The following is a 144179-nucleotide window of genomic DNA, read 5'->3' as shown; positions in this document are numbered from 1 at the left end:
TAAGTCAAATCTGATTGTCTTGGGGAAGAAAATCAAATTCTCTACTTGGTGAGGCAGACAGAGATTAGAAAAAGGAGGACCAGAAAAACAGAACACTCAGCATGGGATGGCCAGTGCCCTGAGGGGCAAAGGAAGGGGACCAGCATAGTAGAGAATATGCCAGTCAAATGGGATCCAGCACTCTGCAGAGAGCTGCGCACCATACAGGGCAGCCTCTCAGCCTGCAGACTTCCTGACCTACCATGGATGCCAATTCCTCCAAATTTAGACCCAAGCCCTGAGCCCAGGAACTAATGTACATTTACTTATTCATTTTAATTTTTAGGTCTGTAAGTTCTGTTGCCTTTCTTCTCAGATTAAGGGCACAAAAAAAAATCATTTCTGGTTAGGAACACTTTACCTGATAGGATGGAAGGGAGGTGGGGACAGGAGCCTGTGATGATGTAGAACAGGGAATGAGCGTCCACTCTGGCCTCCAGGAGGAGCTGCCCAGGCAGTCGCCTCTTCTAGAAAATACCCAAATGTACATGAGCCTTTGTTGTTTTGCTATTAATTTCACAATCATGTGTAGAGTTGTTTCTATGCATCAAGGTCTGTGCAAGGCCCTGGGAATTTAGAGCTAAGTCCTTGCTTCTAAGGAGCTCTTCATATAGAGGAGAAGATGGCATGTTCAAATCAGCCATGGTTGACTTTTCTGAGCTATGTGACAACTGTGTGTCCCAGAGGCCAAGGTCACGGGGACTGCCTATGTGAGTGAGAAGTGAAACCTTTCAAGAAACGGAGCATTTGAATCAGGTCTTGAAGGATGAGTAGGAGGTTTCCGGGAAGAAAGTAGACAGGGAATATCACAGGGAATAGCATAAGGAAAGGCACAGAGGCACAGGAATGCATAACATGTTCAGAAGTGGTGTGTGGCCCAAGACAGTTTGATTGGGAGACGGGAAATGATAGGAATAGAGGCGATAGGTAAGGTAGGTTGAAGTCGCTCACAAAGAAGTATCTTGAGAAATTTAGACTTTTTCCTAAAGCCAAAGGATAACCCCAGAGAAGTTCCAGGAGAAACTCAGAGAAATTTCCAAGAGAAAATTCTAGAACATATAACAGTGATCTTTCTTAAACTGATGAAGGATTGAAAACATAATGGTTCCCCTAAAGCACTGAATGTCAAAACTTTAAGAAACTCAGGCAAGTCTATAATGTAGTTGTCAAAGTGGGTGCAGTGGAGCCCAGGGGTTCCACAGAAGGGCCTTAGAAACCCACTCCAGGGCACTGGGGTTTAGAATGGGAGGGAAGGTGCTGGGGTGAGAGTGGTTCTCTGGGGTCCTGCCCACTGTAGTCAGAGCATTTCCATTCTTATGTTATAGATTTGCTTTGATCCATTCATCCAGTTGTTTACTGGATACATACTACCTGGATTTATGATTTGATTTGAAAACATTTTGCTGCCAGAGAAGGCAAGAGGGAAATTTTCTGTCATTAGACCTGTCTGGTTTTGCAGAACAGGACACTGAGACTCAGTGAGGTGAAGCAACTTGACCAAGGTTCTGCAGTGAGTTGGTGGCCAGCTCCTGCCTCCTCACCCTTAGCAGTCCCTGTCCCTGCCTTTGCACAGGCTGGACCAGGGCATTGAGAGCCTCCACCCTGTACTCCAGAAGCCCTTCAGCAAGGTCAGGGCATGAGTGCTGTGCACAGTGCAGCGGTGTGCTCTATTACACTCTCCCCTCCACATGAGGGTAGCCTCCCCAAGACAATAACCCAAGGCAGGCAGAAAAGTTACCGAGCACATGTCGGCATGCTCAGAAGAAAGTGGGAAGCCTAGCTTGTGGATGAGCAGGGACAAACTGACAGATGTGAAAGAATTCTTGCTTATGGACAGACAGCAATGAGATGTAAGGAAATGTCAAAAAAAAAAAAAAAAAAAGGTGCAGGTGGGTATTAGCCCAGTTTCCAAAATGTGACAGCTCCCTTTGTACCCAGCATCAGCCAGGCCACTAATGCACAGAGCACTGAAATGAACCCTTTTGTTTTGCTTTGATCCCTTCTGATAATGCACTCTGCCAGAGATATCATATCTTTGATCTCTCTGCACTGATGTTAAGTCTCTGGAGCTCAATAGCATCTCCTTGAGATTAATTCTTCCTGGCATACCCGGCACCATGCTGTCCTCTCCCATACATCACACTGAGTCACATGTCCTTCTGGCCTGCTGCCTCAGTGGTTACCCACGGGCTTAGGAAATAACCCCTGTGTCCTCCCCTCTTCTGGCCTCTTCCTCACCTGATACCCACATTGGCTAAAGTCTGGGTGATGCAGAAAGCCCATTAAACAGCACCAGAAGACAAGCCTTTGATTGCAGACCCAGCCACCTTCTAGAGCAAGTGACCTTAAGCCAATCCCTCTTCTCTCTGAACCTCCTTCTTTTCATCTGAAAAACAGAAATGAAAATGCCTCCTTTGGCATCAAGCACACTGCCTGACACAAAAGAAATGCACAAAACCTATCTCTTAAATGAGGATTAATTGACCCGTTGACATATGAGAAAGAGAAATGCCACAAAGTTGTTATGATGATTACTCGAAGTATAATAAGTATATTCCATCTTGGCACTTACACCATCTCTGTCTTGCTTCCCAATCTCAACATTCAAGTGATGTCTCACTAGAATTCGAAAGGGACAGGGAAGACTCAAGGCAGCTAAAATATACACCTGGATTCCATCTCAGCATGATGCATCTACAGAGCAGCTGAAGAGGCTTCTCCATGCCCCAGAGGGAGAAAGGTTTCACTCCAGCTGGAAATGCATAGAGCCCACCCATCTCATCAGCAGCCCCTCCCAGATCCTGCTGGGATCTTTGGAGAGGGCTGATAGGGAGTGACATGGCTCAGAACCTCCAGGGTGTCCATCTGCTAGCTCACTCACTCTGCATCTTGTCTGTAAGAGGAATGAGCTATGACAATAAGTCAGTTTGTGCATGTGCGTGGGTGTGCATGAGTTTGTATGTGTGCTGGACTAGAGCCCTGATTCTTGATTAGGATTTAGTGTATTACTGCACCAGTATTTAAAATATAGAGAAAATTAACCCACCTCAAGGAGACAGGAGGAATATTACATAGGAACCAGTCTTCCCCTTGTGGTGGCAGAAGCCAGAGGGCCGGTTGAGACAGGGTCTGGTCTCCATGTCTATCCCCAGAAGAAGACCTGGTGTTGATGAAGAGCCAGGCAAGACACAAAGGCTGAAAAGAGAAAGCCTCATCTATTCTCTTTCCATCATGTGTGGCTGCAGATCTGCCTACACCTCCCTTAATTATCATAGAGTTTCATGGAAGCAATCAGATCATCAGTCTAATTTTCTGTGATTGTGTTCTTGACTAGAAGAAAATTCCTAGGAGCCCTAGAGAGGAAGAAAACAACAATGATTTTTACCCTCTTGAAGTACTTTGAGTATTTTGTTGATTGTGGAGCTTGTTTCTCAAGTTTCAAGTCCCAACAAGCACTTGTACAATTCTTATTTTCTTCTTCTCTTCCTTCTTTCCCTCCTCCCTTCCTTTTTCAGATACTATCATTTATGAAACTCAAAAATTTAACTAAGCATCTATAATAAAATTATGGTCTAGATACTAAAAACATAAATGAGTGAGACATAGTCACTACTCTCAAAAAATTCACAACATAGAGGAGTAGAAAATGCTTGTTTTAGTTGAAATCCACCTGGACGTTTAATCTTAAAAGCAAGGTGGGGAAAGTCCAGGAAATGCTTTCTTCTTACTAAGGATGTATGAGGTAAATGTAGGCTTCAGCTGCTTAATGATGTCACAGGGCATGTGCATCAGAGGCCAAGGGGAGCCAGATTGGGGTGAAATAGAATATATCCTCTTCATCCTATGCTTATTTACTTCTGGATTCCTCTTCATAGCCTCCCCCAATGCAGTGTTCTCGGCATCAGCCCTTCCTCTTGCCTTCCATTCTATTCCACAAGCATAGCTTAGCCACAGCTCAATATGCACCTGCCTCTGCTGAGATTTCAATGGGGAGGCCTGGCTCTGTTCTCAGAGTACCTACTATGTGCCAGTGCTGCAGGCTTCTAGCTGGATTCCAGTGACAAGGATGACTGAGCAATAATCTGTATCCTACTACAATACCCTGTGCTATGTGCAGCCATAGGAGACCACAAAAGGAACAGATGGGATAGGCGCAGCTCTGCCTTGGGAGGCAAAGGATAATTTCATGATAGAGGTGACACCTGGAGCTTGCCATCTAGTGGGAGAAATCATATTTTGTGTAGAAAGCACTGTGTCACAAAGGAAATGAAAGCATTACAGGAGCAAACAGGAAGGAGGATACATCTAGCTAGAAGATCAAGGAGTGCTTCATTAAAAGGTGATATTTGACCTTGACCTTGACCTTGACAATGGGTAGAGTTTTCAACACTCATTTGTGCTGTAGGTATTTTCTGAGTCACTATTACATTATCCTGGGTAAGGAGCAATGCAATAATTTAGAAGATGGATTCAAGTCCTTGCCCTCAAAAAACCTATGTTCATTCTAGTGGGGATACAGAAAATTAACAATATAAATAAGCTAGAGCATGAGTCAGTAAACTTTTCCTGCAAAGGGCCAGTTAGTAAATACTCTAGTCTTTATGGGCCATATGGTCTCAGTGGCAACTACTTTGCCATTGCAGTACAATTACATAAGTGAATAGATATGTCTGCATGCCAGTAAAATCTTATTTACAAAAACAAGGGATGGGCTGGATTGGGCCCACAGGCCACAGTTAGACAGTAGTGTCAGTTAGGTAGTGAGAAGTCATCCCAATCTGGCACAAAAGGTAACCATTTTTTGAAATCTACTCCCCTTGGCCTCTGATGCACATGCCCTGTGGCATCATTAAACAGCCGAGGCTGACATTTACCTCATATATCCTTGGTAAGAGGAAAGCATTTCCCGGACCCTTCCCCACCTTGCTTTTTAGATTAAAGGTCCTGGTGGATTTCAATTAAAACAAATTTCTTTCTAAATCAGGAAAGGAAAGCTAAATGCAAAAAAAAAAAAAAAAGTTAAGAGAAAGAGCTTGAAATCTTAATAGGGAGAAGATATCTGCAAAGGTGACACTCCCACAGTCAGGTGAGTGAGTGCCAGGACTAAGTCAAATTTCCTTCAAATCACCTTCATAGTTTCATTCATTCTTTACCAGAAACACTTTGTCTCCCAACCAAAGTTGTTTCACGGTGCCCTCCCTCATCAGCTGGTGCCCAGACTAGATTTCCTGTAGGAAGTAAGGAAGTGAGCCATTCGGAGGCCCAGGAGAAGAGCCATCTGGACAGAGGGAAGAGCAAGTCCAAAGCCATAGAGGCTGGAATGAGTCTGCCATGTTCAAGAGCAAGCAAGGAGGTCACAACTGAGAAGATGTTTCCAGGCAGATTTGGCATGGCAGACAGAGTGACAGCAGATGACTCATTAGGAACAATAAAATCACCAATGGAGTGATATGACAGGAGCATGAGGTATATAACATAGCATTACACACAGAAGGTAAGTCTGGAAATGAAAACCACATCAGAAGCCTTGACCTTCATGTGAAGGAGTCTTGACTTTGCTCATAGGGGAAGACTTTCCTAGGAATCTTTCTCTTCTGACCAAAGCATGCATAAATGGTTCAGGACTGCAAACAATCCTTTTGACTCTGCGATGCCATCCTAGTTTCAACCATATGTAGCTGTCATAAGTCAGGGTCAGTGATGGTGACCCAGATGGCTTGTCACATGAACTGCAGGCATCCCTTCAAAGAACCCGGTTACCATCCCTGCTTTGATGTGCAGGGCTCCTTGCCTGAGGCTGATGGAAAGTGCAGTAACAGGGCCTGAGAATCCCCTAACTTCTCTCTGCAAGTCCAAAATAAAACCCCATTCTTCAATCCTATCTTTGTCCCCTTGAGAAGCAGTTGTCTTCTGTTGCCAGAAAAAAAGCACCTACTATGTAAAGTGTAGTGTTAGCTGTCTTACATGTGTCATTGTTTTTTAAGGAAGGTGGTATTACCCTCATTTTGTAGACATGGAAACTGAGGCTGAGCACCATCAGTGACATCCCCACAGTCAAGTTAATGAGTGCCAGGATTCAAGACGAAGTCAATCTGGACTCAAAGTTCCTTCCAAATCTCCATGATAGTCTCATTCAGTCAGTCCCAGAAAGCACTTTGGCCCCCAGCCAAAGCTGTGCTCATTTCATGGCCCCCCTCCCTCACCAGCTCAGCTGGTACCCAGTTAGCTTCTTCCTTGGAAATCCTAGTCTTTCTCGCTCTTCTCTCTCAGGCATGTGAAACACATCCTTCTCCCAGACTGCTCCCAGCCCCGTTTTCCTAACATGATACTGAATATCCCAGCACTTTTCTCCCTTTCCTGGTGGCCCCTCCTGATATCAGTAACAATTACTCTGAGCATTAAAGGTTCATTTTTGGACAAAAAAAAGATAAAATCCCTCCTCTCAAGAACTTATATTCAAGTGGGAGGAGACAGAAAATCCATAGGACCCAACTTCATTGTATTAGGAAGGCTCTGGCCACTGAGTTGAAAAGAGACTGTATGTAGGTGGATGACAAGAATACAAGAATATAAGCTGCATTTCCAGCCCACAGGGCACTTCTTAGGAGCAAATATTGTCATCCAGGTACATAAAGATTCTGTTTGGGACCAAGGTGGCAGCAACAGAAATGGTAAAAAGCAGGAATTTTTCTGAAAAAAATATCGAATGAGAATTGTTGGAGGAAGCAAGACATCAGGATGTCGTCTAAGGTTGTAGCCTGAGCAAAAGGAAGAACATGTTCCCATTGGCTGACGGGGATGATTTTGATAGGATCCAACAGGAGAGTTATGTGAAGTGGGAAGCCTGAGATTCGGAGCTGGTTTTGGATAAGTTACATGTCAGATGTCCACGACACATCCAAACAGAGATGTCAAGGAAGAGGGTAGATGGCACTGAAAGCCATGGGATTAAATAAGATAACCTAGAGAGTGAATGGAGACAGACCAGAGGATCCCTGAGGATCTTCAGCTTTTGAGAGTAATTGGAGGTGGAGAAGAATCACTAACAGAGTTGCAGAAGGAGCAGCCACTCCTTCTTGGTGGGACCAAGAGAGAGCTCTTCAAGGCTAAGAGAAGAATGCATTCAAATAAGCAGAGCGGGCGGTCATGTCAAGAAGTTGACCCCTGGATTTGTCCTCGTAGAGTCATTGGTTGGAAACCTGCATCCGTCAACCTTGGAAAAAATGACTTCAGTGGAAAGCTGAGACAAAACCTGAGCAAGGCGGTTCAAGAGAGAGCTGTGAAGGGGAATTCATCCTGCAGAGGGAGCAGCCAGGGATAGAGACAGCTCTTGTGAGTTCTGTGGAAGACAACACAGAAAAGGAGCTAGAGCAGGACGAAGATAAGGGTCAAGGGAAGTTCCTTCATTTTCTTTTAAAAATATATAGTTCAGAATACTTGTAAAGAAAATGATTAAATAAAGGGGGACAGTGATGGCACTGGAGAGAAAGGGGACAAATATTTGGATCAATGTCCTTGGGTGGGGACAGAGGGACTGGGACTGAGCCTCAAAGAGGAGAGCTTGGCCTCCTTGGGGTTAGAGGATTCAGGGATAGGGGTGCCTGTCCAGTGTGGTGCTACCCAGAGCCCAGGAAGATCAGTAAGATGCCCAGCAACTCAATATATGGCTTGCCTGCCCCTGGTGAACTTGGAAAATTACTTATTGTCTAATTCTCAGTTTCTTTGTCATAACTATCATCTTCCCACGCTCACCTCAAATAATCATGGTGAAGAGGAAATCAAATCCTGTGTACAAAGCCCAGTGCTTATCTCATAGAAGGGGTGAGCTGAACTGAAGGCTGGCTCCCTCCTACACTTCCTCCTCTTGCCCTGTAGTTTTTCTCTGGGGACCTCTGATTCCTTTTGAAACACTGGATAGACCTTCTGCTTCTAATGCTGCTCAAAAGCCAGCCGGGCTGAAAGCAGGGACAGTCATGTACTGCCAGTGTCCCTAAACACCCCCTTCCTCAATTTCCCTTTGTAGATTTTTGCCTGTGAGTTTGATGAGTCATCTTTCCATGACAATTTTTCATTTCTGTGCAGCCTCTTGGAGATGGATTCTATAACCTGCACCTATGTGCGGCTAAGATCTTCAAAGAGCTGCTTCCCACGGAGTGGAGTCCAGCCAGGGAGCCCGCCTTTCCCTCAGAGCCACTGAGCAGGAGGCAGAAAGGTAGAGATGGAAATCTCTCTCCTGACACAGCCTCAGGGCAGGCAGGGAGGGAGACAGTTCCTCCCCAGGATGCAATTCTTCCTTTTAGCCAAGCTGCTGTGATCCACCTTGCCCAGGTAGGAGATCACTGAATCCCTGACCCAGAAAGACAGGGCTCTTGTCATGAGGAAAGGGATGCTTTAACTTCCATCCACAAACCTCCAAGGAAAAAATTTAAAGTTCTGTCAAAACAGGTTAGCATATTAGCAATCACGGCTCACTACCATCTGTATTTGTTCCATTTGTGGCGTTTATGATGGTTATCCACATTAATTATTTCGCTGCTAAAGTCCCTTCTAATTTCTGAACACTGTTATTTCTAAGAAAGATGGATATTAGATATGCCACACACCAGCACAGGGTGGCATTACAGCGTGCTATTAAGTTCAGATGCTGAGGCTCAGCAGAAATAACTTTGCTGTTTGTAATCGCAATAAAGTGTTTTATGTTGTGACTCAAAATGAAGGATAGCATTGATGGAAACTGACTTTTTAGTTTGGCAATGACTCTGAATTCACCAAGAGAGACAGGAATCACTGGGCTGGGGTGGTGAGAAGCCCAAGGAAAGCCATGAATACAGAGGAGGAAATGTGTGACAGTAGTCAATCCTAGTCCAAGGAGACTTTACAAGAACCTGTTCCCAACAAGAACTTGCAGAAATTCAATAGGTCTAGGGTGAGGCACAGTCAACATTCTTTCATTGCTGGTTCACACAGTCACTAGAAGAACAGTGGCACATGGAGGATAGTGACTTACAACATGCATTAGCTTACAAAAGACAATCACATGTCCACTGTCTCACTAAATATTGTGACAGCCTCAGAAGTGAGGCTTTATTATTATCAGTCCCAGGACACAACAGGATAATAAATCTTCCTCCCAATGCCCTGCCTCAGCCCTAGCAAAGGACCGTAGTGGGTTAAAACAGCTAAAGACCAAGAAGGATGATCTCGAATGAGATGGCAGTCAATATGAAGGTCTAAGGAAAGCAATTCTTTGTGGAGTTCTTTTTAAAAAGATGACATTTGAGATTCTGATGTAAGCAAGGTTAGATTGGATCAAATGCTTCTCCGAGATCCCTTCCTGCTCAAGCATGTCTTCATCCTTTCCTTTGCTCATTCATTTGTCAAAAACACTCCGACCATCTGTGATATGCCCAGTACTATGATGGCCCAGGCCCACTGGTGTGAGTGAACGTTCCCTGCCTTTCAAGAAACAACAAATCAAAGCAAGCAAGTCTGTGGCCACAAGCTGGAAAAAGAAGCAGCAAAGATATCCCCTGCAAACAATGAGTGGATCCCATTTAGATGAAGTCCAGGACAAAATGAAAACCAGCTATTTTAGCCAGCTCTTTTGCCACTGTGACCAAAAGACCTGACAAGAACAATTAGAGAGGGAAAAGTTTATCTGGAGGCTTACAGTTTTAGAGGTCTCAGTCCATAGATTGCCAACTCCATTACTCAGGGGCTGAGGTGAGGCAGGACATCATGGTGGAAAAGAGTGGTAGAAGAAAGTGGCTCAGGACATGTCACCAGGAAGCAGAGAGAACTCCACTCAACAACAACAAAATATATACCCCAAAGTCACCCCCCACACACAGGGACCCACTCCTCCAGCTATACCCTACCTGCCTACAGCTACCACTCAGTTAATCCCTATCAGGGGATTAATTCACTGGCTCTCATAACCCAATCATTTCACTCTAAGCTTTCTTTCTTGCATACAATGTATCACACAAGCTTTTGTTGGACACCTAATATCTAAACCATAACACCAGTCAATAGGAATCTTTCTCTCTTGTTGCCCTCCACTGTTGATTACCAACCAATGTTCTTCAAGTTCAAGTTATTAAATAACTTCTTGTCTGATGTGGCTAGTTCTTAGATGAACTGGGTTTCTGTTTCTGCTGGGGAGATGGCTCCCCCTGGTGGCTGGAGGCCTAAGATTTTTTTTTTTTTTTTTTTTTTTTTTTTTTTTTTTTTACTGTTTACAGTATCCCAAGAATCCTGAAATTTTATAGGTATCACTTAAATAGGTATTACTTAAATGGGGTCCTGGAACCATGGAAGCAAATGCCTGCCTGTTTTCTTGGGAGGAGGGGGCAGATCTTGGCTCATCTGAAGCCCCCTGTATTCCTGCATCTGAATCCCTTCCCTACTTCCTCAATGTTGTGATTCAAAAGTTATTGAGATACACAGAATCCCATTTCAGGGCAATAGCATGAGGCACTGGTGTGAAGAGTGCAAAGCACCTACCAGGTCCTCCAAAAACCTTAGCTGATTTGCTCTTCTTAGCATTAGAGTTTCACAATCTTTCTTGCCCGTCTCACCCTCCCCACTGCCTGCTTCTCTATCCCAAATCCTCATCCCATTCTTTCTCATAACTCTGTCCCTCCTTCCCTCTCTCTTGTCCCCCTCCCCTGCTCCCCATATCCTTTCTTCTTTCCCCTTCTTTCTCACCTCCTCCCACATCCCTCTGCCCCTCCCCATCTACCTCTTTTCCCCACACCTCTTCCTCCATGTTTCTCACACCCACCTCTTGCCAGAGCATCTAAGCACTAGCATCGGGCATGTCAAGGGTACTCTGTGAAGATAAATTGCATCCCATGCTAAGTCAAAGAGAAGCCATTTTTCCATCAGTCAATAACATTGCAGCTTGCTCTTGTATTCTTCAGAGTGCACCAGGAGCTCATCTGCATACTTCACGTTAGAACGCTGGTCCCTCTGTCCCTGCCTTCATCTGTGGTGATGTTTGAACACATTCTGTCTTCCCTCTCCTCTTTTGAATTCTCTCTAATGTTTGCATCCCCTCACTTTCCCGTCCCTTGCTTTGCCTGCCTGCCCTCTCCCTCTTTCTTGTCTCATCTTGCTTTTTTCTTTTGTATCATTTCACGTGCTAGAATTCCTTCCCTCTTGTTTTTGATTTGCACAGTGGCCCATGTGCCCCTCTATTCCCAAACTACATTTTCTCAATCTGCCTGCAATATCTCTTCCCTGTCATTGTAAAAGCTTTTTCATCTCCATTTGGAGCCATTTGCCCTGATCATTTCTCTCTCTGAGATCACACTGATGAGCCCACGTGGTCCTGGGCTGCCAACAATCCCCAGGAAAGACAAGCATGTACTTAAAACTTGCATTTTAATTTGAAGACCCTTTAGGGGCTGGTGGGTATGGGCAGAAGCCCGCTGATGGCCCAGTCTGGCCCCAATAGTGTACCTGAGCTCTTTAGGAAGGAAACTCAGAAATACTAAATAGTGATGTTTTCTACCCTCACAAAACAGATGGAAATGGGGTAAGTAGGCCAAGGCTGTTTTTCTCAACTGATTTCTTTCTCTGCACAGTTCTCTGTACGGAGGAAAGAAACAGACAAAACAGAGACTACCTCCGTTGTCTGGGCATTGTTCCTGGAACTAAAGGGTAATAGGCTTGCACAGGACCCAATTGTTAGGAGTATACAGTCCCCAACCAAGCAGTCATATAGAAAGGCAGGTGTGAGTTTGGAATCTGAGAAAAGGATTAAGTCCCAGTCGTCACCCTGTGGCTTGAGACTGGGGACAGGTGGGAGAGTTCATACCAACCAAACTCTGCTAATCTAGAAAGGAACCTGCCTCGCTCTCAATAGTGGGAGCCCTCACCTTGCCCTGGGAAGCTTGTGGATATCCCACTGCCTTGTTTGAGCCCCTTAAAGCAGATTCTGAGACAAGGATTCAAATGCAAGTAGTTTATTTCAGGTTGTGATCAGGGAAATCCTCAGTAGGAGAATAAGGCAGTGAGCAGAAAAGGGAGGGAAGGGAGACAATAAAGAATCCATCATAGGGCCAGGTACCACTGCTTGCAACTGGTCCTTAGCCCTACTGGGGAATTTCAGATGTCACATCTTCCCTGAGAAGTGAGGAAATGGGGATCTTTGTCCCCCACTGCTTCCCTGGGTCAGTAACTCTCTATCACACTGGCACTGCCCTGTGTTCAGGTGGAGCACAGTCCTCTAGCTATAAATTGTCCCCTTCCAGCATGCCCCCCTTTACCCAGAGAATCACAGGTGGGACTGCAGGTGACTTCTGCCTGTCTGGTTGAATACTGAGAGATGTGGGCAGTGGTGCAAACATCTCTGGACTTGGCAAAGGGCCATGTGCCCTCCACTCATGCTGTTGTAGCCCAGGTGTCAGTTTTCTACAAAGAGCCAGAGAGTAAATATTGAAAGCTCTATGGCTGGAAGGTCTCTGCTGTGATTCCTCCATTCTGCTGTTACAGTATGGCCAGGGACCATAGAAGGCAAGTCAAGTGTCCAGTGTACAAAATTGAGGAAGGCACTGGCTATCAGGACTGTGGACTGTAAACCCTCTGTGGGTTGGGGCCCCCTTGAATGCCACACCTGGGTACATCTCTTCCCTCCCACTAGAACTCACCCTATACAGAAGTTGCCATTCCTAGTAAGTACACAAAAATGGGTGTGGCTATGTGCCAGTAAAACTCCATTTATTAAAAACCAACAGAAAACTTCATTTGACCCTAAGACCATAATTAGGCCACCCATGCTCCACCCAGACTGGTCTTTGGGGCCTTCAAAGCACCCTGATCTTCCTACACCCACCTTTGCAGGTGCTGTTGCCTGCTCCCCCGTCATCTCCTCACCTGGATATTCCCTACTCATCTGTCTTCTGGCCTTCAGTCAAAATCACCTCCTCAAGGAAGCCTCACCCACTCCCTAGCCAGGTCAGAGGCCCCTAACATGTCTTCACCTCTCCACTCTCCTTGATATCACGAATCACAGGGCAATTGCATAATTAATTGTGTAATTAGTGCTTTAATGTCTGTCTCCCTCTGCAGCAGGCCTACTCCCTTCAGTTACCAAGTCCCATTGAGTGCATTTGCTAATATCCCTCAAGTCTTTCCAATCCTCATCACCCCAACCAGTCCAGTCCTGGTCCAGACCCATCGGTTTCTTACCTGAGCCTCTACAGGGTTCCCAACTGATCTTCCTGGACACCTCACTCCTCAGCTTAAAAGCATCCAGTGGGTCTCCTTTGCCTTCAAGAGAACAGATGGACTTCCAAGAAATGCATAAAAGGCCCTTCACAGTTGGGACCCTGACCACCAACCCAGCAGTCATTCCTCTCCCACCTTAGCCAACTCCCTTCATTTCCATGACGTGGCCCAACTAGGTGTCCCTTACTTTCCAAATGCAGGATGCTCCCTTGGACCTCCAGGTCTTTACACACACCATATCTTCTGCCTACGATGCATTTCCTCCCTTTCTGCTCTTCTGGGAATCAGTCCAGGCTCTCGGCTTCCCTGAAAGCACTTCCCAGAACATTTGTTATCATGCTCCCAACTCCCCTAGTCTTGCTTAGAAATCAGCACTGTGGATATCCATGGCCTCCTGGGCTTACCAGATTTCATGTTTTTCACACTGCATTACAACTATTTACCTGTCTGTTGCTCCGCTCAGACTGTGAGCCCCTGAGACCAGGAGTGTAGCACCCAGCACCCAGCACCGAGCACACAGCCTGTAGAATCTAGATCTTAGCACCATGGCACAACATAGGAGGCAATCAGTAAACATCTAATGAATGAACAGAACTCCCCAGAACACCCAAAGTGTGATTTCTCTTTGACAACTGGCAGAGGAGTTTCAGAAGCCTCCAGACTATCTTTCATTTTGTGGGAGGATCAAGGATGGGAAAAGGAGGTCTTGATTGAAAAGCACTATCTCCAGCTGCACCTCTTCCATCCTCTCACCAATCTCAGAAAGCCATGGTCCTAAATTCAAAGTCCTCTTCTCCCTTCACTCCTTTCCACAAGCCTCACATAATGATGGACAGAAGGTCTGACTCTTGCTAACAGAAGTCCAGGGCATGATGCCGGGGTCCTTTCCTGCATCCTGCCTCCTCCTCCAGAGGCAGAGATACCAGCACCAGGAGAATAAGAGTAGTGGTCACAGGTCTCCATTTTTTTCCTCTCCTTCCACACCCCTAGCAAGCAGGGAATAAGATGAGATTAAACTTCAACCCAAGGGCTGGAGAGTTGGGGCAGGTTGCAGGAGGGGCTCTGGGGCCTGAAGATATGCTGGCCTTCTGGCATCAGAGAATCATCTGGTGGAGGGGGGTGAGGGACTGTTCCCTCCTAGCCTCAGCCTCATTCAGAAAAGCCCTCTTAGGGATTGCTTGGGTAAGTGAGGACAGCTTTGCCTCCACCCCATACACACAGGCATGCTCACAACACACACACACCTCCTTCCTTATCTGCAATACACATTTTCTCCAGGCTCCCAGCAGCCAGCTGTACTGTCACTTTTATGATTGCAGATAATTCACATTCAAACAAACTCTGACTCACCAGAGACACAGGAAGAAAAAGCTACCAGAGTGGGAAACGCTATAGCTTGCTGGTTTGCTCTTGCTTTTCCTGGCATCCTTCTGGTCCAAAGAGGACTGGTGGGAGAGGAGCTGATGGCAGAAGCCCAGGTTTCACTGCAACTAAGAAACCACAGGTCAGTGTCACTGCAAGTGGCCTTCCTGGACTCCAAAGAGGCATTTCCACTGGAGTGTTAGCTTATTCATGTCCCTGTAATGTCATCATGTTCTCAGAGAATGTATTGCTCTTCATAAGGAAGTGACTCCCATAGTTGATGGTGCATCAGCATCACCTGGAGAGGTGGCCGATGACTTGAAGAAGCCCTGTCCTTTGATTGGCACAGCATCATCACACAGGGAAACTGTATTGAAGATACAGGTTCCTGAACCTACTGAATTCCACCTTACTAAATCAGAACCCTAATCCCATACCTACTCAAGCAGAATTTCTAGATGACAGGACAGAATTTTATTTATTTGATTTTTTTCTACAGCTAACTTGATACTAGTTCTACTGCTTGGAAACCACTAATTTAGTGAATTGTATCAAGAATACTTCTTAAACTCATGTGGTTATTTGTTCACACATCAGACAGATTGAAGATCACTATTTTGTAGTAACTGTATCCCTTCTGCCAGCCACTTGATCCACAAAAAGAGAGGACAGAAACTTTAAGAATGCCAAAGCACTTTATAGTCTCTTGGGGTTGGTGTTGCCAACCTGAATGTTTGGAGTAATTGACAATTCAGTTGTTAATTTGATTAGCATATGCTATAGATTTTTCTTGGGGAAAGGTGAATTTGGCTGGCCCCTCCCTCACTGAGCTGAGACAACTGCATGTCTCCTTGCCCCAGGGACAGGGCACCTGGGACCTAGTACTTCCGTCCTCCATTCTCTAATATACACCTTCCTGGACATCTCCAGCCCCATCACAACTTATGCATTGTAAAGAGATCTATCAGGTTCAGACTGTTGCCATGCATCAATTGAAGTTTGATTAATCATTAAAATGGTATTTATTAAGGTTTAGCAACTCTGAAATAAGATTCGTGTTTCTGCCTGTTGTTGAACTTTAGTAATTCTATTCTTAATAATCAATTGTGATCTGTTTGACTTGGAATCATTTTTTTCTTATTAAATCTAAACCAAATCTTTATTTGAGACACATAATTATAAATGAGACTAATTTGCTTCCCCTCAGGGCACCAAGGGACTCTCAGTCCAAATGGGATGAGGAAATCCCACATCTGAGGACAGAGAAGGGGCGCCCTCCCTAGTAGATAGGAAGGGTGATGGTTATTCATGTTCAGCACCGTTTAGAGGAACAGTCCCCCAAGCTCCCATCTGCACACACATTAACAGGAGCTTTAAAACCTGCGTTTTCATCTATTAGGAATATCAGCACGCCATGAAGCGTTCCTCGAATGATACTGAATTGTCTCAGGAAACTAAAACTGGCTCCCCATTCAGGAACTTCTGGGACCATGCTGAACAGGAATAGGAAGGGGACGTGGTTCCATGGAAAGAATGGGAAGCCACACAGCTGGTCCTTTTCCTGTTTCCTAAAGTCCTGTGTTTCTGACCACAGGCATCCAGTGACCATGTCCTCCCAGGCACTGCTCTTAGATCCCACCTGGTATTTAGGGCTCTGCTGCTAGGGACAGGCCTGGGGTCAATTGGCCCCAGGCTGATGGGCACAGCATAACATAGTAGAATGAGCACAAGCTTAGCAAAGAGGACGCTGGACTTCAAATCCCAGACCTGAGGCTCATTATCAGTAACTCTTGGGGAAATGTACTGCTGCTCTGAGCTTTAGGTCCTAAAATGGTATCTCTAAAATGGTTGTGACAATAACTACTTATAAAAATCCTGCAGGGTTTTTAAAAATCAGAGATAACAAATGTGAAGTGCATACATAGGAGCATGGTGCTTAATGTACAGAAGATGCTCAGTAAAGGTGGTAATTATCATTACCCACCCTGGTGACCCAATGCCCAGCTTCCCGACTTCTTCAGACAAAACCTGTTTGGCCTCTATAATGGTCTGCTAGGCCTGGCATAGACGAGCACCATGGACTGGTAGCCTAAACAACAGCAATTCATTTTCTCACAATTCTGGAAGCTAGAAATCCAATATCATGATGTCCACAGGGCTATCTCCTGAGGCCTCTCTCCTTGGTTTATAGATGGTTGTCTTCCCCGGTTCTTCCTTGAATACCTCTTTCTGTCCTAATTTTCTACTTGTACAAGGACACTAGTCATGTAGAGCCCATCCTAATGATCTCATTTGAAGTTAGTACCTCTTTGAAGACACTGTCTCTAAATTCAGTCACATTCTAGGATACTGGGGTTAGGACTCTAGCGTCTGCACTTGGGGGGACACAAGTCAATCACTTACAGCCCCCTATCACCACCACCACCATCACTGTTTGTCTGGGTGTTAGCCAGTTAGGTGTGAACTCCCCGTGTTTCCTGTTTGACTGCACCTCCTGCCCAGAGTGTCTTCCCTTCCAGCCCCACCCTCAGGAAAGAGTCCTAAACAGATTCAGCAGTTCAACTTGGGATGGAGTGTGTGATAAGGCCAAGTAATCACATCAGAGTCACAATTTGAGGAAAGTTTTGATTGCCAGGAAGAGGACTTGGAATTGATGTGATAATTTCTTTGTCCTTTTGCTAGGGGATCATCAAACCCACCTCCTATGGTTGTTGCAAGTATTAAATAAAATAGCACAGAGCACAACACAGTGGCCCAGGGCAAAGTGAGCCTTGCTTGCCTTTTGTCTTGTTCAGAAGGGATGAGCTGAGCACATGTTGTAGAAAGAACCATCTGGTCATGATAACATAGGTCATCCTGCGGAAGGGGCAGAAACTGCTGGATTAACACAGATCAGGACGGCAACAGTGGGATAGAGTAGAAACAGATTGAAGAAACACCCTGAAGAAAGGTGCACTGAATTTAGTGGTAGTTTGGTTATGAGGAGGGAATAGTGTAAATGAAAGTCAGAGATCATAGATCAGGGTCTTAGACCCAGCTTAGTGGAGAAAGGTGCATTTGGCAGTAATGGGAGCTAGAGAATGGATGGAGGGAGGCAGTTGGATCTTATACATGGAGGTCATGTTGAAAGAAAGGTGAGGCCCCTGCAGGCAATGGAGAAATGGCAGAGGAGGTCTAGCACCAGCAGCCCACTGCAAGATCACTGCTCTTGGCTCTCTATTTACCTAATGCCTCTCCTGGATGTTGGACCTCCCTTCCCACCAATAGAAACCCAGTGGGAACAGCAGCTTGTTAATTATGCTGTTGTTACCGATAGTGGTGACTCCTAGTTCTTGTGTGCCTTGGGCCAGGGTTTGAGGTCTGAGATAAAGGACTCTATTTCCTGTCTTTCCCTGCAGCGATTTTCTTTAAAACAAAAATAGGGTATCACAGCTAAATTTCTGAACTGCTTTCCCATTTTCCAAGAGAAAAACATTTTCCTAAGAAGGAGCACTTTTCTGGCTAAAGGCCCTTGTTGAGTAGGACATTGTTATTCTGATATTGTTTATTTCAGACATTCTGGGCCTTCTCTGATGGTTGGCTTCACATACTCACTTGGCTACTTTAGTCGCAGAATAACATTATAAACCGCAGGGAGGAAAGGGCAGCATCTCAGCCAGATGAATGTTTTCTGACTCTCTGATCAGGTCTTCTTTTCACATGTGGAAAAAAAGTGAAAGAGGGAGACTCATCTTGTTACTTGGTGATCAGATAGCACATGGGGGTCTGAACATCCAGAGAGGTCCCTCTATCTTCACTTCCTCGACCAAACTACTCCGTGTAGTATTGCAGATGAGGGAACAGACAAGAGAATGAGTAAACACAGTGGTCCACAAATACAGAACTCCATCCCAGAGCAGTCAAGAGGAGCGAAGCTTTGGCCCACAATAGAAGGGTTCCTGGAAAAGAAAATCACAAGGACTAAGAGAAAAAGCTTAGGAGCTATGATTGGAAATATTTTTTTCTACTCAAGGAGAAATGACCCAGAGAATGGAAAATTTCTATGAAAGAGTTAAGAGAAAGGGGAAACTATTGGGAAAGAATGGGTTAGATTAGAATTGGAATGGAGCCATTGTATTAGGATTGGAAACAAGGGCTGAGTAACTTGGTCCCTGACTCACAGAAGAAATGTAGATTGGAAGAAGCATACTTTAGGTATTGTTATATGAATAGAGAGAGCAATGGAACAAAATAGAGTACAGAAATAGACCCAAACACATATATGGGGAAATAGTATATGATAGTATTTCTAAACAGTAGTCTATAGACCAATAAATGCTGTTAAGTAACTCATTAGAACATTTGGAGAGAAAAATTAAACAGATCCCATCCTCAGTCCTTGTAGCAAAACAAGTTTTACCTGAATAAAAGATACACAAAATGAGGGGAAAAAAAGATAAAAATGTGTCATGACTATGTGCCTGTGTGTGAGAATATATGCACAAAGTCAAAAGCCAAAAATTAATCTACGAAAAAATATTTACAATACAAATGACAGATAACAAGCTAATCTGTATCATTTGACATCTGAGGGTTTTTATAATTCAAAAGAGAAAAATAATTTTTAAAATTCAATAAATAAAAACGTTTTTATGTACCAGTAGAAAAGCAGGCAGAGGATATTCACAGAAAAAGAAAAAAGAATGCTTATAAAACACATCAAAAGATGAACCGCTACTTCAATCATCATTAGAAAAAAGCAAAGTAAATGATAGATTGTAATCTATTAGACCCCCTGCACTCCCCCCAAAAAGATGAAAAGTTTGTTAGATCCTCATGCTGCATAAGCAAGGGCATAATAAGCTGGGCACATTCATTTACTTTCGGTGGACAGGCAAAATGTGGTACAGTGCAGTGGGGGGGGGTAATTTGGCAATATCTATCAAGTACTTAAATTTGCATATCACTTATTTCTAGGAATGTAACCTAGAAATATATATTTACACATGAGAACAGTTACACAGAGTGTCTGTCCATTCCTTTATCCTCACAAAGAACTAGATAGAACAAAAATGTTCTTTAACATAGTATTAGTTTTAAAAAGACATTATGAGACAGCCAGTCAACGAATTACTAAATTGAATAAGGCAAATAGACAAGTTTCAGTTCTCTATTTCAATATAATAAACCACCCCCAAAATGTAGTAGTTTAAAGCAGAAACCAGCATTCACCATCTTTCTCAGGGCTGCGCTTGGATAGGTTCAGCTGAATGGCTCCTCTGTTCTACACTGTGCCCTGGTGCTGCCGCCATCCTGACACTAGAGGGCGCTAAACAGTTCCCTCCGAAGGTGTCATCCGGGCTGGCTGACTGCTAACAATTTGTGCTGTTGGCCAGTGCCTTTTCAATTCCTGTGTTTCTCTCCATGTGGTGTAGGCTTCTTACAGCATAGCTACCGGATTTAAAAAGAAGCATTCCAAGTGCCTGAAAGCAAAAACTGCAAATCTCTTAAGGGTTGTTTTTTTTTTTTTTTCATTCTCACAAGTTACTCAGCATCACTTCCTCCCTGTTCTAATAGGCAAAGCAGGTGTCAAAGCCATCCGGGGTCTAAAAGAGGAGGAAAATGAGAGAAGTGGCAAAGATTTTGTGGCCATCTGCAATCCACCAGCATGTACTTTCCACTGATACTCGTACATATAGATGCATATATACATGCATATCTATTGTACATGCATAGACATATGCAAAAATAATAATCCTTGGGAAACTGTTCATAATTTTGGCACCAATAGAAAAGGACTAACATCTTTGTACTTTTTATATTCTTACTATGAATATGTACTTTTAAATTAAATAACACTTTTTAAAAAGAAAACCAAGCCCATTTATTGAACTATAGTGAGCTGTATTCAGTGGATAAAGTATAAATTTACCACCCACACACAGAATGAGTTACAATGGTTCAACTTAGAATGGTTTGACTTTACAATGTTGCCAAATCAATAGGCATCCAATAGAAATTGTACTTCAAAATTTGAATCTTGATTGTTTGCCATGGTGGCCACACACAATGTGATCCTCTCTCTTCAATGCTGGGCAATGGCAGCCAGCTTCAGGTTCTGTCACAAAGGTTAATGACCCATGACATGCAGTGCACTTTGTTGCTAAGCCATGGTGTTCTGTAGGTTAAGTGGATTCAATGCATTTACAGCTTTTTTATTTTTTTTTCTGTACTGGGGGTGGAACCCACAGCAGCTCTACCACAAGGTTGCATCTCCACTCCTTTTTATTTTACATTTTGAGACAGGTTCTCACTAAGTAGCTTAGGACCTTACTAAGTCCTAAGGGCACATGGCATGGATGAGATGATCTCCCAATGGAAAACTGCAGAATTGTGCCCCTGAAGTTGCCCTCTGCCAAGATCTCTCAGCCAGACCTTCAAACTGAGAAGAGAGTCAGTGGATGCTAGTTGCTGCAATCTTTTGAAAGCCTTCTTTCTGAAGGTATTTACTTCTTCCTGATCCACTTCCTCTACCCTCCACCCCATGCACATGCGCGCGCACACACACACACACACACACACACACACACACATCCACAGGGTCTCTTACATCACAGAGCTATTGCTCTGTGATGCTGTGCTCATTTGGTTCTGCAATCAAATAGGACCATTGTACCCATGCATGCATGTGACCATATGTGTGCAATATGTGAACGGATATGGTGAACACTTTTTGCTCAGATATATGGGTATGTGAGGATATGCAAGCATGAGTTATGTGATAGCTTTCCAAGCCTGCCGATCAAAAGCAGGTGCTAAGATCAATTGGTGAAGTGTGTAAATGTCTAAATGTAGAAGTACATCTAATTGTGTTTCTGTCTATGTGTATGAGTAAGAGAGAGAAAAGGAGTGAGAGGGAGTGAAAGCAAGCAAGTAAGAAATGGGAGGGAGGGAGGGAGGGAGAGAGAGAGAAAAAGGGAGGGAAAGTGAGAAAAAGGAATAATTCCAATAGCAATATCTCTGGAAAGATTGGCATGACAATTCTGGAAAGTTGGTCCAGACAATCTGACAGCACTATTTCTTCTTCCTATTTGAGGAAATGAAGCAAGGAACATACATGTCTCCATCATAGCTGCTGTGACACTGCCCCCTGAATGAGAGTCATAGTCTTCATTATGGGAGAAACCCCAAGACAAGGGTGTCAGAGCACAATGAGAAGAATCCTGCCCTCTTAGAGACAGGACTTCTAGCACAGAAGCTTTGGCCCTGTCAATCAAAGGGCCAGAGGGTCTGCCTCTGCTGCCCATTGATCTCAGGGAAATCAACATCTCTTGTGCATAGTGAATGAAGATTTAGAGCTTGAATTTTTGTGTCAGCCAGACTTGCATTCAGATTACAGCCCCATCACTCCCTATTTGATTGACATTTGAAAAATTAATTGATGGCCTCAGTTTTCTCATCTGTAAAATAGAGTAAGATAATAATAGTACCTATCTTTTAGGATGTAGGAGAGGATAAAATTTGAAGTGCTTAGCACAGAACCTGACCCATATCAGGCAATCCATAATTGGAAAAATGCCACTTCTGCTACTGCTTCTGCTACTAATAATGATGACAGTGATTCTATTTGCTTATCACAAGATCCACATGAACAAAACTGCTGCATAGTGTAGCTCCAAGGAGCACTACTCATTCACAGTCTATGCAAATGGAATTTGTGCCCTGTACAACCTCCTGTGAAGGAGGCCAAACAGAATAGACAGGATGAAAGTGGCACAGCTGCTATGAATCCAGGTCCCCCAGCATACTACAGTGTCTCTGGCCCCAGCCCAGCCATCACTGATCTGACTAGTTTTCACGATTTGGAGAATATCCCATCCACTCACCCTCTCCTCATTTTGGTCCACACTCACCATAAACTGTCCTCCCTGACACCCTGAAAATAATTGCAACCGGCATGACCCTTTAGTGAATGAGACAGAACTGGGGCTTGTCCCCTGGTGCAGGCTTGTCCATCCTGGGACAACTTAGACAGAGGATGTCAGGGTCCTGCCTGGCCTTCCTCAGGGGACAACATGATCCCTTGTCAGATTGGACACATACACACTCTGCCGAGTGCCCACCTCCTAAGGCACATGCAGGCAGCATGATCAGAGTGGCGGATGCTGGGCAGTGAGGGCCAGAGTAGGTAGCAGGGCAGGGCAAAGCAGGGAGTCTGCCAGCCTTTGGAGAGTACAAGTGCTTTGTATCTGGCAGCTGAGGTGCTATTTGTTCTGCTGTGCATTGTTCTGAAAGGGTCAGTGTAACTAGAGGAGACCCTGGGGCTCTGCTGGAAGAGGAAGCTGATGGTAGGAAAGAACTGAGCTCTGCCTCCCTTTAGCATTCCTGATGTCAGCCTCACAGAGGAGGCCCCTGTCCGCAGTGCCTCTGGCTGGGCCTGAGCAATACGGCTAACGCCCACAGCACTCAGCTTTGTGTGAAGATGTAACATTTGCAATGATGATCATAATAATCATGATGTTATAGATTTGTGAATTCTTGTGCTGTTTTCTAGGAGATTTTGCTCTCTTTAATTTGTTTTTCAATACAACTTTGTGCTTCACATCAACAGGGTATGTTGTATGTGACAGGCCCATGCTGAGCATTTTACATGCATTATCATTTAAATCTCAAAACAAACCTAAGGCAGGTATTATTCATCCACATGTAGAGGTGGGGGTTGGAAGGGGAAGCAGTAAACTTAGGAGATTTCCAAGATGACATATCAATGACCCAGAATCCAAGTTTGGTGTGTTTGGCTATAAGCCTACACTCTTAACTTTACTTATAACTTACATGGGGTAACTTTCCTTATGAAGAAAGAATGGAGCTCTAACAAATGTCAAATAACCTGCCAGAGGCTAGATAACATCTTAGTGGTAAGCCTAGAGCCTAGGGTCTGACTGCACTGACTGGTCTAAGGGTCTTAATATGAGAAATTTTTAGGACCCTCCCTACGAAGCCTTTTATAGCAACTTTATAAGATGTTTGTCTTCCATCTATAAAGTGGGAAGACATCCCTGCCTGCTGCTCCTCTTAGATGTCCATTTGCATCAGCATGAACACAGTCCTCACTCCCAGGACTGAGAGAATCCAGGGGGCCCAGTGTTACTCAGCATGTCCTATGGCTGCCTGGGACTTAGGTTGAGAGATGGACACATAGACCAATCACCTGTGACATTGATACATCTAAAAATTCACCATGAAGGAGGATGGCACACAGATGCACATGCGCACATGCACACCTATCGTGTAATTCATTTATTATCAAAGGGCTTGTGTTACTGAGAAATAAGCCTTGATGTTTCCAGGTGATTGAAATGCATTGAGATAATTTCACTTGGAGACCGTGTTCAAATGGTCCTTTCATGACAATGCAGTGTGGTTTCTGCAAAGGGACACTGACGTATACCCAGGCTTTCAGAGGCTATTTTGGGATGAATGGGCTGCTGAGATGGCTTTGTGGGTTCTCCTGAAATGAAATGAAGCTGGGGGACTTAATTTGGGGCTTTGTCTTCATGGCTGGACACAAAGCCTGGAGGTGCTGGATGGGCAGAGACAGGAGCTGAGTTTGAAAGGACTGAGCTCATTAGCCTAGCACTGCTGAGGTCTGAGGATGCAGGGAACAAATGCCATGCCTGAAAAGAAGCTCCCAGAGAGAGATTCGCCCGCCACACATTCAGGCCTGTTGGATGCTGTGGGGGAGGGAGGGCATTGCAGGAGAGATTTGCTGAACTGAATAATGGGATGAATCTTGCAGAAGAGACAATGCCTGGGCACCAGAGCTCCTGGCTGCTTCCTGAGGGACTCCCCACGCCTCTGAGAATGGTGTCCACCAGGTCATCTTGGAAACAGAAGACCAGCCAGGGAAGGAAACTCAGCAGATCTGGAGATAGCTACAGAAGTTAATAAAGGGAGCTGAGGGTATGTGTAGGACAACCTCCAACAGTTTCCTGCCCTGCTGCTTAAAGGTCCTTAAGAAGAAAGAGGCTGTAATGAAGGTTAAAATGAGCCAAATGGAAAACTTCCAGGAGCTTAGGATGCAAGGCCACTTGTTAGATGACATCACACAGCCCAACATGAATAGTAGGAAGGTGTTTGCCTCCTCCCACCTGACTCTTTCAAGGACATAGGATTTTCAAGCTCATGTGACAGGCTCCACTGATCTCCTGAGCTGGATGAGGAGGCTAGACAGGATCATGGCTAGAGTCCATGTTCCTTAGTTATAACCACAGAATGGTTGCCAGTGGGAGTTTGGGTGGGAAAACAATAGGACACTGATTCAAGACATCAAGTTTGGACTCTGTCCCCAAGGAACTTTGCTTTGGGATATGGTTCCTTGTTCCTCTCTTTCATTTATTCTGGAAACATTTCCTGTGTATGACCATGTGCTGGGCACATTGTTAGGAGCTGGATGCAAAAATAAATAAGACATTTCCCTTAAAGAGCTCATAGACTAGGGACAGATAAGGATTTAAGATACCATCAAGCATTATAATAATTATAATAAAAGAAAGAAAGTGCTGTGAGAGTGACTAACTTTTGGGTGGTGGAGGATCCAAAAAGTCTGCAAAGAATTGACTTTGGAGGAAGAGGGGAAGGGAAGGGAAGAGATTCCTGAAGAAGGACAGCACATACCAAATCTCTGGAAGCATGAAAGAGCAATGCCCTAGTAAGAAGTTGGGAGCAACAGTAACAGCAGCATTCTTTTCTAGCACAGATCATCTACTGGGAAGGAAATGCAGCAGGCAACAAGCCACAAGCCACTTTAGATAACGTTCTTGAGTTTGCAAAGGCTCTCACATACAGGATTTCATTTGATTCTTAAAATAGCCCTGTGGGCATTAGACCCATTCTACAGATGAGTCATGAGCTTGGGTTAGACCCAACTCATGGTTGCAGTACTAATGAGGCAGACAGAGGGAAGGGAGGGAGATGCCAAGAATCCATAGTCCTTACTCCAGCCAAGGTTGGCCTGCAGAGTAAGGAAGGGTAGGGAGAAGAGGGGAAGGGAGTTAACTAAGACATCCTTTTCATTATCCTAAAAGGAATAAACTCCACCTCATCAAGATAGATGGCTTCCAATTATCATCAAGTAAAATGGTATGAATTATTTTCTCTTAGACCCTAGAAACTATAGGCTGGAAAGGGAATACTAAGACATCACTGTACCCATCCTGCACCCTCTTCCTCTCCTGGAGAACCCTCGAGGGAGGTTTGTTAACAGCTCAGCAATCACCCCTGCTGGGACTACCCCAATTCTGTACATGGAAGCCCTGTCCTTCCTGTCTTCCTAGCTCAAAATCATGGAAGTCATATCTGGCCTCTCCTTTCTTCCTGCATCCTATAGTTACAATGACTATACATACCTCTTCCATCCACCCATTCCTTCCCAGGTTCACCCTACCGTGCTGCCCTAAGCCTACTTCATGAAGGGGCTTCTCTGCTTCCCCCCTCACCCTAGTCTCCCATCACAATCCACTCAGTCCACTCCAGGTGTCACCATGAGACACTTTGTCTAAGACAAAGCTCTGGCCACTCCACTCCCCCATACAAAATCATTGTTGCCCATCATAAGTGCTCAATAAGTGTTTGATGCATGGAGTAGTCATCAATAAGTCTACATCACCTGCTCAATGAGGTCAAAATCCCTCCATCTGCATTCAGAGCTTTCCATAACCAGGTCCCGAGTTCCCTTTTCAGCCTCATCTTCAACTCCCCCTCACTCTTGGCCAGCTCTGCAGATAATTGGCCTAATGCTCTTCTCCATTTGGAGTGATGCTCTTCTCCACAAGGATCTTTGGTCATAGAAGTTCTTCGAAGGATAAATCTCCTCCCACCCTCTCCCATCTCTATGTGACAAATGGAATTTGTTTTGGAATGCCACATCCTCCAATGAGCTATCCTGGGCCATTTCAAAAAGATGTGTGTCCATGTGTTTAACAAAGATAGAAAAAGGATGTTACGTTGCTTCTATGAGGTCCCAAATCACTTCAGTGCTCTGAATCTCATTTTTATTTAATCTCATAAATATTTTACATTGTTTTTGCAGTACTGGGGATTGAATCCAGGGTCTTGTACATACTAGGCAAACACTCTACCACTGAACTACATCCCCAGCCCTTTGTTTTATTTATAATAAAAAAATAGCAATAACTGTCATTTCACAAAATACTGAGATTCAATAAAATACTGTATGTGAACATTATCTGGAGTTTAACTACAATAACTAGTATATGCACATATGAACATTGCACACATACACACTTTTTTTTCTCCTTAATTAATTCTTGATCTAAACTTTCTAATAGAGTAACCACTGGTCACATGTGGCCAGTAAGCACTAGAAATGTGGCTAGTCTAAACTGAGGTGTGCTGTAAATGTAAATATACACCAGCTTTTGAAGACTTGCTACCTAGGAAAAAGGAAAGTAGCTAATAAATAATTTTATAGAGATTATATGTTGACTTAATAATATTTTAGATATATTAAGTAGAAATTATTAGTAAAGAAAATTGCTTTTTACTCACTGAATACTACCATAAAATTTAAAATTGCAGATGGGGTTTGCATTACATTTATATTGGGCAGCACTACCCTAGAGAATTGAAAACAGGCTGTCTTCATCTTTCACAGCACCTTGTGGGAACGCTATCAATATTTGTGGAATGAACTGTGACATGAGTCCACGCTTCTCCACCCACTGGGTAGTTGTGGGGGAAGTTTGATTCTGCTTTTAGACTATGAGAACAGGAGCAGGGTGGAGGGGCTCGGGCTCAGGCCCAGTCCACATCTGGAAATAAGTCACATCCCACGGTGCCACCACTTCGGTACCTCTCAGCCTTCAGTTCCCACTTGGGGGACTGCTTCCATGCCCCCTTTCACATGCCCCACCCCCCTTCCAGCATTCCCCTCCCCAGTAACTAGTTAGAAACTGTTTACTGGGAGAGGAGAGATGAATGAGGACGTGAATTTTCCACATGAAAACAAAGTTTGAGGATGAATAACCGGCAGGCAGTTCCAAGCACCCCAAGATCACATCCTCAGCAGCATCCTAAGAGTGCAGCTTCTCCCCCCATGGGGCAAGGAAATGGAACACACCGTGCCACTTGCACAGGGTGGGCAGTGATGTGGGTCGGACACATGGAGCCTTTCCTACTGGGCTATGTGCACGAGGTCACCTGTCTTCTCTGGGATTCACTGCTAGAGCAGGGAGATGAGCTGAAAGCAGTTAGGACCATGCAAAGCACTGGACGGAACACTGGGTAGCCCTCCCAGGCCAGCCGAGCTGAGCTTACACTCGGGCCACGGACACTCCCTCACCCCTGCCACTCAGCTTCTCTTCCATTAGGCTTCCTCTTCCTCCTCCCATAGCAGAACCCTGCCTTCCACACCTGAGAAACACTCAAGGGACAGCTGTTCTCAGAGCCTGCCACCTGGGAACACACAGGCCAGTGTCCACCAGCCTCCTCCTAGCTGCAGCCAGCGACCAGTCATCTTTCCAGGGAGGGTCCACCATGGTTGACTGATGAGCACCCCCAAACTGGGGGACTGTGTGGCCCTGCCACCATTTGACTCCATAATAGTGTTTGAAGAGATTATATGACTTTTAAAACAGAGTCTTAGCAGGCCTCGGAGAGGGATTTGTCTCTCCTGAGTGTCTTTTCTTCAGGATGTGTGTCAGAAGGATTCTTAAGTCTTCAGAAACCCCTCATCTCTCCACAAGCATGAGAAGGCGGTAGCAGTAAGGCACAGTAAAAAACCTGCTGATAGACAGATGGAATGGTGTAATTATACGCAGGAGGGAGAGAGGGAGCGTTTGCTGAAATTATTAGTGTGGGCAGACAATTAGAGGCTTTTCCAGAAGATTACACTTTTCCCTCCCATCTGCGCTCCATTTAGGAGTTTTTACATTCACAATGCTATTTCCTCCTCAGCTGTGCCATTTGCCATTTTGCCCAAATTATTATTGTGCTTGACTTTGCGTTTGTTCAGATTTCACCAGCATTGCCATCTTCTCTTCTTGGCAGTTGTATTCTCTCTCTCTCTCTCTCTCTCTCTCTCTCTCTCTCTCTCTCTCTCTCCCCTCCCCTCCCTGAGTCTCTCCCTTATTGCCACTTTTCATCCCTTCAGACTCCCTTTCTCCCACTTTCCTGATCCCCAGCAAAGATGCTCAGATGCCAGTCAGGAGCAGGGCTGCTTATCTGCAGCCTGAGTGGGACATGATCTATTGTGGGAAAAAGAGAAGGGACCAGACAATCCAGAAGCCCTGACTTCTGACCCAGTCCTCTCAGAAGTTATGGGAGAAGTTGAAGAAAAGTTTGTTGTTTTTTTTAACTATGTCACAATTTTTGTAACTTTTGATTTGGGGGTTAGCATGTACATATTGGTGGGGGACAGTGAGACATTCCAACACATGACTAAAGTGTGTACCGATTAAAACAGAGTAACTTGCATTACCATCTCCTTATCTTTGCTTTATATTGGGGAGCATTCAAGCTCCTCTAAAGCATTTAGTAGGTTATTGTAAGCTATAGTCACCCCACTATGCAGTGGAATACTAGAACTGATTTCTTTTACCTACCTGTATTTGGACATCCACTTGGAATCCTTGGTTTGGAGTGGGAGGAGAGAGCCAATATTCTGTTTTCATCCAGTTTTACCTGGATTCAGGTTAGCAGGGGTTTTCCAAATCTTGTGACTTATGTGGGTCTAAAGCTCTATACTCATTCCTAAGCACTATTCACATATTCATTCAGTAAAGAGTCACTGAGCATCTCCTATGTCCCAGTCATAGTACTTAACACTGGAAAGGTACAGGGAACCAGAAGTCATTGAATATCTGCCTGAATTAGGGTCTCAGATGGTGCTTTGGCAAGTAGGAATTAGTGTCTTCATGTTTTAAATAAAAGGGGGAAAATACCAAAATTAGGTGTGGAGGTTCACTCCTGTAATCTCAGCTACTCAGGAGGCTAAGGTTCAACCATCACAAATTAGAGGCATGATAGCAACTTAGCTAGACCCTGTCTCAAAATAAATATATAAAAAGAGCTGGGTATGTAGCTCAAGTGTAGAAAGCCTCTGGGTTCAATCCCTAGTACTGGAAAAAAGAATTCTGAGAGGTTGAGTTGCTTCCCCAGATCAGAGACATAATGGAGTGCTTGATTGGCCTGTGAAGCTGGTGCTGTTTGCAGTACTCCCTAGGGCCTAAGAAGAACCGTAAGCCAGGTGAAGTCAGAAGGAGCCAGAGCAGGAAATGACTGTTTAGTCCATTTTCTTTTGCTATAACAAAATACTTGAGATTGGGTAGTTTATAAAGAGTAAAGTTTTGTTTGGCTTATGATTTTAGCGGCTGGAAAGTCTAAGAGCACAGCACCACAATCAACTTAGCTTCTGGTGAGGGCCTTTTCACCACATCATAACATGGTGGTGGAGGACATCGCGTGGTGAGATAGAGCAAGGTGCTAGCTTGGGTCTCTCTTCCTCTTCTTATAAAGCCACTGATGCCATCCTGCAGGCCCCACCCTCATGACCTCATCTAATTCTAGTTACCTCCCAAAGCCCTCACCTCCAAATACCACTCATAAATGACGTTAGAGATTAAGTTTCCAATACAGAAACTTTGTGAAAAGCATATTCAAAGCACAGTAGTTCTATGCACACATTCTCAAGTCATCTGCAGAGGACATCCTTCAACAGCAGCCTAAAGAAGAAATAGGAGTATACCCAGGAGAGAGAGCAGGGAAGGACATCTGATAAAAGGGAACAGCAGGTGTGTAAAAGCAGGAGTTTGAAGAAGGAGCTGGCACTTATTGAACACAATTTCTTTTTGTCCAGTCCTCTACATACACCAGAACATTTAATCCTCGGGGTGGCCCTTAGGTAGTCTCCTTCAATGCAGATGAAGAAACTTGAGGCTCAGAAGGTTAAGTAATTTGCCTGGAGAGCAGGTGATATAGTAGAGCCAGCATCTGAACCCTGGTCAGCCTCATCCTCATTCCATAGTCTATCCTGTGTCCTTGATCTGGAGAGAGCCACAGTATATCTGGACTCTGAGGGACATTTGGTGTGACCAGCATGTGGTGTGTGCAAGTGTTTGGTGTGAGACAGAGCCTAATGTCACCTTCCAAGGCCTTAGGACCATGCAAGGTAGTGTGGCATCACTGCAGATTTTAGGTTGTGGAGTGATGACGGATGTTTGGCAATGTTTTGCACTCATGAGGAAGATGGTAGGAGGAGAACTAGCTTGGAGGCTGGTTGGAAGGCAAAGGTGAGGTGCCTCATCTAAAGCCAGGGAAGTTTATCAGCAAATTTGATACCTGATTGGAGGTTGCAGATGAGGGAATAGCAGGAACTAAGGATGACTCAGAAGTTGTAGCCTAAAAATTGGATGGTGTTGCCTTTAGCCACACTAGAGATTCAAGGGGGAGGAGACAATGCAGAAGGAGAGGGAGGAGGACAAATTAATCAAGAAGAAAGCTTCACCAGGGCTTCTTGAACAAAGGGATCTTGGGAAACAATAGTGCCAGGGCATTGGGGATGCTGCCATGAATTAGAGGTTACCTCATTCCTTCCCCCACCAAAACTAAATTATAAAATAAAGTCTTCCAGAAATGTGACTCCATACCTGTTACCTGCTGGCATGTCTCCAAGGGGGAAAGATCCTCCAGGAATTGAAGCTCTCTCTCCATGTCTTTCCCCACCCACTCTTGGATCCCTGTCCAGCACCCCTTTACAAAGTAGCAGAGCCCCAGAGACACAAGAGCCCAAAGACTGGCAGACACACAGAGAGTCAGGCCCTGTGCTGAAGAGCTGGCTTGACCCTTGTCAACCTGGAACAGTGGCCAACACAGCTGGCTCGTAAAGGACTCATGGCAAGGAGATGCTGGCCTCCAAACATGTTTGCTGAGCCTGTAGACATAGGGGTGTAATGGAGGAGAGCCTTGGAAAAAGCAAGAGGGACCAATGCCAACTTCACCAGCTAAGTGGAAATCAGGTGCCACGTGACTTACTGACTTTTTTTTTTTCTTTTGAAACCTAATCCCAATGGCTTTGGAATCTCTGTGAAATGGTGCATTTAAATAATGGGGAAACACGGGGCCAGAAATCAGGAAATCTAATCGCCATTCTAACTCAGACACTAACTTTGCAATCTTTTTCACTGAGGCTTAGATCACTTCCTGCCCTACCGTCATACAGACAGCGATTCCTGTGACCACAGAGATCCCTAGAAATACCAATGAGTTAGAACAGGGTTGGCAAAGTTTTTTGGGAAAGGGCCAGATGGTAAATATTTTGGGCTTTGTGGCCCCAAGATCTCTTTCACCATGGCTCAGCTCTCACTCTTGCACAAAGGCAGCCACAGATGGTGTACAAACAAGTGGACATGGCTGTGTTCCAGGAAAGCTTTACTTTCAGGAATGGAGGCCAGATCTGGACATTGTTTGCTAAGCCCTAATGACGTGAGCATTCTGCACAGTGAACCTTGTGTCTGATCTTCCAGTCAAGGCAAAGAATGTAATGGACTTTCATCCTTTCAAGAGTCAATGGGCTTGGATTAAGAAAATGAGGATGGGGTATGTGTCAGCTTTTGTTCCTTTGACCAACTTGGAGGAGGAAAGATCTGTTTGGGCTCATGGTTTCAGAGGTCTCAGTCCACGGTCAGCCAGCTCCGCTGCTCTGGGCCTGAAGTGAAGCAGAACTTCATGGTGGAAGGGTGTGGCAAAGGAAGGCTGCTCAGCTCATGGCATCTGGAAAGCAGAAAGAAACAGAGAGAGGAGGGGACCAGGGACAAGATACAATCCCCAAAAGCACGCCTCCATGACCCACTTTCTCCAACCATGCCCCACCTGCCTACGTGCCTACAGTCACCACCCAGTAGTCCATTCAAATTATTAATCCACCCATCGGATTTGTCCATTGCTAAGGTTACATCGCTCTTGATCCAATTATTTCCTAAAAGCTCCACCTCTGGACTTTGCAGGATTGCCTTCAACACATGTGCTTTTGGGGGGACATTCCAGACTCAAATTATCACAGAGTATTTCCCTACTTCTTCCAACCCCTATTCCAGCTGCCCTTGGAAGGATATTTTGTATTTAGTCAGTACATTTCCTGAACTAAGTAAGTACTTTCACATATATAATAAATCTCCACAATCATAAACATCATCATTATTATTAACAATAGCCCTGTATTAATAACCTCTTTTATAGATTTTTTTTTAATGTGGCTCATGGAGTTTAGATAACTGCCATAAGATCCCATTGCTTAGAGTAGAACCAGATTAAAACTTCAAAGACTTCAAAAGGTACACGGTCCTCCATTAATCCCAAAACGCAGATTCCTCTTTGTGTGAAGGCATGGTCAGCACCCCCAAATCCACACTCTCCCTGCACCCACCCAGAGCTGACGGAGGCCTGAGCAATCACTCTGCACACTTTCCTTGCTTCCTCTGCAGTATTTTTCCTTCCCCACTTTTAAATGTCATGGAGCGTGATGCTGACACAATCAGACAGAATCCCCAGTCCAGACAGCCCCCCAGCCAGGGGAGACACAACTCCGGCACATGCTCGCTAGGATACAATGGAAAAGTGCAATTCACTTTAAATAGATTCCCATAAATAAGCAATAAAACAGGAGCAGCCATTGCAGTGAGCATTTCCAAGGTTTGATGAGCTAGGAGTTCGGACTGGGGGGAAAACAAAGAGCCTTTTTCATTATTTCCCCATCCCTGCAATTTTCTTTTACTGCCTGACGACTTTGAAAGGGAAAAAAGCGAATGTGGCTCCTTAGGGATGGAGCCTGTGTTCCCAGCGCCTGCTGCAACTTGCCAAATGCAACTCTCAAATTGTCCAAGTGTTACTTTGTGAGCTGAGCATCTTTCCTCTACCTTTGAACTGCGGCTGCCTCGGCCCTGCCCTCTCCCCCGACAGACCCGCCCAGGATTCTGTCCTAAGTTTTGAGCATCCAGGGAGATAAGGTGGGCAGACAGGGGCAGCCTTTAGGGAAGGGCCAAGGATGAGGAAATTGAACCCAAAACATCCTGAGTTTCATAAAGGTGTGTCTAGATGTTGAGTGGAATGGGCTGCAACCCAGTCCAGAGCATGGTTGGAAGTGTCTCCCTTTCTTCTCGATTTTTCTCTGAAGTCAGATGTGACTTGATCACTAAAAGGTAGCCTATTTCAAATTTACATTAACATGGAAAGCTGCAGAGGCTGTCCTTGGGGACTAATGAAATTTCCACTTTGGAAACTTGACCTGATTTGAGGCTCCCTCTGACTGTGTGTGTGTGTGTGTGTGTGTGTGTGTGTGAGAGAGAGAGAGAGAGAGAGAGAGAGAGAGAGAGAGAGAGCACGTGTGCGCATGAACACGCACTCACAGCATTTGCACATGTGCACATATGGATGCAAGTGTGTGACACAGCACAGACTTCCATGTTCCTCTGCCATAACTTACATGCTTCTATGGCATGCCAGCACAGTCTCGGTTTTTCCTTAATTTTTAAATGCATCTTTCACCTCCCAATGGGACATTTTCCACATTAGGACTAAAACCCAACAAAATCACCTGTCTTCTGGTCTTAGCCTACAGACACCCTCCTCCTCTGGTCCTCTGGCCTGGTTTCATTAAGTCCTCACCATGCTTGCAACCAAAACAAGTTGCCTGCAACCAAGATCTGCCTTTTCTAATAATATTAAACCATTTTTTCCCTGACCCTAAACTTGCTGCCTTCCTTAGGACTATGTTGTGAGGCTCAGTCCCAGCAAAGCTGCCACACAAGGTCATGTTGCAGGCCCAGGTTACAGGGTCACACAATTTAACATTTGATTTTACAATCTCATTTACTATTCTCAAAGTATTTCTTGTATGTTAGTTTAGTACATTCTCTGAAGACAAAAAAACTAACTCCTATACACAGACTTTTCTCAATCTTACAGGAGCAGTTAGCTATTGCTGTGTAAGAAGTAGTACCACACTCAGTGATTTAACAACAATAAGCATTCCTATTGCTTATCTCTCCAGGTGTCAGCTGAGCAATTTTGCTAGTCTAGTCAAGCTCAGTGGAACTTAGCTGAACTCTCAACTGTCACTAGTCACCTGAGGGACAGCCAGGGGAAGGCTGATCTAGGTTCGCCTCATTTACACATTTGACAATTAGTAATGACAGAGATAGCTGGGCTACATGGCTGTCGTCAACCACATTAGCATAGTCTTGTTCACACAGAGGCGTGTTTCCCAGGGAGCAAGCAGAAGTACACAAATCTCTTGAGGCCCAGGCTCTGAGCTCGCACACCCTCACTTCCATCACATTCTATTGGCCAAAGCAGGTCTCCAAGCCAGCCTCTATCCAAGGGAAGGGCAAATGACTTCCACAACTTGATGGAGACAGCTGGACAGTCACATTGCATAGGGGTGGATCCCAGGAGAGGTGGAGAATTGGAGACATTTTTGCAGTCAATCTGCCATACCCATTAACGAATGGATATATAAACTAGAACAAAATGGAAAAACCAATTCTTTTGTAATTATGTTCATTTCTATATCCTCTTTGGTACTTAGCTTTGATCTCTTCCCAGTTTGGTCAGGGCATAGTCATCCCAGCTGCTGATGAGGGGAAGAAAGCCTTTGTCACAGTCAAATAAGTAATCTAATTAAATGGGATCAAGGGATCAATTCTATCTATCATTAGATGAGCCAACCTGTGAGTTCATAAGATGATAGTAAATCAAATGTGAATCCATTAGGTTTTATTACTTCCATTAATAAGCAATCAAGGCGCATTCAAATCTTTTTCAATCAAAAATGCTGGCCTGTCCATTGCCCAGAGAGCAGTCTTTGGGTAGTGGAGACTAAGAAGGATCTGTAGCTTTGGCCTTCTGGCCAGTCCCCCTCCTCCCTGGTAAGATTCAATGTTCATGCTACTTTGAGGCTTTTACTTCAGTCCTGATCAGAACCTTCAGGATGCTTCTATTTGTGGCCTTAACTTCATTTTACGAGTAACAACAATCCAGGGTGCAACACAACAGGATTAAATAGAACAAAACCACACACTCCTACTTTTAGTCCCTGAATGGCTCTCATTATTTATTTTTTAATTGATGCATTTGTTCATTTATGTTTCTTATTGTTATGTTGATCGTTATGTTGTGTTGGCTGTTATGTTGGAATTTGGGGAGTTGAGTGTGATTTTCTCCTTTAGTGCCTAACTTCACCCAAGATTCCTTTCAGCTGTGATAAAGTAAATGCCTACAGTATAGTTCCTACCTTTTTAAGTGTATTTTAAACTGTGATTTTAAAAAAATACATAACATAAAACTTACCATCTTAACTATTCTAAATGTAAATTCAGAAATATTAAGTATACTCACCTTTTGTGAAACAAATCTCCAGGCTTTTTTATCTTGTGTGTTAGTCAGCTTTTCATTATGTGACAAAATACCTGAGATAAACAATTTAAAAGAAAAAGGTTTATTTTGGCTCATGGTTTCAGAGGTTGAAGTCCAAGGTCAGCTGGCTCCATTGCTTTGAGCCTGAGGCAAAGTAGAATATCACGGCAGCAGGAGCATGTGGCAGAGGAAAGCTGCTGAGCTTCTGGCAGCTAGGAAACAGAGAGAGGAAGGGTACTGGGACAAAGTACACCCTTCAAAGTTACACCCCCAGGGACCTACTTCCTCCAACTAAGCCCTGTCACCACCTCCAATAGTGCCACCAGCTAGGGACCAAGTCTTCAACACACAAGGCTTAAAAACACGGGGAACACTCTAGATCCAAACTGTAACATCTTACAATCCTGAAACTCTACCCTTATGAAAAGACAAGTCTCCATCCCCTTGTCTCCCAGTCCCTACTTTTCATTTCTATTAATCTCACTACTCTAAATCCTTATCTAAGTGAAAAGGCTCATACAGTATTTTTCTATTTGTGACTTGTTTTACTTTGCATAATGTCCTCAAATTTTATCCATATTGTAATATGTGACAGGATTTCCTTTAAAAAAAACTGAGTAAAGTTCCATTGTGTGTATACACCACAATTTGTTTATCTAGTCATCCTTGAAGGCTATTTTTAATAATGTTGCAGAGAACATGGGCATACAAATATATCCTCAATACCTTGCTTTTGATTTTTTTGCATATATACCCAGAAGTAGAATTGCTATTATATGGTTATTCTATTTTTAATTTTGAGGAAACTCCATGTTGTTTTCCATAATGGTTGCATCATTTAATAACCTACTAACAGTGCACAAGTTTTCCAATTTCTCAACATTCTCAACAGCATTTATTATTTTCTGTTTTTTTTTTTTTTTTTGATAGTGGCTATCTTAATGGGTATGAGGCAATGTCTCATTCTGGTTTTGATTTACACTTCTGTGATGACTAGTGATGTTGAGCATCTTTTCATGTGCTTTTTGACCATTTGTATATCACCTTTGGAAAAATGTCTATTTGTGTTCTTGCCCACTTTTTGATCTAATTATTTTATTTTTATTGGCACATTTATGTATTCCTATTTATGCTGTAATAAATGTTTACTAAATCACCAAATAACAAGAAAACTAGAGCACCCATATCAATCTGTGTCATATCTCATCTTCCTCTGCCCAAAGTAACCAAGCACTATCTTGAAGCTTATGTCCATCAACTTGTTTTCCTTTTCTTTAGCTGCAGTCTTCAGCTTGCAGAGGTTTGTTTTTTTTCCCCCAGATATATATATATATATATATATATATATATATATATATATTCTTTTACCAAGGAATATTTTGGTTTGTATTGATTTTTAACTTTATACAAAGGATATCATGCAATATGCATTCTTCTTGGATTTGCTTTTTCACTCAAATTCTATTACTAAGAGTAATCCATATTGTTGCACGTGGGCTATTATTCATTCATTTTGGCTGAGGTTTGTTATTCCGTTATATACACACACCACAATATATTTATCCATTCTCCTGTCAGAGTACATTTGTTTTGTTTCTAGGTTTTGCTTTTTCTAGATAATGCCGATGTGAGCCTTCTCATACATGTCTGCCAGTGTGCATATGCAAGAGTTGCCCTTGCAGGCCATGTTAGTCAGGGTTTTGTCTCTGTGATGAAAATAAATGACAAGCACAGCTTGGAGGAGGAAAATTTATTCTGAGCTCACAGTTTCCGAGGGTCTGTCCATGGGGTAGACCGGCTCCAGAGCTCTGGGCCCAAGGTAAGGCAAAACATCATGGCAGAAGGGTGGGGTGAAGGAGCGCTGCTCCATGCACGGCAGCCAAGAAGCACAGAGAGAAAGGAGAATGTGTCTCATGAAAGATGAACCCTTCCAGAGCTCACCCTCTGTGACCAACCTCCTCCAGACATGACCCACCCGCCTCCAGTTACCACCCAGTTAGTCCATCCAAGCCAGGAGGAGCTGATTAGGTTACAGCTCTCGCAGTGGAAGCACTTCACCTCGAATATCCCAGCACTAACCCAGGAGCTTTTGAGGAATGCCTCATATCCCAACCCATAACATGTACGCAAGGGGTAGAATGGCTCCTCACTAGTGAAATGGCTGGCTTAGGAAGCATTCGAGTGTTCAATTTTACAAGAAAATACCAAAGTGGCTGCACAATTTCACACTCCCACCAGTAATATACAAAAGGTCTTAGAGATCCTCTTTCTCTCCGAGACTTGATATTGCCACACTTCTTCATTCAAATGAGTGAAGACAGTATCTCATTTGCCCTTGTTATGCGTTTCCCTAAATATTAACAAATTTCAACATCTTGTCACGTGTTTATTGACCATATGTGTTTCTTTAATCAAATTAAGAACTTCTGCTCATCAAGACACTGCAAAGAATGTGAAAAACAAGTTAGAGACCGAGACAAGTTTTTCTTTCTTTTTTTTTTTTTTAAACCACACACATAAGCTGACAAAGAATGAGTGTGAAGAATATATACAAGTACAGGGCAGCTCACTTAAAATGAAATGGGAAAAAGAAATAACAAACATTTCACAGAAAAATCCCCCAGTTATTACTGTCAGCCCTAAAGATGCATTTGTATTCGTGACAGCAGCTGGTCATGGAGTCACGTTTCCTCAACACTAAATGGAAAGCTTCTTTTATGGAGGCATAAGTATCTGAAGCCTTGTCCTTAGCTAGTTCAGAGATGAGTCAGAAGAGCCCGCTGCTCCTTTCTTTACCAATCGGAGAATTCGTATGAGTTCAGACAAGGTATTCGCAGGGACATGAAGACATGCTCCCAGATGGTAGACGAGGGGCTCTCACCCTTAGAAACCTCTAAAACTGAAGCAATTATTCTGACATGAAGCAATTCTTCTTCTCAAAGACAACCAGGTAATATTTTCCAAGCCAGAGCCCTTCCAGGTAATCCCAGAGGATGTGGGGACACCTTTCATCACTGGCCATCCACCAAGAAAAGAGCAACCATTTTTCTTGCCCAGAAAACTTCTCAGATGAATGAAAAGAAGAAAAAAAAACCTACTCAGAACTAATTTCTCTCAAACATTCCTTGGAGCCAAAGGCATGGTTAAGTATTTAGACTTCAAAGAATCCCCCCCCCCCCCGGGGTATGGTTTTTCTGGTGGTGAGTGAAGAAACAGGTGAAAGTTATCCCTGCAAATATGTGAATTAAGGAGTGTGGACATCAGCTCCAATGACTTTAAACATAGCCTGTGCTGCAGATAAAGCCAGCATAAGGTCCCTTCTGAAGTAGCACGACTAAAACAGGGAAAACATCTTAGTCACACAAAAGGATCAAGGCTCCTTTTTGGAACTTCTTCTAGTGGCTTGGGAAGACTACAAGAGAGGGTATTCAAGCTAGGGACAGACAGGCCGTGAGAGGCACAGGAATAAACTCAAACAAGTGTCCCCTGTCCCACTCCTGTCTCTGTGTCACTAATAGCTTTCTAAGGTGTTGCTTGCCATTTGCAGGTAATAGCAAGTGTCCAAGTGTCTTCCCGTATTTAGTCACTCCCCTGTCAAGGGTACTTGTTCCCTGTGCAGCAGTGTGAAATCTGACTAGCAGATTATGCCTTCACTGCTAACCTGTCAGTCCTGGGAGAGCTTCTGGTGACACCCAGGGGGCCATAGAGAAGTGACAGGCAGACAGGTTACTAGGTGCAATGACTTGAAGGGGGAAAAAGCAAAAGATGGACCCTTGCAATCGAAGCTACCCGAGCAACTGGCTAACAGGACATCTCTTCCAATCTCCCAGCTGGGTTTGTGTAGAATAATCAGATATGTCTCCCGGGGAAGTGTCAAGGTACAACAGAGCTGAGTGACAGAGGCAGCTGAAAGTATGAAGCCTCCCCTTCCTCCAGAGCAGAGGAAGCTCCTTTGGTGGCCCTGATATCTCCTGTGCACACATTGGACAAAGATGTTAAATGACAGGTCATGAGATACCTGAGTTCCTGGGGGAACATGTGACTCTGTGACCTGGTTCGGGCTCATCCTCAGGAGTGATTCAATCTCCCCCAAGGTTTAATGGATAAAATTCCTAAACCATGTCTTTTTTTTAAAGCTCTATTTAGTTTTGGTTCTTTTAAATATTTATTTATGTATGTATGTATTGTTAGGTGGTGCTGAGGATTGAACCCAGTGCCTCACACATGACAGGCGAGTACTCTACCACTGAGCCCCCGCCCCAGCCCTCCTATACCACATCTTAATCTCAGGGACCACTGGGAGAGCATTTTGGTTCACTGAAAAATCATCTTGACTATTTCCAAGATTCTTTCTAGTCGCTGAAACAGCACTCCTTAGGCAGTTGATGTTTCCTGTAAGATCATAGAGGCTCGGTTTATCACCTGGTGAAGACGAGACAGCTCATGGTCAATACATGATTTTCTCTCTCTCTCTCTCTCTCTCTCTCTCTCTCTCTCTCTCACACACACACACACACACACACACACACACACACACACATACTTCTACAGAAATCCTCCTGTCCAACCATTTTCTTGCTTTTATCTCCTCCCTCATCATCTTCCCACTCCTCTGGGGGACCTAGGGAACCTCCGGGTGGTTAGCATTCAATGTTATTGAGCAAAAACTCTTTGTGACAGCTATCATGTCACCTCTGAATCTTTCAGCATTGACAGAGACAAGAGCAGAGTTTATAAAATACACACATTTCCTTCCTTACAGAAAACTGGAGCAGCATCCGGGTTTATAAAATACGCTGTGCCCACTCCATACAGAAAACTCACACACACACACACACACACACACACACACACACACACGTGTATATATATATATATATATATATATATATATATATATATATATATATATTCAAAGCAAGTAGCAATCCCTTCCTTTATTGTTTAATTATGAGCTGATGCAGTCAAGATAAAGGCCCGACCAATCCAGGGCTCAAAAGTGCCAATCATTCTCTGCAGAGAGCCAAGGCTTACCTCTCTCCTTTTATTATATTTGCGATGATTTTAGTTTGTTCAGCAGTAAATGCAATATTGACATTTAGAACCTCAAGAAACAAAACAAAAAAAAAAAAAACGAAAGGAAGGAAGAAAAGAAATAGGCAACGAAAACATCATTAGCTTCAAATATGTGAGCAGTTTCTAACTGGGGGCTGTGGGTGTTTTTTCACTCTCTTTTTAATTTTATTTCCTCTCCTCCCCCCCTCCTAACATGTCCACAGAGGCATGTCTTCCAGTCAGCAACGTATTCACAATCAATATCTCTTATGTACAGCATGCATGCTATCATGTTCCAAACGGAAGCAATCATCTGACGGCAGCCAGAGCCAGGTGAGGAGGTAGCCAGGGAGCAGACGCAGGACAGGTGGGAGAAAGATGCTCGTGGCCCACTGATTTACAATGCTGGCAATAATGCCAAGCTCTCCAGCTCCATCCATCTTCAAGCCCAAATTATTTTAGGCTTCTTGTTATTGACATACGAGCAGAGGAAGGAGTTATTCTCGAAAAAGTTATGCATCTCCTTCCCCTTGACATTTTCATAAATAAAATTATTTATCTCTCGAATTTAACTAGTGCTCTGGATACCTTTTATGGGCATTAAACCTTCATTTTCTTTTGCTAGATGGTTCTTTTTTCCCCTTGGTGGGTGGGAGGGGTTTCTCCTTGGGAGCAGTGCAGCCTGTTCCTCACTCGTGTGCTTCTTTAAGACCTTGTCACATTGCCTCCCTCTGCCTGTCCTCAGCTATGGACTTGCCTAGCTTTCTCCCTAGATGGGGAGTGCTTTGGTCAAGGGGCCTTGTGGCATTCATCTTTGCATCCCAACATCCACAACAATGCTTAGCACAAGGAGGAGTGAGCACAATGTAGATTTATTAAGTGAAGAAAGGGGAAAATGCATTCATGAATGGATCAATATCAATTAACCAAGGATGTGAGAGGTGGTAGCAGGAGCATTTCTCAGGAAATAGTAACACCTCTTTGGAGCTAATAAAATACCCTGCAATTTCCCCCCATCATGGCTCCAGAACTAGCAGCTCCGAAGGGCCAGGGGAACTCCCAGTGGCTTTGGTGTATCTTTTTGTAGATTCTCTACAGGAGAGCTTCCAGCTGGGTGAGATTGCCTTGTTTCCAAGGCTTAATCGCTTAGAATGAAAATATTTTAAAATAACTCTGGGCTAGGTAAATTTGGGGATGTTATGTTAGGAGTGTGTGTGTGTGTGTGTGTGTGTGTGTGTGTGTGTGTTTGCATGCGCACATTTATTTTCCCTCTCTGTGCTAAACTAAAAGAGATTTTGTAATGCAAATGACTCAAATTAGGGCAACTTTGTTAATTAGCTTTGGCATGAAAGCTAGAAGGAAAAATAAGGACTAGTTCACTGCCTTGGTACCAAGCAGGACTCAGTACATTTGATGGTAGCTTCATATCAATTAATTTGCTCTTTGATGCACCTGCTCATGAACTTGAGCCTTCTTAGATGTGCCTTCAACATGCTTCATGGTCTTGGCTCTAACCAAATCTGCAGACTCCCCTTCGTCTTCTCCCCTGTTGAATGCCACCCAATAGCCATCCTCCCTACTTGTAGATCCTGAAATGCTGGGCTCCTTTGGGCATTCTTGCTTCTGATGCTGCTCAGTGTGAACTTCGCCCTGGAATCACCTGAATAATGCCTTCTTTTACTGTTCAGCACAGGGCCACGTGTTCAGGAAACTCCCTCTCCTGCCTTTCTCCAGTCTGGGGCAGCCCCACCCTCCTGTTCATACCAGCCAGCAAAGACTCCATCAGAACACTCACACCTGGAATCACTTTGTCGGTGTAGTTTCTGTTCTGTTTTATGGACCGATAAGGTTCACAAGAACAAGAGGGTATCTTATGCCTCTTTAGCCCAGCACCAAGCATAAATCGTCCTAAATGTTTACTAATAAGTGCAAATACATAGCTGAATCAGTGAGTGCTAAATACTATAAAAAGGCCATTGATCTGGAGATGGCTTTGGGAGAGCCATACATACTTGGAAACCTGTCTCTAGACAGGAGCCATGAGACAGTGTTGTGGTTTGGATGTGAGGTGTCCTCCAAAAGCTCAAGCAGGAGACAGTGCAAGAAGTTTTAGAGGAGAAATGACTGGGTTATGAGAGCCTCGACCCAATCAGTGAATTAATCACCTGGTGGGATGAATTGAGTGGTATTTGAAAGCAGGTAGGTGTGGCTTTGGGTATATATTTGTATCTGGAAAGTGGAGTCTCTCTGCTTCCTGATCATCACGAGAGTCACTTCCCTCTACACACTCGGAGGAATGGAGCCTGCAGTGGGTGGACTTAGACCTCTGAGACAGTGAGCCCCCACATAAAAGTTTCCTCCTCTACATGTGTTCTGGTCAGATCTTTTTGTCACAGCAGCAAAAAAGCTAAGACAGACAGTAAGTATCTGCAGATGAGTACACTGTGCAGGAAAAGCTCAAAGTGAGGGCAGAAAGCCGAGATTCCAGCCAGTAACTGAGACGGAAGGGAAGAGCCCCTGACCGAGTCAGGCCTTGCTTAAACCTTAGGAATGGTGCTCAGGGAGCCAGAACCCAGAATGCTTTCCTTGGATCCACAATGGCCTGAGAACAAGCACAGAGAAGGAAGATGGAGGCAGGCTGGGGCCAGGAAAAGGGTGGCTTCATGCGGGGAAAGTATGCTCAACATTTACCAGGCATGAGAAAGGGAGAGCCGGAGAGGTCCCTGGTCCAGGGGGTTTGCTAGCTGACCCCAAGGGGTGTGAGGGAGTCTCTGGCAGACACCACTGAGAGATGTGTGGGCAACTGCTCTGAACTGCCAAGATGCTGCCAGCAGTGGGGAGATATTCATCGTCATCAGCGAGAGCTCAAAATGAGACGAGAACGACATGTCACAGCATTTTAATTCAGCCATTGTATTTTGGAATGTTTTAATTAAGGTTTATCTGTTACCATTATGACTGTAATCCTGAGAAGCGCCAAGTCTGCCCTGGCAGGGGAAAGAGAGGAGGGAAACATGTCATAATTAAAATAATTATTAATTTAATCTCATTAAGTATAAATTATTAATTATCATTGCTATTCTTATGTGCAGGGGGCAGACCTCTTTCTCAAATGGGTCTCATCAGCCTGTGTGGGGATGGGAAGCATAACTCTGCCTGGGGAACCCCGTTCCCTCTCTCAAGGCAGCTATCTCTTGTCCTTCCCATAAACTTTCTGCCTCTCAGTCACTATCCAAAAATTCCCCTCCACAAAATATGCTTAGTGGAGCTGGGGAAGTAGCCCATAGCTCAGTGGTTCAGTGCTTGCCTAGCACACGCTTGCCTGGCGTGCACGAAGCCCTAGGTTCAATCCCCAGCACACTCCCCCCACCACCACCACCAAATCTGCCTACTTCCGGCGAGAGAGAAGCTTTGTGTGTTCACATAACTCCAAGCCCCACCAACTGGCCCTGTATTGCCCTGGTTGGAGTTAGTTCCCTCCTCTATTCTCAGGACCACCTCGCTTCCGCCTCCACCCACAAGCAACTTCTGCCTCTCTCCACTCTTTATATGTGTAAGATGACTAATGAACACCAAAGCAAAGTGATTAGGTGGCCTTTACAAGCTTCAGTGCCTACTAGGATAACTATAAGTCACATTGACATCATAAATGCCTTCTCAGAAAACACAAACAAAAGAAAAGACCTACCCAAAGAAATGAACTTGATTCTAAAAAGTGTTCCCTCCTATTTGGTCATCAGTGGGTCGAATCAGGCTTTCCTGGTAGGGGATATTCATCAGAACCATGCAGTGACACAATCAGTCAGATGAACTCAGAATGACCGACAGACACAGTGAATGCTGATGGTTTGCCCAACATCCCTCAGGGCTCTGGGGATCTGTGCAGGTGACTCAAGACCACTTTGGGGGTAAGGGAAAGCCAGTTTAACCAGAAAGTTCTACTTTGGTGTGTTTTTATCACTTCTTTGTTTAGATTCAATTTGTGAAAAGGTTTCTGCTGTTTGAAACAATAACAACTTCAGCAGCCCTTGATCTAATCCGACCCCCTCTGTTAGAGTGGAGGAAACAGGTCCAGTGAGGTTGGGACTTCCCACAGTCCCACAGCTGCCTGGTGGCAGGGCGGGGCATAGATGCTGTGTCTGCACACTCTGGCCTGGCTCTTTCCACATCACTTACTACCCCTTGGCCCTGCACAGGGAGCCTCCTGTTCCAGGGCTCTGAGCAGCTGTCCCAAGCTGGCATCTCTCGGACAAGGTGTCAGGCTCAGCTTGGACCACGGCTGTCAGCGAGTGAGGCCACACCACTGAGCCACCTTCAAAATGAAGCTGGAGAGGCCCAGAGGCCCAGAGCCAAATCCTGGGCTCCAGTTCCCACCCCCTGTGAAGGAGCACTGAGGCCACAGCCCAGGAAAGTCCCTGCAAGGGTCCAGGTGGGAATGGTACCCTGAGCAGACTCATGATAGGTGGACCCACACTTGTCTGGGGCCTGGCTGCATGTGTCCAGTCTGCGTCATGTTTGTACTCTAAGCGAGGTTGCCTCCTAAGAGAGGAGCCGGCCAGGCCTGCAGAAGCCGCCTAATTGGAGACTTTTGCTCCTTGTAGACAAAATGGAAAGGGTTTGAGATGAGCTCACTTATTTTCAGCTCCTGTACTTTAGGTCCCCGTCCCATTTGTCCCTAGGTCTTGAAACTATATTCTGGCTGTCACTAACATTGACTTCTGCTATGTGTCAGGCAGTGTACCAAGAGTGCTGCAAGCCAAATCTTGTTCCCCTCTATTATTCTCCTTAAAGAGATTGCCATCCCTCTTCCCATTTTACAGATAAGAAATAGAGGCTTGGGAGGTCTGGTCACTTGCTTAAAGCCATAGGAGACTCTAGGTAAGGACCAATGGATCCTCAGACCCACTACTGAGTTACATGGGGAAGCATTGTTCTCTGGAGGACTGTCTAAATGCCACACAGTCTATCCCTGGACTATCCAGACATTCCAATACCTCGGAATCCCCACCTCACCTCCCAGCTTCAGTTCATGCTTTTGGAAGTAGCTCCAGAGATTCCGGTGGTGCCAAACACCGTATGTCCCACTTTAGGAGCTAGAAAATATAGATCATGGTTACCCATACGATAAGGATCAAAGGGATCAACACTGAATCATATTTCTAAAAAACATATCATCTATGGAAAGAAGATACCTAAAATTCTATCATGAACTCCATTCCAGTTTCCTTTTTAAGACATAAACCTCTCCCTGTTGCATTTTCCTGAGATCCCAATATTCTTCAAGGGTAACTTCATAACATCTTAAGGTGTTTACCAAGTTTCCTGTCCTCTTAGGAGACTGAGGAAGGAACTCAGCCCTTAGATATCACTATTCATTTGTAGAAAATCAGCCTCTAAGGGAAAAAATGAGTATTGTCCAAATTTCTCTTCTATATCACCAGATGCTTTATACCCATTTCTCTGAATTCTGACTGCATCCCTGGAAGGAGATATCATTATCCTCATTTTACAGATGAAGAAACTGTGGTTCAGAGAGGACAGGTTGCTTACTCAAATCACCCAGTCCAAGCTAGAAGAAGAGTGTGTGGCTGTGGGGATGGAGAAGAGGGAGCACATTCAAGAGATGTTTCAGAAAGAGGAGCAAATGCTTTTGAGTCCTGGAGCCCCAGGGATCTGGTGCACAGGACTTGGGCAGGCACTGCCCAGCAGCTCTGACACCCTGTGCCTTTCCTCAAGTACTAGGTATGACCTCTCTTTTCCACAGCGAGGGGAAGGAGGAATATTTTATTGCTTCACATCAAATAATGGATAACATATAACTTTAAGTCAGGAAACAGCTGTAAGGATGTAGTCCGATCTTGACATCTGGTCTCTTGATTCCCAAACTAATATGTTCTTTCTTCCTCCTAGGATGTGTGACTTTTCAAAATTGAATGTATTTTTAAAAAATGGAAAACCTTTCTGTGGCATGATTTCATTTTTTTAAAAGTACATTTGATTTGCTTGCCAAATATTTCTTGTCTCTCAGGACCTGGGATTCTAAAAAGCAGATTCTGCAGGAATACTGATATAACATTATTATCCTAAAATTATACTGAAACAGAAGAGAATAGAAGTGGAACGAAGACTGTGGGAAATGCAGTCAAATTAGTACTGACTGAGCCCCTACTATGTGCAAGGCACACACCAAGTCCAATGACAATAGTTTGTAAATCTGAAGACTCAACTGTGAAATTATATCATTGATCCAATGTGTGTGTGGGAGGGGGTTGGGTGTGGGTGTGGGTGTGGGTATGCATATGCCAATGCTTACAGTCCCAAGAGCACACAAGCAGGCAAGTTATTGCCCCCTCAACCTTCCATGTTTCCCATAGTGAGCTGAAATGAATAAATCCCCCATAAACTGCCTTTCTCATGCACAACCTTGGGAATAAGTCCTATTTACAAATATTTTATCACCCCACCTACACTAAGCCCTGTGTTCCCTTGGTGACGGTAGGCAATAACATGAATAAAACTCAGAATGATTTCTTTCTATTGGGCATCAATCATCACTTTTCCTGGACAGATAGGCAAGTGGTCCAGTGAGAGGCCACGCTGGAGGAGTTAGGGAGATCTGCAAAATCTGGACATGAAAGCCTGTGACTCCTGATCTTGGACCCTAATCCAGTGAAAGGTGGGCTGTATTCAGGCAGGGGACAAGGGGTGTCTTCCGGAAGCTCCTGATATTATTTCTCTCATTTTGCCACTTGGGAGGGAGCTACAGGTCCCTTTAGTCATTGCTGTAGGAAAACGTTTTGACATAAACTCTCATACATAATGACGGAGGTTAGTTACCAAAATGCACACATTTGCCTTAGCCAGTTTCATTTACTACCCTTTAAATTATTTCTCAGCCTTGCAAATCTTGCAATGACAGACAGAGCAGGGGAGGGGGGAACCACTAAGTGTTCATTTTTCATATAATATATTCCAATCCTGTTAGGTCATGCTGCTGAAGGTAATATTTCTGGCATTCATTTAATGAAATTGACATTGATGAATGGTTAATTATACAAATTACATTCTTATTAAATCCCCTAGAATCAGTGCCTTAAAATTTCCTAGCTATGGGCTTCTTACAGTTGATACCTTTTTTTCCCCTCTAAGGATCTCCTCTGTTGGCTGCTATAGGACTCACTCTGCATAATTTTCCTCCTCTAAGAAACTTTGAAAAGCATTAAAAATCCCCTAGTTAAGGCAATTACTGAAGATAAGTTAATCTTCATGGGATGTTTAAGCCCCACTTCTTGCATATGTTTATTCTTATTTTTTCCCCCTCTCTAGATGGCTCCTGCCCTGGAGGGGAGGCCTGGAGGGGAAGACTCCCCTGCTGAATAATGGTCTGATGGGTTGTGGCCAAGTCCCTCGGTGGACGGCTGGAGAGTTGATGAGCCCTGGGCTGATGGGAAAGTATCAATAAGTGGCCCCTCGCATGCTAAGTATCATCAGCTGGCAGACCTCCAAGAGAGCATGTTTTTTTACCTTTCACTAGAGAATAGAAGGATGGATCATATTCATTTTTTTATTACCCTGGCTGGTCACAAAGGCAACAGATATTTACTGAACACCTATTATGTGATCAGCGCTCACTAAGTACCTCCAAGAATTGGAAACAGACTCAAGTAGTTAAGTTTGGGGGGTGGGGTTCAAGTAAAAGAACAATTGCATACTTGGACTATCTTCACCAACTAAGGAGAAGCAACCAAAGTGTTGCTGAGAGAACCAGACACAGTTTTCAAAACTCTCCTACTCTAATTTCTTAGAGTTTTTGAGTACCATGGGTGAGATGCCACCTTTTCTGTATTCAAAAGCTACACATTGGGCTCTGATGGGATCCACAGATTCTCAGGTCAGGGGTCTTTTAACTCGAATGCTCTCCCTGGGAACTTTTCTCCTCATAACCGGGTCACCCTTTGGCCATCTACTAGGCTGGGGTGGGTGAGATGAGCTTGACTCATTTTGACCTGTCAATGCCTGTGTCATATTCGGGCCATTTGTAGAGGGTTGAAGCGGGGAAGGAGCAGTCTATGCCCAATCACCAGTTAGACTGAATCATGTCTTTTCATCGGGTCCCTTGGATACACCTGATAGATGCTCAGTCCTCTGAAGTCAACTACACTCATTCACCCCAGGGTTCCATGCTGAAGGGTCCCATTGGTAAAGTCATAGACTATAATGATTCATTGTAATCACACTCTACAGTCAGAAAAATCCAGACTCAAATCTTAGCTCTGCTATTTCTTGATCATGACCTTATGTAGTTAAACCCATGGCCTCATTTACAAAATAGAGGTAGTAGTAGTACCTTCAAAAGGAGCATGCTGTGATGATTCAAAGTGAACACAAAGCACTTAACAAAAATGTTCATGAAGTTTAATAAAGGAGAGCTATTTATATTACCACAGTGCTCTTCTAACTGTGCTTAACCATAAAGCCATATATTTGCTTAACAAAATGTCCAGAGGAAGATGACATTGGAGTTAGTCTGCCAGCCAGGTAATGCAATCAACAATCCAGGCTTTTTCAGTTTTAATGTTCCTACCTATAGCATGTTACCTTTCCATTCTCAAACTCACAAAATGGCTGCCAAAGCTTCAGGCATTGTACCCACATTCAGGAAGAAGGAGCAAAAGGCAGCACCAGGCAGTCCTCCTAGTGTGCCTTGCCATTTTTGCAAAAAAAAAAAAAAAAAAATCTTTCCCAGAAACAACTTAGAAGTTTCCTCTTGACAACCATTCATTGATGAGAATGTGGCCGCATAACCAGCTCTCTGGTAACAGGCATGTGAGAGAGCAGGAAGTTGCCACTCGCCCTTCCGTGGCTACATCTTTATTTTCTAATTCAGCCTCATGCCTTCTTATTTTAGTGAGATTATGTCCAGCATCTTTCCTTTTTGCTAAAGGGTATGTACCCAACTGCTCTGCTACCTTTTCTGTATGTAGGCCTTGCTGTGCTCCTGCCTGAAGCTAGGGAATGGGTAAGGCCAGGCCATGGGCGGCAGAAGGGGCCTCTTCTCAAGTTTATTGAATTTTCCAAGGTCGCTCCATTAGAAGCAGTTCTTATTTAACCTGCCAGGGATCTGATTCCACCCTCATGACCAGGAAGAAAAGTCCTTCTCCACTCCTCATCTCGGGCTCCACTCCACACCCATCTGTGCTGTGGATGGCTTATCCAATCAGATATTTCTAGTTTTAATTGTCTGGCAAGGGGGGAGATGAGCAATATTAATCAGATGCCGTTAGCTCAGAGAGTGAATGTAATAAATAGACTATTAAGTCAACCAGGTTTTTGGCTCCACCAGTGAAAGCTGTCATCTATCTTGTGTGGTTTTCTGCATGCTTCATTGCTGCATCTAACCAGACTGAGAAAGCTCCTTCATAATGAGATGATAAGTTCCCTGTGGCGGATGTCCTGGAGCCCCTGTTCTGAAGCTCCACAAAGCTGGAGCCTAGAGAAGGGGCATCTCTCTGTGTCCCAGAGCCTAATGATATGGCAGGGCTTGATGGTGAGGACAGCCTTAATCATGTGGTCCCAGAACATTCCCAGAGCACCAAGTGCCTGGGGGCTCGGACTAATAGAGAAGCAGCAAAAGAGGGAAGTTCACCCCAACCACGGGGCAACGGTGTGGTTGTTCCTGAAATCGGCCCACACCATTGTGGGCCTGCAGGTTCCGTGGGACTCATTCTGGGAGGCTGGATATCTTGTCTTCCCTCGCCATCCCTCATTCAGCACTTAGCACAACAGCAACTCAGTGGGTTTGCAGTCAGCCAGAGCTAAACGCCCACCCCAGTGCCTTAGACAAGCTATTTAACTTCTCTGACCTTGGCTCTCTCATCTGTAGAATGGGATGAATGAGGCTGGCCTTCCAAGGAATTGGGGAGATTTATAAGAGATAAGAGGTAGAAAAACACCCAGCACTCTGCACACTGCCAACATCCTCGCCCCAGAGTTAAGATGAAATAATCAGGACAGTGAAAGTTTTAAAAGCTATAGCAAACCATTTGTGTTATAGGACTTCATTTAAATGAAATGTCCAGAATAGGAAAATGTATAGACAGAAAGTAGATTAGTGGTTTCCTAGGGCTAGGGAAGCTGAGTCCATTTTCTCCTGTCTCCTCTTACTTGAGATTGAGCAATTCATTTAAAAAAGATTTTTATTTGCCTTATGATTCTATAGGTTGAAAATCTAAGAGCATGCACCAGAGAGGGCCTCGAACTGCTTCAACTCATGGCAGAAAATGGGAAGACCATGTGCAAAATGGAAATCAAGAGTGGCTGGGCTCAGTATAATGACCCACTCTTGCAATAACTAATCCACTACTGCAAAGAAGGCTATTAGTCCCTTTTAATGATCTAATTACCACATAAAAGCCCCATCTGTCAATACTGCAAGAAAGGCAGCCAAATTTCAACATGAGTTTTCATGGGAACACACCATATTTGTACCACAGCAGAGGCTAAGGGTAGGGGGATAGCTAGAGGGTACAGGGCTTCTTTGACATGATGATGTTCTAAAATTGACTGTGGTCGTGGTTTCACATATCTGTGAATATACTGAAAATCATTGAATCGTACACTTTAAATGGATGTATTGAAATCCATTTATGAAAATCCTATCTCAAAGGCCATCAACTCTATCAGCTCTTCATAAAAATTAAAATGTACAGAGGAAAAAATGGAACCACTTGGTGGCAGGATGAGTTACGAATGACCTCACATATACCTCTGGTCTAGACAGGCCAAGGCAGTTCCCTCAAGTTCAGGTGAGCAGAATCAAATGCCACCTCAGAGTTTTTTGGACTTGAGAACCCAACACCATGTACTCCCACTCTGTGAAGGGAATTCTCAGCACCTCTCTCCCAAACGAAGCAATACATTTGCAGATATAAGTTTGAGAAACACTACAGCATTGGTGCAGCCATTCTCTAGAACCAGCCTTTGTGGCTCCAGAAGACTGAGAGGCCCCAGAATGGGAAAGAACTCTTCCCTTGAGTGAGACAGCCCGTGTGTGTCAGAGCTCACTCCAGGACACCAACCGCATCCTTCCCCTTCAGAAGTTCTCTGCCTCTGCCTGCCCCTTAATGGTACACTCCTGATGGTTCTGTGCTTTCTTTTGTGGAAGATCTCATCTCTATGCTGAACATAACCCCTATTTGTCATCTCTAGTAAGACCTCCCTCCAGAGCACTAGACCTACAGGAACAAACTATCTCCTGAACAACTCCACCTGAATGTCCCCAAACCATCTCAGGGCAGAAGGTCCTAAACCAAATCTGTCACCCTCTCTCTCCCTTTCTCAAACATCTTCCTCCTACTGGGTTTCTTACTCTGGCTGTTAACATTATCATTCATCCAGTTTCTCAAACCAAAAGCACGGCATCATCAACGTTCCTCCCTCCTTTTATCTCTCGGTCAACGAGTCCATTGGGTTCTGCCTACTAAATAACTTCCTCTTCTTTGCTTGGATTACCACTGTGGCCTCCTGAGTGGTCCCTAAGCTTCCAATCGCTCCTCATTAATCCATTACCCATACCACTTCGGAAGGGATCATTTCCCTGCTTCAAATGGCTTCCCATTGCTTACAGAATAAAGTTCAAACTCCTATGCTTGGCTTACAAAACCTTTCATGAGCTGACCCTGTTAGCTCATCTCTTTTTACTCCCCATCTCCACCATGGTCAGGCCCCAGTCATCCAGGAAGCAGGCTTTTGTTCTTGGGAGTGACAAAGACAGACAGTGACATTGGGAAGTCCCCACATTACTTGCTGATTGACCCTTTCATCCCTCAGCACTCCCAGGTCCCTTGCTGGAGAGAGAAATTGTCTAATCCTGATGCTGGCGGTCTTCAATCCTATCATGCCAACTTTGCTCCCTACTGTCCTACTCCCTCCCGCTTCCCATGTGAAGGCAGATGTGTGCTGATGCTAAATGTTTTTGTTGTAACCTCAGTCCAAAATCATGGGCTTTTAAAATATAAAGTAGAGCCATAATTAATAACATTCCCAATGCATAATCACAGAGCAGAGCAAGGAAGGTCCAGCCCATTAGATCAAACAAACTGAGTGCTCTGAACAGCAGAATCCATTTCTAAAGACATGAATACTAGCTCTAGGAAGCATAAAAGGTCAGATCATTGGCTCAGTTGGACTTGATTATATGAGACTAGCATGCAGATAAAGGCCCCCAGAGCTGGATGGTATGTTTAAGAGATAAATGAAACCAGCAGGGAGTTGGGGGCTGACGTCATCCCCTCTGAAGTTGTAAGAGGTCACAGAATGGGGCCAGCAGACAGCTACCCCAAGGTGAGGGTTTTCTTTGAATACTGAACTGGGATTTGACCCAGAAGAGCCAGGTACACCATCCTCCTCTTTACACAAGACACACCCCTTCTTGTGGTCACTGGTCAACATGAACTGCACCCCTGCAGTTTGTTCCCCACTTTTCAGTTTGAAATAGAACTCGCTGTGTCATCTCCTCTAGCCATCCAAATGATAGAGACAAGACTAACGTGTTTTCCTTCCTGGCCCAGCCTGCGAGACTGGACGTAGTGTACAGAGAAGACACATCAACTCTTGGAATCTACTGACTGTGGCCATCTCTTAAGAAGTTAAAATTCTTAGCCCCCAAGCAAAGGGGACACCTCAGAGAGCCTGCCATCATTCCTCACTAACTCCTTCAAATGCCCGTACTGTGAAATTCAGAAGAGAAAACAAGCAGGATATCCTTTTGCACGTCCCCAAGCAGTGACCATGGCAGGGTCATTATCAGTATTGGAGGATGATTTCTTGCTTGGGATTAGGAAAGAGGATGGTCCCGAGGCCACCGTATCAGGATTCTGAAAGTACCTGGACAGGTGTTGGAAGCTCTGTCTCAGGAAGTGGGCTCCTTATTTTACTGTTGACCTCTTGGGAAGGTTTAATCCCTTTCTTGTGCCACCTCTTAGAACTCTTATCTTAGCATGGAATTGGGACTTACTGGCACAAGTTTGGGCTTGTAGTAGGTGCTCAATAAATTCTTGTAAAGATTAGGAAAACCTACAGAGAGATTTCTTCTTATGTATTTGAAGTCTCATCCCCTTGAAGTGCACCTTGCGGATTGCTTTGGACTGAGTATTTGCACCCCCCAATTTATATGTTGAAACCTAATTCCCCAGCAATGTCACAGTATTAAGCATAGTCTTTGGGAAGTTTACAGGTCATGAGGACTCTGCTGTCATTAATGGAATTAGTGCCCTTATGAAAGAGGCCCGAGGGAGCTTATTTGTCCCTTCTGCCATTAGAGGATACATCAGAGGCAGCATCTATAAGACACTAAATCTGCTGGCACCTCGATCTTGGCCTTTCTAATCTTCAGAACTGTGAGCAATAAATTTCTATTGTTTATGAATTGCACAGTTTAAGGTATTCGTTATATCAGCCCAACAGACCAAGACAGGGATAAATCTGACCTTGACGTAGGAGATAGAGTTTTTGAAGTCTTTTTCAAGCTACAGAACTCCTAAACCATTCCTCAGAAAAGAGCTGCCCTTGCCCTCTTTCTGGAGCATTCGAGCAGAGCCAGGCGATTTCCAGGGCAGATCCTAGAAGAACTGAAGCTTGGAGCTGGAAGCTCTCCTGCCAACCTCTCGTGGATGGCTGAGGATGTGGTGGCCCTGGGAGGGTTAAGGGGTCCACCCAGCATCCCACAGGAGTTAGTGGCAGAGCTGTCATCAGAAGTAACTTCATTCTCAAGAAGCCTTCACATAGTCAGGCCGTCCTAGAGTCTGCTGAGGTCTGTTCTCTCTCTCCTCTCCCAGCAGTTAGTTAACTCACAGAGGAACCTGAACAGGGAGGGATGGAAATCTGTCTTGGCATTTAGTGTTTCTTTAAATGTTTCTGTGAGCAGAGAAAGAATTAATAAATTCCCCACTGGAGGAAGATCTTGCAAATCCAAACCAGAATTGCTCCTGGATTGGGGGATATTCCAAAACCCTCTTGCTGTTCTGCTGCAGGACATGTCACAGAAGGCATGTGTGTGATGAGTGGGGCCCTGGGCTCCCATTGATTTTCCCTTCCCCAGTCTCCGTGCCAGCCCCGACTGTGGTGATGAGTGAAAACACAGATGAATTTTGGAAACATATTAAGAAGCAATTATGGATTCCTTGCCTTTAGATGCTCCTCCTTCCCCTTGGGTCCCAAGAATTAGCATAAATTCCTTGGTCAGGAGAAGCTATCAAAATACTATCCATCTGGATCTAATTTCCAGAGCTGTTGGGCTCCAAAGTGACCAGAGTTAAAGGTCTATTCATAAATTTTCCTCTCGGTGCCGCCCGCTGGAGCCCAAACTCTGCCTGCAAGCCGCCTGTCCTGGACAGATAACAGATGGGACCAGCTCAGATTCTGCACACGCAGCACAGCTCTCTCGCTGACCAGTCGACCTCTCTGCCCTTCCCAGCCGACTGTGGACTTGTTTCCTTGAACTTCGTTTGTCTGGGTCATCTGCTTTTCCGCATCCTGGCAGGTGTGGCAGTCTGAGTTAGCAGAGTACAACCAACTGCCCTCCTCCAGATGGGCTTCTGGTTGAGTAACCCAAGTCCACAGCCGTAGTCCCCCTCCCTGGCCCCAATGGTACACAAGGGGCTGTTTCCATCTCTACTCCTTTCCCCAGTGAGAGCCAAGAGAGGGAAATGCAAGCTTGATTATTATGCTACTTTCTATAATTTGATGAAGGGAAGATTAATAAAAATCAACTTAAAGAACATGAGACTTAAAAAAAGGTTGATCCAAAGCAATTGAGACACTGATTCAAATTGGAATGAAAAAAATATTTAACAAGTTAGTTAGCTTAGATAAGTAACAAGAAACGAATATCACTATACATAGAAGAAAATAAATACTTTATCAGGTATCTGACTAGATAATAAATTCCCTAGGTATTCTTGGGCTGTTTTTCTTATTCTTTGTATTCTCTTACCTCTATGCCAGGAACTGAGGACAAATACCAAATACCTCTTTTTTTAATTATACACCACTGCCTCAAAAATTCCCCTGTGCTTCATCTATTCCACCCTCTCCCTAGCCCACACCCCTGGCAACTACTATTTACACATTTTTGCTTTTTCCTGTATCACATAAATGTAACCATACAGTATGTAGTTTCTTCCAGACTGGCTTCTTTATCTTAGCAAAGAATCTATCCATGTTGTAGCCTGATAGGTCATTCTTTCTTATGGCTGGATAGTATTTCATTGTATGTATTTACCCAAGTTTATTTATACATTGACCTATTGAAGGACCTCTTGATTGCTTTCAGATTTTGATTAATACAAATAAAGTTGCTATGAGCCTTCACATGCACATAAGTTTTCGAATCACTTGTGTATATATCTAGGAGGGTGATTATTTAATCACCTATGTTCAGCTTTGTAAGGAACTCCCAAACTCTCTTGTGAAGGGGCTGTCCCACTCTGTGTTCCCACCAGCAATGAATGAGAGTTCCTGTTGCTCGGTGGTCTTTCCAGTACTCAGCTCTTTGGATTATAACTATCCTAAAAGATTCATAGAGAAATCTCATTATGGTTTTAATTTGCATTTCCCTATGACAAATAATATTGAGCATCTTTTGATATGCTTATTTGCCATCTTTATATATTCTTTGATGAAAAATAAGTTCAGATCTTTCACTGTTTTTTTTTTTTAATTGGACTGTTTTCTTACTGTTGAGTCTTAAGTTTTCCTTTTATATTTTGGATGCAAGTTCTTTTTCTGATATGTGATTTGCAAATATTTTCTCTTACTAACTTGTTTTTTCAATCTCTCAAGAGAGTCTTTAGCAGAGCAGAGGTTTTTAAATTTAATAATGCCTAAATTATCAAATCTTAGTTTTATGGATTGTGGTTTTGATATTAAATTAAAAACTCACCACCAAACCCAAGGTCATACAGATTCTCTCCTACATTTTCTTCTGCAAATGTTATAATTTTCTATTTCACATTTCAGTCTGTAATTTATTTGGAGTTCAGTATTATGTAGGGTTCAAAATCTGCTTCATTTTGTTGCATATATGTGGCAATTGTTTTGTTGAAAACATTGTCATTTCTACATTGAACTGCTTTTATGTCTTTATAAAAAATTAGTTGGGCTGGGGATGTGGCTCAAGTGGTAGTGCGCTCACCTGGCATGCATACGGCCCGGGTTCGATCCTCAGCACCACATACAAACAAAGATGTTGTGTCCACCGAAAACTAAAAAATAAATATTAAAAATTCTCTCTCTCTCTCTAAAAAAAAAAAAAAAATTAGTTGACTTATTGCTGGGCACAGTGGCGCACACTTATATTCCTGCCAGTTTGGGAGACTGAGGCAGGAGGATTGTGAGTTCAAAGCCAGCCTCAGTAACTAAGGCCCTAAGCAACTTAGTGAGACCCTGTCTCAAGATAAAAAAAAAAAATTTAAAAAGTAAAAAATGGCCTGGGATATGACACAGTGGTTAAGCACCACTGGTTCATTCTCTGATACCAAAAAATTAGTTCACTTTACTTTTGTTGGTGTATTTCTGGGTTCTGCATTCTATTCCACACATCTATTTGACTATCATTACTCCAATACCATACTGTATTGATTACTATAGCTCTATATTAAGTCTTAAAATCAGGTAGTATGAGTTTTCTAATATGTGTGTGTGTGTGTGTGTGTGTGTGTGTGTGTGTGTGTGTGTGTTATGTCTGTGTGTTGTTCAGGGCTTTGCATATGCTAAGCAAATACTCTATCACTGAGCTACATCCCCAGTCTTTTTTATTTTATTTTGAGAATGGATCTCTCTAAGTTCCCCAGGCTGGACTCAAACTTATGATCCTCTTGCCTCAGCCTCCTGAGGTGCTGAGATTACAAGTGTGCACCGCCACACCCCAGCCTGACTTTGTTCTATTTTAGTATTGTGAACATTCTAGGTCCGTTGCCTTTTCATGTAAAATTTATATTCACTTCATTGATATCACAAAATAATTTTCTGAAATTTTGATTGAGATCACATTGGTTCTATCAACTGAAAAGAACTGACACCTTCATAATATTGAGTCTTCCTATTCATGAACATGAAATGTCTCTTTCATTTATTTAGATCTGTTTTGATTTCTTCCATCAGTGTTTTTAGTTTCTCACTTTAGTTGCTGTACATATTTTATTAGGTTTATACTTAAGTACTTAATTTGGGTTTTTTTGGTGGGAAGGGAGAGTACTCTTACAAATGGTACTGTTTTCTTAATTTTGAACTCCATGTGGTCACTGTTGGTACAAGTAAAATAGTTAACTTCTTTTTTCATTCAAGACACCAATTTTTATTTCTTTCCATTAAACCATTTATCCCTATTCATAAAAGCAAAATGTAGTCTGCAAAGATAGGACAAGGCAAACACCTTGCCATGACTCTTTCTATTAAAAATCGTTAACTTGTATATTCATCTTGTATCCTGAAACCTTGCTATACTGGTTTATTAGTTCTAGAAATTTTGTTTTGTTTTCTTTATAGATTCTTTGGAATATTCTACATGGGTAATCATATCATCTGTGAATAAAAACAGTTTATTTTCTTTCTTCTCAGTCCACATGGTTTTCATCTCTGTTACTTGTCTTATTCTACTTGCTAGGACTTTCAGGACAATGTTGAACATGAGCAGTGAGAACAGACATCCTTGACTCCCTCCAATTTTAGCACAAAACCATTCAGCCTTCTACCAATAAGTGCAATGTTATCTCTTGGTTTTTCTTATGCTCTTCCTATTGTTAATCATGTCCCCTATTCCTAATTATTTGATAGCTTTTATTATGAATGGATATTGAATTTTGTGGCAAATGTTGATTTTTTTTTACATGATCACACTGCCAGTTATGTGGAGCATGGACTTTTAGGGTGCAAGAAAAGTAACAAGAGACCCTACAAGGGGAGTCTAAAACTAAAGCCAAGACAAGGGTTGTGCTACAATGACTGCAGTGGAGAGGTATGAACAGATTCTGGATGTAGGTTGGAAAAAGAGTCAACAGGATTTTCTGGCATGTTGAATGTAGTGAGAGAAGGAAAGACAGAAATCAAGGAGAGTTTTTTCTATGGTGGGGTGGGGGTGGGTAAGCAGCTGGGTGGATGGCATTCAAATGTATTGGCATGTCGAAGACTGGGAGAGAAAGACTGGCAGGTCCAGGGCTGCACATCAATTTTGGACATATTATAGTCAATAGATACTAAACCTCCAAAATATATTAAGGAAAGCAGTTGAATCCACAAATCTGGAGCTCATGGGATAAGTCAGGGCTGAATTTATAATTTTAAAAATTGTCTGTATCTCAATGGTATTTAAAACCTTGGAATCTCATGCAATTATCTTGGGAGAAAAATGTAAATGGAGAAGAGAGGAAAGCCCACGACGAAGCCCAGGAGTCCTCCAACATTTGCTGGCTGACTGGGTAATCTGACTCCTGGGAGGGCTTGAATGAGTCAACCACAGAGTTAACAATTTTCAGTGTGTGCTGCTGAGATCCGTAACTGTGTGCTAGAAAAGATGTATTGGTTCCAAACCAGGAATTAAAATTCTAACTGCCCCACAATTAACAAAGAAACCTTTAGATACACAGATACTATAAGAATTAACTAAAGAGATGGGAAGATTGAGGACTATGAATCGGTTAAAAATTGACAGTTAAGAGGGGACTGTTTTCTGGAGGAGGACAAGAAGGTGTCCCAGGGAAGGAGAAAGACCAGGTAAGCATTTGAAATAATCTGGGCTCAAGACCAGGACCCTAGACCTCAAGGTCCCCTTATTGTCATCTCTACAATGGACCTAGCAATTCCATGCACTAGTCAAAAAAAAAAAAAAAAAGAGAGAGAGAGAGAGAGAGAATTCCTGCCAAAAGAAACAAGAGGTAGGTTCACATCCCAAAGAAGCAAGAAAACAAAAGGCCAACAAGTTGGGAAGTAGAAATTCCTTGATTGGCTTCATATGGGAACACTTCTTGACATTCGTTGGGCTGGGAAGTCCTGGACAGATGAGTGAGACTTGGGGATGTCACTCATCTCAGCACTACACATCACCTCAGCATGAACAGGAAAGGTGGGCTGAAATTTTCCTTAGATGTAGAATAACCAAAAAACTCAGAAATAGATTCTTAGCTGCACACTTAGGGCTAGGAGTTTAAAATGGAGCTGAAAGTTATTAAAAACCAAGGTGAGCCACCTAGGGGAATTACATTAAAAAAAAAAAAAAAAAAGAATGACCTGCCAACAGCTCTTTATAGATTTGAGGCAGAAAATGACACGTTATCTGCCAACTCCCAGCCATCATGAAAAGTGAGAGGAGGCCCTTTTTGTCATCCTGGGGAATTGGGAAGAAACTAATGAAAAAGAAGCAGGAAGAGAAGCCATCACATCTCCCTGGGTCCAGTTGACAGAGTCTTTCTACCACAGGGGACACGCCCCAAACTTAGACAGCAGTCAGACTGTGGAGGAAGGGAAACAGTCTGGGGAGATCAAGTACCGTGTCCCACTGAGGCCAGCAAGCGAAGATCTGAGTGGTATGAGGACATTGGCACTCAGGAGGTGATTGGTGCCTGTATTAGTTAACTTTTCAATATCTGCGATGAAATACCGGAGGCAAACTACTTCTAAAGACAAAAAAAAAGAGGCTGATTTAGCTCACAGTTTGGGAAGTTAAGGAAATGAACACTCAGCTCTTATGAGGCTTTTTTGGCTATGTCCCATAATGGTGGATGGCAGGGACAGAAGCACATGGGAACCAGCAATTGCATCTTGATACAAGGAGCCAGAGAAAGTTAGGTGGGACCTGGCTCTGGTCTTTATAACAGAGCTGTCTTGAGAACTACCAAGCAGTCACATGAGAACTTCCTTAATCTCTTCCATGGACAGGGTCCCAGTGACCCAAGGACCTCCCATGATGCTGCACCATCACTTCCCAGTACTACGTCCTTGAGCATGAAGCCTCCAACATGCAAACTCCTGAGGGAAAAACCAAATCCGAATCATGGCAATGCCCTGATAAAAGAGACCTAAGAGACACCCCTCCCACCTTCCATCTGGTAGTGACACAGCTAAAAGTCACCATCTGTAAAAACATGCCCCTTCCCAGTCCTTGAACCCCTTGGCTCCTTGATGTTGCACTTCCCAGCATCCAAAATTGTGAAAAATAAATTTCAGTTCTTTATAAGCCACCCAGCCTTATGGCACTTTGTCATAGCAAGCTCAAATGGAATAAGTCACAGGGATTCAACTATCAATCGCCCAGGAAATACTGAAGTGGCTCAGAGACATAAGATTCTTTATAACCACAAATCACCAACCAGTGAGAATAACCAGCCCCAACCCAGGAGTTAGCTGTAGGATTTCTCTCAGAGGTCCCAGGATTTAAATTGCTTTGTCTCAAAATGAGGGAACAAACCTCCCCACACCAGCCAAATCCAGGATCTTCACTCTTTTGTGCATTACTCAAAGGGTCTCCCCACTCCTGCCCAAAGTAAGGTTTCCCCAAACATCACTATCCTTGTTATTTCTCTAAAATTGTACCTGCCACAGACACACATCGACACACTTACACACTTCTCAGTAATGGAAGTTGTAAATATCTCAGATGAGGTCCCGAGATGGGCCTTAGAATCCAGGTGGATGACCATTCAGCTGCGCCAAGGAGTTGAGATTGTGTCTGGAAGAGAAGTCTGGGCTAAATTGTTCGTTGAGTCCATCACAGCAAAGTAGAAGTCATTACAGGCATGGCTCTCCAGAGAAAACAGCTCTGCAGAGGCTGTCTCTCTGTAGTCTCCCCCAAACTCCCTATCACCCATATTGGGGGTCAAAAGTGCATCCTTCTTTTTATTGGATGTTCACAATATTACAAAGCTCATGACAAATCATATTTCATAGATTAGAATCAATTGGGTTATGAACTCCCATTTTTACCCAAAATACAGATTGCAGAATCACATCGGTTACACATCACATTTTTACATACTGCCATATTAGTGACTGTTGTATTCTGCTACCTTTTCTATCCTCTACTATCCCCCCTCCCCTCCCCTCCCATCTTCTCTCTCTACCCCATCTACTGTAATTCATTTCCCTCCATGTTTGTTATCCCATTCCCCTCGTAAACTCTTATATGTAATTTTGTATAACAATGAGGGTCTCCCTCCATTTCCATGTGATTTCCCTTTTTTCTCCCTTTCCCTCCCGCCTCATGTCTCTGTTTAATGTTGATCTTTTCTTCCTGCTCATCCTCCCTGTTCTGTTCTTAGTTGCTCTCATTATATCAAAGAAGACATTTGGTATTTGTTTTTTAGGGATTGGCTAGCTTCACTAAGCATAATCTGCTCTAGTGCCATCCATTTCCCTGCAAATTCCATGATTTTGTCATTTTTTAGTGCTGTGTAATACTCCATGGTGTATAAATGCCACATTTTTTTTATCCATTCATCTATTGAAGGGCATCTGGGTTGATTCCACAGTCTAGCAATTGTGAATTGTGCTGCTATGAACATCGATGTGGCAGTATCCCTGTAGTGTGCTCTTTTAAGGTCTTCAGGAAATAGTCCGAGTAGGGCAATAGCTGGGTCAAATGGTGGTTCCATTCCCAGCTTTCCCAGGAATCTCCATACTGCTTTCCAAATTGGCCGCACCCGTTTGCAGTCCCACCAGCAGTGTACAAGAGTAACCTTTTCCCCACATCCTCGCCAGCACTTGTTTTTGTTTGACTTCATCATGGCTGCCAATCTTACTGGGGTGAGGTGGTATCTTAATAGTAATAAAAACAGCATGGTACTGGTACCAGAACAGGCGGGTGGACCAATGGTACAGAATAGAGGACACAGAGACTAAACCACAAAGCTACAACTATCTTATATTTGATAAAGGAGCTAAAAACATGCAATGGAGAAAGGATAGCATCTTCAACAAATGGTGTTGGGAAAACTGGAAATCCATATGCAACAAAATGAAACTGAATCCCCTCCTCTCGCCATGCACAAAAGTCAACTCAAAGTGGATAAAGGAGCTAGATATCAAATCAGAGACTCTCCGTCTGATAGAAGAAAAAGTTGGCTCCGATCTACAGATTGTGGGGACGGGCTCAAAATTCCTTAATAGGACACCCATAGCACAAGAGTTAATAACAAGAATCAACAAATGGGACTTTCTTAAACTGAAAAGTTTTTTCTCAGCAAGAGAAACAATAAGAGAGGTAAATAGGGAGCCTACATCCTGGGAACAAATTTTTACTCCTCACACTTCAGATAGAGCCCTAATATCCAGAGTATACAAAGAACTCAAAAAATTAGACAATAAGAAAACAAACAACCCAATCAACAAATGGGCCAAGGACATGAACAAACACTTCACAGAGGAGGACATACAATCAATCAACAAGTACATGAAAAAATGCTCACCATCTCTAGCAGTCAAGGAAATGCAAATCAAAAGTGCATCCTTAAAAACCCACTGTTTTCCAGGCAATTCCCTTCTGCAAAATTCCATTAAACTCAGAGGCTACACCTATGTGCAAACAGCCAGTTCTTTCTAAAGCCACATTATTGTTGCTCCAGCAGCCATTTCTAGGCAGGCAGTTTTGATCCGAAATGTTTGCCAAGCAACTTAATATCCAACCGTGTGTGTACAGTGCTTCTGAAAGATATTTGCAACTGGAAATTGTTTGTGTAGAATTCAAGGGAATAGAAATGGACTTTTGTTATGATTGAATTCATTAGCCTCTTATTTTATTTTTCCCCTCTAGCTTCCCCACTTTCAAAGTTACTTTCTTGAGATGCTTTGTCCTCCATCATGAATAAGCCCAGAGCTTCCCCCACCTTTTTTTTAACCCAAAGTGGTATCTATCCCTTAGAGAACTTGGATGAAATGATCCAGAACTATTGGCAAATGAAAGCACCTTGTTCAAAAAGTTTCCAGATCACCCCAGAATTTCCTGAGACAGATATCAGGGATCTGAATTTTGTAGGACTGGGAATGTTGACCCTCATCCAAGCCCTCTTCCTCCCCAGGAGTCTTTCAACAGGTGTTAACCCATTCCAGACCCAAAGTCAGCAACCCACACCAGCAGGGTGGATTGATCTAGAATAATGGTCTCTTATCCTTCTGATGAAAGACCTCATCATCAATATAAATAAAAAACCATAAAAGCAGAACCTTCACCAGAGGAAAAACAAGGTTGTTCTCACCCCTCAGTGTTAATATTGTGCAGCAAGAAAATGAGCCAAGTTGGTAAAGAAGCCCAAAAACTGGGCAGCACAAATCACTGATATTGTTTTCCCCATGCCATGGAAGTGAGAAAAATGTCTCTTCATTGTTTCTAAGTGAAGGAAATGGGTTATTGTTCAATAAACTTTGCAGTAACTTTCTTATCATTAGATTTGTCCCATCTTGGTTAGAAACCCTCAGGCAGCTCAGAGCCCCTGGAGAGCTCTGACCGTGGACAGCCATCCATCATCCAGGGGCTGGCGCCCGTTGGTGCACCACCCCCACTCTTGAATTCTTCCCTTTCCTGGCTCTCAGGCACTCCCTCGCCCACATGCATGCAGGCAGGAAGAAGAGCTGGTACCTCGGCAGGAAGTGAAACCCAAGGCTGTCTGTTTCAGATTCAGCGAGGAGGAGGATGGCATGATCCCTTGAAATCATTTGCCAAATGAGAATTGGATGCTAGGATTCCAAGAGCTTTCTACTTAACCAACATCCCACTGCACTTATTTATTATTAATTAATGTTTCCTCAACTTCTGTCATGTAAACAATCCAATGAGTGAGTGGTTGTGAAGCAAGGGCACAACTCAGAATTTCCTAAACTGTACTTTCCACATAAAGATACCCAACTCAGACCTCCATGGTTTCTGATTTGGTAATAACAGCAACAACTTAGACTTACACTGTATAAGTGTCAACTATGCTAAACTCTCTGTATAAATTCCCTCCTGAAGCAGCAGTTGTATACAAGAGATTCTATTATGATTGCCAATTTACAGATGGAGAATTGGACACACACAGAGGTCAATAAACCTTCCAAGGTCACGCAGCTAAGTTAGAGGCAGGTGGCAAACCCAGATTGCATTTTCCAAGTCCATTCCCTTAGCCACAGGACTCAAGTATATGCCTTAAACCATTTGGGCTGCCATCACAAAATCCCTTAGATTGGTGGATCTGTTGATCAGCTTGATTTAATCACTCCACATTGCACCCCATAAATGTATGCAAGTATGATTTGTGGATCAAAAATAATATTAATAATAAAGAGTAATAATATTAATAATAAAGAGTAATAAAGATTTCTCAAGACTTGGGGAGATAATTAACTTGCCAAAAATCAAATAGCTAATAAGTAAGAAAAAGTGAATTTTAACAAAGAAGGGAGATTGGAGATTCAAGGTGACTACAAATCTTTCACACTCAAAAAATCATGTCTTAACTGGGTGTGGTACACATGTCTGTAATTCCAGCAGCTCTGGAGACTGAGGAAGGAGAATTGCAAGTTCAAAGCCTGCCTCAGCAACATAGCCAGGCCCTAAGCAACTTAGCAACACCCTGTCTCAAAGTAAAAATAAAAAGGGCTGGGGATGGGGCTCAGTGGTTAATTGCTCCTGTGTCCAATCCCCAGTACCAAAAAAAAAGAAAAAAGAAATCATATCTTTTCCACCAGGTTACCTTTCCTGTCTGCCAAATAAGTAACACCCAGTCTTACAAAAAAGCACCTGAAATTGGGTAATTTTGTAAACAATAGAAATTTATTTCTCATAGTTCTGGAGGTTGGCAAGTTCAAGATCAAAGCACCAGCAGATTGGTGTCTGGTGAGGACCCACTTTCTAGTTCAGGGATAGCAACTTCTAGCTGGGTCCTCACATGGTGAAAGGGGCACGGCGGCTCTCTGTGGTCTCTTTTATAAGGGCACTTCTCCTGCTCGTGATGGATTCACCCTCATGACCTAATCACCACCCAGAGGCCCCACCTCTTAATAGTATAGTGTTAGGGGTTAGGATTTCCACCTATAAATTGAGGGGGGAGATTGTTCAGACCATAACAGCCAGTTTCTATTGAAATATATCCTGAAACACATATCTGGCGAAGAGCCACTGCACTAAATCTTACTCTAAATGTTCTCATAGTCGAGTTTTCTCCTCGGAGCTGGCAGTCTCATGTGGCCAACACAGGTGTAGCACAAACAGAATGTGTCATCTGCATCATCCCACAGACACCAGTTGCAGCGCGTATTGGCTGTGTTTGGATTTTCTTTTTAATGGGATCTGTTTTTCTGCATATGAATTGTTTTCTTGGTAACAGCAATGAGGCTCACTTCAAACAAGTGGAAGGAAGTTTATAATTTTAAAAAAATTTTACATGTGATTTGCCCTACTTCACATAGAGGGTACCAACTGAATAATTTAGGGTGTGTAGAGATAATATTGTAGTATGATGGGAAAAAGAGCCATGGTCCCAAGTAACACTAATATTATAAGTAGTATGTTGAAGGATGCAGAAGCTTAGAATAAGATCACTGTTAATTCTACCTGAAGGGAACAGGATAATGGCTTTCAAGCTGGTCATTGCAGGATGAGCACTGGTTACCCGTGGATAAACAAGACATTCCTATCTTAGTTGTTTTCTATTGCTATAACAAAATACCTGAAGTCAGGTAATTTATAAAGAATAGAAGCTTATTTGACTCACACTTCTGGGGATTAGAGGTCTAATATCAAGGTGCCAACATCTGGTGAGGTTATTCTTGCTGCTTCATTACATGGCAGAGGGCATCACATGGTGAGACAACAGGTGTGCTAGCTCAGGTCTCTCTTCCTCCTATAAAGCCGCTAATGCCATCATGGTGGGCCCCACTCTCATGGTCTCATCTGTTCCTAATTACCTCTCAAAAGCCCTGCCTCCAAGTAGCATCAATACATGACTTTGGGGATTAAGTCTCCAACACATGAAGTCTGGGGAGACACATGTCTAAGGGCTCAGGATGTCTATGGCCTAGGGAACAGTGTCATGTGGCTACACCTAATGATGGAAAGGGAAGGGGCTCAGTGAAGTGACATTAAGCCAGTCTCCAGGGTCTCTGAAACTAGCACACCAGTTCTGAGGCATTCCACACTCAGGGAACAGTAGTGGGCATCTCCAAATGGAATTGGCCTTGGCTGTGTATAAAGAGCATAACAGAGCTGGTAGGGACAGTGAACGCCCATCCAGGTGGCTCTGCTATGAAAATGTCCCCAAGGGGTGAGACCCAAATTCAAGATCCCCATCCCCAATAGAAGACCTGATGCCTAGCCTCACTGGGACTATTCCAGCCAGTGTTAGCAGAGCAGTCTCATTTCAAGGAAGTAGATGGTAAAAGGTAGATGCTCCTCCATGATGAAGAGGTAAAGTTCACACCCTGGAAGTCTCATTGTACTTCACTTCTACCTCCGCCTGCCTCCTCTTCCACTTTCGCCCTTCCTGCAACATAGGACAAGACAGGTACTGTGTGATCCTTTTTGGACTTTGCCTGCTCTGTATAATAGGTGCTGAGGATGAAGATAATCACTATGGGACAGATGCTAATGGCCCCAGCAAACGTGCATGACCTCTCTCTGATCTTCAGACTGGTAATGGAGGACGGAAGGTGCATTACAGATATTCCCACTCAACTTGATCTTAACAGCTTCAGTATTAATGGAAATTTTAATGAAAAACTAAGCCTTGATTAGGCTGCCATGCAGAATTCCCACAACATGCAGAGTCTGGTTAATTTCCCCTGTGCCGGGGGCATGGGCTCAAAATGACAGACACATATACTCTCAGGCAAATTCCCTCCGATCTCTAGATCTTGTGCTTTCCTCTGCCTGTCCAGCTCTTGAGGTCTACAGGATTAGGTGGCTCCCAGGCTCAGTGGCACTTTGGGAAAAGATGATTCTACCATTCCCCATTTCTTGCTCAGAGATCAGGAATTGCCAGGGAATTCTAGAAAGAGCATCCAAGTCTCTTGTCTCCCTCTTCTGCTCAGATGGAATCTGGAACTGACTCCGGGGAGCAATAGGCTCAGAGCTTAGAAATCCAAGGGCCTCGGTGCTGTGTCTCTTCCTTGCTGCCTAGCCCCAGAATGTCATGTGCTACTTCCCTGGGAAACTGCCATGCTTAGCTGCTTGTGCATCTTCCAGAGAAACACAGAAGTGTCCACTCCCATGAGGTGTTTTAATCATGACAGGCAGATCTATCTAACCCCGTGTAGTAGAACACAGCTCCACACTAGGGAATGCAGGGAGTGCAGGAGAGCCGCAGTCTATAGCTTTGTCTTGTTAAATCCCAACACAATATAGAGACTTCCTCCTGCCTGCACAGCTCTCTGCTCATACTCCTTGGTCCCCTCCTCATGAATCCTGTGGGTGACACTGTACTCTCTCTGCCTATAGTTCTTGCCCTGCCAGGGGCAGTCCCACGGATATCTGCTCTGCCACAGAATTTCTGTCAGAGAGGACGGTGAGTAGGGACTATGGATTCCTGGCTTCTATTCCAAGTAGAAATATGTAAGTAAGGAGAGGAGAGATGGAGCAAAGAAAGAGAAAAGAAATAACTTTGGAAGGAGTAAGATCCTATGTGCTACAAGGTGATGTTGAGACCCCATTTGAAGCTGAGGTGACTCACTGGGTCTCTTAGTTCTCTGTTCACAGGTCACTTCTGTATCAGGCCACACGCTGCTTTTCCTTCTCTCCTACTACCTGTGCCCAGATTTCAAATGCCTTGCCATGGTTCCAGTCAGTGTCCCCAAAGGCCCAGGGTTGAAGGCTTAGTGGCCAGTCTGTGATGCTGTTAAAAAATGGGGGAACCTTTAAAGCGGGTGCCCACTGGAAGGAAGTTGGGTCACTGGGGAGTGCTCCTGGGACCCTGGCCCCTTTCTCTCTTTCTCATTGCTTCCCAGCTACCAGGTTTCTCCTCCTCACGTGCCTGCCATGATGTACTATGACACCACAGGTCCAGAACAACAGGACCGAGTGACCATGGACCTAAGCCTCTGAAACTAAGAACCAAATTAACCTTTCCTCTTTATAAGTTGATTTATCTCAGGTACTTTGATACAAAATAGGAAGCCTTTAGTATTCTCCAAGGGGCCTCTACCCAAACTATTTTCTGGTTTCTTTCATAGTCAAGAGATAGATTCCCAAAGTCAATTACAGTTGTCATGGTAATGGTCAGAGTGATGTATTTTGCCTTCTTTGAGCCCCTAATATTGCTATCCACCAGTCGCCTGACTCCTCTGTGATCACAGATAGAAATACTGGATTTTCCCAGGTGACATAATTTTCACCTGGTAGAGTAAACACATCCTTCACATTTTAGACCCTGGCTGGAAAAAAAAAAAAAAACTATTTGGAGAAAACCCATATTATTTCTCCCCTCTCAATAAGCTATCTGGCTCTCTCCCTTTTTTTCTCCCCTCTCCTCCTCTTTTGCCTTCCTATTTGCACCCCATCCCCCATGGCCATTCAGTTCCAGGAATCTTTTAAAGATAAGGAATGCTGTTTCCAAAGCCAGGCTTGATCCTCAGTTCTGCGAGTTGAAGTAGAGCCTCCTGTTGTTCCTCCCACCACCAAGAAGGCTTTTGCTTGGACCTCCTCTGCTCTGCTTGCATGTAAAATCTCCTTGGTGCTTTTTAAATTTACCCATGGTGGGGCCCCACCCCAGACGAACTAAATCAGAATCTCTGGCAGAGGAGCTTGTTCTGTTTTGTGCTTTATTTCCCTAGGATATTCCAATGTGCAGCCAGTGATGAAAACTACCATGTCTAGCTCCTGTCCCAAACCATAGGCAGCTGCCCTCAGAACGCTATCATGTAATAATTGTATGTTCATGTCCTCCAGCTCCGATTAGGAGGTAAGGGACAGGGGTTGACCAGGCACAAGTGAAGTCAGCAGATCTTGTGCTTCATAGAGGACACATAAAAAAGACCCCCTGAGCACAGTGAAACCCTTGACAGAGGTTCTGTAATCCTCCTGAGTGATGTGCCTCTGCCTTCAATTACCCTTTAGCCCAGGTGATTCATGTCTCATTATTATTTGGGACAGAACACAGAATTGTAAAAGTTGTAGGGGACTTCTCTCATTCTTCTTGCAAAAGGCAGCTGCTCCTGAGCCTGTCTGACAATAGTATCTGTCCTCTTTGTGATAAACAGCATACAACCAAACAATACTTATCAGAAACCCACATGAGGCATGACCCTCTGCTAGTTGCTATTTATTCTAAGAGACAGCGTCCATGCCATCTGGGAGCTTATGTCATAAGAAAAATGACACCATCCAAAACATGGTTACCCAGAAGGCAGTTACAACTTTGTGCTTTTTTTTTTTTTTAAGTATGTTTTGGTTTTGAGATCTATTTGGGGTATTTTTCCATGATGTTATATGACAGAAGACTATGGCTGAGACACATAAACATCAGTGGTGTCTGTAAAGACTGGGTTGCTGTGGAGGCGTATTCCTCCCAAGTCTTTCATTCAGCCCCAGGTGATTTCCCCACTGGCCTGTATCTCATCCTCACTATGGAAAAGTCAAAGCAAATCACTTATTTGCCAAGCCTCTGTCTCCTATAGCCTCCAGGATGGTGTTAATCTACAGCCCAGGGAAAACCATATTGCATCTTTTATTGGTCCTGGGATGGCTTCATCCTTTACTAACCAAGCCTCATTTTTCTCAGAGTCAGTGCATGTTCTAGCTGGGGGACAGTTTTATGGTTTACTGACTTGGCAATCAATGTGACATTCTGAACAAGATTGCTTCTCCAGCCTGGGAATGGGCAGGTCATACTTAAAAAAGTTTGCTCCTCCTCCAATGAGCACTCAACCGAATGTCTCCAGCCATTGATTTGGCTCTCTTGGGGAGTCCATATCATCCAGGCAAGAGTTCCCTGCTTGGAAATGGTCCAAAACACACAGTCAGTTCTCAATTAGCCATGCTAATGGAGGGGAGCAGCAGTGCAGATGATACAAACCAGCAGATTATCTGAAAATCACTTTTATTGGCTTCAGAACAAAGGCAATGATGCGACGCGTGTAAGTGTGCATATTCTCGTGTGTGTGCGTCCAGCAGGATCATGATTTCTGGGGGTTATCTGTGCTTTATGTGCCTCAGTGTCTGCATTCGCTGAGGTAACAGTATTTGGAAGTGGGAATAGGTGTCCCAACTGTGTTATGAGTGAGAGAGGAAAGCCAGGATGGAGTAGGAAGGCTCCCCAAGGTATTTACAGAGCAATGAAGAGGGGCAGGGAGCTCTGTTTCAGCAGTTCTGTGGGTGGCTCTGGCTTCACACCACCCCTTCCCTTAGGGGGCACATTTTTCTCTGCACATTCTCTGAGGTTGGGGGGCCCACTCTCTGCCCCCAGATCCCAGCAGGGCTATTGGGAGATATCCAAGCCACTCTCTACAGACTGTATATATGCCCCCGCTTGGTAGTGACCCCAAATTTTTATTGCCCCTTTCACTACCAGAAGGCCATATACGAGGTGGAGCTTGTCAGATGCTCTATAGAATCAACGCAAGCACTCACCTTGCAAATTTCTCTGAAAACTAAGCAACTTCTAGACTTTCTTGTAAGCTTATTGCAAGTTTTAGGGTTTTCTTTAAAGAGACCACTTGGTGGGCTAAAATTCTCAAATTTATTGAACTTAAGAATCACTGTGGAAATTGTTTTATTTGCAAATGCCTGGACCCTACTTAAAGAAATTCCAGCTCATTTGTCTGAGGCACATCCTTTAATTTGCAGTGCCATCCAATGTACCATCCTTTGCAAGACACTCTCCAGGAAGATCTGTTTAGAGGATCTGATTTTGAGCTGCAGCTTGAAGATCACTTTTCTTTCAGGGCCTTTTTCACTCCACAATCCATGAGCCTTGCTCCAAGACTAATGTTTGATGGGCCAGTAATTACTTAAGGATGCCAGGAAGCAGGGTGGCATGGTCAGGTGGGCTAGGCAGAGAACCCAGGTACTTGGGCCAGTGCATCTTCTTCCCAGCCTGACCATATCCAAAAATCCACGGGCAGCACACAAGCCACAGAGTCATCTTAGATGATACAATGATAATAGCTCCTGCTTATTGAGCACTTACTAGGTGGTAAGCATTATGGTAAGTGTTCCACATGAATTTTCTGATTGAATTCTTTTAATCCTATGAGGTGTTATTCTCATTTTTGGGAGAACCCGTGGAGAATCTATCTCAGCCTTTGCAGAGCCAATTTTAAAATAAGAGAAACAAAATAAACAAACTCAGCATGTTTGAGATTCTTGAAGGAAAGACAGCATGTAAATCAACTAATTATTATTAACATTCATGACTACATCCTTGCAGGCAAGAGGAAAAGGGTCTGATTTTCTATAGTTTCCTAAGAAATAATTTAAAGCACAGTGATTAGCTAATTGGCCAGTCCAAATGGGGTTTCTCTTGTTGGATGCCCACTGGCCTATTCTCCTTGCAAGACATAAGGGTTAGGTCAATCCAACAGCTGTGACCACTGTCTAAATAGAGTTATCACTTCGAAGAAATTCCATGCTTCAAAGATCAGGACGGACTAAGTAACGAGTTTTATTGTTTAGTTGATTGCTGACTTTCTAAAATAAGCAGTTAGATTCATGTTCCCATAAAGGACACTGTTTCCTATAGATTAACTGGATGTCAGTCTCCAGGCAGAATCATGCAGACCTAGTGGAGGAGCAAGGAGTGGAATGAAGGCCTAAGGCTACAGGAAGAGAATGCTGGACAGAGGCCCCTAAAGACAAAGAAAAGAGCTTAACAAGATGCAAATCCCATTCAGGAAAGCTCTCCAAGTCAATAATTAAAGTATGTCCAGGAATGCAGGGCTGGTGAGGTATAAAAGATCAATAGGTTAAATACTTTATGTTGTTTAATCAGATACTTAGCACAAATCAAATATTACCTTCCTGAGGTTATTAGGCTAAATGAGGGCACTGCGGTGGTGAACATTCATTACTGACACACCAATGGATCATGAAAATAGCAAGGTACATTCCTGAGTCACCTCCAGCCTAAGATGAGAAAGAAGGAGACCAGAAAGCCTTTATTCCCCGCACAGGACTGAAGTGGCATTTGTGCTTTTTCATAAGAATAGCTTAGGAAGTTGGGGTTATGTGTTTCCCTGGAGAATTAAAGGTACCAATCTTGAAATAAAATTAAAATAATGATCTCCTTGAAGCTGAGTATATCCACCATTGTACAAAAATGAGAAGAAATCCATATTATTCAGGACCATGGAAAGCCCCCTCATTCTTGCATAACAATGACTTCTTTATTTTGTTCATTACCATTGCAGACATGGCAGTTTTGGGGTATTAAAGCTGTGCATCTTGAAGGGTCTTTTCTTGAGAAGCAATCCAAGGAATCTGTGGCCATGACCGAGCCATGACAGTGCCCGTCTGTTAAGGGAATGGACATTCCCGATGAGAACCTTGTGGATTGATCAGTCACTGGGGTCTGCCAACTTTAGCCTTCCTCTGGTCAGATTACTTCCCTGTCTTTTCCAGTAGTTTGCAGTGAAACCAGATTGGAATTTCTCTGAAAACAAAGAGGATGAAAAAGGCAATGGAAATGCAAAAAACATCACAATGACTAGCTGAAGCACAGTTCTCTGCATGGACAGGATCCAGTTGCACAGATCCACCTGACCCCACCTGCAGAAACCCCATCAGGTCCTCCCAAGCTTATTCATCTTACTGTCTGCATGTGTTTCTCTGTCACTGTCTCCATCCCCTTAGGCCCCCTCACCCCAACCCATCTCCACAACTCCTGGCCCCCTCTGGATGAGAAAAGAAAACAAACACTGCCCTTGCTTTTCCAAAGTACATGCTCCATTCTGCCATCAGTTCTGCAAGCACTCACCTTGCAAATCTGTTCCCTGCCATACTGGAAGTTTCTCCTGAGCCACTTCTTTCTGGGTTGGTTTGCTTAATCCACTAAAACACGTCAACCAGCTAGATATTAGGCAGGGTTTTACTTTTTTGGAAATTATTTACTGATTCCCTAACATTCTAACCCAGTAGTTTTCTAACTGGGCTCCTCAGAACCTTGAGGTTCCTGCAAGGTCCAAACTGCCTCTATAATCAGTGTAGAGGCTGAGCAGGCAATGCCCGTGGCCCATCCACTGCTTGTCACCCACTGCCTTGCATCAGTTTTGTGGGCTCAGATTCCATGTTAAACCTCATTTTTAAAAAAAATCTATTTAAGAGAAAAATTTCCGAAGCCATTATTCCAGGTTTTCTGGAGACTCCAATGATACTACCTGTCTTAGGGTGCTTCATGCTGCTGTAACAAAATGCAACTCATTGGGAAACTTATTAAAAATAAAATTTATTTCTTTCTGTTCTGGAGAAGTCCAAGATCACTGTGTAAAGTGACACCAGGGTTGTCTGGTGAGGGCTGCTCTCTTCTTCCAAGATAGCACCTCTTTGCTGCCTGCAGAGCAGGAATGCTGTGTCCCCACATAGAGGGAGACCACAGGGCAAAAAAAGTAAATAAATAAAAGGCAAATTTCCTCATCAACGTTTTTAATAAGGACATCTAAGACCTCACAGCCTAATCACCTCTAAAGGCTCCTCCTGAACTTTAGAGGGGACACACCTAATTTTCTATTGCTATAATTTATTGTATTTTCTTCCACAACAAACATGATAAAAACCCCAATGATAACTAACAATTTTTTCGTGTTAATTCTTTGTCAAGAGTTTCCAACATATTGTCTTACATAACCCATTTTGCAAAAGAAAAAAACTGAAGAGACCACGATTAAGAAACTAGCCTGAGATCTCACAGGTACTTTAGTCACTGCAAACAGTGTCAGAAACAAAAAGAATAAGAGAAAATCACACTGTCCTCAAAATATAAAGAACTAGTATTTGTCGCGGTGGACACTGCTATGGCCTCCCCACGCACGCATAACTTAGTAGAGTAGATGGGACTTTTATCATGTCACTATCACATAGAAACCCGAGCCAGGACACATCTAAGGAATCCAAGCCACCAGGACTGCCCTGTTGCCCAGCTTGGGATTTTCCCCCAGTACTGCAGCCCCCTGACATGATCTGATATAGCTTTCCCAAGACTCTCTTAGGGCAGATTGGCACACCCTGCTCCAGGACAACAATTGTGTCATGAAAATTGCAGATCCACACCCTCCTCAAAGTGGTTTCTAGTCTCCAGAGTGATAGCACAGTGGCTTCCTCCGTGCCCTGGATAAGGAGGGAAACAACTTCAGAGGGGAAGACAGAGCTTTGGAGTTGACAAATAAAGAGATTTTTTTTACCCTTCCAAATTCAGTTGTTCATAGGGAGAGCAAAAAGGTGAAGGAGAGAAGAGCAGGTGTGAATGCTTCAGCAAGTGAGACTTTTCAGAGAAACAAAAGCAGCATTTGTCAGAGCAGAGAGCTGCGTAAACCCACCGAGAATTCAAGCAGTTAGCACCCTGGCAAGCCCCTGCCTCTACCAGCTCTGACCCAGTTTTGAGAGCTACCACTCATATTGTTTTCCAGATAAAAGCAAGCTGTAGCAAAAGCTCTCCACCCCTCCGTGAGGCTTTGACATCAGGGAAAATGATCCCGACTCAAGTGACTCCTCTCCTTTCTTACCCTTCCCTCTGCTCCAGCCCTTCGCCCTTCCCTCTCCTTCTCACGCATCTTCCTCAGAGCTGTCAAATCACAAGCCTCAGCATGGAGACAGACAGCTCCACCACCACCTGCCTGCAGCTGGAGTGTCTCTCCATGCCTCCTTTCCTCCTGCTTAAAACTGAGCAGCTAAAGCTGTCTTTTGAAGGCCAAGACAGAGCAAGGAGTTAGCTCTGGGTTGAAAGAATGAATGACCCTCTGCAGACTCCTGGCCTATCACCCAGTAGGTTAGTGGTAATGTATAAGTCATATGGAAGATGAGGCAGTGAAACCTTTAAAGAAGCAAACTCTTAAAACACCCAAACTTTTGTTGTTGTTGTTGTCTGTCTATTTTCAACTGAGAGACATCAAGGGAGCATGGAAGGGGAAGGGGTAGAGGCTTAGATATGCAGGATCCATATATTATGGTTTAGATGTGATGTCCCCCTGACAGCTCGTGTGTGAGACAATGCAAAAAAGTTTGGAGGAGAAATGATTGGACTATAGCTAACCTAATCAGTGAATTGATCCCTGATGGGATTAACTGAGTGGTGACTGGAGGCAGGTGGGATGTGGCTGGAGGGAGTGGTTCATTGGGGGCGTAGCTATGGGGTGTATATTTGTATCTGGCAATTAGAGACCTCTCTCTCTGCTTTCTGAACATCATGTGAGCTGCTTCCCTCCATCACACTGTTCCCCCATGATGTCTTGCCTCACCTTGAGCCCAGAGGAATGAAGCCTGCTTCTATGGACTAAGACCTCTGAAACCATGAGCCTGCAAATAAACTCTTCCTCCTCCACAGTTGTACTGGTCGGGTCTTTTAGCTGCAGTAGGGAAAAGGCTGACTAAAACACCATGGGAGGCCAGGAGACAGAACCGCTCAGATCTTCTTCCATGTCAGCCATGAGGTTGCCTGGCAGGAAAGGGCTCAGGATGTGGCCAGGCTAACGCCCCCTCCAGACAGATGCAGGAGGATGGTTTTAGGGTCATTGTGGTTTTAGCGTGGGCGAGGGGAGGAGATAACTGAAGCTGCCTACTGAGACAGAGAGGGGCTCCGTTTCCTGATAGGGTCCAGCTGGTGGCCCTGCTGCCATCCTGTCCCTGCCCATCCTCACTGAGCAGTTCACACCCGACTTGCTCTGCAGAGCTTTCCTAGACTGTGGAAGGCCCCAGTGTTGTCTCCTCCATTTTCCTGTATCGAGCTTACTATCTGCACCTCTCAGTTGCCTGGTTATTCAATCACTCTCCTGTTTACTTTACTTTTCAGCTGTGTACATATATTCTTCACAAGAAAATTATAAACAAAGTGTCTGCATACGCTTTATTATAACCTGCTCTCTTTCCCTCGTCCTCCCCACTCCTCTACAAAACCCAATTAAGAGTGGAGGAGACATTTAACAAATACCAGCTGCTGAATGCATGAATGAATGACTTTTTTAATCAAATATAAATTAAACTGGTGTCTCATCAAAAAAAAAAAAAAAGCTTTTTTGCATTAACCCCCATAGAGCTTTTCTTAATGATAAATGGTAACAGGGGATCAGTGAAGTGGCTGGTCCTTCAGCTGGGGACTTCAAGAGGTGAAATCAAAGGGCCTCTGTTCTAGTGATCACCTGAAATTCTGAGATTAAGATTTCAAAAAAAGAGTAACTCTTCAGAGTTCCCCATTTGGTTAGTAATATTAAGGTAGTAATGATGGGGTTATAATATCAGCACTCTCTGGGTAACAGCAGGACCTATGGGAGGCCATGTACACGGGGTTCAAGGGCCAGGCTCCAGAATCAGACATTCCAGGAGCCTCAATTCCACTAGGGATTGAATGGATGACTTTGGGCAAATTCCTTGACCTCTTGTCTACAGTCCCCCAAAGTAGAGTTAATAACAGACCTTTTATGAGGATGAAATGATGTGTATATAAAATACCTGGCATGTGTTTGTTGTTTTTGCAATACTGGGAATGTAACTCAGAGCCTTATACATGCTAAGCACATGCTCTACCACTGAGCTACAGCCCCAGCTCTGCCCAACATTTGGAACATGCCCAAAGTGTAGTAGCTCTTGCTCTTATTACCATAGATTCTCTGGGTGAGCTTGGCCAGCAGCTCCTCCTGCCTTGGTTCTTCCTCATGCCCTAAGGAGACAGCTGAGAATCACCATCCACAGAGACTCCAGCTTCTGGCTCCTGGCCAAGAGGGTACCAGCTTCACCCAAAGAACAACAGGGGCTAACAGATGCTGAGCCCAATCCAAAGAAGCCCCTCCTTTTCTTGCAAGGAGCTGAAACCCCAGCCTTCCAGGGACCCTCAGAACCTTGGGTTCTTCTTAAAGGAATCGTCCAGACAGACCAGAGATCATGAGTGCCCATCTTCCTCCTGGCCCAGAATTAACAAGCCCTCACTGCTTCATTTATTCTTTGCTTAGCACAAGGTCGAAATCCCATTTTTGCCTCATTTTCCAGTTGGCACAATGACTTCTCCCACCTTATTTTAAATATCTGAATTCAGAAACATTAATTAGGGACTTCCCACGACTTTATGGAGGTGTCATGATTAGACCTATTATTACCGCCCCAAATGGGAAAATTGAACATCTACTGCTTTATGAACCCTTTATCACAATTAATGCTGTCTCTAAAGCTTTCCATTTATTGGATTCTCTAGTATAATCATTCCTTATATGTGTTTCAAGACCTTGTACAAGTACAAATAATTTAAACTAATTAGCTTATTATAAAAAAGGAATGAAAACAAATGGCACATGAATGAATTGTGAGGTTTCTTTTTTTTTTTTAAAGAGAAAGTGAGAGAGGAGAGAGAGAGAGAGAATTTTTAATATTTATTTTTTTTTAGTTCTCAGCAGACACAACATCTTTTGTTTGTATGTGGTGCTGAGGATCGAACCTGGGCCGCACGCATGCCAGTCGAACACGCTACCGCTTGAGCCACATCCCCAGCCCAAATTGTGAGGTTTCATATGGAATTAATATCTCCCTAATACCCACAAATTTGGTAAATTCATTATACATCTATAATCAAACCTGATGAATCCCCTAGATAATTCAGGAGTAATTATGCATGAACTGCTGCCACTTATTTTAAAGTGCTACCAAAATAAGAGATTTATCCCCAAGATCCAGTCAGGCTCCAGGATAACTAGCTCTAACCTGACATCTCCTGACAAGATCAGCCAGGAGAAATTACACCAACTTTTCATCTCCCAAATGCTTTCCCCTGACATCTGTAAAGAGCAGCCACAACCCTCAGCCATAGTCTGCTTGGGGCACAGAGTTGACTTGTCACTAGGATTTTTTTTTTTTTTTTTTTTTTTTTTTTTTTTTTTGTCCATGAAGATTGGGGAGGATGGAATGCAGGTTGGAATATCCACCAAAGCCCTCAGAACACCATACAGCACTCAAAGTCATCAATTCCCAAGAGCCTTTTTTGGTCTAGTTGCATAAATCTGTAGCAAGGAGCCTTTTTCTCCCCCTTGTGATGGTTTAGATATGAGGTGTTCCCCAAAACCTCTTGTGCAAGACAATGCAAGAAAGTTTAGAGGTGAAATGGTTGGGTTGTGAGAGTATTAACCTAATCAGTGTATTGATCTCCTGATAGGGATTAACTGGGTGGAAACTGAAGGTAGACAGGGTGTGGCCAGAGGAGGTGGGTCACTGGAGTGTGCCTTTGAGTTATATATTTTGTCCTTATTGGGCAGCATTCTCTCTACCTCCTGGTGCTTTCCTCTACCACACCCTTCCACCATGATGTTCTGCCACATCTTGGGGATAGAGCAATGGACCTGGCTGTCTATGGACTGAGACCTCTGAAACTATGAGCCCCAAATAAACTTTTTCCCCTGTAAAATTGTTCCTGTTGGGTCTTGTGGTCACAGCAGCAAAAAAAAAAAAAAAAAAAAAAAAAAAAAAACTGACTAAAATGACCCTCCATAGTGGTTGCAGTTATTTTCCGATATGACCCACCTGTAGTTGTAGGGCCCTGACTTTAGTAAGCTGATCCCAACCAGACAAAATTAATTCTCCTTTAAACCACCATTGACTTTAATTCTTAGCTTTCCTTAAGGAAAAAAAAAAAACTCCTAGTTATTTTTAGATATATCTCCTATTTGATTATATGTTCCTTGAAGCCTCTGATAGTGCTGTTTATTACATATATTCATTATATACAAAATATTCAACAAATATTTCTAAATACCTGTATGCTAGGCCTTAATTTTTATTACATCAGTAAATAAAACAGACAACTCTCTAAGCCTTCATGGAAGATATTCTAGTGGGGGAAACATAAAATAAACAAGTAAGATAAATAATGTGTCAAGTGGGGATAAGCACTCTGGGGACAAATAAAGAAGGGTGAGCGATAGGAGTGCCAGTACAGGGGAGGTGCACATTTTAAACAGAGTGGTCAGCCCAGAAAAGTTAGCAACTAGGCCATGTCCTGAGGAGGTGAGGAGCTGAGACTCAGATGACTGAGGTCAGAACATCTCAACCAGAGAGGACTGTGAGGCAGGAGCATGCTTGGTGTGTCAGAGGGACAGCAAAGAGGCCAGAGTGACTGAAGCAGAATGAGCAAAGGACAATGAGGCAAAGACCATGGCAGACTCTGGACAACACAGAAAGGGTTTTGGCTTTTCCTCTGAGGAAGATAAGAAGCCTTTGAAATGTTTTGAACAGAGAAATGATTCTACCTGACTTATGTTTTAAAAAGCATCATTTTTCTCTGATGAGAATAGACAGTGGATGGCAAGGACAGAAGCAGGCTGTATTAGAAGGCTAGTATTAGAAGGCTCTGACTATCATCTAAGGTCTCTGTGACTCAGCCCACGGTGCAGCCATGGAAGAATGAGAAGTGGCCATATACTCAATTTATTTTAAAGGAAGAGCCAATGGAATTTGCTAATAGATTCCATCTTCCTTATAAATGTCTCAGCTCCACAAGTGCATCTTCCACCTAGAAGGTGCCTGATGAATGTTTGCTGAATGAATGGAGCAAACACATGCATAAAGGAAGAATTCAAATAATTTGGACCCCACCCGGGGGCATGGGATTGAATTTGATTAGTGGGGAAAAGAACATACCTCATACATCTCAGCCTCTCTCCTGGGGCTGCGCTTCCTTACCCAGTAGAAACTCATTAAATATTTGTTGAATAGGTGAATAAACGAGTTAATTAAAATGAGTGTGCTAGACCTGGGCTTCCAACTGAAACACAGCAGGGAGCCATTGGGTCTGAGGGGTTCCCTTTCTTTAGCCCCTGGCAGGGTAGCAGGGGAACCCAGAGCTTCCTAAATACTGCAAAATGGTATTGATGCTGAGGTCCAGAAAAGTGCCTCAGATGATTGTCTGGCCTTGTGTTTGTCAGTGGTTGGAAGATGAGAAATACTTTTTAAGGACTTAAGTGCCATCATCATTACTAAATTGCTGTAGGACTAAAAATTCAGTTTATACTATTGAGGATCATTAAACTCTCTTCTGAACCTGATGCCAAAATTGAAATAATTGGCTCATCGGTGGTACAACATGGAATATAACTACCACATCGGCTTGCAGGGAAAGTGTTGTCTCAACAAGAAGAATGGAACGGGAACTTGGGTGGGTAGATTGGTTTTGTTGGCAAAGTGTTGCTATGTTGCAATTACAGCTGACAGCATAGATCCTGATTAAAAATACTTGGAGCACAAATTTAGAGTTGCAGGAAAATAAATGGATTTTGCAATCAGACCAGAGTTTCTAATCCATTGGATTTTCCAAGGCCTGGTTAAATTCTGTTTCGAGAGGTCAACTACAGATTAGACTTACTGATACCCAGTGCAGGGGAGGCCCTAAACAAGAACAAAATAAATAATGATAATAATAGATTGAGCTACAGTCCAAGAACAAAGATGTGTTTTAAATGAAAATCATTACTCACAGATGCTGGAGCAAAACCCCAGACTGATTCAGTGCCGACTGTAAGGTAGGGGGGTGGTGCACAAGGCGGTCAGATCACTAACCTGCAGCCGCTCATGCTGACCTGTGGCGGGGGGCGGGGTGGGTTAATTAGCTGCCAGTTGTAAAGCATTATTGCCTTGCTGAGTATTATTATTTTAATAAAAGAGGCTCATGAAAACGTCTCTGGTGGTAACTCATGAAGAATCATTTTGAGGACAAGAGTACTCGTACATCATTCTAAGTGCCGCCTATGTATTTGAGTATCAACAAAAAATTTACTGTTTAAACATAAATCTCTGGAAGAAGTTGAAGTTAATTAAAAAGGTTTAACAGCATATGCATTAGTATTAGCCCTGGCCCTCTTTAGCATGGAAGGAAGGGAAGGAAATAAAACAAGGTATGTGAGGAAGCAGTCAATGTAGGCATTTAATTAAATGTGGTCCAAAGCACAGGTAAAGATGCCACCTTATCTGCCATTCAGTGCAAGGAGAGAGAATGGGAGGTAGAGAACGTTTCCCTGAGGAGCTGTGCATGTTTTTAATTAACAACGGCTTTGAGAGTCCTTCCTACAGTTTTTTTTTTCTTTAGAAATTTAGGATTTCACCATGTGCCATGAGGTTTTCTGTTCAAATGCGGAAGACTCTGGCCAAATGCTGGAGACCAGTTCCCGGGCATATTTTCTGATTTATGCCCTGCCACTCATTGATTGGTCCATTCATGCTGCTGATATCTATAGAGCCCTCACTCTGCACCCTGCATCACACCCTGTTGCCTGAGGGGGTGCCAAAAAGGTGGTCTGGTCTCTGCCCTTGACTGACTCCCAGCAGAGTGAGGAAGACTGGCATAACCACCAGGACCATTCGCTATGCCACGAGAGGGTTGTGTCCTCAGCATGTGGGGATTGCAGATCAGGATGTTGGAGGTTCATGTACAAATTAAAATACTGCAATTGGCCCAAGCCTGTGCCTGCAGGAGAATCAAGTGGGAATGGATCATTGGCTTTTACAGTTTCATGATGTCAGTCTTCATACCTGTATTTTCGGGCCCCACTCTGTATTCCCCCCACTTTCTCCTTTAAAATGTCCAGCTTGCATCCATCCTACACTAGCTTGGGAATACACCAAGTTTATTCCTCCTCTGTTCATTTATTCACTGTCCTAATGCTTAAAATCTCCCCTCCCAATTCCTCCCCCTCTTTCTTTTTTTAAAAATATTTATTTTTCAGCTTTAGGTGGACACAATATCTTTATTTTATTTTTATGTGGTGCTGAGGATGGAACCCAGTGCCTCATGCATGACAGGCGAGCGCACTACTACTTGAGCCATATCAAGCCCATCCCCTCCTCCCCCTCTTTCAAGGTTCACTGCAAATCCACCTCTTCCAGGACAGGCGTCTTAATTCTCCTGGGCTGTGGTGGTGTCTCATGGGACTTGGAATGCTCACCATTTGTCAAAAGTCAAATGGTTGTCAAAGGCTGTCCAAAGTCAGTGGCTGGTGAAAGGCACCACTCTCAAGTGACTGTGTGACCATACCATACACTTTAGCACTTAAAATATTTGCTAGCTTTATAACCTATTGATTATTATTTGTTTCATGGGTAATCTTTGTCCCATCAACTTAAGATGTTAACTCATGGAGGCATTTAGTAGGAAATCAATCAATTGATTCTTCAGAGTGCTTTCTCCAGACCCACTTCAAAATTCAAAAATTCCTCCCACTGTACCAATTTTTTATTCTTCTCACCTCATCTGCAGGTTTTCAGTACATGACCCCATCCCCTTGAGGATTTTAGCTCCAGGATCTCGGTTTCCTCACCCAACCTAACCCATCACCCATTTCATCCTTGATAACTTCAGACCCTTCCAAGCCTCTGACCTCTTCAGTTCCCAGCTGTCTTTGCTCTAGTAGTCTTTACCTGTAGCTCTGCATCTTGAAACTCATGACTCAAAACTGCTGAATATTCAGGTCCAATTGTCAAACTCCCGCTCTCTCCACACCCTTCTTCTCACTCCCTCTTGACCTGGTTTTCTGGTTTTCTCTCGGCCTTTGGTCCTTTCATCTTTTCCTCTTTTCCCACTTCCCTCCCCAGCTTCAGTCACTCTGAACTCTATGGCCACAGGCTTCACCTCCACTCTTGCTAACACTCTAGAATTCCCTCTTTGTTGTCCTTCCACCTACTTGATTTTTTCAGCCCCCAATTCTCAGTCCACTACTCACTGGATCCATTTCAATCTAGCGTGCTAATCCCATAATCCAGGGGTTATTTGAGTCCTTCCCAACCATATCCATCTCACACTTACAGTGGTAGATATCAGGAACAGGACTGTCCGTCCAGATCTCCAGCATTAGACTGGGACCTGGGTTGACTGCAGGCACACTGTTCTCACTGTATTGAGCTACCATACTGAAAAGTTTCCTGAAAAGTCCCTAATGCACCGTCTACAGTACAATTTACCCTCCTCCAAAAACTCTTGCATTCTCTGTGTTCCACACACTACAGTCAACATCAGGGTCTTCTCAATTTTCTCCCTAAACACCAGAGTTACCCTTGACCCTCGCTCTCTCTCACTCTCCATATCCCTTTGGTCTGCAACTCACATTGACTCTGTTCCCCTTCCCTTAGTCTCTATTGTCACCAACATTGTTAAGATCCTTATTTGATCTCTCTGAGATCATTATTGCCCCCAAACTCCTCTACCTCCAACTCATCTCCAGTATGATCCAACCCATTTAATTGCCACATTGGTATTCAAAAACTCAGTCAGACCTTCCCTGAAATCTCTGATGATTCACATTTGCCCCAGGTTCAAGTCTTTGTCTCAGCATGGCAATCAAGACTTGTCATGATATAGCCTCATCCTTCATCTTCCATCCCATTTCCTGCTACTCACCTCTCCTGGAAGTACAATCTCTGCTCTCTCACTTCAGTACTTAAGCCGTTTCCTCTGTCTGAAATAGCTTTCATCTGTACATGTCAAAATCCTCTGTGCCCTTCCAAACCATCTCAAATATTGTCCCTTCTATAAATTTCAGTCCAATCTCTCCCAACTATTGATGAGCTCTCCTCTGTGTTTCCCTAATGTTTTTTTCCTTTGGCAATTCACTCATTCAACTAATATTTATTAAGCATCTACTATGTGCCAAGAACTTTAATATACATTACCTTGTTTAACCCTCATGTTATCCCTATGAAATAGGTATCATTAATATTCTTGTTACAGAAATGAGAAAATGGAAGCTATGTGAGTTGGAATTTTCTATTCAATATTACAGTTAGTAGGTGGTAGAGTCAGTTTCTAAATCTGATTCCAACATTCTTCGCATCAGCCCAGAGTTGCCTGTCCTTAACTACATAATACACTTTGCATTGGCTGGAAAGAGAAGGAGAAAAGAAAAGGAAGGAGGAAAGGGAGGGAGTGAGGGAAAGGAGAATAGCAGGAGGGAAGGAAGACCCAACTGCCTTTTTGGCCCTTCTAGATTGAACTCAGGAACATGCCTGGTTCACCACTGAATTCTTCACTTTGAGCTTTATGCAGAGGAAATGCTTAATAAATGTTGACTTTATGTAATAAAATATACAGTTTAGAATTTTGCACATATAAAATCATAAACCTGGAAGAGGCATAAACCCATCCCCTGTCTGCATAAGATTATCCTTATAGCCCTTTCTGGTTCCAGCCCACCTCTTGGGTTGTCATCTCCTCCAACTCCTATCTGTCCCTAAGACCTTCCTTTCCTACAAGATGCTCTTGGCTTTCTTGAGGCATCTTGCTTGTTCATAGTTACTCTTAGGCTGTTCTTTTGGAGTTGGTGGTCAATGTAGGAAACTGGAATTGATCTTTTTACATTGAGAGTTTGCTACGAAAAAGTAAAGGAAAGGGAGGGAGTAGAAAGAGGAGGGCAGAGTTAGCATTTCCGGTGAGTTGAGTTTGTAATGCTCTTTCACAGAGAGGCAATTTCATCCCCCTCCTGTTCCCTCCAGGAGTCTAGAGCAAATGCAATGTTATCTCCCAGGAATGCATTGCCTAGTGTGGGCATAACCAGGATATGTGCAGGGAGACTTGGCACAGACAGAGCCTCTTGCTGGTCTCAGAAGTGGGAACAGTGAGAACTAATCACTAATCCCAGTGAGACCGGCGCAGAGAGGATTCTGAAGATGGAGCTAGAAGGCAGGGAGGCATCTATCAAAAATCCATTATTTGATGTGCTAACAAGATCGTTGGAGCCCCCTGCCCTCCTGTGGGTTCTGGAGACCTACCTTTTCTTTCCAAAGGGGACTTTGATTCTCCAGCAGCTGCCTATTGAGATCTGGGCTCTATCCCAAAGCATCCAAAGATATTCTCATGTTTCTGAGCATTTCAGAGGAAGACCCCTTCCAACTGGACATCTGCCTTTTGTAAGATGGAGAGAGGGTCTTTTCGTAGCTGCCACTTAGCACTATAAGCCGTTCTTTCCCAAAGTAAGAAAAGAAGTTGGGAATATGCCAATCCACGCAAGAGTTCTGTCATGGGGGTTTCATCAAGTAACATGGGTTTCTATGTGGAAGTGGATTCACTCTGAATTCTTGAGTACACTATTAGTTGTTACATAAATGGATGACAGTATTTAAGTATAGTGGAGTCTCTGGATACAAAGAGAGGATTTTCTTGCACAGTAGAGAAAGAGCTAGTTGCAAGGATGGGGTGGGACATTGTGCATACCCAGTGTCCTCATAAGAAGCTGAGAGGTCTGTGTTGAATATAGCCTACAGAGGCCTTGGTGGGACATTTCTCACTCACAGAAACTTTCTTTGCTTACCATCTAGAGGGGAGGTGCAATTTTCTCCTTTCTTGTTACTAATTCCAAAGTTATCCCTTTAGCTCAGATCTTTGTAACCAGAGCTATATACTTCCACACGACACCCTGAACCCTGAAATGATAAAGTGGCAAATAGCTTAGTGAACACCAGGAGATTCCTCTGAGACCAGGCCTGGAGTGAACTTCCTGCTAAACTCAGAACCTGGAAGGGGCCATAGCAACCATCAGGAGAGCCAGTGATGACAGCTTGGACCAGGGTGACAGCAGAGGAAGTGGAGAAAGGTGGCGGCTTGTGGATATATTTTGAGACAACATGATAGGTTGACAGACTGGATATGGGTGCAAAAGAAAGAAAGTCTAGGAACACTCCAGGGTTTGTGGCCTGAGTAGCTAGAAGGATAAAACTTCTATTTACAAAGATGAGGAAGACTGTGAAAGGAGAAGGTCTATGGGAGAAGGTGGGAGCTCTCTTGGGACTTGTGATGCCTGTCAGACTTCCAAGAAGAGAAGAGTAGACAGATAGTGTGTGATCTGGAGTTAAGGGTAGTGACCCAGGCTGTGAAGAGAAATTCGAGAGACATTAGAGTAGAGTGGGTATTTTAAAGTTCTAAGATTAATGAAGCTCAAGAATTGATGCACAGGATGCTGCTATGAAGGTCAAGGAGAGAAGGAAAAGAGGTCAGTGACCTAGGAGGAAAATGGTCAGTAGAGAAAACCCAGAGACATTCTCTCCCATGTGCCTTTACCATGATTTACTCCTCACAGAGTTGTGCATGAGGCCCTGTTGTTCACCCCAGAGGTTCAGAAAGAACCTATGTGAAGCAGCAGCAAGCAATCTGAGAGGGTATATCTTTAAGAGCAAATTGTGGGGTTCAGACAAGAGCTGTGGGGAGTATTAATCTGACTACTAGGGCTTCTTAGCCACACTTTTCAGGTACAGGCAGCCAGGAGGAAAAAGCTGACTTTAATTCAGAGGCCAAATTCTTCCCTCAGATCTATGCATGTAATGTATGCAGGAAGCAGATTGGAGTGCTTTTGATGTTGCTAATCTGAATTGACAGTCTGTTTGCTAGTTCCAGATGAGGACACCTTTCAATTCTGTGTGTGTGTGTGTGTGTGTGTGTGTGTGTGTGTGTCTGTGTGTTTCCGTCAGTATTGACAGTCTCCTTTCCCAAACCAAATTGGGACCCTCAGATCCCCTCCTCTGCACCATCCACAGCTATTCCTCAGAGTGGCTTAAGCCAGTCTCCATCCTATAAATAACAGGAGCTCTTGGGGACCACTCAGCAGCTGCAGGAAAGTGAAGTGATGGACTCAGAAAATCAAAGCTTCCATGCCTTATTTTTTTTTAGTCAATGCAGGGGAAAATAAAACAGTAATGGCTTGGGAAGGTGGGAGATTAATTGTCTTCTCTGGGCACGTTCATTTCATATTCATTGTCACAGTGCTGATCATAATGAAGTTATTTAGTATTCATGCAGATGTCACATCAAGTTCCTCCATAGATGTTTTACTGTAATTTAGCATAAGTTAATGGATATCTATATTAAAGTGTTCCCAATTAAGCAAGTGGCCTTTCTATTCTACAGGCCAGATTGGATTGGATGGCCATGAAGTGTAAGCAAACGAAGCCTTCTCAGATCCCAGCCTCAGAGGTCAAACCTGAAATGAGTTTAGCTCCTTCTTGTGTCTATTTCACAAGAATCCTAGTGGCTCAAAAATAACTTGGTAATTGACTGATCCAGACAGATGAGTTGGAAAGTGGGTGATTGATGGGCCCAATATATTTGAACAAAATCAACACCAGGGAGAATACTAATTGCACAGTTGGGCCAGCTAGCAGAGCTGACACAAGAACAGAGTCAGGATTAGCTGATCACATCTCCAGCTTGCAGAACCCTGAGACTTTCCAGCAACTGTCCTGGGATGCAATTGGTGGTTGTTTAGCATCTGTCTTCTGAACTTCCCTGGATTAGAAGCTGCCACATTGGAAATGGTTTATTGAGCTCAGTGGAGGTTACTTTTAAAGGCTTAAGGGATTGGGTTCCATTAAAAAAAATACAAACAATTTTTAAATGAGGTTTGGTCAAGCAAAAGTACTTTTTTTCCTTTATGCTTACCCAGAAGTGGAAAAAGAAAAGAAGCAAGAAATTCAAATAGAAGTACAAATAGCTGCTTAGACCTTCATTGGAGATAGGACTGATTCAGTCAATACATAGGTTTCTTTTTTTAAATGTTACCAAAAGGTCAGAGCCAGTGGCCTTTGAAGGCAAATCTCATCTGACAGGTGGCCCTCCAGAGCTTAAGTCTCCAGATCCATTAGCACTGAAGTGTTTCTCTTGATGGGCTTTAGGATGACTGGGGGCTGGCCAAGTCACAAAAAGGCTGCAAACTTTGGCAGCCCAGCCCAGGGCTGAGAGACGGCAGCAGGACAAATGGACATTTCTCTCATATTACTTGTAAATCTCAATTCATCCAACCAAAAGTCATTAAACTGCACTGTCCCAAGCCCTGGGGATACAGAGGTAAGCAAAACAAAGCTTACTCAGTATAGAAAAGGAGCTAGGTAATTAAACAATATCTAAACACTATGCCTTCTGTCACTGGGCTGGGGGGGGGCGCACTGGGTGATGCCTCAGTCACCACCTGACTCTTAAGTCCTTCCACATAGTGGTCTCCTCTGCCGCAGCAGCAACCTTCTTACCAAGGTTCCTACGCTAAGTGAATTTCATGTCCTTAGTCTGAATCCCGGCTCACCAAAGTTGATCTATGACCACAACTCATCACAAATGATTGCAGTGGTGGGAAAGTGTAGGATAAGCAAAGGAAAGATAAGAAGAGGTTGTATCAATATGCCACCCCATGGTACACATCCTCCCTTGCCCATCTAAGGCAAGATGGCTACCCTTCATCACTTCAGTTGTTTGTTAACATTGTTCCAACTTCATGGAGTCATGGTTTCTAAGTCTTGTGTAGATTCTGTGAGCCCAGGAAGACACAGGATAGAGTATGGAATAATTTCCATAGTCTTGGACTTATTTAAACCAGGGATAGTGAGAGTCCCTGGATCACCTACACAGACTGACTTCCATCACAGCCAGAAGACAGACAAGAGTTTTCCCAACAGGTCATGGAACAAAAAGAAACATCATGGAGCTTTGGTTCTTTAAGAATAACAAGGTATTTCTATTCCAATCTCTAGAGCATGGAAAATCTCATCAAGAGGAAGTCGGATTTCATAAATGTTCTGTATTCTTGGATTCTGAGAAGTCAGCACTAAACCCGAAAGCAAAGTCTGTTATTTTCCTATTCTGAGCTCTCTATTCCCAAAACATTATAATTCTCCTCAAAATTTGAGAAGGTAAAGACATTATAAGATTACACAGATTATTGTCTTTGGTACCATATATAAACCAAGAAAAGCAAACTGTAAAGCTAAATTCTCCTTGTTCTTCAATCTTTCATGCAAGTGTTCTTCCTAAGATAAGTGGTCCCATTCTTCCCACTGACCTAGTTATCTTTCCTCATGCTTCCACTGTGCTGTTAGCATGTTTCACACCACACAGTGATCATCAGTTTATTTGCCAGTCTTCCCAACCATAGGCATATCCCCAAAGCCTCATACTAGGCTCAGCACTTTGTAAACATGGATGGATGGATGGATGGATGATGGATGAATGAATGATTAATGCATAGATGAAATCACATACTATTTTTTTTCCTGAGGAAAACCCTCCTTTTTAAAGTGACAAATCAGAGCTGGGTGTGGTGACACATGCCTGTAATCCCAGAGACTCAGAAGGCTGAGGCAGAAGGATTGTGAATTCAAAACCAGCCTCAGTGACTTAGCAAGGCTCCAAGCAATTTAGTGATACCCTGTCTCAAAATTAAAAATATAAAAGGCTAGGATGTTGCTCAGTGGTTAATTGCCTCTGGGTTAAATCCTCATTTCCACCCCCGCCCCCCACAAAAAAAGTGACCAATATGCAGAGGCATCCAGCCTAAAAGAAAAAAAATAGGTCCCCCACTCTTCAAGCAGGATTTCATCAGCCCTGATTAAAAATAACATCAGCAGTCTGTTATTTAGACATGATTCACTTTTTTCTTTGAATTGAAAAAAACTCGTGTGTGTGTAATTTTCAAGAGGACAAGCTAGTTAAGTTTGCCTGCTGGAGTTATGGATAATCAAATGGGAAGAGGCTTGGATAGGAGATAGGAGAGTATCCAGAGGCTGACCCATAGTGCTGTGGAGGAAGTATGACATCTACAGCAGGAAGAGTGGGAGCATGAAGCCAAGGGCCAGGGGAGGGTCGGGCAGTGCTAACAATGGTGTTTAGAGCATGCAGACGGAGAAGGGAAAAGATAGTGATTGCAACATGAATTCACTAATGCAGCTAAATCACTAAATTTTCCCAGTTACTCTGAAATCAGTCCAGATGGAAATCAAAACTCAGCACACCTGCAAGGATAGTCTGTTCCTTGCCCTTCAAAATAGGTCCAGCTAAGAAATCTACTTTAATGTGGGTTTTCCAGAGTATAATGAAGAGATAAGGGTGAATGGGGAATAGGGGCTCTGTCATTTGAAGAAGGAGCAACTCACCACCCTGCCCTGCCCTGTTTCTAAGTAGTGTTGAAGACCAGGGGAAGGAGAAGAAAAATATCCTCGTGCTGTTTAAGCCCTTGCCTTCCTAGGTACTTTCACATGTTTCTCTTTTATCTCTCAGTAATACCATGATGTAGGTGCCAATGTCATTTATTGATGTATCAGTGAGACCCAATGACATTAAACCACTTGCCTAAAGTTATACAATAAGCAGGTAAACCAGAATTCAAGTTCAAGGCTAGGTCATCTGGACTCCCAATTGGTGTTATTTTTGTACCCTCCACAGATCTGAGGAGGCACAAAGGGATAAGTTCAGCCCATCAGACTAAGGCCATGAGCAGCAAATCAACGGCCCAGACAGATACCAAGGAAGGCCCAGCCAGGTAATGGGTGCTGGGAGAAGAGCAGACAGTGTGCTAAGATAGCAGAACAAAGACAGTAAGTAAGATCTAGGAGGCAAGATGAGTTTTGTACTGTGAAGGCAGAGCTCCCACATAGCCTGTGGCTTTATACCCTTTTCTCATGGGGTTAATTCCAATATCTGGGCATCACTGAGTTCTCAAAAGAACAAGCTCCAAAAGGTAGAAAAAGAAAGATGCGTACTTATAGGGCATTATTTATCTGCCAGGTGCTGTTTACCTGTCTCCTCATTTTATCCCCCTAATTCTTTGAAATGGGCATTTTGTCATAGTAAACAAAGATAATTAATCCAAAAATACAAATAATAACAACACTGGCCCACTTTATTGGGTAGATGCCCTGGGAATATCCTGAGCATCTAAAAACAGTGCTATGCTGTTACTACTTCTGTGTTTCACAAACTGAAATTCAGAGTTTTCTGTGTTTTTTTTTTTCAAAATTCTAAAAATAATAATTGACAGAGTTGAGACATATCCCCATGTCTGTCACACTAACAGGGCCTGCTTTGGGGAGCAGTCTTTGACCTGGGGACATTGGAGTCTTAGAGGAATCCTACTGCTTCCTTCACTGATCCCTCCCACCACCTGAAGGCCTTCTATGATTTACAAATAACCAGTTATTCCTTATTGTTTTCATCTTGGGAATGAGAAACAAAGGTGGACACCTTGGAGGAGAAGGATGAGGCATCTCATCTAGGCCCCACTCTGCTCTTTATCAGGTATTTTCATACCCACCACCTCTTCAGATAAAACCACCCCCTGGGGTAGGTAGAGCAGGAATTTCATCCCTATTTTACAGATAAGATATCTGGAGACTTAACCAAATATCCCATTTGTGACAAAGCCACATTTTGGACCTAGATCTGTCCAACAACTGACCCAAGATCTCTGGTCACTCCAATCTGAGTTGCTAATCTCTATGGGTATATACCCAACCTTGACCATTTCCCACCCCTCCAGTATCCTCTCCAGGCCATCAGCCACTGTTCAGCCTCCCAGCTTCCCATATCTCAGGAGCCAGAGGGACACCTAATCAGCCCAGCCTTTTTAATGAGGAAGCATCTCTGCTCCCCCTAAGCCATAATGAAATCCCCATTCACTTACATGTGACAAGGGAGGAAAAAACTAAAGACAATGATTTGCTCTGGACCCAGTAGGACTATGCCTCTCTGCCTTTGAGGGAGGCACTGAACTATCCAATGAAGGGCTTTAGAGCAGAAGCCCTTCTGCAGCAAATGACATATGCATTTGCTATACCTGCCTAGAGGCAGAGATGTTCTGCCTGGCCTCCTACAGACCCTCTTGTTGGGAACCAAGTTTAAGATTCAATCCTGCTTGCTGAGCAGAGCTGCAAAAGGTCAGGCCTTTAAAAGTGTTCTTTGTGCTCATCCACTCAAACAAGCATGATTCCTGATCTAGGAGAAAGTTAGGGTTAAGTTAGAAGTTAGAACAATTCTGAGTGGGCTAGCTATGGCTAGGGGACAAATGAGGTAATATATGGACTTTCTTCCCTAAGCTTCTCCTGGCTCACCCTTGTGAAACAAGCCCTGTTGGAGACCAGGAAGGTGGCAATGCATAGTGGGGAGAGCACCAGCAAAGGCTGCCAAGAGGGCCCAGACCCATAGTCTAGGGCCAGAAGTGTTGTTTTTTCGAAAATATGATATTTTATGAACAAGGTGCAAACTGTGCAGGCAGGATGGAAATTGGGTGTGAGGAGGGCTTGATGGGGGTGGGTGGACTGTGTTCTACCCAGTATACTCTTTGCAATGTACTCAGGGCAATGCTACCAAAAGACTTGAATCCCTTTAATGTTTTTTGAGAAAGAAAAGGCAAACCTCCAACTTGGAGAACACTAGTCAAACCTCATTTCCTCCACAAAGTCTTGGTAGCCTCTCCAGCTCAGATGGTCTTCCTCTGGATGCCACAGAGACTTAATCTGCCCCCTCCCCAGTTTGGGCTCTATCTTCTAAGCACATCAGCTTAATGAGGTACCCAGATGAGAAGGTAGAGGTGTACCCAGGGGCACTGGAAACTATGATATTGTGACGGTACTGGATTTAGAGTGAAGACTTCTGGCTCTGTCACTGGTCAGCTGTATAAGGCAAGAAACAATGGCACCTCCTGTACTCAGTTATTATGAAAGACTGCATGAAATAATCCACATAAAAGGCACATCACAGAATCTGGTACAAAGCAGATGCTCAACTGGTAGCTCCTGCTGCTCTCACCACTCAGGGAAGCTAAAGTATGATCTGGTTCCACCCTATCCAGAGCCTTAAGTACCTGTAAACAGAGCAAGATAGACAACACACTCCGTCCACATGCAAATTGACCTTTAATGCTGTATTGCCTCCAAAAATAAGAGAATTTTTTCCCTTCAAGCTGGAGCTTTGGAAGGAGTTAAACCACATCCCCAGGCCAGAGCTCAGAAGAAGAGGGGAAAATTCCCCAAAGCGCAGTTCTGATTCATGTAAAGTAGACAGTACTTTCCAAGGAGGTGGAAGAAGGCAAGAAATGGTGTCTGAACAGGGACTTTGCAGCAGAAACATGACTAAACCATGTGAAATGAAATCCCTGCTGGATACATCCTTCCTATCTTTTTTATGTCTATGTGGTAGCTAAGTTGTCAGCACCCAGGTTCTGCCTAACTAAACATATATGCTGGTACAAAAATATACACTGATGGATGATGGAAAGGAAGACAAAATAATATTTAAACTGGATTTTAGCAGCTAAAGGGTGATTTAAAAAATTTAGACTCCAAGTGGCTGGGCATAGGGAGATAAGTACTGATGGGGCGTCGTCAGCATATTCCTCACCCCTGCAGCCAACATGAGACTGAGGATGCTTGTGGGAAAATAAACAGCTGTGGAGCTGTCTGGTGCTGACGGCAGCCCTTTGCAGCCTCACTGCCCAGAATGCCTGGGGACAGAAACCAGGGGCTCAAATGAGTAAGACTTCCCCAGAATTGAATAGCTGGAGGCAGAAGATGGGTTCAGGATTGAAAAGGGATTAGAAAATAAGGAAAGTCCTACCTAGGAGCAGAATGCATGGACCCTGCCACACACAGAAACAGCAACTCCAAGGTCAACTCATGAAATGGAGAGCTGAGTGGTAGGTTCCCTGCTCCTGACGGGGCATATCAGGGATTTGGAATAAATGGGATATGAATGAGAAGGGTTCCCACCAAGTTCTGGCCATGCTACTCACAGTCCCTCACTCCACTGCCCCCTCCTCAGGGCTGCTCTGTGGCAGGACAGAAAAGAAACTGCACAAGGAAAGGGGGTTGGTGGCAGGGAGAAGGGTGAGCAAGAAAAAAGCAGAGACAAGAAAGTATATGCTCAGTGCCGAGAGTAGGGAGAAGGGAGGGTAGGAAGGTAATCTGTGTTATTGCCAATGTGTCAGTCACAATTACTCACTAGCAAGAAAAGTAATAAAGTTACATTATTCACACATTACGTGGAACAAGCTATTCAATGCTGCTTTCCTCCGAGTCAAATATTGTGATAATTTTAGAGATCATAACTTAATTGAACAACAAATTAATAATCACATGTGTGGACATTTTCTTTTTGTATGTATGAACCAAAAACCTGAGGTTTTCTTAACATTCTCTGGGCCACACAACCCTCAGTCAGTGAAGTAAGGCACACACAAATTGCTCACCTCAGGGAGACACACACAAAGAGCAGTTCTCTCTATGTCTGGAGTTTCTCTAGCCCAGAATATAAGCCTGAGTAAGAAAAAAATCCAGCTAAATATTCATAAGGCATTACTCTACATCCAGGGTTCTCAAAATGTGTGTCCCTGGACCAACAGCACCAACATCATCTGGGAACTTAGTAAAAATGCAGATTCATGGCTCCACCTAGAACTCCTGAATCAGAAACTGTAGGAGTGGGACCCAGAAATCTTTTGTGATAGTCTTCCAGCTGATTCTGGTACCAAATTAAATTTGAGAATCACTGCTCTATATAATCTTGGTGACCTGGAATCCAAGAGTAATTGATTTGAGGGAGTTTAGAAAGCCATTTTTTTCCCTTCAAATGGCTTGAAATTAGAATGTGGTGCAAGAAAAAGTGGGACACAGCACACACACCATAGAGCAAGAGTCAGGAATCCAGGTTCTCATCCAGGCTCCATGACTTGGGACAAATCACATAGCCTCCAAGCCTGTTCATCTGCAAAACAAGGGTAACAATTGCTGCCTCTTTGCAAGATTGTTGTGGAGATAAAACGAGCTAATGGATTTGAAAGTGCTTTGAAAACTACAAAGTGCTAACAAAAGTAAGGGATTGTTATTATGTCAGTACAGGGAAAGGCTGTGACAACAGTGACATGCACTCCCTTCTGCTACAGATGCAAATCATCTCAGGGTGAACTGGTTCCACCTACATCCACCCCACTCTTCTCTCTTGGAGTTTTCTCCCCTTGTCTCTTCCCATTTCTCTATTTCCTACACACATAGTTGTACCTGTTCTGAGCAAAGCCAATAGACATGTGGTTTGCAGGGAGGAGAGACAGAATCTGCTCAGGGCCTTCTAATCCTACATATGAAAAATTTCAAATTGTGACTAGCACTGAGTTGGAGTTTGAGAGTTCACATGCTAATGCTTCAATCCCTGGATCCAACATTTACCAGCTGCCTGAACTGTGACTCTCAGCAAGCCACTTAGTCACTTTGACTCAGTTTCTTTGCATGTAACATGGCCAAAATCATGAAACACATTGTTTTGTAAGAATGAAAGGAGTTGATATTTGCAAATTCTGGCACCTAAGGGTTACTAAGTAAATAGCGGAATGAATGAATGAGCAAATGAATGAAAACTGACTGATTGCAACAGACAAGTGAATGGAGAGTGAAAACAAAGAAACGACTGGATCATTATGAGATAAACTTCAGTTAATATTTTGGTGTGGGGAATCCTGGGCAAGGGAGAAACCTGACACTTTAGGCAAAATGTATTAGGAGAAAGTATCTTTCTCAGTTTGGGTTAGTGTGGAAAGGAAGAGGACATAGTGGAGCAACACAAATACAGAGCAGCTGGCCACAGTGTCACTCAAGAGAGCACAGCTCACCTTGTGGGTGGTAGTGCTCACTGAAATCTGTTACTCTGTGGGGTCTGGAGCAGCAAGTAAAAATATCAGACAAGAAGGCCAATGAGGAGTTAAAAGACAAGTTCTTTGGCTGGGAGGGAGCATTCTTCTAAAAGCTCAGCTCCTTGGAATGAAGCAAAAACAGGAGACAACTAATCTGCTAAGTCAAGTTAATTGGCTCAAGGGTCCACACCAGGTAGAGGCAGGAAAATATACCACCATTGGAAAAGAAAGTCTGAGAGCTTGACAGGCAGGCTGTACCTCAGTGGAGTCCTTCCCAGCTCAAAGTCAAGGCCCTACTCACTTCCCCATCAATATACCTGAAATTCAGGATCTCATAGCAAATAGGGCCAATAACAAAAGGAACAATGAACAATAGAGGGAGATTCCCATCACTTGTTCTAGAATATCCACTGTAATTCTTTGCTGAATATTAGTTGGAGAAAGCATGCCTCATTAAATCCTGGTCAAATCACTCAACTATAGTGGCCTTATTCATAAAATAAAAATAGCATCATAGACACGCTGAAAACATTTGGAGAAACAATGAACCCCACTCCCACCTCACCCCTACTCTACTCACTTAGAAGACTTCTATTCCACCCAGCACAGATCTCTAGATAAGTATTATCATTGGTTCCTGGGAAGCAAACTCACTAGCACTTTTGCAAACCCAACTCATCTATATGGGAAAAGGAAGTTTCATCACTCATAAGACTGTTCTGCATCAAAGCTGGGATCCAGGGAATAATCTGAAGTCTACAAGATGCCTCCTCTGACCATGTGTCTGGTGCAAAGGAGTAGCCTGAAGATGATGATAATTCTATAAGGATCCTGGCAGAAAACAGAAGACACTCTTGAATTGGGTCATCTGGAGAGAGTAATAGAGGGACTATTTACTAGGTAGTTCCCAGGGGGTGGGGGGAGTATAACACATGGAATAGAGCAGCATCCTAGTGCTCAAAAGAATGGCAGCTTCCACCCCACCCCCAGTGGTGAGGGGCAAGAGTAGTGAACAGAATCAGAAAGGAGAACATCTTGTGCAGAAGCCACACCAACAAGGAACTATGTGCTTCCAACAAAAGACACAGCCAATCCTGAGATGTCCCTCAGACAAAGAGCCAGGTGAAGGTAGTACAACCTCATCTTCCTACTTCCTCCCATGTCCTGCCATGGCCTCCTCATTGGTCAAGAACAATCAGAAGCCTATGGTAAGGACATCCCTGATGACATCACATGGCTCAGACTCCAGGATGCAGGGCAGGGTGGACATGGGTCTGGAGAAGCAAATGGAAGGCATCCAGTGAGTAGTCCCCCCACCCCAGGGACAACAGTGCAAAGCCCTCTCACAGCTGCTTTGGCTCCCCACTCCATTTAGCCATTTGGAAAGAAAAGTATCATGAAAGGCACAAGAAACACCCCTTTGGCCCAGAAGTCCCTCAGCTGGTTCCTCATCCCTCAACCCAGAGCTTCACCACAGGAAGCTCATGAGGCTGGCAGCTGCCACTCATTCATGAGCACTCTTGGATCCCTGCTGTGCTTCCTGGGGTATGGACATCTGCTTGGCTTGAGCAACAGAGTCCTGATCCGCCTCCACCCATGTGTGCACATTCCCTGTGAAACCAAGCCTTCACCATGTACCCATGCCAAAGAAGAGCACCAAATCCCCCCCACACCCGAGAGAAGTAGCAATATGAGATGCCCACTTTTTGCACAGGCCTGGTCCAGAAGTAAGACATGTGCATCTTAGGGGGTGGAGGGGAGTAGGCAGAGGAGAACTAAAAACACAGAAGCATTTTAATTAAAATCTTCAGCCTGCATTTCATGGACAGTCATTCTGGTTCCCTTCATTAGAATGTGCCCTTTAAACATTCATTATCAAAGATTTACAAACTGTGTGGGTTTGGTGCTTCTGCTGGGCCCGGAAAGTCGGCCTCCCTGCTGCTGCCAGATGCTTTAACAACATCTCAGTTGCTCAGACTTCACCCAGGACAGACCCAGTACAGGGGCAGCACTTCTGGAGAGGGCAATAGAGATGAGGTTTTGTCCAAGAAATCTGATTATTAAAGAAATACAGGAAAAGATGAGATAGAGAGGCTCAGTATATCACCTTGCAATATAGGTGGAAAGACCAAAAAGGTTCTGGTCTCTTCTTGGGACAAAGAGGTAACAGATCTGCCCTGTCCCGAGGAAGACATGAGTTAGTTCCCAAAAGACCATAGAAAGATTGGCAATGCAATAATCCTTGAAAGAAACCGTGAGTTCACCCACCACTATCATGAAGCTGCAAGAAGAGGTCGCATTGCACTGCTCAGCAGACATTTATCCACTGCCTACTTTGTGCTCTGTGGATTCCAAGTTGAGATATGTGCTCAAAACCCCATGGGACAGTGGACTAAGGCAGGTCTACACCATCTGTGAGGTGAGGCACTGCTCGTCCTTCCTGCCAGGGTGATTCTCCAGCAGCCAGAGGAAGGAGAGCATTTCCTACTGGATGATCTCATTTTCCTTCTTGTGGAGTAAGTGAGGCTGGGCTGGGCCTCCAAGGAGGGAGGGAGTTGGGGCCGTATTGTAGGATGCTTGATGAGTGAGCAGACAACGTGGGTAGGAAGCAGGTAGGAAGATCTGGAAGGGTAGGGAGGCGTGTTCACAAGACCAGTCCTGCCTGAGCAAAGAATGCTCCCTGACACCCCAAAGTAGACATGCCCTGGCCTTATTTCTGTTGTTTTTATGAGTTTTATTCCTAAGAATAATTTAGTCCATTGTTTCATTAGACCCACTCCACAAATCTCAGAGGTCGGTTGAGCCGGGATCATTCCCGTTCCTCAAGTGAGGACGCTGAACCTTGTTAGATGATGGGAAAGACAGAATGAGGAGGCAGGCTTCCAGTTTCTGGACTGTCTTTCTGACCACACTGCCATCCACCCTATCTTCAAGGAGAAAAAAAAAAAAAAAAAAAAAAAAAACAAGGCCCAAACCTCCACTGGACCCTGTGTGTTCTCTCTGTGCATCTGATATCCTGCCAACACCCCCCATAGAGCATTCCTCTCCCTCCCCCTGCCACCAATGCCATCTCCCTTCTCTCGAGCTAATGAGGCAGCAGGCCCCATGCAGGGTCCCAGTGACAGCTGCTCAGAGCATGTTTACTGAAGCCGACCGCTGGACCTGACAAGACATGTTAATTAGGAGATGATGTACCGTGGTAGGGCACATGGGCCACGTGGCAGCTGGATGGGCAACGTCAGTCATCGGGAGCCAGGGAGCCACCATGACATTCTTAATTAAGGAGAAGCTTGTTCCCATCTCCTAGTGACATCCTCAGATTTGGTGAAGACAGAGTCACTGATTGTCCAAGCAAGGGCCACCCTGAAGCTTGCCCAAGCAATAAGTTTTGCCTAGAGGGCTGCCTGTGGCATCACAGACAAGATGACAACACCGCAACGCAGCTTCCAGAGCTCTTCGTAACTGGACTTTGGCTACTTCTCCTTCCTCATCTCTCCCAGGAATCCCAAAGCACCGTACCATCACCTCTCCCACACAGGGCCATGCATACTTCTGGGTTCCTTCAGTTCCTCGCCTGAGATTCCCTCACCTCTTCCTCCTTCTCTTAATATTGAAATACAACTAAAAATGAAAAGCTCTGTCTTCTTAGAAAAGTTTTGCCTCATTCCTCCCCCTCCCTCCACACACACACACACACACACACACACACACACACACAACTTCCTCTATGGGTTAAAAACTGTGGCTGCCCCTTAATGACTGGCATGTACCAGTACAGTAGTACCAGGGCTGGTTGGAAAAATCCTGAAATATTTTCACATTGGCTAATCAGTAACCACTCTTCTAAGCCCCCTCACCCGAACTGCTTCTTTTCCTCCTCCCAGACCCTCTTCCAAGATACCCTCTACTGTCCAGCAACTGGAGAGTTAACACCTGGCACAAGGGGCACTTCCATAACTCTGCTGTAACCCTACAGCCTGTGCCCATTCTGACTGGTCATATAGCCTAACAGTTATTGAAAACCAGAATATCCATGGTGCTCACCAGCCTGATGCTTGTCAAAGTTAGCATGCTCCTTCCTCTGTTAGAATGTCAGATTCTGTTCCACAGGAGGCAGGTTGTTGTTCAGGGTCTCTATTTTCGAGGGACATAATGGTCAAAGAGCCCACTTAGCCCCACCAAACCTCTCCAAAGGCCCCAACATGCTTCTGAGTTAAGACACTGTCTTTCTTCCCACGGGTCTCAGTCACCTGAGGGTAGCTCCTACACCTCGAACTACAGAAACACCAATTTTTTAGGTTTTTTGTTACAGAACCCATTTATCCATTCAGTGAATAAGCACATATAGGTACCTACTGTGTGACAAAAAGAGGAATATACAAGATAATATAAGATATATATATATATATATATATGTACACATATATATGTACATATATATGTGTGTGTGTATTTTATCTATATCTATATGAGGCACATTCCTTGACCACAGAAATTCAAATTCCAAAGGAAAAAGACAAGAAAACAAATACAGCATCATAGGAAAGCTGTCAGGATAAGATGCAATACAGAGATAGTGATGTTCTATGGGATCTCAGCAGAGAAACTGTTCATAACTTTCCAGAAGAGGCAGGGGCGGTTCCCAAGGGCAGGGCAGAAGAGAACTGGCTCTTGAAGGATGGATAGGAAATTTCTGGACAATAGGTAATGAAGAAATATTCCAGACACAGAATTCCATGTATGAAGTGTCAAGAGGATGAAAGGGCATAAAACGGTCAGCAGTATTCAGAGTGCTGGAAACAGGACTGCAGAGTGGGGGCAGAGAATGTACCGGTCGAGTTTATCCTGCCGGCAGAGAGAGGCTGATGGAGGTCTTCATGCTAAGAAGTGACAAGATCAGATTTGTCTTGTAGCAAGATAATGTGAGCAGCATTATAGAGAATGAACTGGAGTGTAGGAAAGATGGGGCAGCCTGCAGAATTTGACTGAAATGGGATTTGTTTGAGAGTAATTGATTCCTGACAATTACCAACCCTGAGATTCTCACAGAGACTTTTTTTTGGAAGGAAATATCACTTATTTCTAGCCATAAATTCAAATGGTTTCCAGAAATATTACCAAAAGGTGATTAGGAATGGAACTGAGTAGCTGGGCGAAGTGATGCACATCTGTAATCCCAGCAATTAGAGAGGCTGAGGCAGGAGGATCCAAGTTCAAAGCCAACCTCAACAACTTAAGGAGGCCTTAAGAAACTTAATGAGACTCTGTCTCAAAATAAAAATCAAAAAAAAATTTAAAGGGCTGGGGATGTGGCTCAATAGTAAAGCACCCTGAGTTCAAACCCCAATAAAATTTTTTTTTTTAAATAGACCTGGGTAAGAAATCCTGAGACCTGGATTCTAGCCTAGTCTGTGACCAACTCGCTATGTGACCTTGAGCAAGTCACTTAAATTCTCTGAAGACAGTAACTAGAATCATGCACTGTAGTGGTCACCTGCTCTAGTCAAGCTGGACACAGGGTAGAAGCTGTTAGAATTACAGTAGTTCTGCTGCATTATTATCAGGAATAAATACTGGGGATATTTAACTTCTGGCTAAATAGGAGAGGAAACGCACTCTGTATTCTGAATCAGGGAAGAGTCTGACCTTCCAGTACCCATGGGATTACAGAAATTACAGAAAGAATTAATCATGTGTCTAAGATGATACAGCTGAAACTCACTAATGGGGTGGTTTCTTCCTCTCTTCAACACACCTACATGGGTGGAAGACCTAGCAACATGTCCCGAGGAAGGAAAGTCAGAGGCATCTCTGCATAAAGACTGGCTGTTTCACCAGAGAATCTGTCCCCTCCCATGGGTACCGGGAGATCATTGATGAAAGTTAGGGATGCCCGTGCCTTTCAATGATCAGTGACCTTTGTGATAAGTGAATAGAAAAGGCTGTCCACGGATCACCTCTACTTCCAGCACCAGTCGTCACCATCCTGACCTTGGTAGGCCTTGAGAAAGTGCAGGCTCCTTCCCCAAACCCTGGGTCAGTGCCCCGGAGACCCTTCCCACAGCCCCACCCTCCATGGGTGGCTTCAAGTCAAACATCTTGAGGTCGCCCTGCATTACATCATGACGGATGTTATTGATGCTTGGGAATTACTCAGCCCTTTGAAAAATCACAGCCACAATATTTGTCTCCATTAACATCCATGGCAGCACTTCAGTGAATCAATAGGATACTTAATGCTGAATTACACGACATGCCCAGGCAGCCTGTCTCTGCTGAGCTTAATCTGTCAGGTGAATAGCACAAGAGAGTGTTCTGAACCCACTCTGAAAGCACCCAGAATGGGAAAGGGAGACTAAGGTTTTTACACCCAAACATGCGTGTGTTTATCTGCTAGAAATGAACCACTAATTCTTGCTCATTCAATTAGCATTGCGTTTTAAGCTTTCCTCATCTTCCTGGTGTAAGTGATTCATGCTTCTTATTCTGGAAGAGACCTTGGGTTTTGTTTTCCTCCTAATGGAAATCAGGAGAGAAGAGAATAATCTGTTTAGGGAGAATAACAGATGACCCCAGCAGTGAACTTCCCACCACTCTCCGACCCACCCATCGTTCACTCTGGCTTCCCCTCCTTCGTGTCCTACTTCTTCATTCCTATTGATTTGACCCAAAATACCATTTGCCTCACTGGTTGCTTGATCTGTCCTCCCGGGATCTCAAAGCACTAAATCTGCATCCATCACCAGTGAGGATGGTCCCTCCCAGAACACAGACAGAGAAGCAGCTGTGGCTGATGAAGAGACACGCTTCTCCACTCTCCTTGTCTGAGTTGCTCTGTCTCCGACTCTAACCAGGACAAGTACTACCTAATGAATTCAGGAACTGATCACAATAAATTTCTCAATGGGCTTACATATCTACCTGCCTGCGCCTTCTAATCCGGGAGGGGGAGGCATGCGTTTTATTGCTGGGTTCAATGGAAGGTTCAACACCTCCCATTGGGAGAATAGACGACTACTTTCTACATAGTAGAAAGGGACTACTATGTTTGATTTGTTCACTTTTTTGAGGACCTTCAATGTATGTCTGTGTTTTCTATCTTAATGTTTATCCAGTGGCTTTCTCTTCACCTCTGTTGACTGGCCTGTTGTTTAAGTTTAAGAAAGCAAGAGGGCATGCCCTGCACACCGCCTGGCCATGACCACAGAGACCCTTTCTCCTTCCTCGCAGGCCCATAAACTATGGCCCCTTGTGCTTTCCCACTTGCTCGCTCTGATCTGGCTTCCTCCTCTGCCATTCAGGAGTCACAGAGATGCTTTGCTGATCGTTCCAGTGGCTAAAAACCTCATCAGCACATCAAGCAGTGAGCATGGTAGAATACTGACACACTGACATAGCTCTTCCTTCAAAGGACTTGGAATGATAGTGAAGGGGCATCGAGCAGAGAAGTCATGTTGGACATGATGCCCAGAGATGTCAGAGGATCAAGAAGTTCCCTCCGTGCATTTGCACTTAATCCAGACAGAGTATTTGCTGCTCTGAACATTGACCTCAGGGGCTTGTCTTCGCACCATCATGGAGGGGACAGATTATCTGGTGCAAACAGCCAGTCTTTATGCAGAGATGCCTTTGACTTCCCTTCCTTGGGGCATGTTGCTAGATCTTCCACCCACTTAGGTGTGTAGAAGAGAGGAAGAAACCATCCCATTGGTGAGTTTCAGCTGTATCATCTTCGACACATGATGAATTTTTTTCTGAAATCTCTAAAATGGGACCACAGGTTGTTGGGAAAATCAAACTAGACTGTGTGATTCTCTGTTAATTACCAATATGATATGTCTGTTCATTAATTAAGCAGCTAGACTCTAAGTCAGATTGGCTGGATGCATATTCTGGGGCCAATCCTCACTACAGCTGTGTGGCCTTGGGCAAAAGACTTCCCATATTGGTGATTCAGTTTCTTCATCATCAGTTGAAGCACATAATAGTATCTGCCTTAGGAGATCCAGTGGAAGGATGGAAAGGAAGGATGGGTGAAGCACTTGGAGCAGAGTGGTGAGCACTACAGAAAGTATAGCTGTGTGATTATTTTCCCCTTTAGGAATCTGAGCCTTCTGAATAGCCAAGAATCTAGTCCCCTCTAAAGTATAATGAAAGTGCCAAGTCACTTGTGCAAAGACCTAATGAGAGTGTGTGGGATCTCACTGTGGTCTCAGGTGTCCCTCAGTCCCTCAGTTGCATAAAGATGCCTTTCCTCTAGCTGGTTGAGAGACTTGAGACAGAACTGGCTCCTCTTCCCCCACCTGCACCCTGAGTCTCTTCCTGCAGACCCCAACACTTTTATTTTAAGAATGGGGATGCCAGGTTCCACCTGAGATGAGATGTGTCACCATTTTTAACAATGTTTAGGTGGCACCTTGGAAAAAGGTACTAAAACAGTACTCAAAGATTCCAGATAACTTTTTTAAGAACATCAAGTTTTCCGCAGGCTGGTTTAGCAAATGAGTAATTACTGTATGCAAAGTATCTTGTAGATGCAGTGTGAGTCACAAACCCCAAGGGAGAGTGGCAAAATCGTGAGGCAAATTCGATCCCAAATTCCTCCTCTAATCTGGGATGAAAACGATGACCACACCCATCAGCATCCACGCAGCACATGGACAGCACCTCAACAGCAGAGAAATAAACAACCATCAGTCCCAGAGACCACAGTGTACCTTCTCCACCTCAGATCCCCACCTCTGTCAGCATCCAGAAATGAGCATTTTTCATCCATGTTGGACAAGATCATTATCTTCAGAAGGTTTGAGAAACATGATGATATATCTCATTTTATATAGCACATTAAGGCTCGAGTTTAGTGCAAGGCAGTAAAACAAATATAAAAATATAAGGTAATATAATAAAATCAATAGGGATTATTAGGAGCAAAGTGTTATATCTGAAGCAATAAAGCTTTGGAAATCCAAGAAAACAATGTTCTTGTAAAACTATAACAAATGACTATGATTTAATCACTTGGTAAATAACTTGGTGTTTTGATGGGTTTTATAGTTTCATAGTATTAAAAAAAAGGCACATTAGGGATTCATCCAAGATGTGTCTTACAAAGAGCATATTCAAGACTAGTATCATTTTGACAATTTGTGCTTTTAAATAATAGCAAATTATTTTCTCCATGGATCTAGTTTTTAAGCCTCTGGCATGCTTTTAAGATATCACTGACTATTAGACTATCATACAATCTCAAGTCTTTTGAGCACATGAAATTGTTATTCAGAACCTTCTTAAACTATGCTATGTACATGTGTGGATACGTCACAGTGAACTCCACTTTTATGTATAACTATAATGTACCAAGTAAAAAATTAATTAATAAAAGGAAGGCCAATAGAGTCAAGGAAGGAGATCAGGATTCAGGAGGTGGGGAGGGAAGCAGGTAGTATTGAGGAGTGAAATGGAGCAAATTATGTTATGTGTATTTATAAATATGTCAAAATAAACCCACAATTTTGTATAACTATAATGCACTAAAAAATAAAAAAAAAAAAAAAACCAAAACTCCCAGCTTCATAGAAAAGGCAAAGACTTGGAAATTCCTAGAGGAACTTGGTTTTCCTAACTATTTTTCCTTCAGCTGGGTACTAATTGCAAGACATCCAGATGCTGGTTTAGAAAATAGGAAGCCATTTTGTTTGAAGTTCTCATCACCTATTTAAATAACCCAAATCAAAAGGGGCTCTCCCCATCCCCCGCTCAGAGCTGTTCTGAATAGTCAAATGAAGATTAAACTCTTGATTTAAGTAGCTACATCTTAGCAGTAATTAACACGTACATCAAATACTTTTTTCCTTTGATATGATATGGTACTAGAATTTAAACCCTGATGAAGGTGCCAAAATTAACTGCAATGGGAAATGAATAATAAATCTCGTGAGATGACTTTGCCCTTTGCATTAGCTTACATTCAAGGTCTTTACCAGGTTCTGTGTCCTGCTCTTTGGGAGTCTGCAAGTGAGGAACACAGGTCAGTTCTGAAGAGCTGAGTCCAGAAAAGAAAAAGGAAAACAAAAGAAACTAACCAAAACAAAAACAAACAACAAAAAAACCCCTCTGGCCCTGTACCCATTTCTCTAAATGTTCTCATCCCGCTAGTTGGGGACAGCCTTCCTCACCAGCGCCTGCTCTAAGAAAGCAGAAGCTGACTTCTTTGGGTTTGGAGGATGTATAAGGAGCTAGGGAAGGAATTTAAAGTGGGGTATGAGGCAGGAAGAGGAGATCAAAAGATCTGTAAAGGCATTTGAAGCAGACAGGAAAAGAGTAAATGTGGGACCAGAGAGAGACTAATTTGTAGCTTTTGCTTAGTATAGAAATCCCTTAATTTAACTTCCTAGGGCAGTGAATCTCAAGGGTGAGGGTCTGTTTGAGACTTCAGTGAAGGCTGTGCAGACACAACCTACACATATACCATTGTATACAGGGTGTGTGGATGGACCCGTCCATGGGCCAGAAGACCCAGATTAAGAAGCCTCCCCTCTAAAGGCAGTCTGATACTCTTCATTACTGGGTATCCTTGAAGAGTCCTTCAGAATTCTGGGCTAGTCCAAAGTGGGTGCCACATTTTAACATGGGCAAATAAGAGATAAGCCAATGAAGAATGACCAAGATGGTAGGTGTGGAATCCAAGGACCAATTGAAGAACAAAGGACATTTAGAAAGAACTACAGGGAAATATGATGGTTGGTTAGGGAAAAAAAAATGGAAGAGGGAAGTAAGTAGCCTTTGGTTTGGTTGGTTTGGGCTGTAAGACCCATCACTAAAAGAACCACATTTGACCAGCAGGAAAGAGAGCAATCTTGCCAACAATCTGAATTACCTCCTACAATTCAATCTCTACCCAGAATCTTTTTTAAGATCAGAATCACCTTATGTCACTTTTCCATTCAGACCCATCTGATGGCATCTCACCACACTTAGGATGAAATCCAAAGCCTTCACAATAGCAGGTGGGCTGTGCACCATCTGGCTTCCACCTCCCTCCCTGAGCTCATCTTCTCCCGTCCTCCCCCAGTTGCATTCTCTGGGCTGTTGGCCTTGTTTAATGTGCCAAACTCAGCCTTGCCTCAAAGCTTTGGTATCTCCTATTTCCTTTGCCTCAAATGACCTTCCCCCCAGATCTTTGGATGGTGTATCCTTCCTGTCATTCAGGTCTGGGCCAAGTTGTCAGCTCTTGAGCAGAATCTTTCCTAAGTATTCAATCCAAAGTGGTCCCCATGCCCAGGCTCACTAGACCACTCTGGTTTCTTGTCTCCATCGCATTTATCTCCACCTGAAACCCTTGTTGATTTGTTGCTATACTTTCTAGTGCTTGCTTCCCCAAACAGAAATCAAGATCCAAGAGAACCAGGCCTTTGTCTGGCTTGCCAGATTCTAGAATAGTGCCTGACAGAGAGTGGAAATATATTAAATATTCCTTGGATGAACAAACAGAGGATCCAACAGTGGAACTGCTGCCTTGTAGAGTAATCACTGACTTTTTCATTAGCAGAGGTGGCTAATCAAGGCACAGCCCTATCAGGGAGGCTGGGAAAGTTTCCTTGCATTAAATAGGTAAGTTGAGATGCACTCCAGCTTCATAGTCACACGTTCATAGCCCCATGGTCACAGAGAGGAAAGAGCACCTGCTGCTATGGATGGGTATGGTTAGAGCTTACTCCCCAAGCTCCCATATGGGAGCTTGGTTCTTAGTGTAGAGAGGTTGAGAGGTAGTGAAATCTTTGGAAGTGGGGCCTGGTTGAAGGTTTTTAGTTCTCAGTAGGATTCTGAGTCAGTTCTTGTTAGAACCAATTGTTATAAGAGTGAACTGTGTTGGTTTCCTGTCACGTGATGTGATCTCTCATTCCCACATATGTTCCAGTCATGACCACTCACTCTTAGGTCCTCACCAGAGGCCACATCAATGGGGCTGCCAGATCTTAGACTTTCAGCCTCCAAAACTATAACCTAAATAAATCTCTTTTCTTTGTAACATCACCCAGACTCAGGTATTTCACTGTAGTAATAGAAAATGGACTAATACAACTACCTTTGAAGTCAGACACACCTGGTTTCAAATCTTAGTTTCACTATGTATATATGGCAGAACTCTAAGAAAGTCAGTTAATCTCCTTCAACCTCAATTTTTACATCTGAAAAAATGAGAATAGAAATGCCTATCTTGCTGAGTTGTGGGAAATATTTATGAAGACAATATGTGCAGTGTGCCTAACACGATGTTAAATATCTACTAGGGATTTAATGAATGGCAGTTGTAGTTATGTATTCATAATTTGTTCTACAACCCATCAATGATTGATAAGAAGGATGATTTGCTGGTAATATTCAAGCAAGAAAGCTATTAAGAGGGTGTCTTTTATTTTCCTGAGAAAATAGTTTGCCTCTTCAAATTCGTTTTGTGAGTAGATAAGTGTAAATTTTGAAAAACAGAAATAAAAATGAATATCCAGCCTCGAAGTTCTGTACTGCATATCCCATTCCCTAGATAAAGCCCCAGATTTCTAGTGATCCCCTCTTCCCTCCTCTCAGAGTTACCTTGGAGAGTGACCATCTTTCTTCACAGCCTGCCATTTAGTTGTATGGGGAGGCCCTCTGTCCACATCTGTGTTGACAACTCCCTTCCTATTTGCAAGTAGGAGCATCTCGAGCTCTGTGGGTTGAGTCTGCAGCCTCAGTCTAGCAGGACACTAGGACCTGTGGCCTTCCCCTCAAAACTCACTGAGCTCGGTCTGCTCATGACAGCATCCTTCCTAAATCCCCAACTTCAGCGCAGCCTGCCCTAGTGGGAGACCTGAAGATGGCTTGAGAGAGTGAAATGAGTACAAGTCTTTGAGTCATATTTAGGTAAGCCTTGCTCATTCTAGTTTCTAAATTGAATCTTGGAAACACCTGTGAGTCTCCGTTTCCTCATCTGTAAAACAAGAATCCCATCACCTCCTGTCTGTATTGTTTATGAGCAACAAATGGGATGAGGCACAGTATTTCCAGAGCCCATCTCTCCACTGTTGCTCCCTCTTCCTCACTCCCACCACCCTCCAGAGAAAGAGTTTTCTACAACACATCTATGTCAACCAGAAGGGTTACCTTGGACTGTGACTTAATGCCCTCTTTCTAGGTAAGCCTTGATGTGGACTGTATTTAGGAGATGTGCCATTTTAAAGGACTCACCACCTCACCATTCCCATCCCTGTTTGCTCCCCATCCCGCATTTCCTTGTCCTGTGGCTCCATGGCCAGTCCAGCCCCTCTCCCAAACCTCCCTTTCATAGGTCCCCTTGCAGCCACCCACTAACTGGCCACGCCATCTCAGTAATACGACTTTGGTGCCTGTGGCTATGCCAGCACTTTGATGAAAGATTTCCTTGGAGTGCCCACTCCCGGCCCTCTGCCATGCACTCTGAGCTGTGCGGTAATGCAATCACTGTCTGTGTGAAATGAAGGGAGATGCTAACACGATGTTTCATGGCCAGAGCAGTCATGCATCTGCCCACCCCACACAAACATACACCCAGCACGTCTCTCTCCATCCTGTCCTGTCGCCAGGGGCATACAAAAGAGTGTGCTCCCCAGACATGTCACCTTGGGACTTAATGAGAAATGCAGGCAGGTGGCCAAGAAGGCCACATACCTATTACCTACAGATGACCGTCCCTGTCAAGAAAGCAGTGTCATCCCAGAGCTGTGCAGCCACAAGCCAGCCCCTTGCTGGTGGAGCCTGGGGTACAGGGCTGATAGAAACAGTAACCAGGTGACCTGGCTTTAAAAAATCTGCTCAGCCTCTGGCTTTATCATCATGAGGGACTGTTCTAACTCAGTCCACACTCACTGCCATGGCACAAGCAAATCACCAAATATGCTTCAACTGGATTTCCTGTGAAGCTGGAGAGCTCTCTGTCTCCCCAGACAGCCCACCCAGGTCCTGGCGGGCAGGGTAGCACAATGGTCAGGAGCATGGGTTTTCAGCCAGGCAGGCCTGAGCTCACATCCAACCTCTGCTGCTTACTGGCTTTGACTTTTACTCTTTTTTTTGCAACCTCCCTAAGCTCCAGTTTCCTTCACCATAGAGGGTTAACAAATGTACAGACCTTAGAAAGCTTTAGAAGGGTTAAGAGATGAAGCAAGGAAAGTGATTTGCATAGTGGGCATTAATGAGAGCAATTAAGAATCACAGAAATTATAATAAACATTTATTGAAGACTGTGTCAGGAACTGGATTAGGTGCTGAGAATACAGAGATGAGAACAATACAGTCTCAATGTAGAAAAGATGGTCATAAAAGCAGACCCTAAGACAGAGGTATGCACAGGGAATACAGGAGCACAGTTCAACATTCCAATTCTTCCTTATAATGCACTAAAATCTGCTCCCCTGACTTTACCCACTGGCCTGGGTTCGTTCATCCCTAGAGCATCTGAAATCACTCTGATCCCTCTACCTCTTGACAGTCCTTCTGCCTCTTGAAGACCACAAATCACGTCCCCCTAAGTCCCCTGGTTTCTAGGCTAAACATCCCTCATTCCAGTCTGAAAATAATAAGGCTACCTTATCTCTCCACCTGCCTTTCTCCAAGGAACAAAAGCTATTTTACCAGCCCCAGCTCATCCATCTTCTCAGCACCATGGGGCCACAAAGAAAGGAAGATTTACCTGATCCAACCCAGGTCTGGGACCAAGAGAAATTCAATTCCATCCAGGTTATCCCTAAAGTCCCCCATGGGGGCACCTCAACCCCCAGCACAGATCACAACCCTGTGACTGTGGCTTCACTTGTCTGCAGACATATCTCACCAACCTCAGCTGGTGAGACACCCTCCAGACGAACAGAAATCTGGAGGAACGCATGAGCTTATCTGGACCGGGTGCTCACTCCTGGATTCAAGAGAATCATCGAGGTGTCTCAGATAAAAACACCAACACCCACCCCCAAAGAAATTCTGATTTAAAAGATCTAAGGGCCTGAGCATCAGTATAGTTTCCACAGCTCTCTGGGGCATTCTAATATGCAGCCAGGATGAAAACCCATCTATCCTCACTTAGTATTTCCTTTTGCACTTGAGAAAACAGCCCCCAAAATGGAAGTGATTTGTCCAAGGTCACAAAGTTACTTAGAGTAGAGAACAAGATTAGGACTCCTGGCTTCCGGTTTTCAATCAAGTGTCTTTGGCACTACCTAGAAATTAACATTCTGACTTGGAATTGAAATCTTAAGCATGCGTCACTAGACGTCATAGAGAAGTAGATAATAGAGATAATTCTTCCAAACCCTAAAACTCACCATGCTAATTCTCCTAAATTGAATTTAGTTTATTCCTTTATTTGGTGTTGGGGATCAAACCTGGGGCCCTTTCAGCACATGCTCTACCACAGAGTTACACTCCCAGCCCTGTAACCCTCCTTCTAGTCTTCTCTGTTTCCCTCTCACCAGCTATATTCTGTCTTAAAATGTGGTGTCAAAATGCCATCCACAAAGGGAGACCTCTATTCGTTTTTTTTTTTTTTTTTGTAAGAAATAAGTTTAATAAAAATTAGAGGCAGCTAATTTTTTGGTTCCTTATTGCTTTAACAAGTATGTGTACATAAAATAAAGTTTTCATTTCCATTCTTCCATCATACATTGGATTTGAATGATTTAATTTGTCTTTTTTTTTTATTTTATTGTTGGTTGTTCAAAACATTACATAGTTCTTAATATACCATATTTCACAGATTGATTCAAGTGGGTTATGAACTCCCATTTTTACCCCGTATACAGATTGCTGTGTCACATCAGTTACATTTCCATTGATTTACAAATTGCCTTTCTAGTGACTGATGTATTCTGCTGTCTATCCCATTCTCCACTATCCCCCCTCCCCTCCCCTCCCCTCCCCTCCCCTCCCCTTCTCTCTCTCCACCCCCTCTACTATAAATCGTTTCTTCCACTTATATAATTTTTCTCCTACTCCTCCTTTCCTCAGCCAAGAGAATTACACAGAAAGGAACCTCATCGTAAATCAAGAGCCAAAAGCAATTCGTAAAACCAAATTAAGGCCCTGAGCATTCAGCGATGCCTCTTTAGAAATCAACCCGTCAGGTTCACCCCCTGCTAGATAAAGGCTACAGGAGGGGGAGAAAAAGCAACAATATTAAAATTCCAGAAATGCAATCTGAAATAAATAAGTGATATTTTTCTGGCCAAGGTAATGCAAGGGTTTTAGTTCCCAATGTGATGGAGCTACTTTACATTTTAATAAATGCACATTGAGAAAATAATATTATTGCTCTGATATTGGGAGATTATTTGTGAACATAAAATATTAGAACTTGTCAGGAAGGCATTTATTTTCTTTTTCCTTCTTTCTCTACTGCAATATTCTTTCACCTAATAGAAGATGATTGCAAAAATAATTATATCAAACAGTGGCCAACACACACAAAATAAATGGGAAAAAATGAAGGTTATCTGGCGTCAGATGGGAAACATGAGAAGGGGAAGTGTGTGTCAGATCAGGGGGAGGTAACTGCACATCAATCAGATGATTACAGAGTGGGTGGAAAAAATTAAAGCGACTGATTGGTTGCTGAATGTTCCGATCCCAAATGAAAATCAGAACATGGATCAGAACTCATTAACCAAATTATCCATTTCCCATATCCATGTACAAAAGCCAAAAAAAATGTAAATGGAGTTTTATGTTTAGCAAAATAATCTAACTTTAAAATGCATCCATGTGTGAGGCTGTAATCACAGAAGATGGGAACCCATCATCAATTTCAGATGGTTCTTGAACCCCTGAAATCATGCATATTCACAAACATGCTTTTATCTGGCAAGAGGTTCCCTGGGTTTTAGTGTGTTTCTAAAGGGGTTCTTTATCAAAATTTAATAAAAATAAAAAATTAAGAACTGCTAAACCAGCCCACCCCTTCATGTAGAAATAAGGGCTGCAGGTGGTACTCAGTAGTAGTGCACTTGCCTAGCACACATGGGTTCTATACCCAGGACTGCAAAAAATAAAAACTAATTAATTAATTAATTAAAAGGAAAACTGTCTTTAGAAAGCAGTTTGGGAGTTCACAAAAAAGTTAAATATAGCGTTATGGTTTGGATGTGAGGTGTCCCCCAAAAGCTCGCATGTGAGACACTGCAAGAAGATTCAGAGGAGAATGATTGGGTTGTGAGAGTCTTAACCCAATCAGTGAATTAATCCCTGGTGGGATTAATTGAAGTGGGGAATTAGGGAGTGGCTTGAGGGATATATTTGTAGCTGGAAAGTGGAGTTTCTCTCTCTGCTTCTTGACTACCCTTTGAGCTGCTTCCCTCTGCCACACTCTCCCGCCATGATGCTCAGCCTTACCTCGAGCCCTGAGGAATGGAGCCGGTCTTCTATGAACTAAGACCTCTGAATTCATGATCCCTCAAATAAAAATTTCTTCTTCTGTAATTATTCTGGTTGAGTCCTTTAGTCACAGCAGCAAAAAAGCTGATTAAAACACACAGTTATCTATCACAGAACCCAGCCTTTGTATTTATACATACATATATAGAGATGAATAACCAAGAAAGCAAAAACATTCACACAAAAACTTACACCTATGTTCCTAGCAGCATTAGTCAAAAGAGCCAAAAAGTAGAAATAATCCAAATGTCCATCAACTGATGAGTGGATTTTTTAAATGTGATATGGCCACACAGTGGAATACTATTTGTCTATAAAAAATAATTAAGTACTAAAGCTTGCTATAACATATATAGAGCTTAAAAACATTATGCTTACTTAGTGAAAGAAGATAGCCACAAGAGGCCACATATTGTATTATTCCATTTAAATAAAATGTCCAAAATAGACAAAACTATAGAGACAGAGAGCAGATTAATGGTTGGTAGCAAGTGGAGAGGAATGGAGATTGGTTGCTAATGGGGATGGGGTTTATTTGGGGGGTGATGAAATTGTTCTGAAATCAGATAGAGGCCTTGCTTGTACATGTTATAAATATGCTTTAAAACTACTAAACTATATACTTTAAAAGGGCAAATTTTATGTTTCCTGAACAATATCTCTTTTTTAAATGAGTGTGATAAAGAAAATACTGTCCCCGGTAACTTACAGCTTCACCAGTTAGTAGCACAGCCAGATAACAGAAACATAATAACCACAGGTATGAGACGGAGAAAATTAATCCCAATGGATGTCACTTGAACTTATTCGCTCCAGTGCTGATAGAGTGCTATTGTAAGCCAGGGTGCTCAGGCCCTGAGGTACCCCAGTGAACAAGGGGACGTGCTCCTGGCTCTCAAAGTTGTTACTCTGGTCGGGGGAGACAGTGCACCACACACACCTAACTATGCAGGTGCAGCCGTGGTGAGACCAGTGAAGGAGGGGCCCAGGGGACGTGGGAAGAGCGAGGATGTGTAACAGGCCAGCCGGGCCTGGGTCAGGAGGCTTCCTTGAGGAGGTGGTCTCTTCGGGGAACCAAGAGCAGCTTTAAGAAACTGAAGAAGATCCATGTGGCAAGGGCAGGAGTGACGTGAGTTCTAGAGGGACAGCAGAGTCCTGCAGGTCAGGTGAAGTGCTAGATGTTCAGCCTAAGCTTGACCAAGCTGAGACGTGATCTGCTCAGCCACTGGAGAAATGATGGAAAGAGAGGCCGCTTGGACATCTAGAGGGTGTGGAGATTTCCATGGTCTCACCTGGCCCTGGGGTCAGAACCTGGCCATGTATGGCCTGGAGAGCTGCCAACGGTAGGATGCTTATGGGAAGGGCACGGAAAGTAAAGCTGGACAAATTATGTTACAACTGCATCTGGACTCTGCCTGCCACACCTCCAGAAAGAGAAACCAAGTGAAAAGGAAGGCCAGGAGATGGGAAAGGGGTCCTCAAAACCCAAGGGGACGCCTAGGCAGAACGGAGCATAGATTCTCCTCAATGGACGTGGATGACCTCCCAATAATCCCCTCCTGAGCTGAAATATCCCCAGTCCAAGATGCACTGGACACATCAACCCTGCCGCACACTCTGCCTTAGCAACACAAGGCACCATAGTGTTGGGGTTTCCCCTTGTTGATGGCAGAAGTGATGGAGAGCTGAGATTCACTGCTCTGTCCAGCATGGTGAGAGGATCATCCTGCAGATCACTGACCCAGGAAAAGATCAAGATTCAAAATCTGAAGAAGAGTTTGCACTGAATGTGCATCCATTTTTGCAGAGCCAAAGTGCCTTAACTTGGAGGATTGTTAAGTCAAAGACCATCTTATAGCTTAAACCAAGGATGTGAGCAAGGTGGATAAAGACTGTTAAAGGGAACCCCAAAGTTTGAAAGAAGCCTAATTTTATAAAAGGCATTGTCCCTCCATAATAGTCTGCTTTCTGTTGCTGTAACTGAATACCACAGACCAGCTTATTTATGAAGGACAGAAGTTTATTTGACTCACGGTTCTGGAGGCTAGGAAGTCTAAGAGCATAGCACCTGCATCTAAGAAGCATCTGGGGAGGGCCTAGTCCATGCATCGTCACATGGCAGGACAGAGCAAATGTGCAGCTCAGGTCCCTTTTCCTCTTCTTATAAAGCAACTAATCCCATTATGGTGACTCCACACTCATGACCTCGCCCAATCCTAATAACCTGCCCAAAGCCCCCCTTCAAATACCAATTGACATGTGAATTTAGAAATTAGGTTTTCAACACGTGAATGTTGAAACCATAGCACCCTAAAGGTATTAAAAGCTAAAAATGCAAATAAGATATAAAAGGAAAATAATGAGAGGGTAGACGGTGGTGGTAACCATAACAGTAATGACAGCACAGAGCATTGTGAGCCAAGAACTGGGCTAAGTTCATTACAACCATTATCTCTTAATTTCCCCTTTTTCCCTATCATACGGTGAGGTGGTGGTGGTTCTTCTTCTTCTTCTTCTTCTTCTTCTTCTTCTTCTTCTTCTTCTGTCCCCCATTTTTTTTTTTTTTTGGTGGTGGTGGTGGTGCTAGGGATTGAACCCAGAGGCATTTACCACTGAGCTACATCCCTAGTCCATAGGTGTATATATATATATATATACATATATATACATATATATATATATATATATATATATATATATATATATATATATATATATATAATGTGTTTATTGAGACAGGGTCTCCCTAAATTGCTGAGGGTCTTGTTATTTGCTGAGGCTGATCTCAAACTTGCAATATTCCTGCCTAGGACTCCTGATTCACTGATATTATAGGCGTGCACCTCCATGCCCAGACAAGGCAGGTGCCATTATTTTCCTTACCTCTCAGACCTTTCAGCTTCCATTAAGAACTTTCCCAAGGTCACACAACTAAGAAGCACTGGAGGTAGATTTTAACATGGCAGTCACTTCCTATATCTGTTTTCCTAGCCCCTAAGATACCCTGCCTCTTTCTGCAAAAGCCTCCATCACAGGTTGTCCAGAGGCCTCCAGATGCATCTCGTTTCCTCCTGCATCCAGGAGATGTGTTTCTAAAACCTGCAGCCTCCAAAGCCCTGGCTGTGTCAAGCTGAGGAGGCCCAGAGCATCTTGGGCTAAGTTCCACCTTAGCCATCTGCAAGGAACAGATATTTTCAGCTCTGTGAGCAGGATGCTTCTGTCCAGATCTGCACAGACCTGGGGAGGCTTCTGAGACTGCTTCAAAAGTCCAGGCAGGAAACTGCCCTGAGGGAGATGGCCAGCCTTCTAAGGGACAAAGGGAAGGATGGATCTCTTCAGCAAGTTCCCACTGTCCCTAACCCTATAGTCCTGGCTCCAGAGGGGAAGAGAATGACCCCTGCAGACTCTCACTGTTGGCTCCCTTTCATGATAGTAGCAGAGCCTCATATTTGTAGAGTGCTCTGCAGCCCATAGGCCTCCTTCCTGAATCCTCTCTCATAGTGAGTAGATGGAAGTCATTATCCCCCAGTACCATAAGGTCACAGGCCAGGCCAGGTTAGCCTGTCATCCAAGGTATGTCCTCTTAGTCCTCATGCCCAACATGCTCATTTATTGATAAGTTTTATTGCTTGGGAAACTGTTCAATAAAATCCTCTTGCAGATGACAGTTCAAAATTCCCCCACTCTCTTGGCATTGTTCTCATATTTTGAAGCTCAATGAAGTACAATGATTAACAGCACAGGTTTTAGAGTCAGGTCAGGTCTAACGTTGCGACTGAATTAATATGAGACCTTGGACTAGTTTCCTTAACCTCCTTGAGCCTCAGTTTCTTCATCTGTAAAGTAGAAATAATAATAGTATCTTCCAACAACATTGGGTTGTTCTGAGGATTTGTTGCAGCTACACACATGAGTCTTATCTCTATGCCTATCACATAGTAAGAGTTCAATTAATGTTAGCTGCTAGTTTGTTAATAATTAACAAGAAAATATTCACAATAAGAATGAGTTGGAGGTAAGAGTGATTCTCAGCTTTTGTTGCATATTAGAATCACAGGGAAAATTAAAACCTCAGAGTTCCTCCCCTGTAACTATTAAATCAGCATTTCTGGTAAAGAACTAGTTGTACTTTTTAAAGCTTTCTCGGGTGGATCCAAACTGCAGCCAAAATGGAGAACCATTGGAACCAGATGATCCAAGATCCCAGTTCTTTCAAAGTCCTCCCAGCTCAATTTCCCACAAGTAAGCATGCATCTGAGGTCCCCCAGCAAGGAGCAAGAGCAAAGCTGTCGCCTAATTCTGGCTTCAAACACATTTGCATGCCCTTGCACTTGCCTTTCCTGAAGTCACTCGTGGCCTCAAAGACAGGTTGAGAAAGAGACCTTCCTTACACATGTCCCAAGGCAGGAATAACTCTGGTCAGTTATCCACCGTTGTCACACTCAGGATAGACAAAAGGAAATCATAAATAATAAATGCCACATAAACAATGTCCAATTAACCCAGCCACCAGCCCCTGGAGGAAGGCATGCATTAGTTCTCCTGGCAAGAGGCTAAGCGGAGACATTAAGGGAGCTGCTTAAGGCCACACAGTTGTGCTCTCAAGCCTGCCCAGTCTTCCACAAGCTGCCCCTTCCCGCCAGCAGGAGTGACACAAACCCAAGTCACATGGATGGCCAGCTCTCCCTGAAGCGCTCCACAGTTTAGCACAATTTTGCATGGAGTTATCTCCAAGCTAGGTTTTCCCCCCATTCTCCTATAATACTAATTGCATTACATTTCTTTTTTGAAACAAATACCCCTCTGGCCTGAATGTTTCTGCTACCTCCCCTGACCCACAGTGATTCATTTGTTTATCAGGGCTCAGAATGAACTGCCTGAACTGTGTGCTTCTTCAGCTGGACTCCAGGGCTCCTCTGTGTCCCTGCTCCTCCTGCCAGGACATGCTTTTCTCCCTGGGCCTCCTTATTGCCCATCTCTGTACCAGAAGCACACTGCTGGCAGGTAAGCCCCAGGAAATGCCAGTCATGTGTGCTAGTTCTCAGTTTGCGAGCGGCCCAGTGCTCTGATGTCCCCTGCCTCCCTCCTCATTGAATTCCTAGCACCCAGGGACCACTATCCCCTTAACCAGGGAGGGTGAGGAGGGGCGGCTTCTACTGCAGCCACAGAGCTTTGTGGATGGATTAGTTCAGGGTGATTACTGAGCTCAGAAGAAAGGAACTTAGTGATTAAGGGAGCCATTCCGGAAGGAGAGGAGAAGGATCCTAAAAACACCTGCTTGGGAACACTGGAGTAGGGCCAGGCAGGCGCCTCCCACAGACAAGAGGAAGGGCACCAGAGGCTAAATGTAGCGGAATAGCAAGGTTAGTGAATTTAATGAGGTGATCTTAGGCAGCTTAATTCAGCTCGATAGCCTGGGGCTAGAAGAGGAGCCCTGTGTAGGAAGTCAGAAGTTAGGTCTGCACTAATTAGATTGCACAATCGCCTTGTTATTCAGCACCTTGTTTCTCCAGCCTACCAGGTAGACGGGGGGCTCCTCAGAGGAGCTCCTCCAAGGGGCTTCTGGAACTGTCCCCTTCAACTACCTCCTGCCTTTTTCTCCCACTTGATCTGACCCAGCCCCACCCCTTACCCCCCCCCAAGTGTCCCGGAAATTGGCACCTAACTCAGACTCCACTGGGACCACGCTTCCCTCCTCAGCACAACAAGGGTTGGCCAGAGAGCCTCAGGAGAGCCACAGTGGACTCAGCATGGCCCTGGCTGCTACAATGGGCTGGACAGTGGCCCTGGTGCCTGGGTGGTCCCTTTCCCCCAGCCTTGCCGCTATGGAGCTTACCCAGGAGTGGTGTTTGTCCCTGGGGAGAGTGAGGATTCTGTCTTATCACCCTGTTGGTTGCAAGCTCTCAGCGACCCTCTCTGTTCATCTGTGCACACTGCAGGGCTAAGACCCTGAAGGGGAAGGAGATGGAGTCTGTCCTTATAAAGTCATGGAGGACTCCATTTCTCCATATGTAAAATGACCAATTGCAGAAGGCTATCATAGGAGGGTCACAGAGCAAACCCTTGCAGAAGTGAAGCCCCATTTTGACCTTGCTAGTAACGGCTCTCAGGGTTAAGACTCTAAGGGCAGGGGCAGCCATTTAATGCCTACACGATAGTAACAGCCAGCAATTAATAATGGCAATAATAGTTCTTTGAACACGGAGAGCTGCTTATCAATGGGCAAGGGAGCTGAGCTCCTGCTCCCAAGGGACAGCCCCACCTGTGGAGAGGCTGCTCCCCCCAGTGGAAGGAGTTGGTCATGGCCGGCGAGAGCCAGGCAGGGAATCCTGCTCTTCCTGCCTGCTTGTTCCAAAGGTCCTTCCTCTCCCAGCCAGATTGCAAGTCCACACCGGAAAACAGTCCCAGCCACATCAAATGGGACTGGTCTGTCCAGAACCACACCAATGTGTCAGCAAACTCTTCATATTGCCACTTGGGCCTCAGTTTTTTTTTCTTTTTCTTTTTTTTTTTTTTTGGGGGGGGTAGATTCTGGGAATTGAACCCAGGGGCATTTTGCCACTGAATTCCACCCACAGCCTTTTAGAATTTTATTTTGAGACAGGGTCTCACTAAGTTGTACAGGCTGGCCTTGAATTTGTGATCCTCCTCCTTCGGCCTCCCGAGTATTACAGGTGTGCACCATTACACCCAGCTCAGTTTATTTTCCTATAAAAGTTAGAGGTGGGCCATCCCAGCCCTGCTGCTCCTTCGTGTCCCTGGGTTTAGGGAATGGGAGGCCCCACCATCCCCACGGCTGAGCACTCCCACCCACTGTATGGCCTCCTGGGGGAGCCCTGGCTACTCAAAATCCCACAACAAAACATGCTGCCAGAGGGAGCCCCCTCAGAAGTGAGTGACTGCTTAATGAAGTAAACATGCAGATTATAAAACCCTGGACTAGCAGGCTGTAGGCAGGCAGGTTCCAAAGCTGCTTACTTCAGCTAGAAATTGCCTGCTGGCTGCCTTGGCCCCTCCCCATTATCCTCTGAGCTTCTGCCTCCCCACATCCAGGGCCTTCCCCCACCCCATAGATCCATTCCCGTGTTTGATCAGCCTAAGCTTTTAGAAAAAGTGGACAAGGGTAGGAGCATAGAGGAAAGCAAGCGTGTCGATGCGTGCAGCAGTTCAGGAAGTTTGAAGGCCTCTGCAGAGTTCAGGGGGAATGTCCCCAGAATGTTAAACATGCTCCACCACCCCTCCCCTCACCGCCAACCTTGAACTAAGTTGCGCAGTTTGGAAACTTGGACTGGAGTCCTTCCCCTGCTCTGCAGCAGCACACCCCAGGTCCAGGGTCTCTGCCTCCCATCAGTCCCTGGGATGTGCAGAGCCACCCCGGATGCGGCCCAGTGACTACCTGACTGTGGTTAAATGGAGAAGGCAGTTCCCACAGAGTCTGGATTCCCTTCCCCATGGCCCTGTGAAGCCATCAATGATACTAATACCCCCAAGGTTCATTGAGTCATTACTATGTCCCTTTCTAGAGGATTTGCACATCTTGATTTGTTCAACCCCCCATGACAACCCTATAAGTACCCTATAAGTACCATAACTCTCCCATATTTTACAGATTAGGAAACTGAGACACAAAAAAAGTTAAACAATTTGCCCAGTATCACACAGCTAGTGATAGGCGGAAAATCCAAACCCAGGCAGCGTGGCTCCAGAGCCCCTGTTCATAAACACTCACGAAACAACTTCTTAATAAAAACAGTATTTTAAGACCACTGGCTCCAATCTGAGTGCTTTGTTTCCTCGGCGCTGCATAAGAGCTGTGCATGCCTTATAGCATAGAATGCTCACGAGGCGAATGCCATTATTATCTCCATTTTATAAATGAAAGAGTGGAGACTCAGAGAGATGAAATAACTCATCCAAAGTCACACAGCTAGTAGCCAACGGGAATTCCTTCCCAAGTTGGGCTGAATCCATAGCCTGAGTCCTCTGGGCAGCAATACTACTCACAGCTTTCCTCCAAAAGCTACTATCTCACCTGGCTCAGTGGTGCACACCTACAACCCCAGCAACTTGGGAGGCTGAGGCAGGAGGATCCACAAGTTCATGGCCAGACTGGGCAATCTAGTGAGGCCCTGTCTCAAAATTTAAATGGACTGGCTATGTAGTTTAGGGGTAAAGTGCCCCTGGGTTAGACCCCAGTACCACAAAAAACACAGGGTAAAATCTCAGTGCCCCCCCTTCCCTTCTGCCCTGATTTGACCCCAGAGAAAAGGTGCAATGCAAGGAGCCTCCCTACTTCACTCCAGGGACCAGGTTCCCGGTCCTCCCAGACCTCAGCTCTCCAGTGATGGGCCACGTGTTCCTCCCTTCCCCTGCTCATCAGGCCGGGATGCACAGCTCCAGGCCCAGTGTGACAGATATGCATAGCCAAGAATGGCGATGTATTTATTAAGTGAAACCGACAACTTTCATTAACCCAAGTAGACATTATTAAAACACACTGGTTGTCTCTGGAAAATGAAGTGTCTAGCGCAGTCTATGAGCAGAGACCTGCCTGCATGCGCCAAGCTACTCAGTGTGGGTGGGGCCTCTGTCCCGGCATCCTGCCTCCCATCCATCATTCTCCATGAAATGGGCCCCATTTGAGCCCCTACACCATTCTCCTTACAGCAGTGATTACATCCCTCTGAGTCATGAATCTCAACCCAGGTGGTCCGAGGCCTGGAGACCAAGGGTGCTCCATTATCCCCAGGCATCCACCTGAAGACGGAGCTGCCTGGTGGGGCCCTGATTGAAAACATTAAATGCAGCCCACGAACCCCCACCAGAATCCTGGCAGTGATGGAGGAGGTACCAACTGCACACGTGGCTTGGTGGGATTCCAGCTTTCAGCCCACCGGAGTCAATTACTAGAGAGAGTTATCTCCAGGGACCCCAGCCAGGGCCGCAGGAGAGCACAGAATGCAGAAGAAACGGCAAGAGGAGGGGAGGAACCGAAAAGAAGGAGCAGGACTGAGAAGGGCTGGCAGGGCTGGGGCCACTTGGTCATGCATTGTCTGTGGCCATGGGTCTTTGCCAAGGTGCAAGAAGCAGTAATAACGATCACATCTGCCGCTTTGCAATTTGTAACACGCTTTCATACATGCCCTGCCGCTGGCTTCTCCCGAGTCCTGCTGCGAGGGTCATCACCTGGGCCTGATTCCCTTTTGCACCAATGTTGGCAGGAGGCTCAAGGGGTTCAGTGCAGAATTGAGGCTGCCAAGGGAGCAAGCTGCAGTTGCAGGACAAGCCCAGCATTGCTTCTCCACTTCACCTCGTCTCCAAGACCTCTTGCTTTACTACGTTCCAAACGGCAGTGGCTGGCAGAGTCCTGATGGTCTAGGTTAGAAGGATGCTGTGCCATGCAGCCCAGACACACCATCATGGGCACTGTGGTTTTGGACAGGGTGCTGTGTGCGTCCATCTTCCACTTGTGGCCCACAGGACACATCTGTGCAATGGACATGAAACCTCTTGCCATGGACGTAACACAGGTGTTAGGGCTGGCCAACAAAGACTGCACTACCAACTCATTGTGTACCACCCGATCCTCCACTTCCTTATCTGTACAATGGGCTATGGTAGAGACTAAATGAGATACTATACACGCGTGGTCTCGTGCTACCCTGGCACATAGTACATGTTCAATTAATGATGGCTCTTTTTGTCCTTATTAAAGAATAGAACAAAGTTGCCAGCCAAGAATGTAGCGCAGCCAGGGTGGATTGACTAAACTGGCTTCTTCCTGGGACAGAAGGTCTCAGATCTTCAAGATAATCTCCATACCTGTCCCTATGTGGGCACTTATTCACTCTTGTCAGCTGGGTGTCCTTACCATGGGCTCAGAAATACAGTGGGCATGATGCTGAGGAGAGAGCACAGGGACAGGGGCCGTTGTTTATTCACCTATTCATTTCCACAGTTTGGCTTCGTCCCTTCTAAGAAGGAGCATCAATAAATACTAATGGATAGTTAGAAGTGAGAGGGGAAAGAAGGGGCAGAGGAATAAAGGAAGAAGTCAAATTAAAAATAGTTTCATGACAGCTGGGCAAAGTGGCGCACACCTATAATCCCAGTGGTTCAGGAGGCTGAGGCAGGAGGATCGTGAGTGCAAAGCCAGCCTCAGCAAAAGTGAGACACTAAGCAACTCAGGAGACCCTGTATCTAAATAAAATACAAAATAGGACTGGGGGTGTGGCTCAGTGGTCGAGTGCCCCTGAGTTCAATCCCTGGTACCAAAAAAAAAAAAAAAAAATAGCTGTATGATAAAAATAATGACATCCTTTGGTGGACTGCTCCATCCAAAACAGACTCTTAAAGACTCTGGAGTTGATCCTCAGTCTTGGGCTAGTGGGAGGAGGGATCTGTCCTACAGAACACAGGTAAAGCCCCTGTAGCAGGGAGGTGTAGGTCCTCTCTCCTCCCTGGCCTCTGCCTTACATCTCTTCCCATCAGCAGCCTGGACAAGCAGAGCTGCCCACCCCTCAGGGCCAGGAAATGTGACAGCCCCAGCACACCCACTAGCCAGGTGGCTGCTAGGCGTTTGGCTCTGCAACCCAGAGAGTCATGCAAATGCCACCAGTGTTAGGGACCTGCCACATGGCTCCGACAGCTGCTCAGAAGGCTGACAGCCATCCATGTTGCTGCCAGGCCAGCAGGTCTGTGGCAGGTCAGAGGCGGGGAGCACACGGGAGCTGGTCACTAAGATCTCCCTGATGTTCTTCTCTGTCGCCCTGTTCCTCCCAGGCTGGTCAAGGCCCCACATCCTCAGTGCCCAGGAACACTAGCCCCCAGCCACGTTGCCCTCCTTCCTCAGGCTCCAGGGTGGCATGGCTCCCGTATCTATCAGCAGCCAGGGCTCTCACAGGAAGGGAGAGAGGGAGATACCTCTTTTCAAACCAGCTGCTGCGACATGATGCCAGGAGGAGCCAGAGCTGGCATGCCCCCCCGCCTGCCCATCCGTGTTCAACGTGAATTTATTGTTTTAATCAAAGCACTGAGCTAAACAGGGTCCCCAGTCTCCTCACCCTGGCACAAGGCACAGCAGTTCAGAGCGTGCATAGGGGGTTTTCAAAATGACAGTCCACCACTGCAAAATGAATTCCCTTCTTGGGTGTGCAAGCCCCTCCCCTGCAGGGTGGCCAGGTGGGCACAAGGGTGCCTGTCCTAAGGTCCCTCAGAGTCTAAGCTAGTACAGAAAACGACTCATAATGTCCTCTATGCCTTAGAAAGTCAGACTTCAATGATGGTTTCTTGAGACCCCTGTAAGTGTGGCTGAGGAGGAGAGGCCTGCCCTTGCTTGGCCCCTTGAGCTGACCCTGACCATGGCCCTAGACTTTGCCAAGGCAGTTCTTAGAAAGCTCACCCCTCTCGCTGGTCCCTCCAGCCAGCCAGAACAGCAAGTTCAAGGCAAGCAAGTTTATCAAGGCCATGGTTTCAAGGTCAAAGTAAGAATTACGGATTAGAAGCCTCGCCCAAGTGACCCGGGTCCAAAGAGAGAGTCAGGCTTCCGTGTTGACCTCAGAGCCACATGCCATCCTTTCTGTAATGGAGCTATGACAAAATGACGAGATTGGAGGCTTTGAAGTTCAAGTGTTCAGATGCAGGTCCTAGTTCTGCCACTTACTGGCTGTGTGACCTCAGACAAAAAGCTTGACCTCGGGCTGAGGTTGTGGCTCCATGGTACAGCATGCACCTCGCACATGTGAGGCACTGGGTTCGATCCTCAGCACCACATAAAAATAAATGAATAAAATAAAGGTATCTACAACTTCTAAAAAAGATTTTAAAAAGCTTGACCTCTCTGGGCCTCTCCCTCATCTGTCAAGTGAGGATGATACTGTAGAATGGTTGTGAGGATCAAATAAGTTAACGCCTATAGGAGCTTGTAAGCCAGGAGGCACTTTTGAGTTACTATTATTAGGACTTCTCCCACCCAGGTCAGAAGTGCAGAAGGCCAGAGGCCAGGCCTGTGAGAAAGGAGTTGGAAAGCCAGGTTCCTCCAGATCAAGCCCCTCACCACGGGCTCAGTGACCTCCAGACCTGGAAAGCTCCCAAAGCCAAGGTCTCCCTGTTGGCGCCACCTCTGACAGCGCACACACAATAAGCTCTTCCTCAGAGTGGCCAGATCCAGCCTCCATCAAAAGGCAAACAAAAATGCTGTGGGCTTGACCTCCTTGCCACGGCTCCCAGGGAAAGCCTTTGTTTTGCAAGGAAGGAGGGGAGCTGCTGTTCCCCTCTTGGTAAACAAACTCAGCCATTCAATTAGCTCCTGCGAGGTGTTGATCACTCCACTTGAAAAGGCCGAAGCCCTCACCAAGCATGGGTCCCCTTTCATGGCAAAGGGGTTGAATCAAAGAGGCAGCCTCCGGTAACCTTGTTTCATCTCAGCGGCTCACAGGATCCCTTGTCCCCTAAAACTCATGCTGTCCCACATCCTGCTTACGCAGCCCCAGGGCTGCGATGGCCTCTTTTAGTACGGAGTCCCTGGGAGATGGTACCTGGGGATGTCATTCTGGAAAATGAGCACAGCCAGAGGTTGTGGTTTGGGGGTTAGCAGGAGACAGAATTCAAGGGGCCAAACTCCAAAGAACAAGCATCTAGGAACACAGATGGGAAGACGGACAGGGGGCAGCCCAGACCAGGTGCAGAAGGCAGCCCTGGCCTGGGCCTCCTTTCTCTGGTTCTGTTAGGTGCCTGGGGAGAAGGCTGGCTGAGGAATGAAGGAGAAGTCTTCTGTTTACAGCCATCTATCTCCCATAATTAGCCATTTAGGAAGAAAATAGCCTTCAAATTCAAAGGTAAATTGACTTACATTGGTATAATAACGTTTGATTGAGCACGGGAAGTTCATCTTTAGAGTATGAGAGCAAACAAATTGCTTTTCTTCCCTAGCGCTTGGAAAGAAACAAAATGAGATTGCAGGTGCTCCCAGGGCTGGGTTCCCACCGCCTCGGGGCATTAGTGGCCGGGCCTCCGCTGCAACACCAGAGGTGCCCATCGCAGCTCCGTCTCCCTGCCAGTTGTTTTCTGATCCTTGTTCTAGAGGGTTTTAAAATTATATTGCATCACATTGATGCAGCAATCAGTTATTATTGTCAACAAGAGCATGAAGAGACATAAATTCCCTCCCTTAGATAGAGGCTGGTTCCTAAATACATTTCTTTATTGCTTCCTAGATTGGAGAGATGGCTCCGCTCTGGCTTCCTGGAACATCGGGGAGCTGGGGAGAGAGGAGTGACTAAGGGTTGGAAATTTTGCTTCTAACTAAAGTTGTGAAGTCTGGGGTGATTTCCTGTAGATGTCACTGCATGCTGAGCTTCTTGAGATTGGGGATATGTAACGGTGGGTGGACGGGTGGTGAGCAGGGGGAGGAGAGGACCGGCAAATCATGAAAACAGACAGTGTGCACCACACTCTGAAAGGCGAGCCCTGTGCCTGAATTATCAGAGGTCCATAAGGACCCCCAAGCCTTATCAATCAAGCCCCTTCAAGCACTTCGGATTCTGGCAAAAACTCAAATTTTATATATGATCCTAATAGGAAGCAGGAATCAACTCAGTGGGGCTTTGGTTTCGTGATTTCTTCCTTTTTCTTTTCTTTCATTCTTTCATATATATATATATATATTGATCATGCATTATTGTAATAGGGGCAAAGGGACTCAGCAACCCACTGATTTCAGAGCATGTGGGAGGAGGGGGCACATGTGAGGAGGAGGGGGCACCTGCACCCCCCAGTAACCTACTCGTGGATATGAATGGCATAAGAACCTTGAGTGTAGCCATGTGTGGTGGCACAAGCCTGTAATCCCAGTGGCTCAGGAAGCTGAAGCAAGAGGATCACATGTTCAAAGCCAACCTCAGCAACAGCAAAGAGCTAAGCAACTCCGTGAGACTCTGTCTCTAAATAAAATACAAAATAGGGCTGGGGATGTGGCTCAGTGGTCGAGTGCCCCTGAGTTCAATCCCTGATACCCACCCCCCGCAAAAAAAAATAGAACCTTGAGTCCAAATATAGAGAAACAAAGAAACCATTTCTCTTTTGCTAGTGAGGACCTGTATTAGTTATCTATTGCCTTATTAACATTAACCACCTAATAGAATGCATTTTCACTATCTCCAAATTTATGTGGGTCGAAAATCTGGACATGGCTTCTGGGTTCCCTGCTTTGGCCTCTCCTCAGGCTGGAACCAAGGCGTTGGCCAGGCCTGTGGCCATCTCAAGGCTTCCCTGGAGCAGGGTTTGCTTCCAGGCTCACAGGGTTGTGGGTTGGATTCAGCTTCTTGGGCTGGAGGGTTGAGGGCCCCATAGCTCACGGGACACAGGCCAAGGCCCACCCTTCATTCCTGCCTCTGGGCTTCTCCTGGGGAGCAGCTGTCCTTCCCAGGTGGGAAAGACAGATGGACAACAAAGGGGAGTAAGTCAACAAGGCAGAGCACACAGGCCAGTCCTTTACATCCCAGTTGCAGAAGTGATCCCTCCACTTCCACTGCATTTCCTGGTGAGAGGCAAGTCACTCTAGGTCCAGCGAACACCCAGAGAGTTTGAATGTGGAACATGAGTCACATCTATGAGTCGAGGTCCACGTGTTAGAGGCTGCATCGGTTGAGAGGTGGCAGAAACTTAAGGGGCGGGGTCAACGGGGAGGTCTTCAGGCCATTGGAGATGTGCCCTCCAAAGGGACTAGAGGACCCCCAATCTCCTCCTCTTTCTCTCTCTGTCACTTCCTGGCCATAGCATGAGTACTTTTGCTCCACCATGCACTCCAGCTATGATGTGCCCCCACAGGCCCAAAGCAACAGGGTTAAGCAATTATGGACGGAAAGCTTTAAAACTCTGAGTAAAAAACAACCTCTTCTTTGTGCAAGTCGATTGTCACAGGTATTTGTTATAGTGCTGGAAAACTAACACCCAAGCTTGTGAGGGCTTGAAGACCCACAGACAGGACTTATCCAGAAAGTCAAGCCCCTGATTTTAGACAAAGAAAATGGTAACCAGCAGTGGGTGGAGACAGGACTAGAGCCCTCGGTGTCTGGCTCCATCTCCTTTGCAGAGAAGCTTCCACAGCTGAGGGTGGTTGATGGGTGGACTGGAGTCAGGTGTTCCCTGGGGAAGCCAGCTTCTCTATCCAGTGGCTGTACGCTGCAGCAGCCCGTGGGGATCCCAGGAAGAGGTTTGCGTTGCAAGCAAAGGCAGTGGGGTGCCAATTTCCCATGCAGACCGGTGCCCCACCCGGATCCAGCCAAATGCCAAGAGAGGAAAGAGGTGAAGAAGACACACAGGGAGTTACGGCAACAAACAGCCCAAGAAGAACCGGTCACCTTTTCATTTTAAGAGTTAAAGGGAACAGAGAAGAAGAAGAAAGGAGCCAGGAAATGAAATCGTGGGCACAGCCAAAAGCCAGCCTGCCTCAGAGAGTCCATTAGGGGCCACAATGCGGCCGAGACAATGGAGGCCGCTGAAAAGCCTGGAATAGGGTGCGAGCTGCCGGCTCCCGGGACATCTCAGCAGATTAATAAGGCTTTTGAGCATCTCCAGAAACGTCTCTATGAGTCAGAGCCTGACGGGGCCAACGTGGGCTCTTTGAAGCCTCCTTTTTAGCAGCTTGAAACAGCAGACTGTCTTGGCCCAGCTGGGAGGGTGAGGCCTAGGCGAGGAGGGAAAAGCTATTGTGTCTCTGGAAAATGGGAGCCCACGAGGGGGCTTGATAACAGCCTGAGCTGGCGATTGAAGCTGGAAGGCAGGCACATTCCCTGCATCAGGAACAATTATCTGGCTCAACAATGGGAGGGAGGCAGCACTGCCAGCCTAGGAAAGCCATGTGATCTTCAGAACATGTCCAGAACCTTCTGGGGAGCCTGAGTGGGCCTTGCAAGTCAGGAGTAACATTTACAAGGCAAAATGAGAGTACTGTTCCCACTATAGGAGTTAGGAACCTGAAGCTCAAAGTTATTAATGACCTACCCAAATCCCTCAGGAGTAAATGACAGCATTGGCAATCAATCTTTGTCACTTTGATATGCAACTTTTTGAAACAGATATTCAAAGTAATATTTAGTGGCATAAGAAAACCAAGGGTTAACTTTATTTCACTTTACATGAAATTTAAGGGAAGGTAGCCAGCTCATCCTTAGCACCGGTTTCCATTCTCAGGGCATAATCTCAGGTCATATAATAGCTGCTGAATCTCCAGCCATCAACTCCACATTTCACGCAGGGAGAAGAAAGTAAGAAGTGTACCTTCCAGGTGAATCAGCTGTCTTTAAAAAAAATCCTCCCAGTGATTTTTTTATATATATATATCATTAAGCAGCCCTAACTTCTCAAGGGAGGCTATGAAATTCATATTTCATTAATTGAAGCACATTGTCATGTCAACAATGTAAGTATTCTGATGGTGAATAACTGGGAGATGTATATTAAATAGACAAACAACATTCTTTGGCGCAAGACCCAAATTTCCTGAGTGTAAATCTGAAGTCCTTCCTTTCCACTTTCTATTCTGCCTGGTGACCATGGAAAACAAAGTAACCCAGACTTCCCTGACTACACTGAACTATTCACCATCAAGAATGTCCTGCTGTCCCCCACATTGGTGCCAGCCAAGGGGCTCCAGGAAAATACACCCATGTGACCAAACCTTGAGCTTCTAGCTAGTGGCCAGGCCACATCCCTCCCCTAGGGGGCGCTGTCCACTCTGCTCAGGCTCACTCATGTCTATGACTCTTGGGCCCCCCTAGGACCAGGCACAGGTCTTTATGTTCACTGTGGGATCATTATGGGATAGGGGAGTTGATTCAGTGGCTGTGTGCTTACTTTAGAGGTAGAGTATCTGTCCAGGTCTGTAGAGAAGTCTGGAAGGAACGGGCGCAGGAGGACGATGCCAATTGCGTATATTTGAATTAATTCCTGAGATGGGGCAAGCTGCCATATTCTGCCATTGACACCAACTTTTATTCCACATCGGGTACACAAGGGCCCTGTTTTTCACTGGCAAAGCAAACAAGGAGCCCCACAGGCAGCTGTGGGGGAGGCGTTCCAGAGAGCAGAGTGGGGCCCTTTGCCCTTTGAGACCAAAATAGTCCGGAGCTCCAAGTGGAAACCGTAAAGCCCATGGCAGGACAATGTGACAGCGTTGTCCTTCCCACCAGCTTCCTCTTCCCCCATTTCCAAATTTCTTCCTGTGACATTTCGAGTTACAAGGCTCCCATCTCAGAACTTTGACTTTGAATGTCTTTTCATATTGGCCTTAAAGAACATGGTGTCATCAGTGACCTTTTTAAAGGACCACGGGGGCTTAATTAAAAACTAAACTTAGCCACTTAATTCAGACAGTCCTGTCGACTCCTCAGCACTGATGTGTGTGTGCTCAGCCTTGTCAGCAGCTGGCACTGCCCGTTAGTGTCCCCACATTGAGGAGCCCCAGGGTGACAGACAGGCTCAGGTCTAGGCACCAAGGCAGGCCACACTGCTCTCCATAAGAGAGGGCACTGGCCACTGAAAATTGCCAGGCTCTGATAGTGGGGCAGTTCCTGGATCATGCGTGCTGAGAACGGCCCTCTGAGGAACAGAGGGGCCACGCGGGCTCCTAGTGATGTCTGGTCTAAAGCAGGGTTCCTCAGAGGTGGGACCAAATGCCACTCCCCAAATCCTCCCACACCCTGGCTTTCCTGAATAATTTAGTGGAGGGTCTAGAATACACAGGATGCTCCATCCTTCTCCCTCTCCCTGCTTTGAAGAGATTCTAGGACAGGGCATGGGAACCTGGGCCCAAACTGTGTCTCCCAGAGCCCTAGCAGCAGAGGGACCTTGGGACCTTCTAACTTGCCGAGTACAGCCAGGCGGGCAGTTTCTGGATAGGCGCGAGGTCTGGGAAATGCATCACAAGGTGCTTTCCTCACTGTGTGAGCAGCACTGAGTACACTCAGCCCTGGAAGGTACAGCCTACATCACACCTAGACTAGGTAGTGTACCGAGAATGGCCTGCTCCCAGGCTGCGATCAACCACATGTGGTTCAGCCACGCACGAGGAAAAAATGGTGCTCCAGAGACCTGGTAAACACGTGGGCTACAAGACTGGTGCTGGGGCCACAACTGCCCTTCAGTAAATTTTTCTTTTATACGTAGAAGGAACACATGGTGAAATAACTACAAACATCTGAGCGAGGCTTATACTATGACATTATAGCTGTGATGACGTCACTAGGCTGTGGGAACATTTTAGTTCCATCATAATCCTACGGTTTCAGGGCATGTGGCTCATCATTGACCAAAACGTCCTCTTGCAGTGCTTGGCTATAGTGGCTTCAAGGCTCCTTTCTGGGAGGGGAAATCTGGGCTCCAAGTGGATAAGGAAGCCGAGGCACTGAAGAGACACACCTCCTCCCTGCTCCCATGTGCCCAAGGCACTGATGAACCATCTCTTTTTACCAAGCCTCATCCACTAACCATAGACTCAATGCAGCTAAGAAACAAGGACAGAACTTGTCAGAAGTGGAGTCAGCTGCTTGACCAGAGGTCAAGAGGCATCACATTCCTATCTTCCCCTTTTAGAAGGAAGAGAGGAAAGTGAAATGAGACCTAAATTCTGGCACTTCCCTCACCACTAACTGGCTTTATCACTTTGGGCATGTTACTTGACCTCTCTGGGCCTCAAATGTCACTCCTATAAAATATGGTTTATCTGCAGATGATGGCCTTCTGGGTTTCCTTTCACTTAATTAATTCATTTGACAATTTACTGAGCATCTACTATGTGCTGGGTACTACATAGGTCTGAATCTAAAACAGTGAGTAGAGCAGTCTTGCTAGGTAGCTTCATGGGCATGGACACTGGATTTTGGGGTTGCTGGGACTTCTTGACAGGTGCTTCTGGAGACTGGTGAACAGACTCTAGAGAAAGCAGCTCAGCCACAGTGAGGATTCTCAACCTTGGCTTCTCTGGCTTTCCCTGGGGTTCACCAGAACCTCCAACACAGACTCATCCTGGAGTCTTTCCCCCCCAGGAGCCAAGAGCTCTCCTAAAGGTAGAAAGAGTGCCAGCCTGTGACTCCAGCCCTTAAGTCACAATTTATTCCAATTCTTTCTGGCCACACAGACACCAAAGAAGACCCTTGAAAAGCAGACCATGCCCATGCCAGCAAAGCTGGAGGAGGCCCCAGGGAAGGGTGTCCTGGCTGGCTTCGGTCCCTGGTGGTACTCTGGAGGCTCTATGTGCCATCAGAGCTCATCAATTCTAGCAGTCCCTGTCACTCCAAAGGGATGAAGGCCCTAGAGGGTGGAAAATTGACTGGATCCCCCTTGGGAAAGGAGACCTCATTTTGGTTCTGTCTTTGCCACTGACCTGTTATGTGGCCTTGGGCAAAGCACTCAGTCTCTCTGAGTCACAGCAACATCATCTTCCAGATATACTTTGTAAATTAAAGAGGCTCAAATTAAAGCCCAGGTTTCTGATTAGGGAGGAAAGAGGCCAAATCACAAGTCATCAACAGAACAGGGCCTCCCAAGGCCTCCCCTCCCAGAAATGGCTTATTCTCACCCTGCCTCCCCGCTGGGACCACCAGCCTTGCCAGAGGTGCTCTGCCCCCTGTCCCCGACCCTGTCCCCGCCTCTGGATCTGCAGAGCCAGGCTGAAGAGGAGGCTGACTGGTGCTCCCTTGTCCGCCCAAATGAGGGCACACCCCCTTCAGCCCCTCCCACACTCCAGTGGGTTAAGAGGCTTGGAAAGAGAAGAGAAGGTCGATGAAGTGGCTCTCGAGTGCTCTCCAGCAGGGCTGACAGCCCACAGACCTTGTCCCTGTCCCCACAGCTGCATGGAAACAGTGCCACGGGCAGCTGAGGGACTCTGCATCCATATTCAGGGCATGCTTAGGAAGAGATGCTGTGCAAGTTGCCACCAGAAAGGCCCCTATGGGTCTGAGGGCCAGGCCAGCTGCAGGGTGGCTTTGCCAGGAAACACTGCCCCTCCTCCCAGAGGCTGGGCTACTGGCACTGAGGACTGAGAAACGCAAGGGGGATGTGGCAGAGAACAGCAAGCCACTCCTGCGCACGGATTCCTTCTCTGAGGCTCCCGAATTTGGGTGATCTTTAGGACAATGACTTCCTCTATTTTCTGTTCGAGTCTCTGGCTGTCTGTGAGGACCAGAGACAGCCAGGAGTAGACATTAAGGAACTGCAGAGCTGACCTTAGAGACAGCTCCGGCAGGGCCTCATTGCACTTTCAAAGGCAGCACCTGTGAGAGGAAAAAGGACAGGTACAGCCACTCCAGCAGGAGAAGGCTGTGGTGTGTGGGGAGGAAGGACTGTCTCCACCCTAGAGCCATGCCTGACCTTCAGCTTTGTTATGGTTTGGCTCTGAAAGTGTCACAAGAGCGCCTGTGTTAGGTGAGAGACTGGCTTCTGAGAACTGTAACCTCATGAGTAGATTTGTCCATTTGGTGGATTAATAATTTGAATGAACTACTGAGTGCTAACTATAGGCAGGCGGGGCGTGGCTAGAGGAAGTAGGTCATTGGGAGAATGTCACTGGGGATTGTAACCTGTCCCGTGCTCCTCATCCGCCCCCCCACCCCACACTGCCATGAACTGAGCAGCTCTCCTCCACCTTGACCTTCTTCCCTGATGCTCTACCTCACCTCAGGCCCAGAATGACAGAGGCACCCAACATGGACTGAATCTCCAAAACTTTGACCCCCAAAATAAACTTTTTTTCCTCCTCTAAGTTGTTCTTGTCAGGTATTTTGGTCACAGCAGCAAGAAGCTAACCCAACCTTGCTCCTTAGTTTGCACCCACCTCTCCATCTTTCCCCGCCCACCTCTTCTGCCCCCCCTTCTTCTCTCACTAAACCAGTCCCACATCCTACCTCCCACAACACAGGGCCTGTGACCAGTGGGGACACGCAGGGACGGGAAGCAGATGCACTTGGCCAACATGCAGAGGAAAGGGAGCCATGGGACATTTCTTTGCCCCAATAAGGCAGGACTCCTGCAGACGCCCAGTCCCTTCTGTCCCTCTGTGATTTGTCAATCAGCAAGCAGCCACTTGCACCCCCAGACGAGCAGACTGTGAACCCAGTTCTTCGTGGAGAAGTGATCTGAAACCCATGACTCAGAACTGGGCTTCCCAGCTCTCTGGAGGTCACAATCCCTCTTGAGTGTCTACTGAAAGCTATGGGAGCTATAAAAGTGCTCCCTCCCTAAAAGGCTTATAGTCACATTCACTCAAAATTAAGGAATTGAACAAGTTCTGCAAGTCACCCTACTTTGTGTACCCAAGACTCCCATTGAGGACCCTGTTCTAGATTGGCTCCTGCATATAAGGTGATGCAGCCACCGGGAGATGATTGGGAGGCAGGCAGGTCATGCTGGACCGGCAGCAGGGAGCAGGGCCAGGTGGATAATCACCGCCCGCCCAGTACCCAGAGGGGCTGCTAAGGCCAGGCACGTGCTGGCCTTCCTGCCGCGCCCACGTAGCACGCTGCCCCATCCCCACAGGGAGCAGGGAGGGCTGCAGCTTGGGACTATGGAGTGTGCGACAAGTCCACTTGCTGCCATCAGCCAGAGGGAACTAGTGGAGTGGAAATGCCGGCACCCCTGCAGCCTCCCGATAACGGTGCTAAATAAAGGTAATTTTCAAGTCACCAGTTAACAATGGCTGAGCGTGCAAGCGGTGACCGATGAGTCAGTCAATTATGGGGCGAGCTGTGGGGAAACGACTGTGAAGAGCAGCCTGGCCCTTGGTCCGCATCCACACAAGGGTGACCTGCAGGAGACAGTGCCTTGGCTCCATAGGAAGAAGCCAGGCTCACAACATTTGTTCCTCCAAAGCCCTGGCATTTTTCCTATTGGAGGACAAATCAGACAAGACACACGTCTGCAAAAGAGGTTGGCTCTGAGGCTTTGGCAGGCCAAGAAGCCCTTTATGCAAGCTTCCTGATGTGATGGGACCCTGTGCCTCCTCCCCTCTGCCCCCTGGGTCCCAGCCTGCTCCCAGTCCCCTCACAGAAAAGGCACGAGATGCCCGTCCCTCCGTTGTGGGCTGCGGCCTGTTTGCAGCTAAGCTGAGAGGCTTTTGCTCCAGGCTCCTTCCTGCTCTGGCCATGCCCACCTCCGTGCGGCAGCTTTTATATCCCAGAGCACTTAGAACAGAGCCTCACCTCTGACTGCTGCCAAACTCACATCCACCCCAAGACCTCCTGGAGGGGCCTCCTGGACCTACCACCCTGGCACTCCCGGCCTCTACCCAAACTAAAGGACTTGCTGGCCCCAGGTGCACTGCCTAGTGCCCTGAGCTACTGACAGAAGAGGCAGGGCCAAGTAGGTGACCACTGTCCACCCTGGACCCAGAGAGGCTGCCATGGTCCTTCCCATCCTGTGCGTTCTGTTTCCCCAACCCAGTCAGCAGCTCCAGGAGGATTCTGCCTCCTCCCTCCCCAGCCTCCCTTGGAATGTTACATGGTACAGGAGGAAGAGCATGAGTTTGGAATAACTTGAAACCACCCAATCTTGACTCCCCCACTTCTTAGCTCTGTGACTTTGTGCTTCCTCTTGCCTTGATTTCTCATCCATGTAAGGGGAAGGATGATACCTACTTCACTGTGTTGTTGTTATGATTAAAATAAGAACTGTTTGGAAAATATCTAGAACAGGGCCTGGGACATCAGAGGCACCCAATACATGGAGGTCCCCAGCCAAGGGGCACTATAGGTTCTAGAATCTGATTTCATGGTCCACCCAGGGCAGTGAGCAAGCCCTCAGCTCCCTCATGGACTCCTCTCTGGAGAGACCACAGGCGAGCAGCATCCTGCCTACCCTTGCAGACCCCTACACAGCAGTCAGTGCCCCAAGGAGATGGAATGGGGTGGGACTATTGACCCTGCAAGAGGCCTGGGGCTGGGGCTGGGCTGGGACTGTTAGGACTCCAGGAACAGTGAGTAAGCCAGATGCTGACTTTTGAGGGCTATGTGGAAGTGACGTGAACTTTCTGATCTTCCGTTTCCTTACTGGCCAAACAGAACATGGTACTATAACTTACAAATTGATCTGAGTATTTGAAGATCCTGAAATAGTGTTAAGGGATCAAGAAATTGTAGTGATAGTTATAGTTCTCCTGCCCCTCTCTCCTGGAGGACAGAGTTTTCTCTGACCATATCGGATCCTTCTAATAGCACTACACACCTGATGGGACCTGTGTTAATCAACTTTCCATTGCTGAGACAAAATACCTGAGATAATCGACTTAAAAAGAGGAAAAGCTTATTTTGGCTCCCAGTTTCAGAGGTTTCAGTCCATTGTCACTTGGCCCTGTTGCTTTGGGCCTGTGATGACTCAGTGTGTCATGGCAGGAGCATGTGGTGGAGGACAGCAGCCAGGGAGCGAAAGAGACAGGAAGGGACCAGGTCCCAAGATTGCCTTCAAGGGCACACCTCCAGTGACCTAACTTTCTTCCACTAGGCCCCACCTCTGAAAAGCTCCACCACTTTCCAATAGCACCACAGGCTGGCCATCAAGCCTTGAGCACATGTCTTCAGGTGACATTCAAGATCTAAACTACAGCAGGACCCCAAAATTAGCCTTAGGTTCGGGTGAAACGCAGGATGTGGTTTGGATGCCTTAGGAGACACAGGAAGAGCTCATCACTCAAAGTAACCAAGCTGGGCTCCCATCCCTGCCCTGCCACCCACTAGCAATGAGATCCTGGGAAAGACACACATCCTGGGGAGCTTCCATTTCTCGTCTTCGTGCAGTGCACGGTAATGCCCTCTAAGTGATAACCACTTGGGGCTGATACTACACAAACTAACTTTCTTCCAGAATGTGTGGAATTTCATCCTGAGGGATACATGCCTTTAGGTGAAGGAATCCTCCTGTTCAAGATCTGCACCCTTGGGATAGGCTGACTACAAACATCAAAACCAATTGTTAGACTTTCACATCTTAATGCCACATGAGTGCCTTAGATCACTCGCTAATAAGACAAGTCCTCAAGGGAATGGGGTGAAATGAGACACACAGGACAAATAAATTCTGATGAGAGAAGAAGTGGGGAGAAGAGTGAAGGAAGGCCTGGGTCCCTGGTCCCTTGAGGCAGCTGTCCTGAGCAGCCTGGGCTCCCGATCCCAAGGAATCTCAGAGGACAGAGACTACTGCCTGTGTCCCCAGCCTCCTTGAGCCAGCACAGCATCCCTACAGGCTCTGCTCAGGCCCTAATTACACCCTCCATCACTTTCCCACTGAGGCTGAAATGGGGACAGATCGCTCACTGAGAAACGGCAGTGACCTTCACAGACGGTTTTGTCTCTACCCAGCCCCCGACTGGCCCAAGATGAGGTTCTTTCCTCTGCTGTGTCTGCTGTGAGCCACGGTGGGAGCCACACGAAGACACGACCTGCCGGGGGGGAACATGGCTGGGGGCCTCAGACCTCAGCCACACAGTGGCTTTCCCACGGAGGCCCATTTCTGGAAGCCCTGGGGAGTTAGGCAGAGCCCTATAGACAGAGGGCTAACTGAGCAGTGGAAGAGGAGCCCACCTGGGACGGAAGAACCCAGGAAAGGGAGTGCAACCTGAGACAGAATCAATCGCAAAGCAATTGGGCTTTGTTTGGTCAGACCACATCTGCATCTTTTTCTAGATTTGAAGGGGGATACTAATGAAACAGACTCATTGAGGAGGTTAAGGTGAAAGACCATGTCAAATGAAGAAAAGGCAGGACAGTATGATGATGAAGAACACAGACCTCAGACCTCCAGTTCCTGGGTTCAAAAAATTGTTCAACAGGGGTGGGATTGTAGCTCAGTGGTAGAGCACATGCCTAGCATGTATGAGGCACTGGGTTCAATCCTCAGCACCACATACAACTAAATAAATAAAATTTAAAAATTTCATCAACAATTAATAAAATTTTTTTAAAAGAAACGTTCAACATTCTCAGCCAGGTTGCTATTAACTGGTGTTTTGAACTCAGTGTCCAAGGGATTTCAGTGAGCTTCTGCTATTGGCCTTGACTGGTATTCAAGAGGGAGCCCCGCTCCTAAGGATGGGGCCAACACCTGGCAAGTGAAACAGGGCCTCAGCCAACAGCTCAGGTCCCAGGACAGGTCCTGCCCAAGGTTAGGCAAGGTTAAGCAAGGTGAGGTTGAAGGCAAGGTTAGGCAAGATGGCAGGATAAGGTGAGGTTGAAGTTAAGGGCTCATCACCTAGGCATCAATAGCTGGTACAATAGTGGGGAAACTGAGGTTGGGGAGTAAGGGGATGCACTTAACCCCTACAGGGAATGTCTACCCCACAGAGGATTCTGGGTGGAATGGAGAGTAGAGGCACTTGGGGTTTGGAAACATGGAAGTTCTTGCCCCAACAATACCAATTAACAAGTTGCATTACAGTCACACACACATACACACACACATCCTGCCCCCCATGCCAGTGTCTGAAGAAATTAGTTTCAGATCCTCCGAGGACACCAAAATCCATGGATGTTCAAGTCCCATATATAAAATGGTGTAGTATTTGCATAGAACCTGTATAAGACCTCCCACAAACTTTCAATCATCTCTGGATTACTTATACCACCCCAGTCAATATAAAATCAACATAAATACTTATTATGCTATATGGTTGAAGGGATATGACAAGAAAAAAAGTCTGTTCATCTTCAGGTCTGATGCCACTTTTTTTTTTTTTTTATGGTTTCGATCTGTGATTGGTTCAATCCATGCATGTGGAATCTGCTGATATGGAGAGCTGACTGTTTTTAACTTCTCTGAGTTTCCCTTCCTCATTTAAACACAGCAGCTATTTTACAGGGTTTTCAAGTGGAGGGAAAAGCACTTAGCAAGACACCTGAGGCAGGTGGCCCCTGATGGCATGCCAGCTCCTACAGGGTGGTGCCTTGCACTTTCCCAAGAGCATCAGGGACTCTAAGCACCTGCCTGCAGGTGGGAGAGTGGGCTCAGTGGCCACAGCCCTGCCTGCCTTGGCCAGGAGCAGCACAAGTCACTGGCACAGCCAGCCCCAAGTCCAAGAGCCATAACGCTGTCCCCCCACATGCCAATACTGCCACCAGCCCAGGCTCCCCCAGCTCTGGAGGGTTTGGAGGGGCCTTCATCTGCTGTACTGTCTTTTGTTGTCCCTGTTCTCATGATGAACAGAAAAGAAATATAGTCTCCAGCAGGTACTACAAGAGGCAGCCACCTCAAGAGTCAGCAGCTCCAGGACAGCAATAGTTACTCTGATTGAAAGGCATTTTGTCAGGTTGCTAGGAGGGGACAGGGAGATCATCAAGGTTGTGGGTGCTTCTAGGGCTCAGAGAAAATTCCAGGGGCTTGTGGCTCCCTTGAAGAGCGGGTGCCAGGTTCCATGCCCCAAACTGCAGCTCTTTCTCCCTGCAGCAAGATCCCTACCAGAGTGATGGATGCGCTCCGTTTACCCTGGTTCCCCAGCCTCCGCTCGTCATTCCCAGGAGATGGAGGTTCAGCCTCACTCATAAATCCATTCACTTGACATATCTTTCCTGGGCTCCTCCTAACTGGCCAGGCTGTGCTCTGGGTGTTTGAGAAACATCACACTAAGAAACAGCTCCCTGCCCTTTGAACCAGGCAGGCTGACTTTAAACATGAACATAATACATAAATACTTCATACCGACTGTTACAATGAGTTCAATACTACTTAGGAAATACGGAGCAGGAGAAGGAAGATTGGGAGTGCCTGGGGCAGATGCAAGGCTTGGAACTCCAAAGGGGACTTTCTCTTGGGGCTCCTCTCTTCCCTCCCCACTCCCAGGGCCCCCAGCAAAGCTCCACCTCACCATGCCTGGTTGCTGTTCCCAGGAAGAAGATGCCCCCAGACTCCTATTCCTACCCTTATCAGCCACATAGCCCTCCCAGGTGGCTTACATAATGCAAAGCATTTTTAACATGGAAAAATCCGATTTAAGCTTCTTTCCAAGGATACCCATGGTCACCTACACTTATTCCCATTTTGTGGATTAGGCAACTTGGGCTCTGAGAGGCTGAGTAACAAAGGTCAAGGTCACACAGCTCCAGTAAGTGGTAGACCCAGAACTGGACAGGGACTTCCACCTCCCCACCCAAGCCTTTGGTCTATCTACAATATTGCTCTAACATATCTGACTTCATTCCATCCCTGCAACAATCCCATGAACCAGAAATTTTAATAGCCCATTTTGCTAAGGGGAAACTAAGACTCGGAGAATTTATGTAACTTGCCTAAGGTCACACGGCTAGTAAATGACAGATCCATTGGGACTTGCCTCCCAACTGCCCAGGGCTTCTCCCTGCATACCAGAACCTGAGGCTTCCTGTCAGCCTCTCCCTTCCCCTGAAAGCCCTCCAAAGACAGACCTCAAACCCTCCCTGCCCCAGCCTCAGCTCTCCTAGGAGTCATTCATTCCTTGTATTCAATCACTCCCAGGAACACTAAAAGGAAGAGAAAAGATATATGGCAATAAGAATTGTGTTCAACTATTTTACTTAAGTCATAATCATTCCTAATCTAAATTTGCTGGAATGTATTACACAACCTAATCATTCACATATATTGTGCTGCGGTTTCAATTTAGTGAAAAGTAAAAGCCATTCAGAAGGCAGAAATATGTTAAATGAACATCTCGCAGATTACAGTCCTTCAGTTAGATAAAGCACAGCCGGATCCTTTTGATTCTGGACTTGGTGCTGCCTGCTCTGGTTAGGGTGCATTTCCAGCTCTTATTTCCTGCACAACTGAAGGCTAAAGACATTCAGAGCAAAATGGAAACTTTCCAGGCTATGGGGTTGAGGCAGGGAAGCACTAAGGGCTTGGGGGACATGATGGCTCCATGACTCTCTGCTCCTGATTGGAAAGATGCCCAACCAGGTCTGCTAACTGCTTCTGCCATCTGACCACGGGACTTTGCAAGTGCTGCATCTTCAGCGTGGAATATCTGAAGCCCCATCGTTATCTGCCCATCTCCCATCTATCCTTCTGGCTTCAGCAGAGATGTCATGTCCCCCATGAGTGTTTTCTAAGAACTGCCATGTCTGATGAAGGGCTCCCCTGGGCATGGCCACAGTGCCCTGGCTCTCTCTTGTGAGAGCATTCATCTTACTGTACAGGTTGCACATCCCTTATCCAAAATGCTTGGGACCAGAAAGTGTTTCAGATTCTTCATCTCTTTGGATTTGAGGTATTTGCATGTACATAATGAGATATCTAATGGATGGTTTCTCTATAAACACAATATTCACTTATGTTTCATGTTCCCCTTTACATTTAGCCAGAAGGTAATTTTATACAATATTTTTAGTGTGCCTACGTTTTGACTGTGACAGGTCACATGAGGCCAGGTGTAGAATTTTCCACTTGTGGCACCAAATAGGCATTCAGAAATTTTCAGATTTTGGATTTTTAGATTAGAGATGCTCAACCTGAATTATAATGGTCTGTTGACTTGCCTCTTTCACCAGACTATGAACTTCTATCAGGAACTCTCTTGTTTATAATTGTGTCCCTGAGCTTGGCCATAGTAGGTGCCCAATAAATGTTGACTGGCTGAATCAATAATGCTGAGACTTGGCCCACTGCACACTGCTCTGCCCTTCTCCCAGGATTCCTGGAGGCATACCAGCTTCAAGGCCTCCCTGTAAGCCCAGCCAGTATTGTCCTCATCAGTCTGAGTGGCTGCCAGTGAGTCCTCAGCAGATCTGAGACCAACAGAGGTAGAGCTGTGTCCTTGCTCCCAACCCAGTGCCTTCACTCTGCCACCCTGTAATAGCTGCTTCAACATGAGCAAGTGGCATGTCAAAGTCCTCACAGTCCAGAAATCATAACGAGACCTGATGTAATGTCATAAAAATAGGATTTGAAGTCAAAAGACTCAAGTTGGGCTTCCACTTCTGCTCTGTGTATTTTGTTGTTTTGAAAAAGTTCTCTGATGAATCTCTTTGAGCCTGTTTTCAGGTTTCTAAGAGGGAGGGTAACTGTATTAGCTTTCTGTCACTGTGACAAAATACCTGAGATAAACAACTTAAAAGAGGAAAGGTCTATTTTGGCTCAGAGTCTCAGAGGTTTCAGTCCATGGTCAATTGGCTCCGTCATTGTGGGGACTGGGGTGAAACAGATCATCATGGTGAGGAGCTTATTGTGGAGCAAACTTGCTCAGTTTATGGTTGCCAGAAAGCAGAGGAGGAAGAAGCCAGTGTCCTAATATCCCCTCCAAAAATACACCCCCAAAGACCTAACTTCCTCCCACTAGGCTCCACCTCCCAATGGTTCCACCACTTCCTAGTAGCACCAAGCCTTTAACACATGGCCTGTAGTGGGTATTTAAGATCCAAAGCATAATGGTAATAATACCTGCTACCTCTCTCAAAGTGTTGTAATAAGGAACTGATGACAACCAAAGATGGCAGCAGGTTATATACCTCAAGGTGGCAGTGGCCAGGTGAGCAGAGAAGAATCATTCTCCAGCACCCTGCCCCCACAGCCAGGCATGGAGAGACGGCTCAGCAATACCTCCTGGTCAATGTCTAGCTCAAGTCGATTACCTAGTTACCCAGTTACTCCATAATGATGCAGACAGGGGAAATGGCTGCACTAAGCAATGTGATTCTTATTGACTTTGGCTCTGCATCCCTCATGAACAAGGACACGTGAAGAGCAGCCGCTGTCATCCGAGGTCCTCAGGTGCCTTTTCCAGGCCAAATGTCTCACTGTGTTTTCCCAAATGTGCACTGTAATCTGAGCTCATCACTCACATCCCGTCATCAGAAAGCAGCCACGTCTTGGGAGGGATCCTACGGCTGAGTAATGCTCTCCAATAGAGAGTTTGTTTTTAAAGAGAGGAAGTAAAGAATAATGTTCCTGTTCCGAGCTGCTGAGGGAATTAGGAAGGCAGACGGCCATTACTCAGATTGGAATTCTGCCAGAGCTTATGATATCATATTTATTTGCCAAGAAAAACACCTCCCTCATATTGCTCAGGCAGGGAAGGGAGCAGAAACCCAACGCCAATCACATTTTGTTCGGTGGGTTTAAGGCACACAGACGGAGTTTAATGATAACAACGG

The 144179-nt window shown here is 44.9% G+C and overlaps 1 long non-coding RNA gene across 1 annotated transcript; it reads right to left on the bottom strand.

Annotated features, from left to right (window-relative positions):
• Positions 1–73566: 73566 nt before the first annotated feature.
• LOC308642630 lies at positions 73567–118499 on the bottom strand. Its single transcript, XR_014020595.1, has 3 exons — positions 118414–118499; positions 114037–114162; positions 73567–73700 (listed from the first exon to the last, which is right to left on the bottom strand). It is a non-coding gene; the product is annotated as an uncharacterized lncRNA (long non-coding RNA).
• Positions 118500–144179: the final 25680 nt, after the last annotated feature.

This window comes from Spermophilus citellus (assembly GCF_964194105.1).
Source record: "Spermophilus citellus genome assembly, chromosome: 2".
Taxonomy (NCBI): domain Eukaryota; kingdom Metazoa; phylum Chordata; class Mammalia; order Rodentia; family Sciuridae; genus Spermophilus; species Spermophilus citellus.
Note: the sequence above shows the minus strand (reverse complement) of the source record. Positions and strands in the feature narration are given on the sequence as shown.